This window comes from Phallusia mammillata, chromosome 7 (genome assembly GCF_965637545.1).
Source record: "Phallusia mammillata chromosome 7, kaPhaMamm4.hap1.1, whole genome shotgun sequence".
Lineage (NCBI taxonomy): Eukaryota > Metazoa > Chordata > Ascidiacea > Phlebobranchia > Ascidiidae > Phallusia > Phallusia mammillata.
The window spans coordinates 21,279,964-21,416,098 of record NC_137258.1 but is presented as its reverse complement, the minus strand read 5'-3'; the positions used below and the strand labels follow the sequence as shown (position 1 = coordinate 21,416,098).

The 136,135-nt window shown below is 38.8% G+C and overlaps 4 protein-coding genes across 4 annotated transcripts; 3 read left to right on the top strand and 1 right to left on the bottom strand.

Moving 5' to 3' along the window:
- Positions 1-41,688: 41,688 nt before the first annotated feature.
- On the top strand, positions 41,689-49,210 carry LOC145238684 (uncharacterized). The gene has a single exon (XM_080101929.1). It carries the CDS (start codon positions 46,780-46,782, stop codon positions 48,145-48,147), a length of 1,368 nt encoding a protein of 455 aa, XP_079958055.1. The 5' UTR covers positions 41,689-46,779; the 3' UTR covers positions 48,148-49,210.
- A 6,869-nt stretch (positions 49,211-56,079) lies between these two features.
- On the top strand, positions 56,080-87,906 carry LOC145239080 (fibronectin-like). The gene is made up of 20 exons (XM_080102365.1): positions 56,080-56,309; positions 61,384-61,535; positions 70,860-71,034; positions 71,300-71,410; positions 75,777-75,973; positions 76,378-76,465; positions 76,734-76,906; positions 77,655-77,690; positions 78,311-78,411; positions 78,910-79,072; positions 79,310-79,443; positions 79,843-79,978; positions 81,975-82,108; positions 82,758-82,787; positions 84,133-84,259; positions 84,610-84,882; positions 86,001-86,147; positions 86,748-86,897; positions 87,260-87,418; positions 87,740-87,906. Exons 5-20 carry the CDS (start codon positions 75,784-75,786, stop codon positions 87,904-87,906), a joined length of 2,208 nt encoding a protein of 735 aa, XP_079958491.1. The 5' UTR covers positions 56,080-56,309; positions 61,384-61,535; positions 70,860-71,034; positions 71,300-71,410; positions 75,777-75,783.
- Positions 87,907-88,165: 259 nt separating this feature from the next.
- On the top strand, positions 88,166-131,507 carry LOC145237907 (uncharacterized). The gene is made up of 66 exons (XM_080100902.1): positions 88,166-88,263; positions 88,711-88,890; positions 89,831-89,971; positions 90,262-90,355; positions 90,909-91,078; positions 91,436-91,529; positions 91,785-91,898; positions 92,251-92,537; positions 93,058-93,230; positions 93,465-93,567; positions 93,744-93,855; positions 94,066-94,223; positions 94,880-95,033; positions 95,533-95,648; positions 96,124-96,265; positions 96,713-96,864; positions 97,087-97,193; positions 97,653-97,787; positions 98,340-98,475; positions 99,018-99,235; positions 99,581-99,694; positions 99,955-100,127; positions 100,644-100,785; positions 102,260-102,380; positions 102,549-102,744; positions 103,161-103,301; positions 104,009-104,218; positions 104,899-105,065; positions 105,122-105,165; positions 105,580-105,787; positions 106,215-106,329; positions 108,090-108,246; positions 108,857-109,025; positions 110,193-110,302; positions 110,501-110,630; positions 111,201-111,391; positions 111,821-111,952; positions 112,494-112,619; positions 113,267-113,431; positions 114,626-114,745; positions 114,904-115,038; positions 115,379-115,508; positions 115,965-116,133; positions 116,441-116,622; positions 117,220-117,371; positions 117,933-118,169; positions 118,597-118,767; positions 119,362-119,525; positions 119,766-119,925; positions 120,937-121,097; positions 121,442-121,611; positions 122,025-122,250; positions 122,478-122,568; positions 122,890-123,019; positions 124,076-124,329; positions 124,476-124,650; positions 125,027-125,292; positions 125,861-126,091; positions 126,612-126,810; positions 127,154-127,370; positions 127,680-127,759; positions 128,624-128,863; positions 129,017-129,076; positions 129,697-129,827; positions 130,265-130,298; positions 130,746-131,507. The coding sequence occupies exons 1-66, from the start codon at positions 88,173-88,175 to the stop codon at positions 130,805-130,807; spliced, it is 10,035 nt and encodes a 3,344-aa protein (XP_079957028.1). The 5' UTR covers positions 88,166-88,172; the 3' UTR covers positions 130,808-131,507.
- Positions 106,387-107,819, bottom strand: LOC145237915 (proteasome activator complex subunit 3-like). The gene is made up of 2 exons (XM_080100913.1): positions 107,319-107,819; positions 106,387-106,725 (listed from the first exon to the last, which is right to left on the bottom strand). Exons 1-2 carry the CDS (start codon positions 107,817-107,819, stop codon positions 106,387-106,389), a joined length of 840 nt encoding a protein of 279 aa, XP_079957039.1.
- Positions 131,508-136,135: the final 4,628 nt, after the last annotated feature.

Sequence of the window (136,135 nt, the reverse complement as noted above, 5' to 3'; positions counted from 1 at the left end):
GAAAGATAAAAACGTCTAAATAAATAAATAAAAACACAACAGTTGCTTTGAGCGGAGCTTTTTTATTTATTTTTCACTAGTTGGTTAATGCGGAAATAACTTCAAATTGCGAATCACTATTGCTACAAGTGTGCCACAGTATATGAACTACTAGTATAAATGGAAGTAGTTAAAAATACATTATCTTTACGTATTGCTTTTTATTGGACTATAAATCATTAACGCCCTGACTATGTTTCGTATACGGTTTGGAAACCCATCATTTTATTTCGTAGACATACACCTGTAAAGCTATAGTCAGTTTGCCCCCAAACAAACTACGTTGGTCTATAAATAGAAAAAAAAACGGTTAGAAGCGATTTATCTTTAGTCGGTTACCATGCATTGTTAAGCTTGTCTGAGGAAGTCAGAAATAAAAAACGATGATTGAATTGATAACTATTAGTATATATGGCTGCTGCAAGGCCAATAGCAACGGTGATTTTACATCCAACTATCTTATGAGGTGCAAATGATTGAACGTTCTCCATCGGCTTTGCAAATTGGCCGCCTGTCAAAACTTTTGCTATTCAACAATGCGCTGTCACCAAATCGTCACGTAACGCCGCATCCATTTCCACCAGCGTAAGTTGATTTTGACGCAGGTGCAGCGCGCGTTTGGTTTTTGTCACGTGACTGCCGCTTGTTGTTGCTGGACAGGAAAGTCTTTGCGTCACAATAAGGCATTGTTTTCGCGTAGGACTACGACCGATTGTAGGTAAAACTCCACACCGCAAGTATTTGAGCTGTAAAATTTTGCGACACTTTGTACGCTTGACGAACGTTTATCACAGTGTTTTACGGGCCACAAGATTTCACAACCAAGCGACAACGGACTGGTTGAGTCCTGTTGGCGGATGACAATACCAACTTGAAATCAGCGCAGTAAAAACAGCAAGATTTGTCAGTTGTTTCTGGCAGCGCTCGAGTTCGGAAATTCTTGAACAAACAGATTTGGCGATGACGCCGCGCTGGTCTATGGGCCTCCTGCCGGCCGTCAATCAACGCCGGAGCCGAAAAACATCAACACGCAAGTATCTTTATGAAGAGAGGCAGCCCAGCCCGGATTTCTTCAACCGAAATCGCGAGATAATCCGCTAAAAAGGCCCGGTAAAGTGGAAATGCCAGCGCTTTGAGATAAATCTCGGCGTGTGGTCGACCACTGCAACGATCTGTCACGAACTAAACCGGAATACACTTGAAACTGGTTGGGCCTCGTAGCTTTTTTGTCGACAAATGACACTGAGCTTTTACACTTTGGCGTTGATCTCATCCAAACAATTAAGTTCTTAATTTTTAAGACAGCTAACTTTTCGTATATTGACGCTGCGCGAGGAAAAGTTTTATTGCCGGAATCGGGCGTATCTGTTTCTACTGTTGATCGATTTATACTTGAAATAATGGATACTGCACGCTACGTAATTTAGTACTAAATTTAAAAACAAGGTTTGGGAATACTGCATTGACAGTTTCAAATGCTGAATAGGTATGAAGAAAAAAAATAAATTCACTGTCAATCATTTAAGAATGTGCAATAATCGTTACCAGTGGTTCTTAAATCTTGTTTATTCTATTACATACAAGAAGTATTTTTTCATTTTACCATAATTATCTACTTTCAGACGGCGTTGTTCCAAACTTTAGGTAAGTTCTAATATGAAATGGCGTTGCACTGCTTATTTCTATTGTGTCGTGAAAAAATGCACATGAATCATAAATCCCTTAAAAGGTAAAAGCGAGATGCATTAAATAAACAAACAGAATGGGCGTCGTAGTTGGAAAATTATTACCATTTGTTGAAAATTGGGCTTTTCCGGACGTTGTCTTTGGTCATTGCTGGTAAAATCACTACCAAGAAAAATTTAATTTTATTTCAATTATTACCACGTAAACAGCTTTTAAACGCGCTTTTAAGCCGTGTGTTTGCAAACGAGTCCAGAATGACCTGGTATATACCCCATTCATCAACCCTGTGTTAAAACTGTACGCAACCACGGTCCAGGGCTCTACTTGTCAAGTGTTTGCTTTAGGACAGCGTTTTCCCGCGCAAAGCGTAATTGCGCGCGCACACTCACGACACACATGCACGCCGCCCAGGCGCACGCACGCTTCGCCAAGCCACGGCCGTTCAAGCATGAGCGAAATGGTTTGCCATGTTTACCACGTTTTTCCGAGTCCTTTTATATTTTCGCTAGCCGTGCTCGGGAAAGTGCTAATAGCCTTTTGTTTCGAATCTTGTCAGTTGCGCATTTGAGTGAGGCTTGAGGTTTCCGTGTTTGGGTAACTGTTGCTGACGACAGGCGAACTGTTCGAGCCAGTTTACTTAGCTACTACTGTGCAAGCCTATGAAATTTACAGCATTGAACTCTGTGGCCTCAGGTCTGGTGGAAAATGTCAAACAATGTATTGCAAAGAGTTTGCAAACCATGCAAAAATGTTGTTGCCACTATAAAGTAGAATGTAATTTACTCTATAGGGCTTTGTATGCGGTTAGATTTCAGCCAGGTTGCCTTTGAGGTTTAGAAATAGGCGTTTATGGCCATAAAGCTATTCAATTGTTTAATAAGGGATTGCTACGCAACTACAAGCATCTTTGACGGCAGTGTACATAGCGTACGGGCGGTTGTTTGACAACCCTATGTGGTCTACACACGTGTTGAATGGGTAAGGGTGTGACTTGCTCTCTGCAATTTATCGCTGCCATTTATCGGAAATAGGATCGGACGTTATTCCAGATAGCTATGAACCTAGGGTTTTGTGGTTTGTTTTGCAGCATTTCCAAAAAGTGCTGGTTTGTTTACTTGTACATCAAAAGTACGCATTGTTGGAATACATACAACTTGTTTACCTTTATTGCTTGCATGACAGTTTTTGCTACGACAATTGTTCATTGGTTTATGAGAATTTTCAGCCATTAATCACTATTGTTTGTTTAAGAATTGCAGCTGTGATTGATTTTTTACATTTTGGTGCAATTGCAATCTTTGGTTGTGTTTAGAAGTATTGAATATGTGTGCACATTTTTAAAGCAATTCGTTTTCAAAGCATGGTGATTCTTAAGCTGCAGACTGTACATAGTGATTGTTATTTGTTAAAACGAGACTCTTTGTTCTAATTAAGCTTGACTATTATTACATCACATTAATTTGTGTTGGATAAATTTGCCAGTTGCGTAAATCCACTTTGATAAGGTGTAATATCTGCACATTTTTGAGACGATTTGGTAAAACGAATTTGCTGAGATAGCTCTGTGGCTGTCCAGTGCCGTTACGCCTCACTGACTTTCACATACGTGACAGGGGACCAGTCGAAATTCCATTTCACCCCAAAGCCCAATGGACCACCATATGAGGGTTCGTGCCCCTATGTCTTATTTCTTGCCACGGCTGATTACTCTTTATTTAGCAACACAAATATGCAATGATTTCACAGTAAAAGTGCTGTCACTCAATTACGAGTGAATAGTTTTGTTTCCACCACAGCGGTTTCCCAAACAACTTCTGTGTAGTGGACTGTGGTAACTTTGTTTACCATTTTGCACTTTTGTAGCGGGTTTGCAAACGAGATTTGTTTATTTACCTGTGATAAAACATACAATGTTTATAAGTGGTTGGTCGATTGACGCTTTGGGATTTACAAATAATCTCTTGGTTAGATCGTTAACAATTCGTGTACAACAATCAATCTTTGCTTAAAGTTTCCCAGCCCTATAGCGGCCACATTCAAAAACAAGAATATGGTAAAGCGTAAGCGTTTAGAAACCATTAATTCACTAAATCTAGGTTTATTGTAGGTTATAGTGTTGATGTAAACCCTTTTAAACCTTTCTATAGCGAGCTTTTGAATTACGGCACCCTTTTGTATGTTTTACCCTTTCTGAAAACCCTTGCTCAGCCTAGGGATAAATTTATTGCAACACGAAAAGTTTTTTTCAACATGTGCTCGAGTTTTCATCGGAGCGCAAAAACAGCCTATGGCAAAGCAAAACGGGCTCAAATCCCTGTTTGATAAATTACAGCGCAAAGATGAAATCTTGAGGATGCGCCTATAGCGATCGCGCTCGAACGATAATCTCCATGCAGGCGTAGCGGGCCGTGCCCCCCTCTTACCATCGCGTGCTGCATTCGACAGCGACAACAAAACCTTCTCAATGAGGTAAGATAGTGGTGCTCCCAGCAGTAAGGTTACTATGTGTGCAGGCATTTCGTCTCTGTTTAGGATGTCAACTTGCTTAAACTGGCACAAGGCATTTTTATTAGTTTCCCGTGGCGAGCTATTTTGGGTCGTTTTGCGCGATGCAAGACTCGTGCAAGCGCGGGATTTCGTTGTTACGCAAGGTGGTCGAGAAATTCGGAAATTGTCGGGAAATTTTTGACACAAATTCCGAAAAAATAAATGGTTTATATGGACTAACACTCACACCTGTTTGTTAGAAGTTAACCAAAGATTTATAGTTTTTCAATTTACCAGAGTAATTTCTTATGATACATTGATATTTTTGTGGTCATTTTATGAAAAATATGACAGACAGTTTCGAACAGTTTTCCATTTATAAATGCGACTTTTTGTGTTGCAAAGTATGCATAGTAAATACCTCTTAAAACGAAAAAAAATGTTGTAGTTAAATAGCTGTAAGTTATGTTGATTTGTCCAAGACATTTGAATTTAAAAAAAATCTTTTTCGTACGCTTAAGTTCAAAACTGGTTGTTTTCCATTTATCACCAAGTGAGGCTCTTCAGATACCGTCCCTAAGTCCCTCGTGTTTTTGACCCGCGTAAAAAACATCCGCAATGCTGTACCAACATTTCCAAATTCTTGTCATCTCGTTGGCATCTCACGGTTCTCGGTCTCAAAAGTACCACGGCTTGACTGTTTAGCGTGCGGTTTGCGCAGTCCTCCGACGCAGGGCTCTTGTGTTTGGGTTTAAAGGCGGGTGACTGCTGTAGAGGAAACCACGTCCTAACACACCAATCACCGCTAGACAAGGGGGTATTGCGAGTCTAATAGAGCGTGACTTGAAGGTATGAAGCGCCTTAACGCTGGTGACCCGATAATTGGACGTGAATCGTTGCCACCCAGGGTGCGAAATGGGGTTTTTGAAAGCTTGTTGGAACTCTTAATTGCCTGCCTGTCCACTTGAAATATATCCATCTGTCTTCGAAAACCTTTTTAACAGAAATTGGGGATTTGCTGATGGGTTACACTCAAGTTTTGTTTCAATTGCGTTTATTTTTGTTTGTACAATTTGTTCATTAGAGAGTAGCATAAAATGTAAGAAGACTAAAACATTTACAACAGAAAATTGCCAATAATCCTAAATAAAACTGTTTTGACAAACGATTGGAATAACGCCAACGGCTGTTAAACTTTCCTTACAAGACTAAACCGTTAAAACAGTTTACTGTCATTGACTGTATAGGTAAAAAGCAAATTTCTGTTTCAAACGTTCTTGCCAGCGATTTGAAAATCTTGTAACCCTGATAAATTGATTCCAAAGACCTTTTGTTAACTAGTTAAATAATTTGGTTTTATGACGTCATCTTTCTGTGACGTCACAGTTTGTAATCTTACTTTTTTGGAGGAGTTAACTGAGACCAATGAGACTTTTTATCGTATGGGTAACGGTCATAAAAAGGTTAAGGGAGAGCCACTGGTCTAAAATCTCATGCGGCAGTCACGTGTCTCTTCCCGCCATCACGTGATTCTTCCATCTGGATCAAATAACTTGGCAAGGGGACAAACAAACACGATTTGTGTACTCGCGTTTTGTTCGCAAACTGTTGACTTGCCCTCGCTCGCTGATTTCGCCCGAAACCGACAAAGTTTTTTCGTCGACTTTCTTTGTTTCTTTGTCTTTTCACGCAATTAACGTTCAGCGTTAATCGACCTCGTGTTCGTTTTTCCAGGTCAGACGATCACGCGCGGCGTTGGGTTACGTGAGAGGGGTGAAAGGGGGTGAAATCGATGCCGTGGGGTAAACTAAGGCTGAGGTGGTGATGCGAAAGGACGTTACTGTGGCAAAATAATTATGCAATGTCATGGTAAAAGATGGGGAAATACAACAAAGGTATGTTTGAACATAATTATCTTGCGATTTTTACGCAGTAGCTGCAAGATATTTCCTGAGCACAAGGTCACATACAAAAATCTATTTGTTAATGAATACGATACTAGCTGCAAGAAACTGCACAGTTTTTTGTCGTATCTGTGTACTAGAACAAACCTTAACCCATCAAACCACCAATTTCGTAGACAGATGAATATATTTCAAGTGGACAGGCAGGCAATTAAAAGTTCCAACAATTTTTTTGGGGGATAAAGCTATGTCGATATGGTAAGCAAAAACTTGACAATTGCCGCCTCATGTGGGCCAATCTGGTCATAGAATAAGCCAATTGTTTCAACCACGATTAATACTTGAGTAATCAGCTATCGAAATCGTATTTTGCGATATATGTTTTTTTGCAAAGGCTGATTCTGTCTCTTGCAATTTTTTTTTACTTTCAGGCCGTTTTTGGCTTAGATTTTAATCTACAAAAGTATTGGTTACTCGGACATACATTTTGTCAAAAATATCGCGAGTTCTGTTTTTTAAGATAAAACTTTCCATACTCTATCGCCAGTGCGGTCAGATTCAATTTAACCCTTGGAATGTGAGTTGTTTCCACCTACCTAGGGCAACAAAAACGGTGACCTCTTAAACCGTGCTTTCTGGGTTTGATGCGTGACGAATAGATATTATCTTGACGTTTTGGACTTCTGCTCTTTTTTATTGGCCAGGGGAGTCTGATATAGAGCTTTGGAATTTGCTAAACCCGCAACATTGAATGTCGAGATAGGCAAACTTTCCGCCGCTAAAAACGGGTTTTAATTATTGGTTTCATAGTCAAACTCGTAGTTTCCTTAAATGTCGTTGTGTCCGAAATAGAATGCAAAATATTTGACCTTTGAAATCCGACCGTTCCATGAACAGTTTGTTAAACGTTTCCAAACGAAACCTTATACTCGACTACTAATGCAAACTAGTTTTTATATATTCACATGTTTTCTTATTTTACGAGATGAACTTCCAAGTATAAATAGTCGACCTTTCTATGAACATTCCTTGCATTCGTGCCACGTTTTTTCGTCCATGCCTTAAGTATGCCATCCTGAAAAAGGAACATACTTTTACGCCCTATGTTGTGGGTTACAGCGTTAGACACAAAAACAAAAAAAAACTGTGCGTATTTTTCGAGAAAAAGGATGTCAAAAATAGACACTCGTAAAACATTCCACTTTTACCGCCAGTAGCCCAAAGTTGTGATTGTTTCCTTTGCGAACGTCGTCGGTGCGACTTGAGATCAAACACGTTTCCTTGCCGTCTTGCGTCTACACAGCCATTAACATTCTCTCATCTCCGCACTAACTCAATTTAACACTAGGCCAAAACAAACAGAACTACTGAAACCCTTCGAACCAAGGTACATTAAAAACAAAACCTTTTTGTTTTTTCTTTGAAGATAGGCGTCTCAAATTGATTTTTACATCCGATTTAATTTGTTTTGAAAACAGACGCAATTTTTAACTTCAACGCTAAGGTTTAGTAAATGTTTTTGTGATATATTTAACGTCAGTGACGAATCTAATACATATGTAGCTTCTTTAGTTTTTAGTTATAGCAGTAACTCGTGACTAGTTAAGACAGTTCGATTTTATGGGTTCGAGTCCCGCCAGAAGCTAGACCTATTGTCCTTATTTTTTCTCTGCTCAGTGAACGAAACAACGCCTTAAACCAGGGGTCTCAAACTCAATTTGCTTTAAGGGCCAAAAACAAACTTTTAAGTAAGTCGAGGGCCGCACTATCGAAACATTTGTTACAGTGTAACGTGGCAACAAAAGTATTGCATGATTTAAAAGTAAAATATTCAGTTATGCCATTAACTACACTAAAAAAACACAATAAGAAACAGATATACAGTGTAACAAAGTAAAGAACCAACTGTGCTTTATTGCTTTGTGTGAAAACAATGACATACAATGACGCAACAATGTAAATAATATGACGCAACAATCGCAATTGCTGATTCTAAAGAGAAGCTATTTCGATTTTTCCTATTAAAAAGTTGCATCTACCACCAATAGAAAGTGATTGTATCTTTTAAACTTACTGATCTGACAGGGTTTTCCGCCTGAGTAAAACACATAACTTCTAAAAGTTACTTCGCGGGCCGCACAAAAACTCTTGGCGGGCCGCATGCGGCCCGCGGGCCGCGTGTTTGAGACGCCTGCCTTAAACGCTTAGTGAACATAATGACTCCGCCGTGGAGATGTCTGCCTTAATATAGTTTCCAAATAAGGTTACTTAAGTATCGCTATTAGTGTTTTAAATCTTTGATGTTTTTTCATTTTGGTTTCTTATCTTTTTGATGTGAAATCTGGGTTGCTTTAGTTTAGTTCAAAGCTGAATTGCTCGGTTGAATCTTGTTTGTTATTAATGCGGTTTTGAGCAGCGAGTTCTGAGAACAGAATCAGAGTAAAAAGTCGAAGCCGCGAGATAATGTACAAGCTATGTGGGCCTACGGTGTTGCCGAACCCCCCGCAAATTCACCGCATGAAAGTAATGCTTGGGAGTCACGGAAGAACACGTAATCGCTGTTAGAAAACCGCACACATCGGTATACGTGATCACACGTTAAAGACAACGGAGCATTTTAAACAAATTTAAATATATTACTCAATTTAAAGAAGTTTTGACCTCTTAGCTGTTCCAAGGATTGGTAGTGTAAAGGGGCGTTAATTATGCATCGGCTACGTGCATTTCTTGAGTTTTCACTGAAAGAATAATGGAACTGGGGGCATGCGATTTTACGCTTTAAATGATTTGTTGTTGTTATTAACGAAAATGTTGGTGTTGTAAGCGTTTATTGTCTTGGAAGTGTAAACTTGTCTGTAAAAGTTTTAAAAGCGCCTGTTGGTATGTTTTAGGAGAAATAAAATGTGTTCTCTTTCACTTGTTATGCTTAATACATATTACATGCAAAATAGTTTTTTAAAGCCCAAAAATTGTGTTGGAAAGAAAAATTGTTTCTAAGTGGTATTTTTGTCCTCGTACACCAAAAACGTGTTACATTCACAAAAGCCTTTATTGTACTGTGAAGAAAGGTGATGGTAACGGTTATACTGTGAAAAAAAACGGGATGTAAACTAGGAGTAATTGTATATTTTGCCTAAATGGGATTCGCGACAGTCGAACAAAAAAGGATTTGATGTCAACCTAAAGGTCCTTCATGACACCTACATACATTTGAGGTGTGGACATTCATATCCTAATTTTAAACACGTCAAAAACAAGGTACCTTACCATCAAACAAGCCTAAAAATCCATAAATAGCCGCTGCTGCACCCGCGATTTAAAAGCCTCTGACAGTTAATCTGATGGCCCTGTCGTTTCTGGGCCTGTCACACACATTTGTAGAAGGCATACATCCCTTGGTTACAGGGCGTACATTTTACATGCAGCGCGTTAAATACCTGCAAGCGACCAACAAAGGCCCGTGAACCTTCATGAGTTCCTAACTGATGTCAGAGCCAGCGGAAACCATGGCTCTTCGAGCGACGTGGCTGTCAGCTTAATGAGATGACCTTTTATTTATGTCCAGCATTGCTGCAGGGTTAATACAGACAGCTGCTAAGAATAGTGGCGCCGTGCATTAAATACCGTCGTGCAGTTGACTAGGAGAAGTTTTGTTGCATCGAAGAAGGCCTCGGCTGCCCAAATTCGTCATTTCAGCTTCTTCCCTGGTGTTCTCAAATAAAAGTAGTTGACACTCACTAATGCTTCAAACATGCGTTTTTGGAGATTCTTTTTTTAGTTTTGAAGACTTAATTCATTTTTGAAAACTTCTTCATTTTATATAGGCCTACCTGTTAGAAACTTGTGAAAGACAATGTATAACGAAACTTAAGGGGTATATGAATGGATGTCGCATGTTGTACGCCTGTTTTTTCGAAGCGTCATTACTTTTCATTTTTTTTACTTTTCCTCGATCTAGGTTTGTCGGATTATCACGTGTGGTCGACCCCCTTAGTCCCCGGTCTCCTCACCCCCGAATTTCACCCCACCCCATCTCAGGGAGGGATTGCGTTTCCAATTATCGGCGACCCCTCCGGAGCTTACCTTTTGCACGCTTGATTTCGTGTTACTATGACGTCAAACAGCGCTCGTCGTCATAGCAACGATAGGTTTTCGAACATCGCGCGTCTATTTCTGTCTTGAAGGGTTGTTTGGGGTGAATTTATGCCCCCTAAAGGTTTGAGGGTGGTCCTTTTTGCTTGGAGGATAATTGCTAATGCAAATACACATACCGTAATTTGTAACAATTGTTGGCTTAAAGTGTTGTGGTGGATTTACTTCAAAAGCTGGCTTTTTGTTAGCTAGAGGTTATCAGTTTTGTTCCAGGTGCAAGGCTGTATATGTGTTAAACGCTCACCAGAAACAACATGTTTTGATGTATAGCAGGTAGTTAAAGTGTGTATCTCCGAAGTCCGAATGCATTGTTTTGCAATTTTCTAATATGCATGATAAACTTCAGTTCTTGTTCACAGTTTAAGGATATTTGAAAAATGCGAAATTAGCGATGTGCCTACTGCGTCCAATGTTATTTATGAAAGCAGCAAAACGGCGAAAGAAAGAACAGGAAAAAAAGAATTTTAAATATGGAAATCACATCCAGTTTAAGGTTTTATTTGATATTCCTTATCTAACAATTTGGTAAAATTATATCCAGTTAGTTTTTAATTTGAAATTTGCGTTTGAATTAGCAAACAGGCTAACCTATTAAATTATGATTATGTCACGGAAACGCAATCTTTACACTGACCTTAGTGAAATGCAAACAAATTTAAAATGACTTACTTCTGCGGGGCTTACGCGGTTTTCCACCAATAGGAACGCAATCACTCGACCTGTGTTTGCCCTTCGAACCGATACGCATACTTCCTCCGTATTAACTTGTGACATTGAAACGACAGCGCCCTTCTTTGCAGTGAGCTCTAGGCTCCGCTGCATGCCATTTATCTTACCAATGCAAAGTGGCTCTGCGCGCCCGCCCATTCCGTTGCTTATCAAAACCGGTGAATCTTGGCTAAACGTGTCATAAGTGTTGACGCACTGGCGCCACCCGCCCTGTGCCCTTCGTTGGCCGAGGAGGTGCAACGATAAGCAGCTAAGATTACCGCGCAAACCCCGATTCTACTGTGTCCTCATATGTACTTGAAAACGCTGAATCCACGAGTCCGCCTTATGGGGGAATTTTCAGGTTTTGCTCGTTTTCTGAGTAAAACGCGTGTGTTTTTGTATTCTAAAATTCTAAACAATAAAGTTTGGTATTGTTTTGGGTCAAGGTATGTCCTTAATCAATTGTAGGTGGAAAATCGTAATTAAGGCTGGGACATTACCGCTCAAACTGAAAAAAATTATTGTTTTAGTATTAAACGTATTACAAAATTTGTTGACCGTATATACAAGTTGATTAACTACTTCACAACCACGACGAATACACTTTTTAAAAAGGTGTATTTAATCATATAAATACGATTTTAATTCCGGGAAAAAATGGAAAGTTGCTTCTAAAACGTTCCAACGGCTTTAAATGCCCTGCAATTAATAAAACACAATGTTTGTATTGAACTTACACCAAGGTCAAATCGCTTGAGACAATGATTAACTAAACATGACGTCAGCAGGGTCAAAGGTTATGTAAACTTCCAACTTAACCGAGCCTTTAGCTAACATGCTGGTTTGCTACCGAAATGATTTAGGTGATCGTAAGGTTTTAGGTTCGAAACTGGGACTGGGTGGGCTCTTTGAACACAGATGAGTTCTGTATTGTTTACAATGTAGTAGTTAAAAAGTTGTGTAAAAAATTCAGGTTTGATAAAGGTTTACAATGATCTTATGCGCCTGTAAATAGATTTGCTTTAATTTAGGAAATGCACGTCGCCAAAGCAAATGGCTAGGGCAGACATTTAAATACAAAAAAGAGCCAAAAAATACCCTTGGTAAAAAAAAACAGTAGCAAGCATCGATTTGCATACAATAAAAACATTTCTAAATAGAAAAAAATGTTCCATATTACCAGTTTGGCGTGAATCCGGACACACAACAGTAAATAAATCAACACCTCATCCGCTATTTATTATCGTTGTCCGTAACGACGTCGATCAGTTCCGTTGTACAAAACATTTGACATCTCAAATTTTGCATAGTCATGCCTAAAATTCCGGAATGCAAACCAGCAATGGGCCTAAGTACGTCCCCTGTGGAACACCACTTCTTGCGTAAACCGGGTAACGCTAAATTGCCGGCTTCTCGCGTGCGGCATGTAGGGAAGCCGTGTTGTTTTTGCTACGAGCTCAATCTTTCGTTTATTTGTGCGCTAGCTTACCCGTGATAGCCGGGCTCATAATAACGTTTTTAAGGCTGTCACCTGTTTGAATTGACAGTTTGCAAGGCTTCCCAACATTGCGTGATGAATTTTGTTGACCTGCGTGTTTGTGAATGTGCATCTGTATATGTTTCTTGACGCTTAGTGGGTTGCGCGCGCCGGATTCTATGTTGTTATTATGCTGCTTGCGCGTTTTGGTTGGTTTATAAACGCCCGGTAACCCCCGAGATGCCCCTAACATTTAAATTGTGTCGCTAAGGCAAGATTTTGTATCCCAGTATTAATCTACATTCTACAGTAAGGGCTTCTTTGCATAAAAACTTTGCTAAATCTGTTTCATGTACATAGGAAAATGTTTGCTTTCAAAAGTGGCGTTCTTAATCAGTTTCTTGTCAAGACAAAGGTTGTTATTTGTATCCAAGTTAGTAAAAAGTGCTTTCAACGTTGCCATGCGCGCCTTAAATGAATTGTAGTCGTCCTTTCTTATGTTTTAGGTAATTTTTGTAATCCTAAACGTTATAATGGAATTAAGATAGTTAGGAATAATGGAAAAGCGAGCAAGTCTGTTTTTATGACAGCACTGTCGGCGTTGTTGGCTAGGTTTCGCGGGTTCGGGTGCAGAGAAATACAACCACCAATGTTGGTAAGGTATTTAATTTAGCACCACCGCGAGTTAGCAGTTTTCATTTAAATTTTAGTTCACTGAGCGTACATAGCCAACCATCACACACTGGCGCACGAGAAAATGGAAGATATTTGTTGTCAAAATACGTCGTTGTGCCGAGCAGGTGTCTTGCGGCGGGGCCAGTTCCGCTATACGGATATGACAACTCGACCTCAATTCATCTTCAATTTGCCTTTTTCGTTAATGTGCCAGTGGCTAGGGGAGGGCATTATTGTGACGTTGTTTACAAGGGATTCAAGAGCTCCGCGAACCCCCCAACGATATAAAAACATCCGTTGTGATATTGGAAACGCGCTTGCTTCATAACCGCTCTTGCGCAAATATTGTTTGTGTGCGCCACAGTCGAACGGATATCAGCACTTCCTAGTGTTTGTAGAGGGGCCTTGAGGTGAATTTTTTGAAAGCAAACCAGTTCAAGGCACAGTGAACTTTAAATATTATCACATTGGACCACAAAAACCCAATATCGGTGACTACCTAGTTTCTTACTGAATATACGGCTATGTAGGTTATAAAATGGTCATGTACTATCACTTTTCATTCTGTATTGCCTGGCTGTAGTATAAATTTTTGCCTTGAGAGATTTTTAGGCGTTAACAGATAAACATTGGCAAGTGATTGCATAAATATGTAAACTGGTAGAGGTCTTCTTTTATCAAAGTCTTCATTAATTAAGATCAATAGTTAGGCAACAATCTCAACCAACTAAGCTATTGTATTTTTTGTTGCACCAAATTTTGGACTATTGTGAACAAACTCAACTAAAATATATTTGAGTTTGTGGTGCAAAATATACATGGCGGTAACTGATAGACTGGTCTTTCTTTACTCAGACTTATGGTAAAATTTATACCCAGGCCGCAATGTTATTCATAACAGATGTGTCGCGGCATAATGGTGTTATTCTTTGTCGGCTGTGGGTGTGCAAGGAAGCATATTGTGTTTGTGGGTTTGTTGTCAGGCTGGTAATAACCACAACCACCCGACTTGTGTATTTACCGGTGTTCCATTGACTTGGGGCTCGATATCGAATCCGGTTATGAATGTAAAAAGCCTTTCTGTTGAGAGAAGGCAGCTGTGCTTTTTTTGGCGTTCAATATTTTGTCAGTGTGAAAATACAACCTGCTTCTTATGTGTATAACATTGCGCTGTTGTCATCTTGAGCGATGCGCTTTTCAAAAACGAAAGTGATTGATTGGGGTTCGCCGTTTGACGTATAGGTCAATTTGGTCCGGTTTGAAATAGCATTTTGTGCTTTGTTAAGTAGTTACGTCACAAGTTTTGTTGTGAGTATATGAGATATCACGCACAGATACGTTTTCAACTATCAAATTTGGCATAAAAACGTTTAAAAATTTTTTACCATATCTCGTAGCTCTAATATACCAAAACGGGAAAATATATATCAGTACGAGTAATTCTCTAAGAGTCACTTAAGACTTGATATCCTAGACTGTTGCCCTAAAATAAAAACTCGAGCTAAAATAATGACAGAAACTGTCCAAAAGAGAGGTATCAGTACCTCGTTGATCTATATAAAGATCGAAAATAGAATATATCAATCCACGTAACATCCGTCGAATACCACGCAAATTCCAACCTCCATAGCAATGATGTCGGCCTGTTCTTGCACTGTTGTAGATAGTTTGTTGATAAACTGCATTAATACATAACATAGAACTGTATGGTTTTAATGTGTCAGGAATTTTAGACAAATCTTATTAACTTGATCAAATGGTAAAAGTACCAGCACTCTGTCAGTTTTTTGGGGGGGATCAAGCAAGTGCATTTTTATTTGAAATGAGACTGTCTGAGAAATCTATGTTACTTACTCTTGTTGAATTATTGCTTTTTGGTTGACTTCGTTGAATTGATTGGCGTCAGTAATAATGAGTCACTTTTTCTCAAAGGGACACAGTTTTTTTTCCGTATGTTTTGTGCTTGGGTAGAAGTATTGTATTGGAGAAAATTTAGCTTTGGGGATAATCCTCGACACTAAACTTACCTGATTGTATTTTAAAGCGTTTTACCCAAATTGTACCTGTGGGATACTTATTATACCTAAATATTTCCAGTACTATATGCTTCGCTCATAAAAGTTTATTATTGTGGTTTCCTAACCCTGGTTTGTAAACCATCATCAGTTTGTAAACAATTCTTTTGAGTTTACCTTTAATTTTTTCGCGGCGGTTTACCTTTAACCGGTTCACTCAAGCGTGACCATGATCGATAAGCCTTGCACGAGAGCTGTGGTGTAAAGAGAACATAATTCAGGGCTTGGACTTTCCGCTCACGAGCCACAAGCGGAAGTTGATGGCATTCCAAGCACGATATTCTTATCTCAGCTATACTCAGGCTGTTCTGTAGTGGTCTGCGTGCCTCCATCGACCTTCAGCCCTTCGTCGTTTGTTTGCAAGTTGGTTAGGTATTTAAGTGCTGATTGAGTTTATTTTTTAACTCACTTAACTAAAGCAGGAAGTTTGATTTTTTTGCAAAATTTTGAGTTTTGATGCAAAATACATGCCCAACCTAACAAGCCCGAAAAACGCTATGAACACCCAAACTAATTCTTAACCGCCTGAAATAACCAATACATTTTATTTTTAGCTTTTATTTTTTAGCGGACGTAGATTTAGGGCAAAAATGTGTGAAATTGTTAGTCAAGCACAAAAAAACATTGGGATGCTCAAGCTGAATTAAATAGAAATCAAAGACAAAAAGTTTTTCCACACTTTGAAAACATCTAAATCTACCTTAGTGTAACTTCAACAAACGTACATAAGTATGACCCTAACTACTAGAACATAGTTGTGCATGTAGAGAGTCAAACACATGGGTAGTTTTGCACTAATTTGACTATATTTGCTTTGACGTGCTCGACCCTTCTTGGACCCTAACTACCCTAGCCCTCGCCATGATGAAACATCATACTAAAGTTTGTGAAGCGCTGATTGGTCAATATTGACACGTGGTGCCCTCGGTCGTTTCCAGTCTTTATCTGATAACGATTTTGGTCTGGAATGTTGCTCTAATTCATTATACCAGAGCGCTCACAAATCCTTAATGTGAACCACGAATCCTTAGCGGAGGATGGTTTATTCAAATCTGGGTTGGCTTATCTTAAAATTAGCAAAGGTTGTTTTATGACTCAAAGTAATGCACCGAACTTGGGTTCATTCCGAAACCACCTATTTGTCACTTTTTCAGAACAAATTCGGCTGAATCAACCGAACCATTTATGATGTCACGCTATAGTTCTCTACGCTACGCTTTTGACATTAACAGTTTTACAAGCAGGCAAACAGTGGGGTCACCACAACATAAAACTTGAGTTTCGTTATTATATTGATTCTGTAGGTTTTAAGGTTGTATCAGTTGATTTAGCCAGCCTAGATTTTAAGGTTGCTTCGGTTGGTGTTGCCAGTCTGTGAATAGAATTGCTGGCCGTTTTGCGAAAAAACATTGCTTTAAAGATGATAAAAGATTTTTGGTATTGCGATGATTGACAGATTGTGCTGTATCTGATTTATAAAAATGGCACGTTTTGCGCTTTAAATTTGTGTCCCTAAAATATGTGGTTTTGGTGACCGAATCGGATTAAATTATTCGGTCAAAACCAAATCTTCGTAAAAATTGCTAATTCAACCGAATATATTTGAAGAACTGAGTTTTCGATAGACTAGCAGTAGAAAGGACAGTGACGTAATGCTACGTAAAGTTGAAAAGGTTCGAAAATGTAAATCGGGTCATTCGATAAAAACAACTCTCTATTTAACTCGATTGACTCGATTTTATGTGTAATACGTACAGATTTGTTTTCCATTGAAATGCAATTTCCATTTCAAAAAGGCCTTTAAACTACTTTAAAATTGTGCTTAGTGCTTTCCTGTGGTCAAGCGTACGACACAGTAAAAGTGGATGTAGACGTATTGCTACATGTTGATTTTGCGAGCATTGTTGACTTTCCAATCCTCTTGTCATTTTCCGTTATCCGGTGCTTAGGAAGCGTCGCTTTGTCGCTACTTAATCCATCTCCCCCAAGGTTTTGACATCATAGCTATACTTTCGCGGTCATCTCCTAATAACGTGAATGAGTATCAAGTAGCCCAGATCGCGAGGTATTGTTTTCTCTCGGACACACGCGAAGCCGAACGTTCTTTTGTCTCTCCGGCAGTTTTCAAGGCCTATTGGCTGTTTGCCGTGCGTGTATATTGTTCCACAAGCTATACCTACTCGCTTTTCAGTGTATCAAAAAACCAATGGTTCGTCTTTCGTTTGCGATTCAACACTGAGGACGACTGGAAATTCGATATCTCTCGAGTCCAGTGTAGTTTTTTGTGTATCAGCAACTGTTGGCCACCAACCCTGCCACTATAAACACTTACGGTTGGTGCGTTAATTCTCATGGTTTTGTTTACTAACGGTGATAGTAAATTGCCTTTTTTTCCCGCGCTGTGCGTTTTAGCCCCGTAACTTGACTAGAGGTTCTGAAACTTTTGAAGTTACTAACAAACTAAGTGTTATTTGCGGCAATCTGTTCAGAGAAAAAAAGGCAGAAATTATATTGTGATCAATGTCACTGCTTTTAGTAACAAGTATAATGAAATTAAAGTCATATAGCGTTGTCGCATGAATAATTAGAAGAGAGTTGCGTTCTGCCAAAACAGATTTTATTTATGGACTTTCATTGTAATGTAGCCTACACAATGCGGAAAAGTCCTTAGTATTAATTCAAGCGTTCCAGTAAAACATTCAGTTTCCATTTTTCAAACACCTTGTGAAGAGTTTTATGTAGCAAAAGTGATTGAGGAAATTTTTTTTTAGAGCACTTCGCTTTTAGTACCTTATATAACTTTTCGCGGCAACTAAGTATATTTTTCACCTCGGTCTTTTCTGCAACCACGCGTGCAACGCAAAACAAAGCGACGTGCTATCGGGCATCAAATCCTCAGCGGCAAGGACAAAAAAGAGAATCTCTCAATTCGATCTCAGAGCGTGGGGATCGTCTTCAAATCGAGTGCGCGGGGTTTTTCATTGTGTGCCTGGAGCATCACAAACAGAATCGCGTGACTGCGAATCGCGATTTCATTGTTTCCTATTCTGAGCTGTCGTAAACCGAACATCCGTCGTAACTTGAGGTCGGTACAGACCTTCGAGTTCTCTTTCGCGACTCGGGCTAACTGCTAAAGTTTAACGGACACCTGTTTTTTTTGCGACTGCACTCGCGTCCGGACGATTAACGACTGTGTAAATCGAAGCAGCGGAAGGTGTTTATCGTGCCTGTGTAATTGTTTTATGGCGTGCTGCCTTCTCGTGAGTTTATTTCACGTTATTGCTCGTAAAAAGCGTAATAATTACAGCTAAAGTCAAAGAATCGCGGTTGAACGGTTTGCTTTATCGCTTGAATCAAATTTAACACAGCTGGTTAAATTTTCAGCCAAAGCAAGCGATTTGTATATCACATCATACACTTGTACGATATTGTATGCTCGTTTTTATCTATTGGGATGAGCTTGGCTGCGGTGAAAGTAAGTCATTGTTATGAGCGATTTGGATGACAATTGCTTCATGAGTTTGCGAGCCAGTTGCGTTTGGTGTTCTGTGACCATTTTTCCAATTTAAAAAACCTACGACAATCAAACATTGAAAATTTGTTTCGTTTATTTTTTATTTTTTGCCAGGATCAATTTACTAACATGAAAAAACTAATACATTCACAACATTAAAGAACTATTTTAAACGGTAAAAACAAAAAAATCTCCCAAGTTCGGCTTTATTTAAGTTGAACGGCCGCCAAAACATTCTGCGAGCCCCGTCTAAGAACTGAGTTCGCTGTAAGGCCATACCGGAAGTGTTTAATATTTAACGAGCTAACCGATTGTTTAACGCGGCGCGCTCGAGCGTTTGCGCTATGTTGTCTTTCTCTGTATATGAGCGGCGAACGGGTGAAACGGTGTTTACCCACATTGAGTCGCTTCAACGCATCGCAAATATTCGGGTCTAGTCCTTATGCATTTCCGACAAACGCCTGTGCAAACGCAACCCACGAAAAGGAAACAGCTTGCAGTTAATAGCTGCGCATTAAAACTGGGAGCTTAATACTTCGATGCATGGTGTTAAGATTTTTAAACTGTGAATATCTGATAAAATAACGTATAGTCGATGTATCTTTATACTAGCTGTAAAATCAGATTATACAAGGATTTTTTGTTAACTTCGGAACAGTGGTCTTTTAATATGGGTTTGGCAGACTCGCTAATGGTATTGCGTTGACTGACGTCTCTAATCATTGACTTGTAACTAAAAGGAATGTTTCTGTGACTTTTTTCATCGACATTTTCCGTCGTGTATGTTTAAAGTAATTGACTTTACTGTTACGTCATACAGATAACAAAACACAGCATAACATTCTCGAGAGCTCATTACTTTTAACAGTAAAATACAGTTTTTTATAATTTTGGTAGAATTGGTTTAACGGTTGGAAAACAAATTAATTTATTTGTTCTTTTCCGATCGACATCTTTAACGACTTGTTTGAGAAATGTGTCTGTAGGCAAATACGCAAAAAGTTTGTTAGAGTGTTTTCAATGTTATCATACTGTTTAAAATGTGCCTTTGAAATTTTATAACTTTTGAGATATAAACCACACTCGGTTAAAAATTAAAAACTTGCTTTGCTGACATATGCACTTCTTTCACTTAAACGTAATGTATATGTGTTAAAAATTTGCACATCAAAGCATCAAGTTTTTACCGCAGTCTAGTAGACACGCGACTAACCGAGCTTTGCTGTCGTGCTCTGCTGGTTCACGACTTGTTTTCCACCGTTGAAGAATCACTTCTTATCTCATGAATTTGTTCAGCTTGGTGTAGCGGAAAAGCCGGACATGTGACAACAAATAAAGCGTGCATGTCATGACAACCTGTAGCTTCCTGCCCGTAACCGCCATTTCTTCTCTTCCGTGTTAAGAGCGCTCCGACAAGATGGAGTTTATAAGCTTGCTTTGTAGAAGGTTGTACCAAAACATGGATATCGTGTTTACTTCGACATGTATTCCGTCGTTTTCTCACGCTTTTTAAAACGCTAAACCTGACCTATTTACCACCTCGTTAAACCGTCTCTGTTAATTTTGTATATTTGACAAATTAAGACAGGTCCAACTTCATGGAACTCCTCTGGCAATTGTATTTTTTGCAGAAATTTCGACGCCCTGTACACTCATACAACTGGCCTTTATCAGGATAAATAACACTGAAGGCGCGTAGTGCAGTGCACACTAAATAAGGGAGTTCAAAGACAGGTTCTGTGGCCAGCAACCTCAAGCCCAGGGTGATTCCTATAGTCTTCTGTTGTTACATTTTCACTTTCACTTACGGTCCCTGAATTGTTATGTTCAATGTTATGTTATAGTAGCGCACTTTCTACATTTTGAAGCAGTTGGCGTGTTAGCCGTGTTAACAAGCTTTGACTGTTGTTGGGCCATTTCTTGTTCACGCCAATTCTGATAAGGACAACAGGTTGTCAGAGTTTTAACACGTAGCACACAAAAATATCGGATCCTGCCTTTCCATTGACGTTGACGTTGAAACCACGATTTAAGTGCCTGAAGCTGTTCAATCTTTTTTGACGATAACTTCTTCAATGTACTCGAATCTTGAAAATAATTCCAATTCATATTTGATGTAAAACAAATACAAAGAAATATTCAAAAAAAGAAAAAAATCTAGATTTTTACCACAGTAGGAGGTGTATCCATTTATGACCCGACTTTCTTCACACAGACGAAACAGGACACGTTCTGCGCATGCGCAACATTCTTCAAAGTTCCGCGCAGCTGTCAGTCCATTACTTAGCGCACACAGTGATGAATGTAACCGGACTTGAAAGCACTTTGCCACCGCTCAGCGACCAGCTCTGTGATCTTTTCAATTTACCCACTTACCGTAGGAAGCTGCTGCCAGCTGCTGTGGTTGGTGAGTCGTCCTTGCCTTGACCAAACACAAACCCGCCTCGGTTTGAAGTCTTGCCCTCCCCTCGTTTCCACTGTAAACCCGAGGGTCGTGATCTTGGTTACGGCTGAAGAAACCAATGCGTTGAGATGTAACCGGGTTCATCGAAATAAGTTTTTGAAGCTTGAGTCATAACTTGCCGTGGTATTGGTGACACGGCATGGTTTATAAGCGTTCCTACGTAAGTTTTTTTCGATCAATGAAAACGGAACAATGTACTCTATAGGCTTTTGCTTGTAACGTCTAATGGTCCAAAATTTAACAAATAATGTACTTACCCATGATTTCTAATAATCATTCAGACAGAGGCCTGGTACTTTGGTCCACGTTGCTCTAACTCTTAATATCGCCAAAGTGCTTGAATAAAAAATCGTTAAGAGATCTATCATGTAGGAATCATAACTTTTTTGCATAATTATGGGTCCCCTTCCCTGAAGGGGACACATTTTGATTTTACTCGATTTGTTTTTTGTTTTTTTGTTTTTTTTTCTTTTTGTTTTTTTCTTCCCTCAAGTTTGTCCACCCCACTTTGCCAAGAAATGTTTGATGGATTTGGATGAAATTTTCACAGATGGTAGATATGGTTATGTAGATGTTCCATTTGTTTTGTTTGACTCGATAGCCCCAGTGTTTACCCCACTAGCCCCCTAAAATGGGTAAATTTTGAACAATGTCCAAATTGGATGAAATTTGGACAGTTTGTTCATTGTGCCATTTTAGGGCGTCGATTATTGTGTTTCACCATGTAGCCCAATATTTACTGCTTAAGCCACCTATTTTTTTAAAAACGTCCGATTTGGATGAATTTTTGATAGTTTTTTGAATTTGGCATTTGTAGCTGTCGAATATTGTGTTTCACCCTGCAGCCCTAATATTTACCCTACCAACCCCCCAAAATGGGTGAATTAATCAACAATACATTTTGACAGTTTGTATAATATGCCATTTTGAGATGTCAGTGTTTTATGCTATTTAGGCACACAAACTTATAACAATGTATCAATTGCATGAGATTTGGACAGTTTGTACTTTACATAACTTGTTTTTTTAAGTAACACTACCAATCACTGTGTTTGACTTTACAACACCCTTTCTTATGGTTGTCTGTTTACAACTTTGCGGTTTTGGGGACCCATGGGTTTCTGCCTGCAGAAACAAATCAAGATTATAAAAAATGTTGGCTAATATGGGACCCAATATAAATAAATATAGAGAATATATTACAGTTTGCAGAATAGTTTGTAGTGTATATGCTACTGTAAAATGTGCTAAGCCACCCTTCTAGTTTTAGAAATTGAATTCGGAAGCTCCTGTCTTCGCCTTAATGACTTGAGTGTTTTAGATTTGTTGCATCAAATATCGAGGTTTTAAATGCTAAAAAAACATGTTTTTTCGGTCAAAGCGGATCGCTCCGTTGCGTAACAATCACAATTCCGATTTAATCCGTTTTTCGGTATTTCGAACTAACGAACAATGACAGGCGGTCGCTCGGTCGCACCTCTGTTAGAGCCACGTTAAATTCGCCAATATTAAGCGCGATTTCGGCCACCCAAGACGCGCGATCGCTTCGTGGTCGTGATTAGATCGATGTCGGCTCGCAACTTTGCCATGATTGTGACGTCATTGGCTATTCGCGTGACGTAGAATTTCCAGAAAACGACGGAAGTAGATTTTGGCAGGAAAACAAGCTACGTGCAAACGAAACGTGCCATTGTGTGTGCTGTAAACCAATTCAATGATTTTCCGATGCTAATTAATATAAAAATACATTTGTTTTTTGCGGAAATTAGATGTTTAAATATATTTAACTCGATACGGGACGCTTATGACGTAATGTAATGACGTCATAAAAGGTCACTGATCTTTTCTGTTGCCAGCGTTTGAACTTATCACGTCATCTTTGACGTAATGATGACTTAGCAGTTAGTCATTCTTTGCCCTTTTTTTAGGGCTATTTTAGATTGCCGCAAGCAAAACTTGTCATGTTATAGTTTATTGTCGTTTGTTTTAATTTTAAGTACACAAGAGTCCACGTGACATGTTGCCTTGGCGACATGCTAGTTCGTCCGCCGTTTGTTATGTTGTAGCGCTAGAGAGTTTTTACGGTGGATTTTGAAACGTGCCATATGCGCCGCAGAACATGGACTCGCTGCCCACAAAACGACATAAGGTGGTTACCACGCCACAAGGACCACATTGATGACGTCATAGTATGGGGGTGGAGCCCAAATGGAAATAACGACTGTGAAGTGGTGTTTGTAGAGAGTAAAGTCAAACGTCTAGGAAGATTTCACATGCTTTAGTAACGTGAGACTACATGGCTTGCTGCATTTATTAGTTACTATAGCCTACTGTGCATTAGACTTCAACGCCTGTTTTTAAACGTTGCTTACAAACATTTTCACAAGTGAAATCCGCTTGCATTAACGTTTATATAAATTTTGTACATTAAGGAGCGAATACTTGCTAGCGCACCTTGTATTGCGAACGGAGGTTTGTTGAAACGGGCAAATGGATGGACAAAAATACACAAACGGACAAAAATGTAAATAAGGACAAAAGTACAGAAAAGGACAAAAAGAACAGAAAAAGACAAAAACACATGAAAGCACAAAAGTGTAGAAAAGGATAAAAATGCAGAAAAGCGAGGATTAAAAAATGCGCAACACAGTTCAGTTATGTAACACTTTCTATTCGATTGTGTGACGCCAGACGTTGGTCGCCACGAACCGATCAATAAGGTCCATAATCCACGGTTATTTACGCCTTGAGGTGCGTCAAAAACCGGAAAACCTTTGGACTAAAACCAACATGAACATATTGCTGGCTTCCGGGGCGATCAATACCTCGAATCGCGTTTGATAGATGAAATTCGATTCTTGACCCCTTGTCCTTTAAGCTGCAACCACACATTTTGTCGGCTGGGATAATTTGTCGTGTCCTTGTCTTATTTGGGTTTCATTTTGCTACTTTAAACCTATTTTGTGATGTTGTTTTTTTGCTGTAATAATCACTTTTTTGTTTGTTTAAGAATGCTGGACGACTTCTGCTCGTTAAATGTGCGTTGAATTGTTCTTATCTTGGGCAATTTGCTCAAAATAGCTGAAAAATGATTTATAGTCTACTAGTTGTGACTCTAATTGTTTAATAATTTGGTGTGTGTTTAAAATACGGCTTGTTTTATAGGTAAAGTTTGCGGATTGATGAGTGCTTAAATAACTTAGTTACATGAGCATTTACGACATTCCATCTGTTGGTTCAACTTCCAGGGCACAGAATGCAATTAAAATCGCTGCTCTTTGTGCAAGGCCATGGTAAACCAGGGTTTATTTCTATTTGCTTAAAGTTTATAGATTATCGACGACCCATCATTAAAGCCGACTTTCGCTTGACTCACATAAAAGAAACAAAACGGCAGAAACAGCAGTCAATGTTGTCACGTGAAATTATCAAAAAGCGCAACTCCGCTCGTCAAAGCGAGTCCAGAAGTGATTTAAAAACAAACCCAAAAAGTGCAAGTACATAGTAAATTAAATAGGTGCTCAAACCTAGCCTAATTTTACTGTAATTAAATGCATGCAAAGATGTGAAATAACAAAAAATGGTCTTTTGACAGCCAGCCTAAAAAGCGCCACCCGCAACTCGATGTCAAAATGGAGCCCAATTGGGCGACAAAAGCGCAACTTGAGCAAAACTAAGAGGAGCACTCGTGGTAATATAATGCGAGTTTCATCGCTAATTTTGCGATCCAGTGGCCACAGAGTTGCCCACCGGGGCACGAACTTACTTGGGCGCAAATAAAACGACAGTCGACGAGACAATATTCTTGATTTACGAGCGCTGGGAGGTCCGTCGTTTGCACGCAAAAAAAACTGGCCCGCGCCCGTCAAGTCAGCGGCTCGCTCGCTCGCGGAGTAATTGTTTCCGAACAAACCGACAGTTCTGACGTCACAAACAAACACCTTTTATCGTTGGTGTTGCGTTTTTACGGCCACGAACACCGCCACCCTCTTGCAGAGCACTGCAGCATCGTTCAAACACCGGAGGTTCGGGTCTGCGCTTAAGGGTTTTAGTATTTGCGCGTTGAATGAGCCCTGGTCTGTGCAAACAGTTTTGATATCGGCAAATAAGCTAGCATCCGGCGTTGTATAACTCACTTGGCCCCACCCATCCGTTTACAAGCGTGTCGCCGGTTCGGGGCCAACGCAGGTCCTGTCAATTCCTGGTTAATGATTGGCTCATGACCCTGGCCGACCAGTTATCCCGAAATATAGGCCCCTTTTCAGTGCACTTTAATTCAAATCTTTTGATCATTGATTGACAGACCAAATTCTGACGCTCTTTTTGGTGCTTTGCTATTTTCGAACATTAAGTATTTTAGGTTTTCGACTGTTAAAGCTGTAGCACAACTTCATGTTAGCTGCAAGTATTAGATTTAAAACTTATAGCATATGCAAAAGCGTGGGTTTGACCAATGTTACCAGCGGTGGTATTCGAACCTGCGACTTAACCCAAAACGTGCCTTGTGATTTATAAATGCACTTATTTTAGGCGGTTTGGTACTATTTTAAAACAGATTATTCTATTATTCTCGACTTGCACGTAATTCACGTTTTGTATGTGTTTGGGTTAGATTAAGGCTTTAAAACTGAGGTTACATGACATTCTATACCCTGAGCATTGAACCTGGCATGTGACTTCCTCTGAAAATCAGATAACCTCAAGCCGCACCTTAATCCGACCGGGGAACATGCTACGCTTCACGTTCGGCGAGTTTGAAATCAAAACAAACTCTGCAATAAACCTCAGATGATTCTGCTGCTTCCAACCCGCAACAACGTAAATTTTCCATTCGCTTAGCTGAGTCCTGAAAGTCCTGATTGTGCCCAATTGGAAAAGTTAGCAAATGTTTTTTCGATTTGATAAGATTTTGCTCTTTGGCAGTCCAGTATTGAATTTCTAAGTCTAGACTTTTGGAGTTGTGTGTTTATTCCTTCTTTTGTGGAGAAACATTTGGCAACCCCGTTACAAACAGAAGTGAATGGTAATTTAATGCATCAAAAAGGTCACCCCTAAAATATAATCAATTTGAAATTAAAACTCGTTTCAAATTAGGTCACGTTACGAGTTTTGCACCACCAACGCTTAAAAACGACATAACGAAACGTTTTTACAGAGTTTTCAAATTCACCAACACTTGACCACCCGAATTGCGTTCAAAACATACCATAATTTGCCTTTACTATTCACGTAACCCATGTTAAAGTGAAGAGGCGTCTTTGGTGAGTTTGCACGGCAGAATGTCAGGCTCTTTTTCCAACGATCCTTACACGGTTTTATGTACACCCGACACTGCACAGACCCTGCATGACCCTAGTAATCTCCTGTAGTATCTCGTTTTAATTAAAATCCGCCAAAGTGTATTGGGGCTTCTCTCTCTCTCTCTCTCTCTCTCTCAAAATGAGTTTAAAACAAAACCCTGTCGAGCAAAGGTTGTCAAGAGGACTTTATGCTGTATTTTTTTTGAAAAACACAATGTGTTAAAACGACTTTTAAAACAATTGCAAACATAATATTAGACACAGATTTATTTGGTCCATGTAAATTAAAAAAAAACTACATGCTTTACTATCAAACTTTTCAGTAAATGGCCTAGAAATGAGCGTTTTTCAAATTTCTTCGGTCACTTTAGTACACAATGAACGACTTTATATTATTGTAGTGATGGATAACAAACCACCACTGATAGCATTTTGTAGCATTCATGTGCGACAAGCGTTGTTGATGTCACCAGGAATCACTAGGAAAGCACCTATCAGGTTGTTTTTCCGGAGTAGTTTCGATGCTTGTTTTCTTTCCCATAACTGAAAAACACTTTAAAAATGTCAAACGGACCGTTTTTGGTGATTATATTTTGATTTTTCTGAATCAAAACACTTCTACCTAAATCACTTCTATTAAGTGAAACTATGTTTAACTTTCGACGAATCAGGTGTCTTGTGCCTGTCACGTGATCTGTAACTGATACGACTCGGATTATATTTTGATCTCTCTCATTTGAAACACTTTCCTATCTATAAAATAGCTTTCTATTAAGTGAAACTACGTTTACCCTTTGACCAATCAGGTGCCTTGTACTAGCCACGTGATTTGTACTTAATATGACTCGCAAGGGTCGCCGGAGTTCGGAACGAAGGTCACTTTGAGCGACGCGGTATGACGCAAGAATGTCGACTTTTTGCGCCATGCGTCACGCCAAGGAATCGCAGGTTTTAGAACGCCATAGGCCGCGCGTTGAACCGGTGACAAGTGTGTTGAAATCTCCCACATCTTTACCGATGCCTGGCCGCATAGCGGAAGGTCTTATCGATTTAATCAGGGTGTTGTCCTCTGGGCTACACGGCAAGCAACCTTGCGTCTTGCGCAACGACCCTTCATGTCGCAACGGCCGCATATTTCCGAACGCGGTTCCGTTTTTTGAGGTCGGGAAGGGTGGACACAAAGTCAACTCAGCAAAATTTCAACTCAATTATCTTTTAGCTTTTTTCTGCGTGTTGGATATCATTTTAAAGCGATTTAATCAATTCTTTGATGTATAAAACATGTTAGTAATGTTCTAAATACATTATTTACATAACTGTCGTTACATTTTTAAAACCGTTCTTAAATGTATTTTCATTTTTTTGGTTTTTAGTTTTAAACGGGACCCATGCGTTTCTGCTTGTAGAGGCAAGTGTAAAAAAGTTAAAGAGTCATTGCACAAGAATGAAATGAATGCAACAACGCCTTGTCGTGGGTTATAAGGTCTGTGAAAATACATTTTTTAAGGCACAGCATTAGTTGTGGTTAGAAATATTGCATTTCAAGATATTCAATTTTATTTTACACGACATAATATCCAGTTTAAATTTGTTTCTCTCGTAAAACCGTAGACTCTGCGTTATAATCAGAGTCTAACTGTCGACACTCATAAAAATACTTGCACCATGCAGTATACTTTGGTGTTTCCTGGTTTAAACTGCAATAAATACATTGAACACAGTTGACCCTGCGCGGAAATGTCTTGAGATTTACACAATTTGTTGGAACCCGAGCCGCCACTGAAACGTACCCGCGGAGAAGATGACCTTTTAATAGATTTTATGTAAGCTTTCCTAGTTCGTCGCCTAAAGATAAGCGCTAAGCTGTAATGTTTGGGTTTAAGTCTACATGTGGGTTTTTATACATGATTGAGAAGTTGGATTGTATCTAGACGTGACGCTGCCGACCTGTCAATCAAAAAACGTTCGCCAGTTCATGCTTAGGTCTTTTTGCTATTGGCCTTGACGGGGTTAAAATTAAAATCATTTTGGGCCGTTTATTTGTGATTTCTTGGTTTACATAATTGTGGTCTAATGTTATGAGTTGTTTCTAAGTGTAACAAAACTTGATTTTAAATTGGTTTTTGTTGAACTATTCATGAGTCAAATAAATGCTGTTGCCGGGCGTCTTTGGTTATTGTAAGCATTTAAGCTTTAGTGAAAATATGTTGCTGATAGTTGGTATTCTTAATGTCTGTTAAAAGCTCAACATAATTATTGTCAAGATCTTGAGTTAAGAACTACGGTTTTTAGGATCAAAAATATTTATATGGGGGCGTATACATATATATATCTGTTACAACTTTATACCAGTAAAATGTTGTGATTTAGTTTATACTATATTATATTATACTTTTTGCGTGCAAAGTTTATTTTTAACTATTGATATTCAAAACCCATAATGTTGGCTTTTGAACAGTCTTTTCGTATTAGGCCTATCCTTCCATTGTAAAATAATAATACAATGCGGTTTCACCACAAACGTTAATATCAAAATAGCTGTTTGTATTTTTGTCAACCACTAGTTATAACAAAGCATATCATTGGTGTATGTGACCTAAATTCATTTTCATTTCGTGGGAACAGTTTTCTATGCAGTTTCCCAGCAAGAAACGGTTGGTCCATTCACTTGCGCTAAATGATAAGGACGAAATCACGTGATAATCATGCTTGCATTTTTCTTAGACTCCCGTTTATGCAGTCACGAGTCCACTTGGTAGCTTTAAGACCTGTTCACTGTGATTGCAGTATTTACCCAAATGGCCAAAAAAATATATGGTACATGTGTTGATGCGCAACAAAAAATTATTTGTTTGGTAGTTTACTTCCCTTTGCATGTTTTGTGTGGTTTTAAGGACTTTTTGCTCATTTATCACAATTTTAATACACAAGGAAGGGTTATCATCAAGTTACAACTGTATTTTATTGGCTGACTCAAGAGGATTTATGAAATTTTAAGACATATTTCTCTTAGTTGGTGACAGTCTTGTAAAGATTTTTTTCCTGATGTCTTTCAAGAATTTCCCATACTTTTCAACAGTTAATAATCACACCGTTGGGAAACACAGTAAAAAATTATATTGCCGTACATTCCTTCCCTAATCGTGGGAATGAAACAACAATTATTGCAATAACGGGCACATATGGCGTCAAACGCTATGTATCAAACCCCATTCCGGCGCTTCTCGCCCTTACTATTACATTCCAACTCATAATTTCGCCAATAAGTAATTGTCCACGACCCCTGCAATCAAACAAACACGTTCGCCCTCGCTTTGACGGGAACATCGTCGAACGGCGGTGATTAACGCTTCTAAACTCGGCCGGTTACATTTTGTAATCTCCTTGTTACGACTTGAGCCCGACAATTTTCCGCCACTGATCCCAACATCGCTAATTCGCGCCAAGACGGCTTTCGGCCCCCGGATAAACAAACAAATTAACGGACGTTGTACTCCCGGATTGGCGCCGACGGGACTTCACTTACGATTACGCAATCTCGAGGCGGGCCAAGCCTTTATGACGTCACATCTGAGAGTGACGTCATGGGATGTAGTCAGGAAGTGTGAAGCGTTTACAATCGGAATTAAAACATTTTTTTTATTGGTGTACCGCCTTAATTAAACCATGGTTTAGTACCTTTTTAGAACATTTGTGTCACTCAATCTTTTTCCGAGAGTTTTGAAAAGCGATTATATCTCGTTGATGTTTAGTTTTTTGTATGTTTAGCGAGTTTTAAAAATTTTGTTGGGCGTTTGTATGCAAATAATGTTGTTTGAATCTTGGCTTCAACCCTTTTTAAGGCGTGCTTGTAGCGCAAAGATATAAAATTCCAGCATCATTATTATAAACCATTACAAATTTATGTGGACAGCCCGTACCGTAAACGCGCGCCGAGGTAAAAGGGCCAGATGTGCCAAGATCCGCGCGTTTGAAAGTAGAAATAGGCGTCCGTGTGTTTGTACAAGGGAACAGCGTCGCCGCGCGCGAAGCCGCATTATCATCTCCGTTCTAATATCCGCCAGCCGGATAAACATTAGTTTCACCGCGAAGCACAATTGCTCTACTCAGCCCAAGAGCAAGTCTCGAACTCGACCTCTCCCTATGCTGCGATGAATAATTTCACGGAGCCCGTAGCACGCGCAGGCAATCTCGCATGTCACGCAGATGTCTTTTGCCGTAATATACCACATGTCTGTTTTTGCTGACTTGACGATTTTTTACGCGCTTTTCAGGTTTTTCGTGTTTGTTTATTTTCACAGCGGGTGGGTGAGAAGGTCGTCGCTTCCTATACGGTTTTGAGATCGAACAAGCGATTAGTTCCCAGTGCGAGTGTGTATAATGTTGCAGTTTTGCTGTATCCGGATTTACGTGACATTTTGAGCTTTCAGTTCCGTTCTGGAACAAAAACGCCTTAATGGGGCTTTTGAGAAATAATATTGCGGTAACTAGTCGAAACATATTTGCCAGTGACACATTGTTTTCGTCCGAATTTTTTTCTTTTATTTGTCTCCAGTTTGTTGAAAAGTGCTTCAAACCTATTGAAATTTACACACATGAGACAAACGAAACTATAGTTGATTTCTGTACAATTTGACCCTTCGGTTCAACCACAGACCCCGAAAATGTTATAAGTGTTTCAACATGCGTAAGTGTACGTTTAGTAAATTTGATTTAACTATTTAATGACATTGATAAACAAGTGGTCAAAACTGTTTGTAACACCTCCACGTACCACCACATTTATTGATGTTTACTAACAGTATATTAAACCCTAACACTACCACGGGTGGTTTATATAAATGTTTTTGTAATTGAAACACACCGCTCCTAACCCCACACGAACAAACCAATTAATTTCTCAATTTAATTTCCTTGTACTTATTAAATGATCGCATCCGCGTATGACATCAGCTACGTGAAATGGACGTCGGTGGATATAGGATTACATCACTCCTGTTCAGAGTAACCAAAAATCAATTAGTAGCGTTCGTGATAGCTTAATTACTAAACTACCGGTAGATTTCCAATTAAATTATTTTTGGAGTCTACGTTACGTAACTTAAATCTTTCCCACAAATTGCTACATTTATCGGATATTGAGATTTGTAATAGTTCGTGGCAGGTCCAATAAAAGTGGATTGGGGTTGCTGGTTTATCTTTGAAATGCTATTGCACTTTTCAGGTTTTTTTTAAGGTTTGGTTTGGGTGACCGCTAAGTAGTTTTAAGAGACCGCAAGTGTTTCATTTAAATACCAAAAAATAGCCAAATCCAAATTTTGGGAAACCGCTGGAGAAATTAAAGGAGAAATTAACACCTTAAAAAAAACACTGGCACTTTTTACAGTACGTTTTTACCCGTATGTGGTGTACATTAATTCATTTTTTTGTCCGCAATATTGTCATTTGTTAAAATGCCTTACATCTTCTGTTAATCTCCATTTTTTTACCATACTTGCGTGTAGTTTCAGATTGGTAAGCAGGGTATGGTTTAGTTTTAATCCGTAATTATTGCTTCCAATGAATTCATCATGGTTTTTAGACCTTATAAACACTCGTTAGAACTTATTACAAGTCTCATTGATTCTACCAACCAAATCAGTTCTGTATTACCGATCACTTTGTTATAAGGTTGCAAACCGAATAAATATTCACACAAATTGGTACATTTCTAAACCACATTGGTAACGTAAAAATTAAACAATGTCTAATGCCTTGTCCGTAATTCTTGAAGTCGTGAAACAAAGATGGCGTAGTCCAAATAATTTCACCTTGTTGTTCAAACAACTTCAGACACCAGATAACCTAATAAAGCGTCCAAATATTTGGAATATCTGGCCAGTGATGGTAGTGTTTTGTCCATCTAATGACTGTTCATCACGCTAACCACTTCAAACGCATAGTTATCAGCCACCGGAATTTTTTGATAAACGATTTAATTGAACGTGTAGAAACGTGAATGGAAATGCGAGGCGTTATCGTCCGCCTTAAAACCGCAAGAGTCGTTTCAAGATGTGACGAAATACCTTGTCGGTTTCGTAGTTGGTAGGCAAGATGGCGTTTTTGTGATTTAAAAAGTGAATACAAGATTTAGGTAATTCCTAAATTTGCCTGGTTCTTTAGGCATAGTGATGCTTGTGTATTTTTGTTACCCCGTTTTTTAGCAAAGGTAAGGGGGTTTGTCCTTGAAGTTGAATACAAGATTTAGGTTAGCTTACAAGATTTACGTGGTTGTTCAGGCATGGTAATGGTTGTGTACAGGTTTTTTTTAAGGTTTGGTTTGGGTGACCGCTAAGTAGTTTTAAGAGACCGCAAGTGTTTCATTTAAATACCAAAAACTGTAGTTGCAGTTGCAAGTCCAAATTTTGGGAAACCGCTGGAGAAATTTGGGGGACCAAAACACCTTAAAAAACACTGGTTACGTGGATTGATATATTCTATTTTCGATCTTTATATAGATCAACGAGGTACTGATACCTATCTTTTGGGCAGTTTCTGTCATTATTTTAGCTCGAGTTTTTATTTTAGGGCAACAGTCTAGGACAGCGGTTCTCAACCAGTGGGCCATGGAAGCATTTTGATTGGGCCACAGACCAATCATTAGCAAAGCTTTTTTAAGAATTTTCATTTGTGTCACTACACTCAATTTTACAAGAATAATGGCTTGGGGAGGAATTGAGAAGTAATGTAAATTAATTTGAATTATTGGGCCACAAAATTTTTGTGCAATGAAAGTAGGCGACAAAAGAAAAAAGGTTGAGAACCACTGGTCTAGGATATAAAGTTAAGTAACTCTTAGACAAATACTCGTACTGGATTTTCCCGTTCCCGTTTATTTATTTTCCCGTTTTGGTATATTAGAGCTACGAGATATGGTGACATTTTTTTAAACGTTTATATGCCAAATTTTTCGGTCCCCGAAAACACCTTAAAAAAACACTGGTTGTGTATATTCGTTATTACATTTTCCAGCAAATCAACGCGTTTTTTATCGGTCTTACTGCAGGTACAGTGTATGTGTGTTGAGTAGCTGAAGCAACATGATTTTCTTTTCGTTGCATTTAAGTGTTATTATGGAGTTTTAACTGTTTAGAGGTATTTTGACTAACATAGAGTTTCCAAATATGGATAAAAATAGTACCATGTCTGTAAAAAGTTCATTATCACACTTGCATTGTTTGCTTATGCTAATTAACCAGTTTTCCTCACGTTAGGGTTTTCCATCGCATTCTTACCACGCCTTGAGCAAATCCTCGTCTCGCGTCTGAACTCATTTGAACCCCAGGGAGTGTCTATTCACTTGGGAGGTGCTTTCTACTTTCATTGAGCGGACGCCCGTCGCAATTTCGAAATATCCGGTCGAGAATCGAATTGAGACATAAGAACCGTCGCGCGCACGAGTCAAGCAAAAAGACTGTCCGGACATAAGTGCTCCCTTTGTTGGTTTCGCGGCGAGCACTGTGACTGGACCTCTGTGTGTTAGAGTCGGATTGTTTGTAACAGGAAGAATCGAACAAAGGGGCTTTACAGGCAACTGGAAGTTGTAACAATGTTGCGTTGCCTATAGACGTCGAGTTACATTATGAAGGAGAATTTATTGAGCCAACACACACAAGGCGATTTGTGTATTTTTACTCATTTGATTTGGGCTCTGCGATTGGTTTGAATTACCCACGTTTGCTGTGTAAAAAATGGGCAACGAAACGTTTGTGCCCCAAAAACAGGTCTTGTCCAATAAATGATTACTCAAACCCAAATATACAACGTTGCGATTGGTTGAAATACCCCCGTTTGTTGTCTAAACTAAGAAAAAAAGCAACGTTTGTGTCCAAAAAAACAAGTCTTGGCCAATAAACTGTCATACAAACATACAACTTTTGTTAAATCAGCTGTTGCTGCCAGGCATAATGTATACACTAGTATTGCTCTTCCAGCAGTTTTATCATAAATAACCGACGTTGAAATGTGCAAAACAAATTAGAGCATCATAGTTGAAGGTAGCACACTACAATTTTGTGCCAGGATTTTTGAACACTCGTTTTCATTTGCAGTTTGAAAAAAAGCGGGAAAACTGCTAACAACTTAATACTACATTAACCACAAACAAAACCAGCATTAAACCATTCAATCCTATCCAATTCATCCGTCTGCATCTCGTTTATATTTTACCGGTAATCCTACCCGCTCTGGCGTGACCCGCGTTTCCGAATCGCCGTCAATACGTCATAATATAGCGTCGCCGGGCCCATTTATCCCCTTTTCAATTCACTCAAACTACTTTAAAATTGATCGATTCCTTCCGCTACTTTTCCCCACGACCTCGTTTGAGCCCAGCCCCGTCAAACACCTGTCTAAACGTCTCAACCCCGCGCTCATGGGACGTGCTGACTGACTGACTGCCGTGTCGAGAGGCACCGATTCACCTATGAACTTTGACTTGAGTTTCAATTGGTTCAGATTATCGATTTGACCGTGACATTGGCCCGACTTCCACTTGTCGTGAAATAAGTTTGCGATCTGTGATCTGGCTTTGGCGGAGGTTGCAAATTTGTAGGTGGTAAAAGAGAAGACGTAAATTGCGAAATTGAAAGTCGAAATTTTGTTTTCCGAGCTCTTGCGGTGTGTTGGTGGCGGATAAGCATACCAATTGTGAACTCGTATGAACTTTAATACACTATGCACAGTTGTATTTTGGGCCAGTTAAAACTTGTGCAGTATACTGTCCATTATTGCAAAATTTCCATCACTAACAAACAAGCCAATATATTTAGGTAAACATGGCGTTTCTTTCTATATTTTGTCATTACTAAATACTAATCAAAACCATATAAGCTTGCAAACTAGATTAAAAGCCAAGTAGAAGTTAAAAGAAATGGGGACATATCGTCTGTTTATTGTGTGCAACCAATTCTAATACCAAATTGTTGCAATAACAAGTCTGTTTTCACGTTATGTTGAGAATGAACGTTCAAACCTTGTCGCAAAAAAACGTTTTGTCCCCATTAGAAAACCAGTTCAACCATGGTGGTCCGTTTAATTCCAAACCACCATAGTCGTTTCCCAGTCATCTCAAAATACACAACCTTATGCGTTTCGCGGTGTTTCAAAAATCTTGTATGTCCTCGAGAATGTAACATGACGGCCTGGTGCGGTTAGCTGTTAACGACATAGTAAGCCTTAAGCAATTTCCCACAAGCCGTCGTATATTAACTATAGCAGTCTTAACTGTTTCCAGCAAATCGGTGGGTGGCCTCGAAGATGATCTTGTTGTTTCCGATTCCAGTTTGACTTAATTTTGATGTGGCGCTCGCTTGGAGTAGAGTTTGTGGCTAAGCTTAGGTTTTGCTGTGTGGGAATATTAATAACTTTTACTGCTGACTTTGCAAGGAGAAAAATACGCACATTGTTTATTCCCCACAATACAAACATGTTAGATAAAACTGTGTTTGTAAAGTTTTGTTGGTTTTTAACGTGTTTGGACAAAGGCTTTTTTGACTAAAAACTGATCTTATTTTATTTTTAAAACTGTTTTTGCTCTTTTATTTTCAAATTTATCTTTTTGGGGTTACTTTAAGTTTAAACCATAACTTAGAAGCCTGTTAATGGTCATTAGAAATATCTTGTTTACAACAGAACGATTTGTTTCAATCATCTTTCCTAGTTGTGCCTAAGAAATGAACTCCACATCTATTTAAGGTTTGCAAGTTCACAGGTATACGATCTTTGATCTGATATAGTTAATAACACACGATGCAGGAACCGATGTGTTTATTACCTAACCTCTTGTTTGAAGTCATTGCAAATTTCCGTCTGCCCTAAGTGCGACTTGGCCTCCTGGCGCGGTTAATTGCCGTAGCTACGCAAGCGCACTGAGCATGTTTACAATGATGAAGGCCCCATCGGATATCAATATCAGCTATTTGCAAATGGGCTCCTGCTCAGTCATTGACAGTGTTATAGATCTTAAGTACAGCACTTTACTCTGCCTTCCCGTAATTGCCATTTAAGTAGTGATTAGCCTAAGATCGGACATAGAAAATTGCCCCGCGCCCGTTTTTAATGGTCTACTTTGCAGAAAGTCAGAAACGAATATCTTTGGGGTACTTAAAACCATACACAAGGAAAGTGGAAAATTTTTAGCCCTCTGTATCGATTATACCCTCTTCGTTTATTTGCCGTTGCGTCATTCGTTTTGGCAACGCGGCTCGTAATATTGGAATATGCTTTCGCGATTTTCGTTTGTTCGGTCGATACCTTGGCGTTTTTAGATCTATGACTGAAATTTGAAATCTAAATATTATGCTATTTAAAAGCAAAGGTTTTGCTCAGTATTGAACCGGACTTTAGACCTGACTCCAATTTTCCATTGTAATGCCATACTCCAATAAAACATCGCTGTATTTTTTAATGTAACATTGCGACTGATGGTAACACAAATCTTTTTTGGCGTGTTAAACAAAGCGTGAAGTACGTTTCTTTAGTACCAAAGCCAGCATGTTGTATAAAAACATCTGTTGGCCTTTTTCATTTTTTTTCCAACAAATTATGTTGTAGCTATTGTAAAGACATGCGTTTGTCGTACCAAACCTGATACGTTTAAAAGTTGTTCTATATTTCGCAGGAAACGCAAGTATTATTTCAGGATTACAACCAGTTGAGTTGTTTGATGTGAATGTAACATGTATAACTCAGTCTTTTGCTGGGTTGTCTACAAACCAAAAACGCTCAACACACTGTTAATATAAATAAATAAAAGGTAATACAAATCCCTTTTCGGACATTTAAAACATCTATTGGGTCTTTTTTTCGGTTTGCGCTTGCCAGTCAATGGCATATCACCTGTCCAATCCATGACCAGTCTGAAGCTACGTCCTGTCGGTCATGCTTGATTGATGGAGACTAACTGAAGTACCCGCTTCGTCCGGCCACCGGAAAGCCTCCGGCACCTTTTACTCGTCGCCTCATTGCTTCTGACTCGAACAAGAGTGACAACTTCCCACTTAACAGCTGCCCGCGGTCCCTCCCCCCTTAAACATCACTAACTTCGGCAGAAAGCAATAGGATGTGTTGGGATGAAAGTGTTCAGTTTGTTGTGACAGTTAGGGCGTAATTGTTTAAGCCTCAAATGGTGTCCAATGATGTAATTTAATTCGAGGTTATTAAACAGATGTGTAGTTTTAAACACAGCAGTAATGCTTAACTTTTTTCGATGTATTTTTTGTTGTTCCCTTAAATCAATGAGTATTTTTGCACCCCTTTGGGATAGGTACTACGTGAAAAAACACTGTCCTGTGGTTCACTACCGAAATTGGTTCACTTATCTGTTTAAAACACCTACCTTTGCAGTGATTCTTAAGCTTTTTCTTTGTTGCCTTAATGATATATAGTAACTAATCTTTTGTAAATGTAATGATTCAGCATTTTCGCACCCTTTTTTGCTCCCAGGTTAAAAACCGCTGTCCTGTGGTTCGCGATCCCACTTGGTGCACTAACATGTTCCGTTGGTCCATTGTTGGGACTCTAGAAAACTACACATATTTGTGTTTACTCAGTAAAGTTGACACTAACGGGTGTACAGGTGACACTAACGGGTGTAATACGTCCAACTAATTCACGAACTACTGACCTAATTAAATGAATGATACCAGGCCTTTCAATATACGCTGCGGGTTATATGCAATAAGTGTCACAAAGTGTTGTTCAAGCTGGGAACATTTTCTATCGAAAGGATTCTTCTTTTATGTTAAAGATTGTCTTAATGCGCAACTTGAAAAAAATCGCACTTATGTCGATCAAACAACAACATAAAAACATCCGTTGCTTTGAAGTTTTCGCCTTATACTAAAACTAACACGCAAAATGGTGCAATAAAAGCATTGCGGAAAAGGTAATTGGACTAATAACTCAAAACAAATATCACAAGCCCTTTGATGACCCAGTGGGTCTTCACCCCCTCACACCGCGCACCTACGAGTCGTGTAGCTCCACCTGTTTACCCACATCACAAACCCACCCACCTAATTATCTTGTACACCCAGAAATCCGCGTCTAATTACCAGTGGACGGTCACGCTTAAGGCGTGAAAAGTACACTGGCCTTACACTTATATCTATAGTTCTTTTCTTTCCTCTGCGTGCCTAATTTATGAATGGATAATTTGATTTGCGTGAAGAGTAAAAGGCGACGAGTTACAGCATAATTGTTGGGTTCGACCAGCAAGGGCCCAACCCCACTTTTTAGCCAATTTATTCCGTTTATCGCGAGTACCGCCCCGGCCGTATGGAAGTTACGGATATAAATCCTTAATTATTCGGCGCCAAATCATAAGGTCTGGGCGCTTTTTCGGTGCGTTCAATTTTCTTATCCAGTGGTTCGGTAAGCGTGAATTACCGGGCCAAGTTTTCTTTGTAAGTAGTTGCAACAAAATATAGAAGGGGCGTTTTTTGAATGTAGCAGGAAGCAAGGGTGTTTTAAGACGACCCTTTGATGATTATAGGTTGTGATGAAAAGAGCTGTTTATGGCAACAGTTTAGGTCACACTTGAAGAACATTTAGGCCATTAATTGGGACATTCTGCTTGGTCTCAGGAACATATGTGTTTGTTTTATAATTACATTTAAAGTATTGGTAGGTAAAATACCTTTTCATTGGTAACTTTTCCTTCCTTTTTAAGTTTTGTCAAAATGTTTAAAAGCATTGTTGCAAAATCATGTTATCATAGCAACACGTAGCATTGATCACATGACTGATACTAACGCGTCACATTTTCCCTAACGCATTTCGGGTTTGATTGGAGCAGGTCACGTTAAAAAACGACAGCAAAAACGGTATTTTCAACCTTATCCATCTCCCGAAATGTCAGGTTAAATATACCAGCACACAAATCCATCCAAATTCGCTTCCTCTCGTATGATTGTATCGATTTGATGTCGCGGCTTTTTACGTGACAGCCGGTCGTCAAGCCATCTCTCAGAGCTGTTGAAGAGAGAAACGAGGGAAAGGTGCAGAGATCCTCTGTGTGTCGACCTCCACTCATTGTCAATTTGGAAAGCTCTGGCTTCCGCTCCTTTCGTTGAACCTCCTCATTGCTATGAGACGTCAAGTATTTATAGCCAGTGGTGCGTCCCGTTGCCCTCAGTTGTATTGTAAGGCTCACGCAAGGACAGAGTGATTGTGTCAGTTTTTTTTTTACCGAAAGGTGCTCGGTGGTTAACCAGTGAAGAAAGGTTTTTGTACCACTAGGTTCCTTAGTAGTTGGGTTTAAGTCCTTGGTTTGAGGTTTACTGTTTTATGGCCTAATTTTTTTCGGACTGTTTAGTGTTTTTAACTAGTACTAGATAGGCCGCTATAACCCAATATTTTACTCGGGTAAAAATAACACGCGTGTGGTTCATGTTGGAGTGCTTAAACCTTAGATAGTGCGCGAGACTTGTGTGTCTTTTAAACTTACAAAACCTGTAAGCAAAGTAGTTAGTGTTCTTTAGTCTTAACGACCCGTTTTCTGGGGTTTTAGTGCGTTTGCTAACAGTGGAGTTAGTGTAAAGTTAAGCCGTTGGTGCTCACATCAAATGCAAAGCGGGTGCAACTATGTAATCATTATCAGCGTGGTCAAGTTGTACGATTTTTTAGTTGCTTTATTACCTTCTATTGTTCATCTTTAGAGAATTTGTTTAGTTTGCAGATCAGGAATGTACTGTAATTATTAGTATCCAATTTTACATGACATGGTTTTCCACTAATTATTTCGTTTTCCCTAAGGAAGAAGATCAGCTGACTTTGTTGCTTGTCAAATGTGAGGATTAATCTTCACACATTGACTTGCAGCTTTAAAAACAAGGTCATTAAATTTCGACCAATCACAATTCGCCACGTACCTAAACCATGCGTCATCGCAGGCAGTCATAGGCGACGCACAAATCTCGATTTTGTCTTATCGTCAATATTTCTGTCAAATAATCCATCATTTACGATAACCCCGAGCCTAGAGAGCGCTTCTTTGACGAATGGGCACAAAGTAAATGGAATGCCATTCACTCGCTGATGGACGCACAGCTAAATAAATTGCCGTATGCACTCAACAAATATTGAACTCTAACAATCAGCGCTCAAGAGGTGGGGTATTCTAAAATCAACACGCTTTACTTCGTGGGTTAGCGCGAAACGGAATTTGCGTAGCATTTTTCTTCCGCTCATTCGGAAGTTGAACGTCCGGCGATAAGCCAAGCCTGATGAACTTTGTATCTCCGTTTTTTCTCTCTGCGCTGCTCCGACGAAAGCGCGGCGCTTGTCCCTTGTTTATTTTCCCTGTGCTTATCTTCGACCCCCCCCCCCTCACACACACACACGCCTCAAAAGAAGAACGCCAACGCGCGCGCTTTGGGCCTTAGCACGCTTATCTCTCCATCGCTTTCGGAAATCGATTTAGATCCGAGATTTCCGCTAAAATTCCGAGCGCGTGTTCCATATTTTTGATCAAATTGCCTTTGGCCTTTTCCGATTAATCTTCATCAAACAATACTGTTTGTTCTTCTTAAAAAAAACAAGTTTTTTTTTACCCAAGATTTGCACATTTTGTCTGACAAAATGTAATTATTTGCGCAGTTTAAATGACTACAATACAATTTGTTGTGCATTTTTCTTTTGCAAAAGGGAAAAAAGGGGCCAATAGGCGATAAAATCCAATGATCGCGGCGTTAGTGCTTTCGCGGTTGGGATTTTTCGCTATTCCGGAAGTTTTAAGGGGAGGCTAAGGGCCCGACGTTGAGCCTCCGCCACTAATAACAATAATAGCGAACGCGCCCTAGAGGGAATAGCTGCTGATATGCGTTATGCCGCGGTGAGCTACGGACCGCATCTTGTGCGAGCTTTTAGGAAGCAGTTAAACGGACCATTTCGGCTCGGGTCGTTCTGTTTCCTAGGCCTTCACCTCACGCATGTTGTTTATCCGTTTTTCTTCCGCTCTTCTTCCGTTGGCTTATCGCCGCCGCTCCCTCTTTGTTTGTTTCTTCTTTGCTCCTTGCGCCTCGCGGCCGCGCATTCTTGTCGACGCGGCGATGGGCCCGAGCCGACGATTGAAAAAAGCGCTTGATCGAAAAAGGAAACGGCCAAATCGCGGCGCGCTTCCCCCCGGCGAGATTCGTTCAGTTCTTACCAACGGTGGTTGAGAAGCGCATTGCAATGTGGTTGTGAAGCCTCGTCATGAAATGCCTACCTCAGCGGCGGGTTGACATCGAGCTCGGCAATGGATTCTACGGCGCTTTGCTACTACTTTGGCGGCGGAGTTGTTACTCGCGGCGCTGATGTTTTTGCATTTTATGTGTAACTGTTTTTACTGGCATAAAACTAAACTGACTTTATATGTTTTACAGGATATTTAAGGCAGTGTAGGAAATATTGTAATACTGGATAATTTTTTTAAAGTGTACTTCTCGGGAGTTCGAGTATTTCTTGTTTTTGGACTTTATCAAATTTCGACCAAACTACCAAAGTTATATCACACGGACTTAACCAACACCAACATTTCAAATGGACGATTTCTTTGTTTCAAATCACATCTGTTGGCAATCAGTGCCAACTGAACCGGATTAAGGACAGATTATATGCAGCAAGAATTAATAGCACTTTTTAGGACCAGAAAGTTAGAATTTGCAGACAGCATTTAAGCAGTTTAGATTATATTGTAAAACTTAGCATATGTGGAAGTGGCTGTAAGGCTAGAGCTCCTAGAACAGTCGCAACTTCTGTACAACAGCGGGGACAAACAGTTTTACGATCGCGGACCATTTGCGCGTAATTACCGCGTCACAAACGGCATTGTTAGCGAGGAAGTGAGAGGTCTTAACTACGTGGATAGCGGAAACAAAGCGCGGTGGTAGAGGCCCGTTTTCTAGTTTGACTTTCCATTAACCCCGAAAACTTGTTGTATGTTGTCCAGCAGGTTGAGAATCGCGCGAAATTGACAAACATCTTTTTATGTGGTTGAAATGTCAGATGATCTAAAATTTTTGCGCATGTAAGATACTGTCTCAAAAGCGTTGACAGGAGCGCATATGTTACATAACTCGTGTAAGGTAAAAAGAGCTACTGATTTGTGAAACGCGCATGCTTCCACAGCGTTTTAATATCCATTTTTGGGCGAAAGACGCCAAGTGAAACAAGTGATTAATGTCTGTTTGTTTGTGGCGGATGAACGGAAAAGCACAGCGCAGTTTTAGGTGAATTTGTAATTGCATTTTTCGGGGCCTCTGGCTAGATTCTCAGTTACGGCTGTTTGCGGCCGAAGCACGGCCTCAAATTTCCTCTTTTGACGTCACAAGGCCTTGGCATCTCTCGCAGAGGCGGGCCGAGGATCATAGAGGTCCGGATCGAGTGATTCTCTCATATCCGGTAACTTTATACCGCCAGCGCCCATTTCGCGATCGCTCTGTGCCGCTGGGCCGAGTTGCATTACTGGTAACATAAAACATAGCACTTTGCGCGATGGCTTGCAAATAATTGTCCAATACAGTCAGCCAACCAATGTTAAAGTTTAGTTTCGATCAGAATAATGCTGCTCCATTAAATATAGCTAATGTTAAAGTTCAATTTTTTCCACAAGTCGAATAAAGGTGTTTTAATAAACTAGAATACTGATTTTATCAATTCACAGTCCTTCGCCATTTATAGTTATTAGATTTTTACAGCGCACTGGCGGCAAATCCGGTTTATTGGCATGACAACAAGGTGTCAGATCCGCCTTCTGATTATAATTCTTTGAGCCCCCTTCTTTTCTAAGCAACCGTTCAAACCCGTTGCACCGTGGCCCCGGCCATCTTTTGTATATAGATCGGAAAATTTAATATAACGCCACAAGCGAACCGCGCAGCTTGAGCACGACCCCCAAGGTTCTAAGATACGGCTTGCAACCAGGCGTAAAGCAACCTTGTTTCGTAACCAGTCGTGTAGAAAAAATTGGCAAGACTTCGCTTTTGCGCACTTCAATGGATACTTTGTCGCCTCTAGTCATTTTCAACAAAAAGCAACGCCGTCTGGCAAGTCGCATTTTTGCCACATATATCAGGCTATTAATAAACTGTGTTTCCTATTGGGTTTTTTTAGGGTGCAATCGTTGAAAATTTAGTCAGAATTGAAGTGATTGGTTCAAAACCGGACGTCGTTCATGGTATCTTAGTGCCCATTTTTACGTCACTATGCCCTTTGTGTGAACAAAACAATGCAAAATTTCGCCACAATGCGTCTGAATTGATGCAATCACTAGCACATGTGGTACAGCTAGAAGCGAAATTGTAATGTTTGTGATACAAAAAAGAGCGAAATTAGGTTGCTTTTAGATACATAGGGTTATGTTTAGCGGGCAAGATGTCTTTGGGAAGCCTTTTCGTGTTGATTTTGATGTGTAGTCTTAATGTGCTGGCATTTTTTTCAGAATTTCAGAAACGAGAGAGTGAAGCAATTGTTGGGCTTGTCATAGGGTGTGGACATTTACCTCCGGTTGGAAAGTGCTATTTAGGCGCAGCATTTTTTCCTCACGCGCCCGAAATTTGAGCACCCTTTTCATTGTGGACATATATATAGTCTGATGTCTTGTGTCAAACGCATTCATAACAGACATGTTTAGCAGTGAGCACTTGTCATTCAAAGCCTTAGTTAATATTATGGACTACTATCAGATACCAAGAAGCATTTAAAGGACTTATGTTGCGCAGAAATGCCGGTGCTTTTTAGATGGAATACCAAGGCACTGTTATTGAATGTACAGTTTCAAGGAATTGTTCAGTGCGGTAAAACGTAGTTGAGTGTTCTTGTGAAAATCTCAGTGGCGACCGCTACTTCCGAAACGGCGTAAGTGGTTGCGTACTTAAGAGGAAGGCTTGGTCACCGTAGCGTAGAAACACGACTTGGCAACGCTACAACGTTTAGTGTTTGGCAAAAATTAAGTGCGGCCCCGCAGCGACGCGTTTTTCAGGCTTTAACTTTTTGGTGACTGAAGGCCAAGAGGAAGTATTTAGCTAATGTCCGATGCTGCGACAGCCTCAGAGGCCGGCTTGTGAACCGCAAATGCTGGCACTTTGTCGCATGAGCCTTGTTAGTTGCTGAGGTAATGACCGCCTATGTAAAACCGACCCAGGCAGTGACTGGATGCGGCCACTAAACCTATGTCATTTTGTGGTCAGCCGTCGTTCTGCGCTGACATTCGTTTCGTCGTCGTGCGAAGATCTGATTGCCACATTTAGAAGTTGCAATTGCCGGGGACGCGTCGGTTCCGCTGGATTACCGCACTCAGTTCTAAACGCCGCTTTTTTGTGTAGCCGCGGTATCCCTAGATTTTTCGATCGGGAAACGAGATTGTACTCGGGCGGCACTAATTCGTGGGAACAATTGGCGACGACGGTGTAGTTGTATTTACTGGCAAAGCCCGGCCGAAAGGAAATCCCTTGTTTTTGGTCCGATGCCTCCAAACTCCTCTAGTCTTAAACCGCCCAAATTGGTGACGTTTTACTTGACGGTATTTATATTGTAAGCGCTGTTATAATATGTCCGTGCGACTCCTTTAACTTGCGCCATTGCAAAGTGTCAAAACTCGAATATCGATACGATCAAAGGCACCAGTAATGTGGGTCGTGCTTTGTGGAAGCCACGACGCTTGAAGACAGTCGCAGGTGTCAAGAGCACCCGGCACAGCGGAAGCTTGCGAGTAAACAAGCCATGCTCTATTGTTACCGCTCGCCTTGCGTTTTACTGTCGAAAACCCTGATTAAACATCCCTCTTGCGACGCGCCCGACCGTCGTAGCGCCTCCCGTTATCAACGCAGTTGCCGGTCCCTTTTTCGGAGCGTTACTGACCCACTTGTCACCGGCATGTCATTTCGTCTATCCGTCCGGCGCGCATTTAAGTCTTGACATTTTGCGAGGACTGTTGCGCTAAAGCGATTACCGCGCTATTGGCAACGTCAGGTTTTAAACAAGCGTGCTACCGGGAACTGACCACAGCGAGAGGTACAGCGCGGAAGTGTAGAAGTTTGTGTAGCAACAGAACAGGAATGCGCGCTATTTCAATACAGCAGGCTCCGCGTGTTCTTCTTGTCGTTTTTCAAAACACCCGGTTTGAGATTGCAGCGACGACGGGCCCAAGGCAATCGCATAATCCGCCTGTTAATTTCCGGACTGCGGTCCCGTGCGATTTTAAACCGGGCGATTTTATCTTGTGCTGCGTTCGGCGGCTCTGTTATCGCGGCGCTTGCATCCCCCGCGAGGTATAGGGTTGCACGCGATCGCTCTTTAGACTTGAAATTGTGATGCAATGTATGTGTTAGCGTAATAGCAGCACAGTGAGTGTACAGCTAAGTTATCAAGTCAAGTTTGAAGCAGTCGGAAATCGTGAAAGAGGTATTTACGGTAATATCCATGCAGCGTGTACGTACCGGTAAGCCGTTGACGCAACTAGCAGGCTTAAAGTTTTGAGCATTGCCAGTTGGACAGTCAGCGGTTCGTAAATACAGTGCGTCCCCGGGAGGTTTTAACAGTAATCCGCGGAATCTGGACGCGGCGCTAGCTGTGGCGTGGCTGTGCGTGCACGCGCTTAGTGGGTGTGCGCCACGTCCGCGTTTGACGTCCGACGCACTTAAGTTTTTGGTGTTTGTTTGCGTGATCGTCCGCCTCCTGGTGGCCTTGTAAAACACGCTTCAAATCTGTAGCTGCATTTGTACGCAAGCCGAGGCGCCAAACAGCCTTGTACGACACAAGGCGACTTGGCCGCTTTTGCCTACACCAGAAGTTTAGTGGATAAGCCACCAACACCGCGAATTACACAGGGTCAGATAGGAGGCAAACTGATGTGCAACATGTCGACCTACTTTTCGATTCCACACAAGCCCTGCGGCCCGATTTTTGAAGTAGATGCGTCTGGACAGTTTTGTGACTATTATGTATTGTTTGAAAGCAGTCGTGAGGGATTGTCTAACCCCTTTCCGACCACTTGAAACTTGTAACACGGCGTCACCGTCGAAACTTTTGTCTAACCGACTTTTCGTCTGCATTTCAGGTCGAAATTCCTTAACACTAAAAGCATAAGCTGTCGTTAGTCCGTCTGTTGGATTGCGATTGTGATTAAACTGTATCAACGTGCTACTTTACGATTAGCACCTCTTGCTTCACGGATTTACGGAGTATCAAACGAGCGACCGAACTCACTACCAAACCCTTTTCTGTACAATGATACCAGAGGAATAAGACAACAAGCGATTACCAGCATTAGCAATGTACCGACCTCGAACATTATCCGCAGCAGCCAGGACAGGTGGTGGAACCGACAACTCGCCAACTGCCAACCCTGCTACAGGAGATACCTTGAACCTTTTAACGAACCCTGTTTCCCGCAGTCGCGCTGTGGAAAATGATTACAGCGATCATCCTTCAAACGCGCAGCAGCCGAACAGGCCTGCGTCGGCGCCAACTGGGGTCACCGAAGCGACGCCCTTGAACAGCCATACGCGGCATCATAGACATTTGGCTGGCGAGAGAACTCGTCGGCAACGATCAAGAGGGGAAGGGACTCGAACGCGAAGAGTTCCCGGTTCTGCATCACGAGTAAATCCTCCTTCAGCCACCGCGTCACTGCCTTCATACCTCGCCACAAGAGAAGTCCCTTGCATTCACGAGACAATGGTTTCGAACAGCAACATTCGACCGCATCCGGTAATCCCACCGCGACCTTACCCCTCCACAGTGGGTCACTTACCTCCCAGAAGAACATCCGGGAGTGTAGATTTATCCACACGACCCGCTCCTCCAGTGCCAAGTCACGTATGTGGTTCCGTTGCTTCAACTCCGCTCTCATCCTCCGGTGCTCCTCCTCCCAGACCGCCTCCTCCTGGTCCGGAGGTTGCGGAACGCCTTGGAGTAGGAACTTGCAACCGACACACGGACGCAGTGATCTCGGTAAGGACATCCCAACCCGCGTCAAGAGTACGAAGTCCTAACGTCCCAGCAGTGGTGGCGTCGCAACCCACGGGCGACGTTGAAAAGCGACGCCTGGTGGTGGAAACCAAAGACGAGAAGTTGACGAAATCCGATGAGCGCAAGGATCGTTCGAAGTCAACAAACAATTCGTCGTTGAAGAAGAACCCCGATCGCGACCAGGCCATTATAACAGGAGACGAAGATCATCAGCTGATGGGACCAGGCGGTTTGGACGGACGAAGTGCACCGAAACCCGGCGACCACAACTACCCGTGCCCGAGGTGCGGGAAATGCACGTGTCCCCGTTGTCAAGGCGATATCCCAGGCACCACCGAAGCTGCACGACTCGCGGCAAGCCACTGTTGGATGTGCAACCATCGGTGCTTGTGCGACACGAAGGCGTGCGTGGAGACAGCAACTTGCCTATGCTGCGTGCGTGCCTGTTTCTACCACTGCTCGAACTATGAAGACGACGATGCTTGCACGGACGAGCCTTGTTCATGTCGCGGTCCTCACTGCTGCTTGCGATGGTCGGCTCTTGGTGCATTGTCGGTATTCCTGCCCTGCCTTCTGTGCTATCCGGTAGCACGGGGTTGCATGCGGGCTTGTAAGTCCTGTGCCGACTGTGTGCGTCCCGGCTGCCGCTGCAAGGAGTCCTACAGATGACGCGTGGCGCCGCGCCATGACGTCACAATGCGACGGCGCCAATGAGATCGCGTCGATAAATCCGCCGAGCGCTGCCGACTCCCGAGAAACGCCGAGATTATTCCTTAAAAATAGGACAACAAAACTTCCAGTTCCAGACCAGGAGTGCGTGCGCTCTCAACCCCGAGGTTCGAGCAAGCCGTGTCCGCTGTACTCGAAATTACTCCCACCGCTATACCTCCATGTAATTTAAAAAACCTTTTCGTTGTTTCGTTATTGCATTTCCCCACTTTTTTCTACATTTTACCTCGTATTGCTTGGTTGTCCCGCTACGGCGAAAATAGGGCCGGCCACACAGCCGCACTGAGGGGCCGAAGCGACGAACTTGCCCTGGGATATGTTTTGTGAGACCCCCTCCCCCTTGACATGGTGACCTTCCCTGCAAAGGTCACTAAACTAACTACTTCTTCTTGTACCACTTAGCGTCGTGTGTAATGCGCCTGCCACATTCAAAGACAACTGCCCATTGATATTTGTTTCTCGTTGTAATTCCGGAAGCCTTTCAGAGCCCCCCCGGAAACCAGTTACCTTGGCAACGGGCCCCCAAGTTATCTTGTACGCTTTTATTTATTTCTCTTTGCGTCGTTGGTTATATTTATTGCTCTATGCATTGCTAAAGGGCACCCTTCCAAAGTAAAAGACAAGTTTTAAACCAAACGAAAATTTTAATGTTTTTTATTTCCGGACAGTTTCGTTTCTCTCATCCGGAAACAAGTTTCAATTTGTTTTTAACCGGGAGCCAAATTTTATCCCCAAAACAAAATAAGTTTCGCATTTTTTACCAACGCGCGTAAAATGCCGATTATTTATTTGATCTCCATGGTAACGAAATTTCCTTTGCGCGTTCGTTCGTTTTTTTTGATTTGTTTCTTTTCCCCTCTCTCTCCTTTTGTTCAACAGTTCGTTCGTTCGTTTCATGGTGAGTCCGCCTATTCTCCCTGTTGTACTTTTCGTAACAAATTATTATGCCCATGTTCTGGCGTTGGTTTAAAAACGAAACCAATACACAAACGAAAAAACCTTATGCAAAGTATGTGTTGATTTATATGCAGAAACAGTTCAGCAATTTTACTACAGTAACAATATAGGAACCAAAACAAAATACTTCAACAAGGAAAGAAATAAACAGCTATAAACTTTAAAAAATCTCTGAAAAACATTGGGAGTTGTTATACAGAAAATAATAAATTAAAAGATCAGCGCCTATCGTCTGAATATGATCCAATAGAGAGGCTGTATCGATTAAACAAACAAGAGTGAGCAAAATAGGTGCCCTTATAAGCTGATACCACTTTGTACCAAATGTACTTAGCAGCGCAAGAAGCATTTAGCGTTTAAACACCAAAAAAAGCAATTGTAGTTAGCAGATTTGAAGCTTAAACAAATACAAAAACTGAAGAGACAATTTGAACTGCTTTAACATTGACCTTGCGTTTTATTTTCACAACGACTAGAGTCATAAAATATAAAGTATGTGTGTGGTGCAATGGATTTCGGTCCTGCAGTTATGCAAAAGTTCATGCGATTAGATACAGGTAACCGCATTGGGCCCGAGGCGACAGAAGCTATGTGCTGCGATTTAATGTGAGATGCCGACTGGTCTTCAGTCGTTTCCGTTTGGCCGGATTGTGGACTGAGTTTTCAGACGCTTTTGCGTACTGACGGCAGTCGCTTATTTTTCAATTGCTAACATGGAAAACAGGATCGTTTCATGTTAAAGATATGTTGTTCTTGATATGTTTGATCAATGTTAAAGTAGATATCTTTAATTTGCGAATGACTATTGTAAGTCACGTAAGGAAATCATATTTCATATTTTGACTAAAATGGCTACAAATAACCCAAAGTACTTTTTTCACAGTATATAACACATTTTTTTCAAAATTAAAGAGAAATAAAATAGCAAGGTTTTCTTGCCCAATGCCCGGTGCATTTGGTTTCACATTTCTTTTACGAACACGGTATTAATCTATGGCCATTTTATATTGAGAGGCATAGGCCTTTCCCGATTTATCAATAATGGTTTTACTTTTCCACTTCCATTTTGACTTCTAACAACATTTATTGAGTTGAACACCAGACAGTGACTGTCCAAAAACTAAAACACAATCCTCGAAAGATAACTCAAATTCCAATCACTATTTTTTGGACCTAAGTTATGGTTGCAATAATTTTGTTGTTGTCTTGGTCCTGTTCGTTGGTTGCAAAGATGCTATAAGAGTCACAAATGTCCTAAATTTCACAACAACATAAATCGCTATGTTGGTTGAATCCACAACTTAACGCAGCAGGAAACACGCTTGCAAAACACCACAAAAGCGGGCGTTGAGTGAAGTGTTCGACCGGTGTTAGGCATTCGCGTGCTGTCAGTCTGTGCAGCTGGCCCTCAAGTGGTTTGCATAGCAATTCCGACCACTCGCAAACACTGTGGCTCTGCGTAAACTCCCAACCGATCTCTCAAGCTCCCAGCAATAGTGCCTGCATTCACGTCATCAACCCTCTTGTTGCTGCCTTCTTACTTCCGTTGTCCAGCAGGTGCTGTAGGGGCGACTCGCGAGCTATTTTCGAGTGTAGGGGCTTGTACAGTAGACTTTGGATGGCCTTTTTACTATGTAGTAATGTTTTTGTCCGAGTGATATTGAGATGGGCTCCTCAGTGTTTGTTTATGTTTTCGTTTAAGCGATTTTTGGATGGCCTTTTTACTATTTAGTAAAGTTTTACACATTAGTTTGAACGAAAACGTCACCAAATAGTGAAAAGGACATCCAATAGGTAATCAGTGAGGCAAAAACATCACTACATATGAAACCTGGCGGACGAAACGTTGTTCAGTATCGTCTCAATATTAGTAGACTGACGCAAATTACTACACGCGTCTGTTTGTCTGCTGCTTTTGTAGGACAACGAGCAAAAATATGCACGGGGAATTTGTATTTTCATTGACTTTCCCTGGGGTACGATGGCCGAATATATTTAATTCCTATTGTCTCGTGAAAAGTATGTCTCCCGAATATTGAAAATGTGAACTTTGTTTAGGGTTGGAAATGAGGCTTGATGTGGAATTCCTGCCATGTCTCTTGTGCTTCAGTGAAGAAGCCGTGATTTGAAAACTTTACGGTCAGTAATAATTGTGTTGCAGACATATCTTTTAGTGTTGTATTGAAATATATGGTTCCTTGTGTTAAATTATATCTGTGCAAAGTTTAATATACGTACAATGCCCAAAGGACGTCTTTAGCTGTTAAGGAACCACATTCAAAACAATAGCCATTCGCGTGCTGTCAGTCTGTGCAGCTGGCCCTCAAGTGGTTTGCATAGCAATTCCGACTACTCACAAACACTGTGGCTCTGCGTAAACTCCCAGCCAATCTCTCGAGCGCCCAGCAATAGTGCCTGCATTCACGTCATCAACCCTCTAGCCTTATCCTAAAGTTTGTTGAAATATATAGTTGTTCATATAGAATTAGACGTGTACAAAGTTTAAAAATTGGTACCTGTCTTTAAAGGGCTCTCATCCTAAATCAGTCCAATTGTAAAAATGCCATGCAAATTGTCATAACTTCTGCACAACACAACAAGTCAAAATATACAGTAGGGTTCACTGTAGGTGCGATGTCCGATCTGCGTTATTATTGGCAGTCGGCGGTGCGCCGCAAAACCGACCAATCAGCGACCGGCGTGGGCGATTTTCCCACGACTTGCGGTAATTTTAACTCCGGCTCCACGATGGCTGGCCCGTGCCTTCCGAAACGATGTGCAATCGGTCCTCAATGAGATGGCTTGATGACTGCTGCCTTCGTCTGCCTCCCAGTTGCTGCTTCAAGTCCAACTTAGGCCTGTATTGTGTGGAGGCAATCTTCGCGTCATTGCTTCCTTAATCGTTTCCGATTTCCGACTCGCCTCTGCGACTTGGGAAACAATCGCTTTGTGACGTAGCGCCTGCATTGTGACGTCGCATATGACGGGTCGCGGCGTGCGAGCTGTGACGTCGAAATGGCGTTTTGCGAATGGACGCTGGTGATTTGCGCCAACAAACAGCTGTTTTGACCGCCAATTGCCCTCGATCTGACATGCCTGGGAATATTTCAGGATAGCGAAGTCCTCTATATCACTTATTGCTTTGATTTGAATGAGTTTCTATCAGTAAGTGTTTAATCGGAAAAAATAATTGTTAAAATAAGTAAATTTCGGGTTTTAGCAAAAGTTATGAAAAACACACAATAAGGTTAGGTGTGTTAATAATAGAGTTGTATAAGCAGGTCTAAACCCGTCCTGCGCCCGAATTAAAAAAAAATAGGCCCATGTCAAGCCCATTTAGAAACTTATAGTTTAACCAAAGACCAAACGTCGATTAACAACTCTGTTTAATAAAATCAACACATTTAGTTTCTTTGGAAACGGCATCACTTGCTTGCTTTGCCCAACAAAGTGTTCAGCGGCTTTTTTGCATTGGCACGACAAAATAAGTCAAAATCAATAAACTAAACGAAACAACCTGGTCTTAGTTAAAATCTCACTTGTCTTCCGGGCATTTACCGTTTCGACCACGTCGTTTCACAATATTTACTCTTTGTGTCCGTAAACATAGATTACATGTCTTCTCCCCTTCGGCAAACCCACACAACAGAGTTTAATAGGGGAACTAGACATTTTTCTTGTCTGTCGTCTTTTAATTGGCAGCTTGTGGCGTGTTGTGGATTACAAGATTATACAACAAGTCGACATACGATCAGGATTTTTAGGGTTTTTAAAACTTAACACTGTTACAAAATAGTTCGTTAAATATTGGTTGACCCTTAAAAACGATTACCTTTTTAATTTGGTAAATTGTGAAGCTATTATAATTAAAAACCGGCGTTTGATTTGTTGTTTTTAAAATACAAACATTTTTTATTTGTTCCCAAATAGCTTTTGTAAACCTTTTTTTCTGAATAGCCTTTCTTGTGATAAATATGTTGTTTTATTGGGGGTAAATGGTTAAGTACATAATGCATTTCCATTGTAAAGCGCAAAAAATACAGCATGTTTGAGATGAAGCACATTAATAACCATGGTTGCAAGGCTTCAAAAATTCATACACCGTATTTGCCTACGTGCGTAATATTTCGCCCTACTAACCTCCAACCGGCGCTAAGTATTGATCCTTGTAGCGACCATTTGCATTAAGACATGGCGTCTCGATTCCAGCGACAGCATTAGCAGCTGTCCCTTGGCCTCCTGTCGTGGGACCAAGGCCGCTTAAGCCTGCGAGAGATGCCAACACATCCGCTAGCAGAATCAACTTGGCTTCATGCCTATTTCACACGCTTTGTACGTTTCCAATTGGCTGGCTGGTCACGCGAATGCCCGAGCCCGTATGCTTTTGCAGTTGCTTGATCAGTACTTGTTGAGCATTGTGGGAAAGCCTTGATCTCTGTTGTGGGCTGGATAAGGCGCCGATTAACTGCTGTCGGATGATTTAGGGACGTTTTGATGCCTGATAGTCGCTTGGAACCAGTTGGTGTGTTTTCAGTGCCTAGTGAAACTAAATCTCTGGTCACATGGGACACAATACATTGAAATTTGCGTCAAAACCTTATAATGTTAAATACCAATACCTACGCCTATATTTAAACCAAGTTGGCATGGAAATGTTTTTGAAAAGTAGTAAAGCTTACGACGCATGTGTATCCTTACATAATCCACTAGTATGAAACCAAGCAGCACATACACCTAAATTAAATATGTTACAGTCAATATCTTTACGGTGTGTTTTTATATATTGTCAATGATTGGTATTTTTCTACATTGCATCATATTGTTCACTCAAACCTATTAATTCAAGACGTTGTAAAGAGTGTTTTCGATGCACTACAGAAAAGTGATGACCATGATAATTGCAATAGACAATCCAATTTCTTCTAACAACTAATGTAGTTTGGTTGTAGGCAAAAAATGCATTAAAACTTGCATCTAGCCAATCCATTTTTAACGTTTTAGAAATCGCTGTCATTTTCATCATTTTGTTTCGAATTTTAAAAAGCTCCAATGCGTTACGTTTCGTTAAACTGTCAGACATTAACTATACGTACTTATGAATGGGCCGTGTATTACTGTATTGCATATCCTGAGAAATTCCAACAAGACCTTATGATCCAATTCGCTTTCAAAGATTTCCACAAATCATAAAAGCGAAAAGCAGGAAGCTTGCTGTCAGTTTTGTCTGCGTTCGCGCGTACTAGTGCCCCCCTCCCCCATAAATGTTCACTTCCCACAAAATAACCTGCATAGCTCCTCTTTAATTAAAGAAGTTAAACTCCCACGCGCATGGCCAGTGGTGGGATTCAGCCGGTTCGCAACGGTTCTATAGAACCTTCTCACGAAATTTTATGAGATCAGCGAACCGGTTAGCATTACTGGTTACTGTCAATGGAACTATGACTTTTTGTATCAGAACCGGCTGAAAAATATGACTTTTGTGATAGAACCGGCTGACAAAAAATTTGAATCTCACCACTGCGCATGGCCTATATGATGATTAGGACTATTTTTTGCCGGTCGTTCACTGGTGTAAATACCGCACGCAGTCAAGCGTAACCGCATCGCCGTAACGTCATATGATCACGTGACGTTTCACAAGGAAACTATTTGTTGCCTAGTTTTCATGAGTCGTTATGCGATATTTTGTGTTTTGTAGAAAAAGGAAAACATAAAACAACTTTTTTATGATGGAATGTCTCTGCGATTTTTTTCATAAATGCTAAATGTCAAATTTTTGTCGATAATTGAAAACGCAAGCAACTTTGTGCAATTTAGACAGTTGAAGTGGGTATTTAGACTTGGCACCAAAAAAATCTGTTAAACTTAGTCAAATATAAGACAGCACCAAAAACCGCTGACTAAGAACCGTTTAGAAAAGTGTATCCTATTTCAGAAGCAGCCATAAGTCTCTTCAAGGGAAAAAAAACTTCCTTTTGTACTCACTAATACGTCCGGACGTTTCTGACCTCATTACCTCCTAAAGCGCACACGAATAGCAGTATTAGTTCTCTGGTGGCCGTTTAGCGAGCCACGGTTTAACCAGAACCGCAGCAGGGGAACAATGGACTCCATTGTATGGTCTTGCACCGGCTTTCACGCCTATAGTAACATGCTACACGAGCTGTTCTATAACGGAAGTGATATTTTGACCTTGCGCTAGTTTTTCTCCTTTTGGCCTGTACTTCATCATCTGCTAAACGCTCTGCACGCTGTTTTCTCTTGGATTTGACAGAAGATTTGTTGTAAGACTTGGTTAATTGGTTTTGTTGATGATTTTTTTGTTTGTCATTGAGTTAATGTTCTATAAATCGCAATTTTTCATCCCGGTTTTGGAAAGATAACGAGACAGTTATGTTCTGGGAACACTGCATATTGATCTGTTAAATAATTTTGAAATCTACCTTGACATTTTGTTGGTGTCATTTTTCAGTTTAGGAAATGGCAACAGTCTTCTTACAAAAGCATATTGCACGTTATTGCGACAAACAAAATTAACAAAATATCCATAAAATCTTGATTATATCTTGAATTGTATAAAGCGTAGTGCATTCGTATGCTTAAACAATCCGTTGCCTAACAAAACATTTGTTGGTCAATTTGGGGCCATTCTGTTACTTTAAGATGACAAAATGTCCTCGAATTGTCCAAGAAATTATCAAAACATAAGTATGAATTAGCGCTCCCCAGACATTTCAACCATGGAATTTGTTTTCAGTGCAGTTACATAGCTACAAATGTATTAAAAACTAACCCCAAGACAATAGAAAACAAAACCACGAAAATGTTAGCAAACAGCGGAAATCGAATGCTTTGCATTTTAAGTCCAAGCCACCCCACCCCACCCACGCATTAGGCTTGACGCACATGCGCACAATGGGCTTTGTTTTGTCACAATCATTAAAGCTTGTTTTGAACTGCTTGTAATTGAACTCCATGCAGAACTCGAAGACAGGATATCCAGGCTACCAGCTGCTGCCAAAGTGTGGAGTGTTTCGACCGAAATCTGAATGCCGCCTTGAAGGGCTGATGCGTCACTGTCCTTGGGTTTAGGTGTCGTTCTGGACCCCTGTTCGTTAGCAGCTGTTTTTGCCCTTTATCAAAAGGTAAGACCAGAGGTTATCGTTTTTCCCAATAAATATAAGAAACATCACAAAAATCGAAGACAGAGAAAAATTTCGATGTTGCATTGAATTGTATTTGTTTGCGAACCACCAAAAGTTAAAACATGTTAAAGTTGAAACTGTATTTATTCATGTAATTTAAAAAAAAACAGTTCAGACAAAGCTTTACAGCACACTGTTATCAGTTTGTGTGTTTCTTGGTTACATACAGTAATGCCGACGTGTAATGTTAAATTTATTCTGCTATAAAGCTTTTCTGAAACCCAGTAAATGTATGGTACATTTAACCTCAAATATGACCAGTTCTTTTTTCCTTGACATGTAAACTTGACAGGGTATGTCAAAATCTTGGTCTTGCATGCTATGGTTTGCATGACAAGTGAATATCGTTATTTCGTTGCAATTGCAATTTAATATCATTTCAAGCAACATATACCTTGGCAGAAAAGTATCTATATTTAACCCTGTTCTGTTAGCCGTCGTCAACCCGTAGGTCATGTATTATTGAACAATCTTCTAATTCGCCGGATGGTCGAGTACATGAACCCCATGTAATTCATATTTTCCCACACTAAGCGGCTGAGCACCTAGCTACAACTGGGCATTAGATGCTTGATTGGGCGAAGGCAGCGACTTTGGACTCCACTTTGGGTCAATAATTGGCCAACAAATTGACCAATCAACCGATTTCAACAATAGTTCACCGTTTTATTATTGCTACAAATGCTGGTTTCGAGGGTCTGTGGGCCGTTTGCCATGCGTACTCAGAAGGTCAACTTGAAACCGTTATGGTCACTAACGTCATAAGTGGGGCAAAATTCTGGCGGATGACATCATGATCTTTAGGTGACCTCATATTCAAATGCTTGTAAAGATCTTATTGGCATTTAATTTAGAAAGAAGTTGTTTCAAAATGGGCTTCAAAAAGGTTTACATTTTTCAATATTGCAATAATTTGGTAAATAATGAATGATGAATTGGTAAACAGGAAAAATTAACGCGAAATTAGATGGACCGCAAAACGTTCAGCAACGGCATTTAAGCTATCCCAATCCATAATATCGCTTAAGTTTGTTATCCGAAGGGGATTTCCAATAAATCACAATGGAGTGATTGAGTGAATCCGAAAGCAGCTCGTTTATTGCTCATTCAAGTCATGACTCAGCGAATTTCGACGTGGAAATTACCCTGCCGTCGCTTGACAACTAAATTGCTTCCGCAAATTGTCAATTTTAGTCGACCGACATTATACCCCCATCAACTGAACGGCCGCTGACCTGGTCTCTTTACGTGTGTTTTGAGTTGAGTTGAGTTAAGTTGAGTCAAAATTATATTAAGTTTGGTTTAGTTTATAGTTATGTGACTTTGGTGTGTAAGGATAATGTTTGAGATGCCGTTTGTTGACCAAGTTTTAGCTTTTACCAATTAAACTGTTACTAAAATTCCAAAAAATTGCTAGTCTACTTAATACCTCTGTTTTCATTCCAATTACTTCAGCAGCTGTTGTTTCTATGGAGGCGCCAAGATTATACACAAGCGAAAATACACCACACATATAACATATATAACATCGTTATGTAACAAAACCAACATTAACCCTAAAGGGACAGCAGTTAAACACGATCCGGCTTTCTAAAAAAACATCGAAATTCAGTTTTTGAAAGTTGTTTGTTTGTTTTGCGAATACCCATGGAGTAAAGCACCCGGCACGCGGCAAGAAAAAAACTAAAAAACGACAAGTTTCGACGTTCGGGGTGTCACCTGTTGTGTAGTCTATCAGGGTAGGACGGCGCCACAGCATCACAGCACCACTTTTGAGAGGCGCCGCAGCCACGTTGAGATGTAACCGAGCACCGATCCTGCTGCGAAATGTCTATTTGCCTTCCAATCCCGATTGCATGCGTCTAACGTCGACAGAGCTCAGTAGAACAGTGGAACAGTACCCGTTTTGTGCACCTACACCCAAAAACCACGACCCTTAGGCACCCATGGGGTCTAAATATCGTTTTGTGGGAGTCAGTTCCCCCTTAAGCTTCCACTTGAGGCATCTAGCCCCCGTTCAGTGTCAAATTGTATCATTGGCGGTGGCGTTTTGCTCCAACGAGTTTCAAGCGCAAGTTTTAACCCAAATACGAGACTTCTCTCTTCTGCTACTTAAGAGAGAAGCAATTAGATGACGACTAGTAGTGGTTGCATTGACTACTAGCGTTCTATGTAATTACCGTATTGATGAATCAAGGAAACGAACTAAATCGTTGCTCTTTGAACTGCGAAATGGATTGGCTCTCTCTGCATGCCGAAGTGACGTGTAAATTGCCATTTGCAAAACAAGTTATTTGTGGTCAACGATATAAATCCGGATAATGTTCGGTCGCCAGGCGCGTTGAATGCAAAAATGAGTTGGCTTGTACATCAATAATTGTTGCTGTTGAACAATTGGTTTGATGCACTTGTCAATACACGTATAATAAACATGGCTTTCTTTTCCGTTTTCTTGGCTTATTTTTGTGAAATGTACAGGGGCGTGTTTTAGTGCTTGATTAAAAAAACGTGGAAGAGGATATTCGCTTTTTAAGCTTTCATATGTTATTAAAAACTTTTTGCTTTATCTAAACAAAATTTATTTATGTGCTAAAATATGTGACAATTTTATATCGATCCCATTGGATTATTTGTTAGCAAACTGTTTCGCAGGAAAGCAAGTATTTTGTCCATGTAACCTTAAATGCTATCATTGCAGTTCAGCCCACTTGTGGTGGAGTTAAGTTTACTTGCACATTGCAAAATAAACTCTCGTAGGTGAAGCGTTCTGCTTGACAATACAAACACAATCTATTCGCTTTTCAATTTCGTTTTGCACAGAGCCATGCCTGCACGCTGCTTTGCCAACACAACTTGATAGGGGCGTGGTAGTTGTCATTGCTGCACGGATGGTAAGCAAAAGCGGCCCACCCATATGCAAAGGAAATTGTTGTGCGATTGAACGTAGGTTGTAAATGATAATGATAGTTCTGTAGTTACATGCTACGGACCTAATTGTGTTAAAAATAGCATCTCCATGTTGCTGCTATAAGGAGTGACAATTTGGATTCAATGTTATAGGCAAAAACTTGTTCTTTATGGCAGAAAAACGTCCCTTTTTTTGATGGGAAATTAACAATTTTGTTGTATTCAAAGCGAATATATACCGCGCTTGTTAAACTTCTTGCAATTCAATTAAACCACCGTAACTTCTTTGCCAGCTATGGACTCGATTAGGTACTTTCCGTGTCTTGTGTTATTGGACTTTAATCCCTTAAAGTTAAACTTTGCAAAATCCGGTTTCCCTTTTTTCTTTGGTCGCGTCCCTCTGAAATCGAAAGTTTATGTTTAGTAAATCCAATGGTAGACTGTTAGTTAGCAAACACAAACTTTCAACCAACACCAAAGTTTGTCTGCAAACGTGGTTGATCGCTAACCCGGAAGCGCAACTTGCAATTAATCCGCACCATCACAGTATTAAAAGCGACAAGCGGGCGATTGAGCAACAAACAAGATTATGACCATTTACCAGGAACCGCCTTCTAACATTTTAAGGCCCCGATGACCTTTTAATTTACATACTAGCGGTCACCCCATATGTTGTTGCCCTTGCGCACAAGGGTTCAACGGCATGAAAATCAGAGAAAAAATGAATCGCGAGACAGTTTTTTGCTCTTGTGTTCGAGCGAGCGCCGTTGCATAGGTCGATACTAAAATAGAGAGGCATTTCGCCCGATGTGCGTAGTTTATTTTTATGTTTACGCTATGAACACCGCCACTTCCTTTGCAAAGACGCGCCGTACCGCTCCGAGGCTTTTTAATCGTCTTCCCGCTGTCTCCCGTATCGCCAGTTCATACATCGAAACACATGCTTAGTTAATTTAAACACATAGTTAATTTATTTTTTCTTCGGACTACTAGTTGCCTAGTAGTATTCAAAGTGCATGATTTAAGTCAGCTTATATTCCACAATTTTATTAAATGTTAATTTTATTAACGTCCACAAATGACATTTGTTTTTTGTTTAAATAAAAAAAAAAATGTTATGATGTCTATGGTGGTCATGTGACCTTTTCACTTCGAAAAACAACAAAGAAACGCATGAGTTCACGGTTTCGTAAGCCAGTCTGTCTTTAATAAAGGATTAGGCCCGGTGGACGCACTCTTAAATTATTGCACGGCCGCTTAACCGCGGGCGAGGGCAGGTTACCACTTTTGAAAATCCGCCTGTTTGGCTGCAGCACGCGAACTCCGACCGACAGCAGGGTCAAGTTACAACGCAATGGCGAAGAGGTAACAATTTTGCGTTCCGGGCCAAGACCCAGCTAAACTCTTGTCGACTTGGCTCTACGGTAATGACCGGTTTTTAGCTTCCGCCCCGCTGCCGACCTAGTGATGAGCTGTAAAGCTTAAAAAGACTTTGCTTTGCTGAGGTCATACCTTGGTTGATGACTGAGCGCACTAAGCCGGCAATATTTCGCAAGGCTTTACCTGTCGGTATAACTCAGCCATAGAGGTTTGCGGCGTTTTAAATTGCACTGTTGCACTCTGCTGCTACAGGCATGTTGTTTAGGGTGCTAAATGTGACAAATTGTTCGGGTAAATTTCGAATTCCTTTGCTTTGAACTGAAGTTTGCTTGCTTTGAACTTAAAATACTTGGGTAATTTATGGGAATTACGCAAGTACTTGCGAAACATTATTGCATGATGAATCATTACATAATTTACTTCACTTATAGACTTCCAACAGTTTAAAATACAATGCCTACAATGTACATTTTAAACGTAAACGCATTTTGATTGTTTACAAACCTGTATTAGTAATTCCTGACTGTGTTTTAATTCCCATTGTTCTTTGTTTGTTCTCACACAATGGTTTTATAATTTCAGCAGCTTAACTCGTGGTTCCATAGCTTACATACACAAACAGCAGTTCATTATTATGACACTTTGGAATTTCGGTGGAAAATCCATGTGTGCCTAAAGCTACCAAAGTAATCAGATGCATTGCTTAAAGCGTGACTGTCCTTTTTAGGTGCAAAGAGTTCCTTAGCACGTTCTTAATCTGAACTTGGTGGCTAGGCTGTCTTGGAAATCAATGATAATAAGGATAAAGAATAATTCATCTTTTGTTCTTGTACGAAATGTGGTTCTATCAGACAAAATGGAGTGACGAATTTCATCAAGGTATGTAATTGTTGTTTCGGCTTACATATGTTTTATTAGATGTAAAGTTGGGTTTTAAGATGGCAACTTTAGTCAAGGGCATTTGACGATTGTTGTTGTGAAAGTCATAGAATGCCTAATCTATTTAAGATTTCGGGTATGCACAGAAAAGCAAAGAAATACATGTTTTCACAATGCTGTTTTTGCCAGATGAACTGGTTTATAGGCACCACATAAGTATGAAAATAGTAAGAACCAAACATATAGTTTTCTTAAAAATGTATAGTCTAAACTTGCAAAACTTTGATCTTTTGCTCCGAAGTCAACTTTAACCCCGAAATCTAATTATCCATAACTATAAAAGCGTTTTTGTCGACGGAATTTGTGTGTTGTTTTTGTTTATCCCCGGAAAAGGACGAACTGTCAATTAGCATGGCCTACAACCAGTCTACTGTAAAAATATGAAAAAATGCCGTTCGTGGGAGCTGTCATATGCAACGGTCAATTCTCGAAAGATCAGCGACACTCTGTGATAAATTAAAGGCTACGTTGACAGCACATGGCAGCGAACTAGCAATGAAAAAGATCTTCTAGTAGCAAAGAGTGGTTAGGTGGCCCCTCCCGTGCATACCTGCGCAGTGAAACCGATACTTGGACTCGACGAAACGGGAAATTATAGCGGGCGTGTTTTTTGGCTGTCGTGTCGGTATTTCGAAACAGATGTTGTATTGATTGCTCGTTGGAAGGGCACCTGTCTTGGAATTGACGTTTGGGTTAGTGACTTTTTTACCTAGCGGAATGAAAAATTGCACTTTTAACCAAAGTAAACCTAATTTAAACCGCTTTGAATGATATTTATCCTTATGAAGGCAAGCTAAATAAGACGCAAAATATTACGCATAATGTGGTCACTATATATTGTGCCCGGCAGTGACAATACTTTTATGTAAAGTTATTTTGTGAGCATCCAAAAGCCTTTGAACAGTTTCAACGCAAAATCCTACGCTTTTTAATCAAATATCAGGTAGGCTATTTACCAATGATGCTTACGAAACGGTCATTGAAATCAGATATACGAAAAATGGATTAGTAGCATCCTAACCCTTTGCAATTGATTTTGCTGTCGTCATACGACTGATAATGACAAACCATATTCCTGACTGGTATAAATAATTTAATAGAAGCCACGACACGCAAGCTACAAGAGTACAAGATATAAATAGTTTATTGTAAGCCGTGGCAGGGTACATTGGCGTGAAAAGGGCACAAAACGAAGTATGTGACTCCTATAGTTCAATGAAAGTTCGCTAAACTTATAGCTCGCCGTTTTTGAGTCTCAAACCAGCGTTTGGCGCGTCGCTTTGGCCTTTGGTAAAAAGACAAACGACCACCTGTCAAATAGCGGAAGGAGGTATTGTACGAACGCATTCTCCTGTCGCATTCAAACCTTTAAATCGCGGTAGTGTATATCTTTCAATATCCGTTGCCTTAGGTGTCGTTTTCTGTTTATCTCCACAATAGTTCAAATATGTTGCATGGAATGACAGCTTGCAACGAGTTGAAAAAATGCATAAATGACCCAACCCAACGTTATTTTTTAAACTTTTGCTAAGACTTACTCTTTGTTTCAACACAATATATACTTTTGTTTTTCATAAATTAAAGGATTTTGTCCAAGACATCACCACATACAGGTTAAGAACCACGTAGTGGTAAACAGATCATATTGGCCACTGTTTAAAAAAAAGCTGTCGCCATTATTATAAACTATATTTTCAAGTTGTTTATACAGCTGGTACTACATGTATTTTTTTTTCAATTCATTTTTTTACGGGCTTAATACTGTATACTAGGGCTGTTATCAAACAAATAATTATTTGATTATTTGAAATTTTTAATTATTTGAAAATTTATCAAATAATTTTTTACAAGTTTCAAATAATCAAATAATTTTCTTCTTTCAGTAAACCTCGATATATGTGCAAAATCAATTTACTTGAACACATTGGTGACATTTTTATGAAATTGAGGTTACACAGAAGCACTGCAACATATGTTTTCAGCCTTATATTAATGTTCATTAACCCATTCCCCCAAAAAGGTTGGATAAAAAAAGCATGACAATTTACTGTTTATTCCGGTATTAGTTACACCCAGGAATATTCAAAGTTATTCAAGCAAGTGAATAAAATGTTATAGATTACAATTCAATTCAGCATGTATCCAAGAAAAAGCTGTTGAAATAAAGTAAAAAAATACACACGAAAATACATATGGTTTTGCCAAATTACGGAGAATAACTGAAGCATGTCTCTATCTGTACTAATTTCTTATTTAAACAAAAAAAAAGATGTAGCCTAGATTTAATGACTAAAGAGCTTACAAAATTCGTTTAGTAATTTCAACTATCCTTAATTAATAATGACTCTGTGCCTTATGTATCAGGTATTCTAAATTATTTGAATTATTTGATTATTTGATTTGAAAGGAAAAAAAATATTTGATTATTTGAAAAATTAAAAACCTTTATTTGATAACAGCCCTACTGTATACAACTTTAAAAGTTACGAAGGTTGATTTTTAACCGATGAAATTTCCATTTTGTGAAATATTGTTGTGCTCGATACTGTCCTCAAGCGGCCAAGTGCTTTGAATTCATAATTCGACGGACAAGCAACCCAAAACTTTATATTGACCTCCACAATTCAAGTTAATTCAGGCTATCGGGGTAGTTTTTTTCTCAAATGAGCTTAAAATCTGCTAGCAAAGTCATATATACCCAAGCCATCTATTTTCAGCTCTTGTAAAATTGCTAAAAAGCTGATAAACTAGCAAAAATATTAACTACATTAGGAAATCCTTAAAAAGCGTATCTTTGTTTTACAGTAAAATAATTATGTGCACAATTTTTCGTGTATTGTTGCTTTAGGGTTCGGAATTAATTTTGACTTTAAATTTCCTCGCTTTAAGACAATGTATAACTTCGCTTGCACTGGTAAAAACATAAGCTTAAGCCAAAAAACACAGCGATTTGTATTTACCCTGGAGAAACACAGCGCGACGATCTATCAGTGGGGTCCCAGGGAGCCAATTGGCCCAACGTCCTGAGTGAGGGTTCGGTTTCAAAGCACAGCGCCCCAACGTCTGCCCCAGACACCCCCTGGGACCGCCACAGACGTTCTGTTATTATTATTTACCGCGACTCAAGCCCGGGAAGGAAGTCACGGTTCGCTAACCGCTGTTTCCATAACAATGATTCAAATTGCTGAAACGCGTTTGGCAGTGAAGCGTGGAAAAGGGGGTAAGGACGCCACTGCTGCCGTTAAAGTTGCTGCTGTGCGGCGCGAAAGAAAACGGATTAAAGAAAAACCTGACTGGCAACCTGATAGGTAAAGACCTACTAACTTAAAAGTTGAAACAACTGTACTGTAATTGCAGTTCATCCCTGCTTTTCTTTTAACATTATAACATTTCCTTTGCATTACTTACCTGACAGCTTCAGCACACTCAAATCAGTTGGTGCATTTCTTTGCGGATATCGATTTCGCCAAAAAATATGGCATCATCAGTCCTGAACAGGAAATAACTTCGTTAGCATGTTTTACGTACAAATTATACATGTGAAGTTCCATTTGTATTATTCATCCCATAGCTAACATAAGGCTATCAATTTGCGGTCGATTCTATCTCTACTTGTGTCAAGGACTTACCAACAGGGGACACGCTATGTTAGCAGCGTAACAAGCTATAGGAAGCGTAATTTGGTCTGCTTGTCCTCGCCATTTTGGGGTGATTCAAGCCGTCACGCATAGCTTTTGCAAATTACAACCAACCAGAAACATGACTTTGAAGAAAATCACCCGTTTTTCGCACATTGAGCTTGTCCTATTGGTGTTGGTTTTAACATTTTTGGTTACATTTTTGTTAATGAAGGCAGGTTTAAATACGTCTTAGTTCTATGTTTAATTACTCCCCTTCCAATTTCACGAAAGGCATTTTTTGCAAATTTATATTATTAAACTTACACACAATACGCTTTACGTATAAAACGCACAAATTTAGGATTTAGGTGGTGTATGACGTATTTATTTAGTCTTGTCGTTACGTCACTACGCATTCGCATTTGCGTGCGTTTGTCATCTGGTCAATCAAAATCCAGTAGTCTAAGCTTTGACGTCATATAAGGGGTTTTAGTTTCACAACACTATAGATCAGGGGTCGGCAACCTTTTGCATGCAGCGGGTCAAAACTGAGATTTGCCAAGTCGCGGCGGGCCGTATTCTTTTTTCTTATTAAATTGCGTTTAATTCTAGTCATGGTGTTGGAACTCCCGAAAGCAGCTTATTTTGATTGGGTTGTCCCGGCATTTGGCAAAGCAGTCGACATCGCAAAAATGAAAGAAAATTGAAATACGATCCGGCGAAATTACCGGTACCCTAATTCCTAAATCTTTTTCACACTTGTGATTACAAAAACTCGATTTGAACGATAAAACTGCCCACCACGACAATAAATAAAAAACAGTCACGACCATGGCAGCGAAAGTTTAGATTGCTGAATTCGAATGAAGTATTATGTTGAACTGAGAGCACCGAGGTGATTTTAGCATTTGGTGTTAGGTAGTTGTTTTCTGTAATTTGGATCGGGGGGCGTTTGACCACTTTTCGCCGGTTGTCGCACAAAGTATTTGCGACCCACCGCTAATTAGGGAGCTTGAATCACATCGTTGTTTATTTTTTGCTAGAAACACAATTGTGATAAAACATTAACAACAAAGTCGTTCCCCGATATAATGTGGGAAGTTTCTAAAAGGGTCGCGTGCCGGATAATTTTGCTTGGGCCGTAGGTTGCCGACCCCTGCTATAGATGGTCAGCGCTCTGATTAATCACGATGAATTACTAGCATAAACAGGTGCCTGCGCATGTGGTGACCTTTATTACAACGACTGCATTGGAGAACAGTTCAAATTTAGTGCCTCAAAATACCCCTTATATCGGGATAAATCACGGAAAATCAACTCAATACCACCAAAATAAACCAAGGTGTTACCTATTTCTTCCCAACATATGTACTATGTAATTTATTCCTAAAAATCTTGTGATCATTTACACCTGGTTTTCGTAACGAAACCGTCTAAATTTGTCAAGCAAGCGGACGTTCGTGACGTTACAAGTGGAACAAACGATGGCTTGTATATCGCTTGTAGCGTGTAATTAGGCGCCGGAATCCGTCTCCTGAGCCTCGCCCCTCGTTTTGAACACACAACATCGCATATCGTCGGTATAGCTTGTCGTGTTAAACGCTTCCTACACGTGTAAGCGGATACAAGCGACAAATAGCTACAGTATCTGGCGTACAAATCGCCTAGCCGCGGATTACATGACCTTGGACGCGTCGAGTTCAAGGTCGAATAATTAATCCTTTGCCCTTGACTTTTTATTATTTGAAAGGGCGGCTATATGAAAGACATGAGTGCGATTAAGGGTATTCATAGGACAAAAAATAAGTCGTATGTTTTTTTCCGGACTTGAAATAACGTCTTGAAATAAGTTTTAGGATTCATTTGGTGTTAATGTTTTTTTTAGAATCAATTTTTGATGCAAATTTCGCATTATTTAATTGATTCGTGCTTGTCGCCAATTTTTAACTAACGTGAAATTGCAAAATATCAAAATGACATTTTAATTTTTTGTAGTACCTATTTTTTAATCGGTTGTATTATTTTTTACACTAAAGCCATGCGGGAGTGTTTAAATTATTTTGTTACCATTCCTTCAAAACCTTATAACTTTTTTCCTAAGCCATGTGACGCAACGATCTTTCGCTTACGTTTAATAACGTCATTGATGAATAACGTCAATTAGTCCAACAAAATTGGTGCTTCAATAAAAAGAAAAAAATAGCATCAAAGCTAACGTCCACATTCCCACGCCTAATTCAAGTATAAATTTCCTTTTATCTTATACGTATATCTTAACACAGATGAACACAGATTGCAAAAGCAATTACAAGACCATTGTCAAACACCGTAAATTATAACACGGGATGGCGCTAATGGCCTTGAATTTTAAAACAAAGGGGGCATTTGAGCTGTAAATTAAATGTCATCGCTGTATGCGGCAATCGGCACAGGTTGACACCGTCCTCATTCGAAACGCGCAACTTTGTAGCTAATAAAGCGCTAGGCGTGAATGGTCTTTTGTTTTACAAAGGCAATTACGTACCGTGCTGCCGTACAGGCTTCAATTTGATAACGGAGATCGCAATTTCCTCCGGTATTTGTTCCTAGCACGGACCTACTGTGTTTGGAAATGACTGGTATTACTTTGAGCACATAATTGTGACCTTTTACCTAGTTTCACTTCGGCTTTGGAGTTGGATTTGTGAAGCGTTTCGGGTATTGCAAAAATAGCCTTTCGTTTAATCTTGTTAAAATAGCACCCCAAGCCCGGCTAATGCATCGTTTACCTAACCTTGGCAACAGTATAACATAACAGAGTGAGAATTTCCAATGGGTTACTGCACTAAACCAACAACCTATCCAAACTTGTTAGGTTCCTGAAACATAAGTTTCGTGTTTCAACAAAATAGGTGTGTTAAACTGGTGCCTATCCTTTATAAAAACAAGCATGTTCCCATATCCTAAAAGCCTGTTGTACGACACTCTTGTAAATTTTGCTTGTTATATCCAATCTTAAAACTAAGTGTGAACCAAAATCTCATCATACCTAATCAACAGAAAGTTGAAATTAAAAAAAAAGGTTGTTCAATATTAGATCTATCCTTCGAAATAGTGCCCAAGGCAAAGTTTATTTTGAACCCCGTGCTCATGGACTCACGTGAGTCTATGAAAGGCTTTCGTGAGACTGTGATCACCTCATGACATACAAAAATGTTTCCCCTAATAGTGTTTTCATTACTTAACATTTCATACCAAACAGGTATACGAAGGCAAAATTGCCCTTGATCTATAAAAGTTTGAGAATCACTGCTCCCTATCAACATAGAAAGGCATCCTACCGTACCGCGCGGAACGTTTAGGAAGCCACATAGCAAAACACGACTAGCAAAGGTGAAAACAGCTGCGGTTGCGTGTTCACTCCACGGCGGATGTAAGGGAGCGACACTAAAACGAATTTGACTTTTAGATTATGCGCAAGTGTGGAAAGGCCTGGTATAAACAACACGTCCATAGGAGGCCGTGCTGTCATCAGTAGCTCGCCGCAAAGGAAACGGCATTCGGTAGTAATCTCTCGTCACCTCTGTGTTACAAGAGCTACACGAGTTGTTAAAAGCCTGACTTCGAACTCCGGGGTGTTACCTCCGGCCGGTGGAAGTTTATGGTTTTGACGTGCTGTGTTGGCCTTTTATCTGGTTTACTACCGAAATAGTTGGGTGTTGTACTTGAAGTCTTTGAAACTGTTTTTCTAGTTAGTATGGAAAATGGTATTGGGTAACTCTGTTAAAATCTTCTTGACAAGAAGCTGGTGGCCTTTGATTTTGCGTGAGGAATTAACCGGTTAAGTTAATTATTGTTCACCAATTCAAAAATGCAAAATTGCCCATTGAGTGCCGTTATGTAGTGGACGGTTTATAGAAGTGTGTATTAGTTAAAGCTGTAACGTTGCACAGTAATTTCGGCTTGGTGATGAGTGCGTTGGTGTGACTATGTTATCTTTCACCAAAACTCAAGTTCTGTTTTTATAATAAATGTCATTAACATAAAACAAAGAATCAAAATGTTAGATTTACACCAAATTGCAAGAAATTTCGGGCATTTCCTTCCATAGTAGCCTTCCCTTTTGACCCAACATCTGCGTTGCGTGTGACGTTTCACGACAGGAAAGGTGTGAACTGGCAAATACAAAAGCAAAGGGTGAAAGATTGATTTTTCGAGATGATCTTAAAAAAGTGAACTTGATTGGTGAACTTATGTCACGTGATTATTGGTTGAAACGAGTGACGTCGGTGCTGTTTTGATTGAAAAAGATTACGTGATTTGTGATCTATGCTGTTCGCGTTATTATTGGTCGAATTTGGTCACGTGATCGTCAAGAAATGTCAAGTCATGCCAATTCAAATGCAAATTTTGGTTAAGGCGCGGATTTTAATTTAAATTATATTGGTTTGGGATATAAGTTAATTTTCTAACTAGCTTCTTATATGCTTTGGTTGGCAATTAAACGCAATTAAATCCTACCCAACTACGCATTGCGAATCGAAAGTAATTCAAAACGTTTCAATTGCCAAAAACTAATCGGCTCACACCCTTTTTAAGTCAATGTAACTACCTCGCTGTAATTTTGTCCAGCCTTGCGAAATCTTTCCCTCCCGTGGCAAGTGGTGCCTTATTTGGTGCAAGAATGTCTTCAAATCTCCCCTCTTAATTGTGACACCAAGACTGCGCCCAAACAGTTACTTCGAAGCGATTGGGATAATCGAAATTGTTTCCATACTCGGCATCACAACAGGTACCTGTTACCGGTTCTCTGGCTGGCTTAATTTGTGATCAGGAATCGAAGATCGGTCGTCTGTACCCCGCATTTAAGGCCGCAACGTGATGAGAGGTGTTTTCAAATAACTGGGCTTATCGCCTATGAAAGCTGTAATGTATAGCAAGCAAACTGTTCGTTAAGCTGAACCGCGTATAGTGTGTTATTAACATTCTTCTCACAAAACTTTTGAATTGATTTTTTTCTGCAAATTTTTGCCTTACATAGTAACATGCCTTTATTATGTATTTTGTGGTCTTTAATGCAGTTTAATTTGAAAAAAAACACCTTATTCCGACTAACAGCTAGCAAATTCTTGCTGGTTTTTTTTTTCCAAAGTGAAAATAATAATTCTAGTTTTATTACCTGGTGATTTTGCTCCATATTTGATTCTTCATTATGTTTTGAAACAAATAATATTTTGAATTTTATTATTAGTCCATTTATTGCTTGGTGCACAATCAATTGCGTGCTCAATGATGTTTTGCATTTGCAATTTAATTGGCAATTATGTCAAAGAAAAACAGCTGGTTGTTATAGGTGTTGGTTCCCTAATTTGTTTTTTAAAATAGGATTTTCAGAATAATATCGGTGTGTTGAAAACTACATGTCGTTGTCATTTTGGGGATTGTATATGTGCTGGTTCAAATTAAATCATAAAAGTGACCAGGATTCTGAAACTACATACACTATAATGTTTGCGTTAACAACTGTTTTCTTAGGGCTATATTCAAAATACCCGGTTTGAAAGTCGCTTTTTTAATGACCATGCGCAGTCTTGGCTATAAAATCACACAAACAACATCATTTGCGTCAATAAATCCCAGTTATTCACGTTTGTATGATTAACAGTTGGTTCGTGCGCACATCACTGACTGACATTAATTGCTCTTCCAACCGATCACTCATCCAACATCAGTTCGCGGCCACGGAAGCTGTTTTGACGATTTGAATAGATTGGAAGTGTGGATGAGCCGCAGAACCGTCATTATATGAAAAGTACCGGTACTAAACGCTGCCTTAGCCGGTAATTGAGACCTGAAGCTCGGTCGAATAACATTCTCGCCTTGGTAAACAACTTTAAACACCTGGAGTTATCACACACTAGGCTTGTGTTTATTGGCTTAGCAAAATCAATAAATCTTTGTTGAGTTTTAAGTGATTGGTGGTTGCACCAAAAAACCCGGCTATTTTGATAAGCACATCGTTATTTTAGGATTTTTGTACTAATTGGAATGGTTGTGTAATTGTATGACGATTTTTTGGTGAAATTCCGTTTGTTTTTGCCACAGATTTATTGGTTAGCTGTCGAAGGCAACCGAATGTAAAAGAAACAAAAGAATAATATGTAACAACAGCCAACCTACAATTTCAAATAGCATTTGTCGACCGAATGCAACATGGTGAGTGTTTTTGTTTTGTATTTGCAGGTAAAAAAACTGCACGAAAAACATTTTTCGTGCATTTTTAACATTTAGGTTTTGTTCTTTAGCGCCACTTGGCGGGCGTGAGTGATATAACACTGCTCTATTCTACTTGGAGGCGTAAAAAATCTATTTGAAAATACCTATCTAACCCTTGTTTCCACCACTGCGTAGAACCATCTTTTTCACACAATAAAACAACGAAAAAATCCCTAAATATAGATAGATTTAGCTGCAGACAGTGCACACTGTTTCGACCTATAAGGTCTCATCAGTGCAGCTGGTGACGAGAGATCGGCCGCATTGGCTAGTGTAGCCATTCAACGGCACTCCAGTTTGTTGGGAGCACAGGGTACAACCCCATGCATCACCTAGTCTGTGCGATGCCACAACTGGACATACAGCACAGATGAAACTGGCTCACAATGGCCCAGCAACTGCTTGGGAACCACAGTGAAGTCGGCTCAGTGTCACAGTATCAATGTAAAAGCATAGAGGTCGAAACAGTGTGCACTGTCTGCAGCTTATCATTTATTGGCTCTATGCTTTTACATAGATAGATTTACGTTCATGAAATTCATTGGGTCATTCGTCCTGAAGATTGTGATGTACATATAATCTGCCTTAACAGTATTACCAGTATCCTATTCAAATAGATTTAAAACAATCATAAGTACAAACGGCTTAATGATTTTTGTGAACTTCGTTCTATCTACACGGACATAAATTTCAATATAGCCTTCATCCACCAAGCAACAAGCTGAGTGATTCTGTTTTTAAATTAAAAATACAAACATGTAGATATATAATCCATTGTCATTCTCAAACCTTTCGCTGTGTTAAACATTAATAAATTGTCGTTAATTCGTGTTTCCTTATTTGCCAATCGCGTGCGACCAAAAACTTGCTTTTTCTCCACCCACGTAACGACCGATAACACGTTTGGCCTCCAACTGCTCTTAATCCACCATACGACCGACTATCTCGCACGCTATCCTCTCATATTTAGAACTAACAGCATTTACGCTACGATATTACGTTGTCACGCAACAAAATACCGATAGATGACCTTGTGACGTTGACAAGGCGGTTTGTGACGTTTGAAGGCAGACGGATTTTGCCTTTTTGCGCCGGAAATTACGGGTTGTAGGGACAAGCGAACTGACAACTGCCACTTTGTGCGCTACGCCTCATTGAGCAATGTGTCAGTTGGGGAAGCCCCGGTCATAGAGATTTTCTTCTCAGCAAAAAGAAAAGTTGGAGTAGGGCAGGGGTCATCAAACTACGGCCCGCGAGCCAGATCCGGCCCGCGAGGTCATTTCATTCGGCCCGCGACCGTGTTTTTTGGTTTGCTAAATCGTACTTATAACTTTGCAACATTCAAAAACTAATTTACTCTCTGCGAAAGTTTCGCTGCAACGACATGTGGAATTAATTATACCTAGTCTCATAGGATTACAACGTACAGGAATGATCCTAAGGCAATGTGTCACATTCACAGGTAAGACTACAAGTTTTAATTGGTCGCGAACATTTGTCTTCTTTGATCATTTGTGACGTAATATAGGAACATCGCTCGGCAGATAAGACTAACTTTAAAAATCAGCAGTCGCATCACCACACTTAGAATATTATCGTAGAAAGATCTCTTGGCGGTACGATAAAAAAATTTGGAAAGACTGCGTTAAGGCATGTAAACTATCTCGCGATTCGCGAATCATTATTAAACTTATTCGGCCCGCTGTGAAAAAAGTTTGGTGACCCCTCTAGTAGAGGGAATGATTTTACTCTCCCGATCAGTGGTTCTCAAACTCGGTTTTCGGGGCCGCATGCGGCTCCCAACTACTTATTCTGCGGCTCGTACCAGACCTCAGAAAACCACCAAACATTGCTATTTTAGCTTTCAAAGTAATAATCTTTAGTGATTTTCTCAAGGTTTCGTTTTTTGCGGCTTCCTTCACACTTAAAAAAATACCATTTGACCCCGACAATAAAAAAGTTTGAGAACTACTGCTCCAGATAGTAAGTGCTTTGCGTTTTTTCCCGAGGCAGATTGCGTTTTTTTTGTTGAAACACTGACTCAAAATACTATCAAAAATATTTTGCTAACATTTAGCCGCTAATCTCGTAAAATTAATAAAATTAAAGGGTTGGTTTTTACTCTGCTTGAGTAAAAGCAATTTCCGCCCTTTTAAGTCCTAAAACAGAAGTATAGGCAACCCTATAAACGCCTCGTTCCAATTATGGATTTGCGTGCCGAGTTTTTTGTTTGCAATAGTTTTTTGGATAAACTGTATCGAAAAGTACAAAAACTGTCAGAAACAAAAAAAATACCAACAGAATCTTGCGATTCGGGTTTTAGGCCTACCGTACATACTCGCAGATAGGTCGCAATCTTTTCCTTATATTTTTTTAAAAATATAGGTGCGACCTATCCGCTCGACATAAGTGCAAGTCGCCACCAAGTCGGAACAAAAGCGCGCGTTATAGACGCGAATTGTAGTGGAAATGTGCTATTGCCACTGTGGTTCTATCGAATACGGGTGCATGCGCTCGTGCACGCACATAATGCGAGACAGTTTCATGAGCGCACACGCACATGCGACCGCTCAGCGTGCGTTGAATTTTCCCGCTTTGTTGAGAAAAAATGTAAACAAAGTTTGATTATATTAAGCCCTACAAAAAAATAGGAAGTTATCTATGCAAAAAAGCTTGGAAAAGGGCCTTTTAAATCCCTAGATTTTCGGTGCGACTTATGTGCGAGTCTCTAAATTAAACTTGTTTAACACAAAACTAATAGTGCGACCTATACGGTGGCGCGACCTATCGGCGAGTATATACGGTAATAGATTATAACAAGCTGCATTTAAGCTATATGTAATAGTTTACATATCAAAAAGTGTACCTATATATAAACTTAATTTATATGGCATGGCATGAAAAATCATCTCGCCTACCGGGAGTTGACGACCCATATTTTAAAACATAATAGACAAGTCAAAGAAACATGCTTTAGGTCAAAATTCCCACAATACGCAAGCAGCATGTACAACTACGCATGTTATTTTCACTTGCATGCATAATTAACGTGAAAGTATGGGAACTACGTAGAAAGATATCATACGATCTGCCACAAGCCCCTTGCAAGGTGAATTATTCATTGCAATGAGATATAATCCCCAATTTCGCTTCTTACCCAAATTACTCCGCACCCGCTTCTTGCGATAAACAAGTGATATCAATTGGTAAAAGAACGAAATGAAACCTCTTAATTGTGTGAAGCACCTAAACCAGGTTTAGACAGTTTTTAGTGTGTTTGGTTTATAACTGAAGTTTTAATTGTTGACCAATCATTACCCAGATTGGCAGATTTCAACTTCGTGTGTTTAAACCAGTGGTTCTCAAACTTTTTTCTTGTCGGGGTCAAATGGTATTTTTTAAGTGTGTAGGGAGCCGCAAAAAACGAAACCTTGAGAAAATCACTAGAAGATGACATTGAAAGCTAAAATAGCAATGTTTGGTGGTTTTCTGAGGTCTGGTGCGAGCCGCAAAATAAGTAGTTGGGAGCCGCATGCGGCCCCGAAAACCGAGTTTGAGAACCACTGGTTTAAACAAAGTTTATGCCAAGACAAGTCACCGTTTTGAAAGTGTAATTACGACGCAGTTATGCATTTTATTGAATGTTTGTTTTAATTGTATGAGTATTTAGCCTTGTATACAACGGTATTCAAACCAAATACGTAGTTTTGAAATCATGTGAACGCAAAACTAAACTCGAAATTTTCGAAAACGATATTTGATTTAAATTGTGTTTTAGAAGTGCGTTTTAATGTCATTCTACGATGTTTGAACAAAAAAAGTGCAGGCTGTTTAAAAAATAAACCTTGCTCAAGTTTTGCTGGCGGTTTTGGCATTTAAATTCTAGTTTTTGACATTTTTTGATTTTGAATAGTACATGCTCTTTACTCTTTTCTGTTAAATCGCGCCGAAATTGAATTTTTCCATGCAGCCCAAAAATTGGTGGTTTTTTAAATTTTTATATAGTTGCATGTATAATGATATTTTCGATATCCAGCGCAACGCTTTTTTGTAAGCTTAAGGCTGGTCGCAATTTCCATTTCGGTTTGGTAGATCAAAATGTCCAATTACAAATATTTCCATAGCTAGAGGTTTCAGCACGCTTGTAAATCAGTCTGCGTATATGTTACATTAACTGGTATCCGTTAATTAAAGTATTGTCGCTATTGGGTCATTTTACATGTACAGCGGTGGTATGGCGATGATTTCGTCTGTTCTGTGCATGCTTTTGTAATAGGAAGTTTAACCCCTTATTTTTGCTCTGTAGATCCGCAATGGCCCCAAACAGCGGTGCTATAGCGGTGTTAGCTTATCTATTGACGGGTCTTGTCGTCTGGAGACATGATCACGTGATCCAGCGTGTTGCGGGGGAGCCCCTCGACGAGTATGACGTATACGATACCGACGTGACGTGGGATGACGCGCTCGGGAGGTATCGGCGGGCGGCGGAAGGATGTGACGAAGGTAATGTCAATTCGAGGTCAAAACAATCAAAATCACGCTTGCGACTAAAGTTGATTTGAACAACAATCAAAAGTTTTGGCAAAATGTTTTGAAAAAATGCTTTTATGCGTCATCATTATCAGTTTTAGTGCTGTAAAATTGTGGTTACTTTTGTGGTTATGAATAAGTATAGATCAAATAGAAACTATGAATATTTTAAGTGTTGATCTCACAGAATAATAAGCGTTGAAAAATAATGCAAAATTTTGTGCTCACTTCTTCTGTAGCAAAATTCATGTATAGCCTTTTATAAACACAATTCAGACATCGGGTTGTTTTATCACCATTTTGCATTAAGTAATGTGGCGTTCTTTTTAATCATAATGTGTAAAATATCACAGTAACCAACTTGTTTTTGTTTACAGTGTTGCTGCCACCTAGCGAGCATTCGGTGGAAAGTATTTTGGCCACGTCAGCAATCGTTAAATGGAGTGACGTAATGGAAGCAGATCGGTAGAGTGCTTATAATACTTTGAACACATTAAAGCAAGATATTTTTTATGCACATATTCCCAATGTATACACTTTTGAAAGACAACACATGATTCTGCTTCAACGTTCGTTAAGTGCTACATTAAGATGCAGACTTTTTTAAGGCCCGAATTACGCCCGAAAGTGACAAAAATCTGCTTCTAAACTTGATTAAATTCACAATAGGATTGAAAAATGAATTAATTTAAATAAAACTAGAAATATTTTTTATGAACTTGTCGTTTTTCAGATACCTGGTAGAGGTCAAAAGCCCCAAATCGGATTGTATTCGTGGCGAGGGCAACCTGACTTCCGGGTTAGTCACCTTGCGTGACCTTGACAGCAACACGGCTTACGTCATAGAGGTCACAGCGCACAATGTAAATAGCTGCAGCACACCGAAAGAAATAACCTTTACCACAGGTTAGCCGTTGAAAGCGAACAAATTAAATAAAGTTTCTAAAATTTGTCGACTCCAAAAATTGGGCCTTAGTTTTTAATTGGTGCAAAGTACGCATGAGTTTTTAGCACCTATTAGGTCACAATCAAATGGTGTTTTTGGTTTACTTTTAGCAAATCTTAAAAACTTTTAAGCTAAGGTATTTGTAAAACAGGAGTATACGTTTATTTTTAGTTTCATTATTAGGTGTTTATTACATGACTTCATAACCATATTTTAAAATGTCACTTTCTAAAAAATAAAATTAATTATTCGAAAAATTCTCAAACATCATACAAATTTCAAACGTCGTTAGAACACACTACCTAAAAAATATTTTATTTGCAGAAAATTATACCGACTAAAATTTTTTTGTACAATAATGTCTAAGAAAAATGTATTGTCCTTGTTTCCCAATAAATGTCCTTGTTTTTGACTTTTAAGTATTTTCTATGAACAAGAGTTGCTGGAAAAAATGTTTCTGGCAAAAAATAAGGCATTTGATATGTCACGGCTCGCATAAATGCAAAGATTTGTTCAAAAACGTTTGTTTCTTTTCGTATGAAATTTATTTTTCACTTGTCCGTATTAAAAGGTCGATGTCGATGGCAACCCTGATTATAAGCCATTCCAATGAAAAGTTTGCCGCAGAAAGGGCACACTTTTTTGACCTATACGGTCTCATCAGTGCATAATAATAAATTTAATTCTATTTTGCTTTTAAACTCACAGGTGTTGGAACATGGAAATGTGCTGGGAGCAGTGGTGGTAAGAAAACTCCAATTACTCGATAAAACTGATCAATATTTAATGAGTTTTGGTCGCGTTAAGGTCCCAAGATATCATCTCATTTCAATTTCCTTTACAGCTAAAACCGTACCTAAAGCCATTGTGACGTCAAAGACATGAATAGTTGATTGGAATTAATTTATCGTGAAATTAGTGTTCTATCAATAGACTAGTCGCTGGATTAATTTCTATAATTTTTCGAGGTCTCTACTTCGCCATTTTGTTTGGAAAAGTTGGGCAAAGAATCGCCTGCGTGTCCAGGGTTTCTTTACCTGCGAGGTATAACCCACCTATTAGTGTTCTGTGAATGTAGGTGGGCTTTAAGCACTTTTTCTCAAATAATATCACAGTTGCAAGTCGGTTCTGGTTTTTCGGGTAAAGGATTCGTACGTAAGTTGAAATAAAGCGGGCTTGATTTGGGCCTGACATTACACTCAGACTTATTTGTGTTGTATTTCTACCAACTTTCACTATTCGGGCCTCAATTTAGGGCCACTTTACAACTCAGAAGTTTACATCCAATTATATTTATTGGCAAAAACTTGTACATATAATAAAGTGCTTTTTAATTATTTTTTGTATCTTTGCATTTTATTCAGTACCAGGCAAGGTACGAAATATCGTCATTCCTCCAGCAAACATCACTCCGTCTGGTGCTTTGGTTAGTTGGGAACCGACGCCTAAAGGTCTTACATATGCGGTAAATTGTTTTTGAGACAAAACAAAACTAATATCTTGCGGTCTAACTTAAACATAAGATGTTTTTTTGAAACTGTTGTAAGTGTTGTGATTTAACATAGAAATTCCTCAAGTGACATTTTTTGGCTGCAACACGTGTAAGTCAGAAATGTCAAAGTAATATGTAATAAAGGTGCTTAGTTACCCAAGACTTTTTTAACTACGGCATTGAGTCAGCCAAATCAACCATGTTTAAGTCGCTGCCCAGCAGGGATTGAAAAGCACTGCTCAATAAATTGGGTTACTTTCAGAAATACATCTCTTTTTTCGTAAACACCATTTGGCCTTAAGTATTTAAAAATACAAACTACAGGTTAAAAAAATAAAAATTATACCAAATTATTACAAACATTTGACAAACACGATTTTCAAGTTCGGTTTAAGATTGCTATCTGTTGCGAAATAAACGATTGTCAGTGACGTAAGCTGGTGACGTCACAATATTTCGTTCTTCAATTAGATCAGCATCGATCCAACACACGTTCTTTATACTGGACTGGAAGAAACAGGTGAAGAGTGGACGCTTATAGGAGAGTTGGAGCCCGGATCCCGATACACTGTTACTGTGAAAGCGAAGAATGGGAAAATGGAGGGAGAAGCTGCGTCCAAGTCATTTGTAACGCGTAAGTTACATAAGAGTTGTAATTTGAGTTGGGCTGAGTAAGGTCCAGATATTTTACTTTTACATAATTGGTTTGCACAGTTCAATTAATGTGACACGAAATTTCTTTTGCTATAGGAATGCGTAACTGCACAAGATTTTTCACGTCGCATAAATACCGTAAAATGTCATACAATTGTAACAGGCCGCGAAGACTTAAAAATCAAACGAGTTATTATATATTTTTTGTTGTACTCAGGGCTCGAACAACCGGGTGATTTTCTGGTGAGCAATGTGAGTGATTCTTTCCTGAAAGTGAGCTGGAATCAACCTGAACGTTCCATGTATTTTATCGTAACACTCAACGAGTTTTCTGCGTCGGGCGACAGCTTTGTAAGTATAATATTGTTTATTTTTTAATTAGGCACTTTTTATGTTTTTTGTTTGTTGCTTGTAACTGTCAAAATGTGTATTTTTTTGTGTTGATTTTTTAAAGTTTTGTGATTTTGTCATACTAAAGTTGTGTAGATTAAACGTTCATAAAAGTATGTATTTTTTAACTTTGAAACAGGAACAAAACATTGTACGGTTGTTCAGTAAGCAATAAACAATTATTTTTGAGCAAGAAAATGCAGACTACATAATATCTTAGTTTAAAAGAAGACACTGCACAATTAATTTTGTTAATTTTCATAATTTGTGAAAACTGAATGCATGAACCAAAGGTTTTTGCTGATTTGTGTTTTACGTGTTGTGAATTTATTATCTTTAACTTGTTGTTTCTTTTACCAGCAAGTTGGTGAGAGGAACGTTACATCTACGGTTGTTCACTTTGTGGGTCTCGAAGCGGCGAAAAAATATCAGATCAAACTGCAAGCCTTCAACTTTATTTCCACAAGCGTTCTACTGGAAAAGACGTTGTATTCAAGTAATTAACACTAAGAAGTGTGAAAACCTTACTTGCTTTAAGCACATTGGGCTTACTTAAATGGCTAAAGCCTCCGTTTACTAGTTTAATACTAAAATGTCAGGAAGTTACTGATAGTCATAGCATTGAAATCGGTTTAACACATAGTTTTGACCTATATACCGAATAACGGAAATTTCATGTAAAAAGCCCGCGATTCATTAGACCAGGGGTCGGCAACCTACGGCCCGCGGGCCGGATCCGGCCCGCCAAGCAAAACTATCCGGCCCGCAGCCGTTTTTAAAAGTTGCTGCCCATGAAAAAAGTCTGTGAGAACAAAGCTACCATTTACCAATAGTTTACATAAAACATAGCCTTTGGTTAAATGTAATGAAATGTTTTTGTTACGTCACAATCGTGCGTCTGACATCACAGACAACTCACAGATGTAAATCCAAGCAACTAGCAATTATTGTGCTGTTAAATTTCACTTAGGGTGTGTTACGTTAGTTGGCAATCCGAATCTTTGTCACATTTTAGTTAAAATCATGGCAAAACGTAGAAAAGTTGATGCTGAGTGCAGAGGTTTTAATGGCGAAGGGGAAAACAAGTATCTTTTCGTTTACCATTTTGGTAAACCGGTGTTTTGGATTTGCCACGTTTATGTTGCTGTAAACAAGTAATTTCACATAAAGCGCCATAATTACACCAAGCATTCAAGTTTTTCTAAATTTGTTGGTTTACACCAGTGGTTCCCAACCAGGGCCCAGGGCCCAGGGCCCCCCAGGGGGGCCAAGAGCTGTGTTCCGGGGGGCCACAGGTGTTGATCCACCAGAAACACCCACTAAAATCCATTTCCTTTTTAACTTTCTTCCCTAATTTAATTGAATATTTCACATACTATTTGTCTACATTGTGTTTTTTTATGATTACGGATTCTTATTTGTTCTATTCGACCTGTTTAAAGCCAAAATTAGTACCGAATTCCAACATGAGATTGCCATTTCCGTTTTTAAGAGGGCCACAGGTCATACAGGGTTACTTGAAGGGGGGCACGAGGTCCAAAAGGTACTTTTAGGGGGCCACGGTCAACGAAAGGTTGGGAACTGGTTTACACCTTCAAGATATTAGCCTCATCTTCCCACCAACCTGAACTTCGAAAACTCTCAAGCAATAAACAACATTAAATAAATATCGCATTAATTAAAGTTGTCAATAAACGTGTTTTGTGTTTTCGTTAACATATGCTGCAACAAAATCTTAAAACGCTAAACTCGTGAGTTTTGACACCATACAAAACAGTTAAGGAAAGGAAACTAAAGGTGGAAGATTAGTGCGGCCCGCTACTACTATTTAATTTTGAATGTGGCCCGCGGCGTGCAAAAGGTTGCCGACCCCTGCATTAGACCATTGGTTCCCAACCTTTTTACGATCTCGGACCACTTGGAAGCTCTGTACTGCCACGCGTACCACTTCTTGCAGAACAACTAATTTGATCGAATCATATTTTATTCAGAATAATAATATTGGCCTGCTAAAATAACACTAAAGCACCACAACTAATTGATTTTTTACTGTCCACCAATTGGTCGACAAACCAAATAAATAAATGATAAAGTTGTGAATCCAGGTTTTTGTTTATAAAAAGGGAAGCTTTTCGCGTACCACCCGAAAAACCTTCGCGTACCACCAGTGGTACGCGTACCACAGGTTGGGAACCCCTGCATTAGACTAAAATGGAGTTTCTGCCCGTTTTGCAAAAAAAGTTACTACTATGGCTGGACTAAAAACGGTCCAAAATCTAAATAAAGACGCAGGCACACAACCGATGATTTACCAGAGTTTAAATAAAACTGGATGATTCGGACTTCACGCACTGTCATATTTGCTTTTGACTCAACTTTCCACGGGTTTACCACTGAGCCTGTGTAGCAATAGGCCTGGTGTACTATGGTTTATCGTTATAATGCAGCCGCATACTCTCGTTGTTAATAACGGGTCTTGTTTTCTGTTACAGAACTGCCAAAGACAACCGACATTCGCATCAGCAATGTAACAGACCACAGCGTATTTTCGCAGTGGGATCCTGTACCTGGCGCTCTCTCATATCTCGTTATACTGCGGAACTATCAAGATAGTCAAATTGTCAAGGTTAGTAATGTATAGCCTCGGCGTAGTGATGTAAAGTAACAATCTATACCAGTTGACTGATTTTTTTGCTATGTTGTTAAGTAACAAACGGTTTGCGCGGGGTATTTTGGCGCACAAATCGCTGTGCTGTGTAAACTAAATTTATTTTTGCTTTCGGCATTTAGGGTGATTTAAAAATGTGGAATTTTTATCATTATCATAATTATGTTAACTGTTCTAGATGTAGAATTCGACAATAATGCCAGAATTGTTGTTCTGGATTTAGGCAAAGATTCGAAATTTTTATTAGTTTGCACAAAGTAGGATTCGTTGTGGCAACTGTAACATGTTTTTTTAATCTTAACTAACTATTTAGCTCTAGGATTCGATACCCGATATACAATAGGATTCGATTCCCGAAATTCAATAGGATTCGATTCCCGAAATCCATAGAATTCGATTCCCGAAATCTATAGGATTCGATATCCGAAATCTAATTGGTTGTTCTAGATTGACCAACTATTCGAAACTCAATAAGTCCGTTACTGGTCTGGACTGGTATATAGACAACTATCTAAAATCCATTCTTTGCTATTTGCATTTTACACTGATACTAAATATACTAGAATTGTTTATCATGAAAATCACACTTATTTGAAACGATTTGCAGTACGTTGAGAACGGAAAGAAGTATAGAATGGTGGGTGAAAGTATTGGCATGTATTGCATTTTGTTGCGATGTTTATCACATTGCCACGACTAACTACACTTATCCCATTTATCACAACCAATCTGATAAATTTCACAAAATTGTGCTGTTCGTTTAGACGAGTGTGGTAGTTATGTTTTGTGGTGTGGTTGTTACAGTCAAGAATTGAAGACTTTCTGCAAACACTTGACCTACTATAGGAACTTTTAAACTTCACAGGGTCTTATTAATTTTACATTAAATTAAACACGCCGGAACGGATACTGCAAAATGTGCAGATTCAGCGATTAAACTGTATTTAAAAGTTAAAAGTCAATGGTTCCCAATCTTTATGAACGAACCCAATCTATAATTTCATGTAATAGCGTACGCTATTTGGGCCGCTTTTTTCACCATTAAACTTATGAACAGATCCGTATATAGTGTTCCAGCGTACACTAAATATGGAGCTGTTTTAACTGGAATGTGATAGTGGTACGCATTTTGTCTATGAAGGTGCAGGCTTTGTATATTAGGGCCAAGTATAGACGTCAGCTTGCAACTGATAGATATACTTTTTATTTAGCATTGGTAAACGCGCTGGCGCCCGTTCTGGTGAAATACAAATCTGTTATGTGGCCAGCTAAAGCGGAAAGGTTGTGCGCCCCTGTTCTTAAACTACGCATGTTTTTGATTGGTTTAAGGCCTTTACCACTTGTATGGTGGCTCCACGCGTAATAAACCATTGTAAAATTCTGGCCCTCGTCGTTTGAAAGTGAGGTCGAAAACTTTGCCGGAAAATTGTAATGAGTTTCTGTTTAGAAATATTCATCAAATATGTCCGTTGATTCATTTTAAATTGCAACTTTACTAAATCAATTAAAACCAACTCAAAATTTCCAATCAATTCTCTAATTGATTGAAGAGTGGATAATTACGATTACCACGCGTTGTGTCTTAGAGCATGCTACATAATATTATACTTACAAAAACTATGTAAAACGTAAATACACCAATTTTTATCTCTAAATCAGGGGTGCACAACACGGAGTCTACAGATCCGATATGGCCCTCAATTGGTTAAAAATAGCGCGCATAAAATCTTTACTATTTTGCATCTAAAATTACACTTGTTGAATCATGTCGCTTTTGAGATAATTTTCCCAGTTCTTTTGTTGTTTTAGAACAAGGTTTTTGGCGTATATTTTCTACACAAAACAAACGCATTTAGTCGTAAATTGTGTGGCCTTTGATTAGAACATATGGAATTTATGGCGCGTATACCTTTATAAGTTGTGCACCTCTGCTTCAACAAATGCCCATGCAAAGCTTGTTACTAGTAAATACCCATTCTTAGCAATATGAAGTGACCGGTACAAGCCATCTGCTCGACCACCTGAAGGATGCGAAAAAGTACCAGTTGGAGATTATTGCAAAGAATAACGAGACTGTTAGTTTGCCTGGAGTGGAAATTGTGTACACAAGTAAGTGTGAAATTTGAACACATTGTTGTTGCCGTTGTTACCAAGACTAAAACGCCAACTGTCGCAATATCACAACACTCACTTAAAGGTTATGCCGACTCATTTGAGAAACAAGTATTACGCAAGGCTGTTTGATGCTCAGATTTCCCAGTTTTTACCAGTTAATTGCCAATTTCGTTTTATTGCATACTGCTTTTTGCGCAAATTGCAATTTTTTACTTACTGAATCCCAAACTGTATCACTAATCATGAGAAGAAAGGCCGAACGATAGCATCTTCCGGTTAATCGCAAGACAAATTTGAGCAATTGGAGTTGCTATTAAACGAATCTTCTATGTTCAATATCACAGGACTCAAACAAATCATCTATCTCAATGTTGACCCGGAATTCGTTCAAGACCAATCGATAGTTGTCCGCTGGGAGCGCAAGAGCGGGGTTGAGTGGTATGACGTTTCGGTGGATCCCCCAACCCCCGGGGTCACCGGAATAGGGTCCATCGATGAGGAATACACCAAGATTGACAACCTTACCCCCGGAACGTTCTACACTATTACTGTTATTGCGAAGAACCATAAAGTCTTTGACACGGCCAGTTTGCCGGCCACTGTACGCCAGTTTACAAGTGAGTTGAACTTACAGGGCCGGTAGCGTTGATCACTGTATAATTGATTTACGTAATAAAGTGGTGTAAAATTTCTGGGCAAAACAAAATTGGGCAAATCTGTCGATTCTGTTCGGCCTAGTGTCATTGTACACTGGATGGTTAGATTGTACTTGGAACAGTTTTGCTTTAGTTTATTTCGATGCTAAAATAGTTTATACATACAGCGTATGTCACAAGCATTAGGGATAGGCTGAGCCGAGCCAGAACCCGAGTACTCGGTACCGAGCATCGCTGTTTTTGATACTCGGTGCTCGGCCGAGCAGTTGCACAAACTGACCCGAGCGTTAAATTTGCATATTCGTGCCCTGCTAACATACGCAACTAGTGTTCTAAAGGGTGTCTATGATCAAAAACGAATGATTTTCAAATGCATGGTGGAAAAACGCGTACTTTATGGGCATGTACAGCTTAATAAAACACCGCCAATGACGTAAGAGACCTTGTAGAGCTAAAACGTAGAAAGGGGATTTTTTGTGACGTCATAATGCACCGAGCGTGCTCGGCCGAGCACCGAGCATTAATGTGAGATGCTCGGTACTCGACCAAACAGAACATTTGCAGTTTTGGCACATCCCTAACAAGCATAACATCACTGGTCGATAATAATTGATAAAGTTTGAATATGAGATAATTAGCTTTCAAATCGACTGTTGGGTGACTTGACTTGCATGAATGTTACATGAAAGGCATCTGTGAACTCGATTCTGTGTACAATTACTATACCAAACCATTAAAAAGGCATGCCGATAATGAAAAGCAAGCTGCAGACACGCTGTATCGACCTCTAAGGACTAGTTGTGGCATCGAACGGAATTTGTGAGGCAAGGCATTTCAGCCTGTTACTCCCAACATACTGGAGTGCGTTTAGATGACTACACTAGCCAAGAGAACCAAGGTCTTGTCACCAGCTGCACTGATGAGACCATAGATCAAAATGGTGTACACTGTCTGGAGCTGAATTATAACTGCCAGCTCCACCATTTTTGTGGTTTGTTGTCCCTGCCTGGAACCGGTTTTTGTTAAAACGTTTGAACAAGTCCCAAATTTTGACTTACTTCTATTTTTCGGTATTTCAGGATTATCAAAGCCTTTGAACTTGACCGCTTCATACGAAGATGTTCAGCACAACGCTATGGAAGTAAAATGGCTGCCTGTTCCCCACGCTAACTCATATCTACTGCTTGTGTATGACTGTAGCGGGGCGGATAGAACAGTTGGCCCAGGTAAGTTGTTTTGCTTTGTGTAGAATTAGACTTTAAACATAAAAATGTGTATAGGGTGATAACGTTCACCTGTGGACGTTTTGCAAAATTGATGTGCGACATACACTTTAGGAATACGCAAAATGCATTAGATTTCTTTTTTGTTTGCGAAAGTTTGCTTTTTTGTGTAAAACTGGGAGACAGGAATAGTTGAAATGTCCAAGTTAAAAACTATTATTACGGTATTTAGTCTTTTATCTTGACTTTGTTTTAAAGTTTTCCAACATAAGTACGATGTACCGAAAACGAATTCATATCACAAGAGAATTTAACCATTTTAACTGAAATTTTTTAGAACAACTATTTATATAAAATTGTATTTTTTTGGCTTTACTGGGTTATGGAGCCTTGCCTCGCCGCGGAATTTAACAAGTGGGCTCCCATGCCTACAGATTAAAATCGTGAAAAAACGATCGTTTACACTTAGTTTACAGATTATACATTGCAGTTTTTGCATCAGGTTCTGTTTGAATAAGGAAATAGTATATAGACGATCAGTGTTTTCTGGTTTTTGTACAATATATTGTCGGATAGCGTTGATAAATACTTATTTTATTACAGTAAAGGAACGTACGAAAGTGTCCTCTACGTATATGCCGGATATATACAAACCTTACGCAAAATATTGGCAGTATGACTACAAAAAAGTTGAAAGTCTGAAGCTTCAATGCGAGACGGCTTACCAAGATGTCCAACATGCAGTGGAAGAAGGTAATGTTCCAATTATGTGATTTTATGTGAAACTAGTTCCGCAAGATTCTTTATAGCTTTGCTACCCGGATCTTAACGGCTAATATATCACACAAAAGTTTTTGTAATTTTAAGTTTTATTGGTGGACAATTTAAGCAACAATTTAAACTAAGATTCAATAAAAATTGTTGAATAAAGTCTTTATTATGTCTATTGGTTTATATATTTTTTGGTCAAAAAGTTGCTCAACGCTTTGAAAATGTTGTCAAAAGCAAAAAAATAATTCAAAATATAATTTATTTTTCGTAGCTTGTGCACTCGTTGTATTTAAGCAATTCAGAACAATGATTGAAACAGTTACAATGCTTCAAATTATTTCCAGGTGAAAATCAACCTCCTAGCAAAATATTAGGACAAGGTCGCATCACCACACCTCATGCTACACTCTCTAATATGAGACCGGGTACAAGATATGAGATACTGGTCGTTTCTGGAGCAAATCAAACTCAAAGTAATCCCAGTGTGATACTGAAGTACACAAGTAAGTGAACAAGCTCCCTTTGTCGTGTACCCGTTTTTTCATAAACACCATGTTTGAATGTAAAATAACATTTTTTGGGGGGGATTTAAGAGAGGTATGGGGTGCAGTTCAAAGGTCAATGTGGTTGTGTGTATCATCAGTACATTTTTAACTGATTTACACTAAAATATTTTTCGAAAATTCGGTAATATGATTGCTAAAAAAACGTTTCACAAATTTATCTACTACTGCATAACCCATTTTTTTATCACTTGGCGTTTTTTGCAGTTTTATTTTTTTTTTTAATTCTTGATTACATTGAATGATTCCTTCTTTGCATAGAACTGGCCAAACCTGGAGATTTCAATATCGACCCGAAAAGAATCGAATCTTCATCAGTTTATCTTGGATGGGAGGCGGTTGGTGGTGCTCAATATTACAGAATTGATATTTATCAAACTCCAGTGTTACAAGAAATGTCAAAGTTAAAAAAAGGCAAGAAAGATTAGTTTATACATTTTACTGTTTAAGCCGGTGCTGTCAAACATACTATAAACTTTATCTACTTTTTCAGGCAATTTTTTTTAAGTTTCGTTCAAAACTTTTTTTTGCACACATGATAGTTTTCATGTGTGTTTTTAAGTGGTTTATTTAGCATTAATGATAAAAATAACGGCCCAAATAGACGTAAAAAGCGACATGCTTTATTACACGGCCTTGGTACTTAGCAGTGGTTAACTTCAACTGTCGTATATTTGTTATAGCTTCACTTCAAATGCAGTATGTGATGACGATTAATGTGACAGAAACTAATGTATTGGCCCGCCCCCTTCGTCCAACCACCAACTACACGTTCAAGTTGACAGGTATTTAAGCTGTTAAACGAGTGCTACAAGTGCGCCTGATTTATTTACGTGTTTCACTGATTTGCAAATTTGATTTACCAATTTTGAATATCAAGCAATTATTTCTACACAAGCAAAATCTAAGTTTAATTGTTTTTTGTTGATTTTGCTATAAAGAATACACTGCTGTGTCTAATTTAACATTTTGCTTCGTTTATTACTCACAAATAAGTTTCTGCCATTTTTTGAGTATTAAGCAAATCGTTTCTTGTCGCTGTTGCCAAACTAATATATTGTTTAGTTGCTTTAAACTAACTTTCAAATTCAGTTAAATACCTGGTTTTGTGCCCATTGCGTTAGAAGTACTTGCTGACATAACATACGTCTGAACTAAATTCTAATTCCCTGTTAAGGTGTTTAAATTTTTAGCCAAATTTGTAAAAAAAAGTTTTAATTTTTTTCCTGTAGCTTGCAACCAGCACACGAAAAGTTTCCCGCAGTACGCAACCACCTTTACGCGACTGATGGCTCCACAGACTCTGAACGCGGAAAACCTTACAACCAGCACTCTGCTTCTTCAGTGGAACCCCGTCGATGACGCAATATACTACAACGTCACGTATTATGCGAGAAAGGGGAGATCAAAAAGTTAGTGTTTCTACGAAGCAGATTATAAGTGGGCCTAATTTTAGGGCCGGAAATCGAATATTTTTTGACGCTAAATTTACGCCCGAAAATGACAATATAATTGAGTTTTAATGGGATTTCTATCATTTTGAGTAAAACAAACACCTCCACTGAATTTTTAACGTTTTTATGCAATTTAAACTTTAAACTTTTATTTAAAATTGAGTCGTCGTTAAAAATATACTGTGAAAAATGTTGTGTGAGAACCACGAAACGATAGGAAAGTTTAATTCGACTTTTTTAGATCAGATAGACTTTTTCAACTTTCAACACAATTTTCGTCAAAGCTTCTTTAATTTCAGTTTATTAATTTTCCAAGTGAATTATTCATCGTAATGATGTCGAGCCCTTATTAAATATTAATTGCATATTTCATGTCATTTTTTGCGGGCTTGCTGTACCCTTGTCAAACTCGCTGTTTTACTTGCTGCACCAAGTTTTACATCGTTTTGTCGTGTAACAAACAACACACAACCTTTATTCTATCCTTGTAACTTTCTATCAATTGTGAGTTACGTCTGATGCCTGCATGTTTTGTGTGTTCTACATGTAGAACATTCCCATAATCATAAAGAAACTGTTTGATTTTCTTTATTTTAGCTATTCGTTTGATCATTCAGAACAGTACATAGTGTACCCAAATACCAATGAGCAATTTTAATAATTTTATTTTTGATCGGATAATGCGCACAGTTTTCTGAGACGAAATACTGCCACTGAAGTCACTTACGAGTTTTACTATAGTAGCTGAACTTATTATATGCGTGTTTGATACGCAACAAAGTCTTGTGTTATATGAAGACGCGACTCGCAGTCGAATCTTGCTAATTGGAGTTGGCCCAGCAGTGATATAGGTTGCAAATAAATGGTTTACTTTACAGCATTGTTTTAAATTTTTCAGGACAAAATCCTCATTACCTCAACGTGACAAAACCTCAGATTTTCCTCAATCATTTGGAACCGAACACACTTTACGAAATCAGCATTGTAGCTGAAAACAAATTCACCAGGAGTTTACCATCTGGGTTCAATACATACACAGGTAATTTTTGAACGATTTTTTATGTGTATATTGTTTTATATAGTACATGTTACATAGTGGAAAAAGGCATGAAACTCAAAAGGTATTTAAACGTAGTTATGTTAAAAAACATTTGCTCACAGCTTAATTTTAAAGTACACATGTAATAAAAACGCATTTAAATGTTTTGATGTAGTTGCCTTCTACAAACGCCATGCGCAGTATTTTTTTCAAACATGTGTCTTCTCTGAAACAGTATTTTTCTTCACAAAAAGACATTTATTTATTTTTTAATATTTTTGTTTTTTCAGAACTTCCGACGCCTTCCAACTTCAGCGTTATCAACGTCACTGATTCATCGATCCACCTCACGTGGTCTGACGTCATCGGACGTCAATCTTTCAAGTAAGAGAAACAAAAGATTTGCTTACATAAGCGTTCATCCCAATCACATTCCAAATTAGTGAAATTTTTTTTGCAACAACACGCGATTAACAGTGCAGAAAAGGGAGTTTTTTGTCTCTGTCTTTCCGTAAGCAGTGGTTTTGATATTAGCTGTTGCCATAAGTAGGGAATAAAAAATTTCTTTAGGCTGCTAAAATGTCTTTGTACCAAAGCCGATGCTATTAAATTGGCGCTAATTCAACTCCCAAACAGTAAATCTAACTTGTCTTAGCTGTAAATAATGGGGATTAGGGACCAAAAAAATAAAACGATTTACCGAAGTTGGTTCATTTTGCCTTCACGAAGTCACGCTTGCAAAATAAATTTAACAGTTAACAAAAAAAACTATTTAAACTTGTCTGTGCCAGTTTTTCGGATTTAGTTTGTTGACAAAAATGGGTTAAAATTCAGCTTGGAAATTTGCAGGGGGAAAGTTACAAAAACGGTTACAAAACCCCTGTATTAAAGTTATCCCCTATTAATAGTTGAAACATTCTATCTGTATTCTTCATAGAATGGCAATCACTCGCAATCTGAAGGATGAACCCGAAGCATTTCGCGTCACTTCAAACGAGCCTTCGAAACATTTTCAATCTCTCACCTCAAATACTCCATACGCGATATGGATGAAAGCGTGGAATTCAAACACTGAGAGCAAATTGCTTAACGTCATCGTGTACACGAGTAAGTATGACGTAGCTATGACGTTAGTAAGTACGACATTTTGTGACGGCCTAATTTGGCCATAATTCACTTTTTTTGGTTTGGTATTGCGCGTCGTTTAATAAATGTAAGATTTTTCATTACGTTTTTGAAATATTTTAGCCGAAAACAGTGACATATTATGTGAAAAGTGTAAAAATTTCACACTTTAAATGTCATTTATGTATATGTGCATTTGTTAAAATACGTAAACTAATAATTATTCGTTGTGTGAGTAGTATATAATTAGAGCACAATAAAAATCTTCTTTTCTTTTGAATTATACTGCCCGAAATCACAGTTCACCGATTTTATGTATTAAATTTATTTTATCAACAGAACTCTCTCGACCTCAGCAAGTCGAGTTTCGCGAAGTCACAGATCAGAGATTGAGGCTTCGCTGGCAACCGGTCGGAAATGCCGAGATTTACAGGTTTCCTTACATTAAACTAATAACCACCAGCTACATCTTTTTTGTAACCTGGGCCTAACCCGAAAGTACAATTTCAAAACCCGGATTTAACCTGAAAGTATGTTTGAACTCCTATAACTAGCGCCAAGAATTAGTTTATTAAGTTTAAATAACAACTTGTGAGTCAGGCCCGAATCAAGTTTGCCCGACGTACACCTCTGAGCTCTTTATTGCTTATACACAAAACCAATACAGCTAAACATTTATTTTCGTCAGCCTTGTGGTTTATCCTCTCCTAAACGAATCCCAACCGAGTCCCGATTCTATTGACCCAAGTCTACTGACTGAAGTTATCCAAGTTGGACGATCCCAAGCTATCAGCAGATCTTCGTAAGTAAACTGGATTTCTGATTTAGTTTGTTAGTTATAATCGGTTTCCAAACAAATGGTTATGACAGATTGTTTGTATTAATTTGTCATTTTTTTTTTTATGACAGTATTTTTTGTTGTGTCTAACATACAAAATTGTCAAAATTTGTCGAACATCATGAAGAGAAAGTAAACATTAAATGTTGTCTTATTTTTTCCTTTTTGTTTGCACATTTTTTTTTATTTTTTTTTACATTTTTAAACTGTGTTCATAATTTAAACTGTCGTTGGTGCAGGTACTTGATTAACTGGGCGGTCTTTTGTTTATTTCTGGCAAAATATTTACGTTTAACACTCTCTATTACTTTCAAAGGCGCAGCGAACGGGTAAAACGTAACACGGACAGCAGTGGCAAAAACGGCGACATAACTTTCATAACTTACACAAGCTTAAGACGAAGGTCAGGGGTCAGAGGTCGAGGTTATGACGTAGTGGAGTCAAACCGTTCGTACGCGGACTTGAAAAACACCTACTACATCAATGTTACCGCATCAGAAGTGATCCTTAATTACTTGGAACCATCTGTCAAGTATAAGATCGTCTTGAGGGCGATTAACAAAAATACTGACAGCTTGCCTCTTGTCATGCAGAAATTTACAGGTAAAAAATTTGAAATGAATTTGGCCAGAGAAACACTAGAAACGGACATGTACATAAAAGGTTTCAAGGAGTTTTTGCTGTTTAATCGAATTGCAAAACTTGTCTAATTTTGATGACGTAATGACGAACTAATTGTGATGACGTAGTATAATGCAAATTACGTCACTTAAGTATAAAACTCAAAGTTTCGATTACAGCAGAAATTTTGTAAACTGGCAATAAATTTATGACGTACCAGACAATTAAATGACGTCACTAAAATTGTCATACGTATATCATAAATCCAACATATGACGTCATTACTACCGAAAAAACTCACCAACTACAAAAGTACAGTAAAACTCGGTTAATCCGGATCTTCGCCTAACTCGGACAAAACTCGAGGTATAAATGATTTGTAATGTGGTAAGGCTTTAACTAATCGATACCGGGTAATCCAGATAGGTTTTGGGTCCAAACGGGTCCGGATTAACCGAGGTTTACTTGATATGTTACTTAAACTTTATTTTTTCATTATCAGAATTGGAGAAGCCACGATCTGTGGAAGCTAAGGATGTAATGAACGATACTATGCTGATACGATGGCTTACTGTTGAAAAGGGAAGTTATTATCAAGTACGGATACGACCTGAAGCAAAGAGCTGGGCATCGACGTCCGCTCCTTCAGGCAGTGGCAACACTTCAAACACCGAGGTAACATGTCCATCTAATAAACTTTGGTGAAAAACAGGTTACGTGAAGAATCAACCTGTGCTTTCGTTACCACTTCATCACTAAATGTTAATGTTCAAAGATGTCTTCTATGCACAATAACAGTAAAAATGTTTGGCGTTTTTATTATTTTTTATTCAATGAAAAAGTAACCTGCCGAAATATGTCTTTATTTGATTTTTACTGGGATTTAAACCACATCACGTTTATTGCCAGGTAACAGTAACAGGTCTTCGTCCGAACACCAACTACACGATCGAAGTTTTGGCGGGAAACAATCACGTGACCAGTCAGAAGACAGCGATATGGAAAATAACAAGTAAGTACTTGAATCACATAAATGTTAAAGTGTTAAAAAAGGACCCTATTCATAGAATAAAAAAACAAACAAACAAAAACGTAGGGTAAAGAGTAAAGGACGCAAGAGTTTTTAAGGCAGTCGGTATGCATACTTTGATTTTGGTGACGACTTTTTTTCAACGAATCCCTTAATAGAACTGTCACCTGCTGAAAACCTCCGCATTGTGCAGTCAAGCGTGAAGCACGATCGTTTTCACCTGAAATGGAATCCAGTGACGTTTGCAAGCAAATACGTCATCGTTATTTCGTAAGTAATGCTAAAAAATAACGTTTTAAAGTTGCGCGTCTATTTTTGACTTGGGGAAGTTTAATGCAATTGTGTTGTAATAGTTTCTTTTAGGCGAAACAACTCAACGAAACCCATGTGATATTTGGCTATGTGTTATTTGTAATCTGTTTTCCTTAAAAATCTGTGTCAATTGGCAAATATTCTTTATTCAAATCCTCTACACAACAGGCCTCCAACACGAGACGACCGGGGTCGTTTTGAGATCAGCAGTGGCGCGACGGAAGTAACGTTGGCGAGGCTCAGGGACGGAACACGATATCACGTGACTGTCAGCGGACAGAATGCAAGAACTGGAGGAGTGGAACGTTCTATTACTCAATATACAAGTAAGATGTAATTTTTACGGATATTTAATCACTGAAACAAATTTTTCACATGAGGTTGTACCTTTGCGATAAACCAGTGTTTTCCAACCGGGGAAGAATTTTTAAACTTCATGGGAGGGATTTACTCTAGTTTGCACATGTGGTTTGTAAATAAACACTTCAGCTCTGGAAATATGACCTATGAATTTGATAAAATACGCAATTTTAATTGATCTTTGTATATTTTAGCATTTACTTTATAGTCTAGTAGGGAGAAATGAAAATGTTTTGAGATTAGGAAATTCGTGGGCTTTGTAAATTATCTATCAACTCATGATATTCTAACCTTAAGAAGATGTTGTGCCGTCTTATTGATTGTTTAATTGCAATTTTGTCGCTATGTCTAACTCAAACAATTCATGAAAATTTAGTGTGAAAACCACTAAATCTGTCGCTGTGTTTTATTTGTTTTACAAAAGCAAATGCATTTCGCTTTTATAAGCATCAAATAAAACACAGACATATTTTTCACACTGAATTTTCTTGATCTGATTTTAATGACCCTGAATCGTCGCAGTTGCTTTACTTGAAAGGAGATTTCAATAATAAGAAAATATTTACTAAGTTCAAACAATTCATAAAAGTTTTTTTAAGCTTAATTTGTTTCTTGTGTTTAGGACTTCTCACACCAAGCAACGTCACCATTATACGTAGTTCGTTGACGTCATCGAGTTTTGAGGTGCGATGGATGCCAGTACCGAATGCCGACCATTATCACGTCGTAGTAGGCAACCGCACTAACGCCACTTTTCGAGTTTTAAGCGTCGAAAAGTGAGTTGAAAACAGTTGGTTGGGTTTGAAATAAGTAAAAATGCATGACAATGCAATCGACAACGCTGTTGTAATTGTTGAGCACAAATAAAATGCAGTAAATCTCAGGTAATCCGGACCCATTTGGACCGAACAAATTGTCCGGATTACCCGATGTCGATTGGTTAAAACCTTCCCACATTGCAAATCATTTGTACCTCATGTTTTGTCTGAATTAGGCGAAGATCCGTATTAATCCAGGTTTAAACTGTATACTGAAAAGTCTTAGTAGTATTTATAGCAGAAAAGCAGATAGAAGTTTGAGCAAAAAAAGAAATAGATTTTTAAGTGTATTTAAATCCAAAATGGTTGATTAGGTTTGCTTTGGTCCCTCATTCATCTACATACTTGCGCGAATGCATACAGCTCATACATTCTCAATGCACAAGAACGTTTCTGGAGCACATAACGTATGTGAAATCTGCTACAAATCTACTTATGCTATAACATTTTCCCACAGACCTGTTGCACTGATTGAAGGCCTAAGCTCCGGCGAACTTTATAATGCAACTTTCACAGCCCAGAACCACAAGGAACGAACTTACAGCAACCCCGTGACTGTGCGGACTTATACCAGTAAGTCGGTGGTTAGTTAATTGGCCGTTTAACCAATATATACAATCATAAAAGAGTTGTATTTACGAGTTTAAAAGAGTTTAAACCTTACGCCGACTAATATATCGTTACGTCATATGTGTGACGTCATGACCAAGCAAAAACTAGTTCTTCACCACAAAAAAAAGATTAGTAATGATTTACAGTCATGGATTTTTTGTTTACGTTACCCAATGTTTAATTGTTTTTTATGGTTATTTTTTGTTTTTTTATGAAACGTTTTCAAATTATTGTTTCGTATTTTATATAACTTATTTATCAAGAATTGACGAAGCAACAGTGCTTTCTAATCAGAATCAGTCAACAATAATTGTTAAACGATATACATGTTGCCCACGTGGGCATTATCAGTCACCCTTATTCAAATAGAATCAGTATTTGTGACTAAGTCTGACTCGTGTAACAAGCACTAAACGTTACTTATGTTACATCACAGAACTTCAGACGCCGAAGAATTTCACAATTCCAGAACATTACGTCACCGATCGTTCTATGGTGATCACGTGGGAAAAAGTCCCACTGGCGGATAAATATTTCGTCAAAATAGGCATCGAGTCGCGAGAAGACGACCATTACGAGTAAGGCCAGTTTTCTGTGTTTGGTTTTGTCAGTTACCCTCTCTGACTGAGGTTATGTTAAACTGTTTTTTTTACAAACAGAAAGCACGGCGAAAATATTCACGACGTTGTTTTTGTATAATTAATCTAGGTACGTGTTATAATATTGCGTTTAATAAAATCTCTCCTTTAACATCAGTCATACCATCTTGATAATGTAGATAAGTCTTTCCAAACAGACAAAAGGTGCCATTTTTTGGCTTACGACACCTTTCGGCCAAGACTTATGAGACAAAATTTGGGCGGCATTATAAAAATACAAACGGTGAGAAATCTTTGTATTGCGCACTGAAAAAAAAGACTTTTATATGTCGTGAGATGATCACAGCCTCACGAAAACCTTTCATGGGTTCATGTAATCATGTAATTCCTAAACTACAGCCTCTCATTGCTGCACTATTTTGACAGACTCGTGCTTCACAAGCAGAAGAAGAACTACCGGGTTCCGTTCACACGCTTGGCCGTGAGAAGTTTACATCCGGCTTCATATTACAAGATCGAAATGAAAGCAGTGAACCGAAAAACGGAAAGCTTTGTCGTCACGCTTTACCAGTTTACAAGTAAAGAACTTGCTTCTTTATTATTTACATAAATCCCATTGGTAACCGTTGTTAAAAATTCGTCCGCCTAATCGTATATCTCGGTTAAATGCATAAAAGAGCTTACCAAATCAGTTACACGATAAACCGGAAGGCGGTGGTCTGGGTTAAGAATTTTTATCCTAGCTCCTTGTGGATCGAGTTGTATTTTTCTATTTTGGACTAAAGTTACATTATATTCAGAACTTCCCCGCCCTCGAAATGTAACATTAATGAAACAAAACTACATGGACACGGAGGCAGAGATTGATTGGATACCTGTGGAAAGAGCCGATTATTATCGACTAAAGGTAAAAAGGACTTTATTTTTGGGTTGGTCTTTAGGTTAGAAAATCACACCCTGTCCCTACTCCAACATTTCGACCTGAAACGTTGTGTAATCCATTTCGAAATGCTGAATGGCAACTGTCGTTTACCGAGCTTTAAATTGAATTGGTTCTTTATTGGGCGAGACTTTGTTCAACTGATAGGAGGTTTCTAACTCACATGCAGACGGAGGCTGACATAGGTAAAAAGTTACACCTACACCGTTCGCGCAAATCCGTTTCAACACTTTAAAGATAAAAGCTTCGAAAAAGCTCATGGCGACCCACCAACACATTTTACCACTCACACCACCTAGAAAAACGATAACTAAACTTTTTCGTGCAATTAACTGGAATTTTAACTAAAGATAGGCTTGCGTTTTGGGTTCAGTATTTTTCACTACTAAAGATAAGTAATGCTAATTCGATGATTTCATTTTGTAGATTTACGAAGTTCACGTCTTCAACGTGACCAGTGATCTCGATATAGCTGACGAAGGTGGGTTCTCATTGTCTGATGACGTCATGGACGATAAGCAGCTAGCTGATACCACTCCATTTGTCAACTACACTTTAGTGGTACGTAACTGTGTAGGCATTAGAGATGTGCCAAAACTGCAAATGTTCTGTTTGGTCGAGCATCTCACTTTAATACATTTCACGCTCGGTACATTATGACGTCACAAAAAATCCCCTTTCTACGTTTTAGCTCTATAGGTCTCTTACGTCACCGGCGGTGTTTTATTAAGCGTAACATGCCTATGAAGTGCGCGTTTTTCCACCATCTAATACATTTGAAAAATCATTCGTTTTTGTTTATAGACATGCCTTTAGAACACTAGTTACATATGTTAGCAAGGTATGAATATGCAAATTTAACGCTCGGGTCAGTTTGTGCAACTGCTCGGCCGAGCACCGAGCATCAAAAACAGCAATGCTCGGTACCGAGTACTCGGGTTCTGGCTCGGCTCGGCCCATCCTTAGTAGGCATACCACCTTTTATGGCTAAAACTATCTTAAAACGTTCTTAAATACAAATTTCTGAAGAACTTAGCTTGTTAGTTTTGGTACACGTTCCAGGGGTTGCCAATCTCCGGACTATTTTATTTCCAAGTTTTTTTTTTTATTCAGGCTTCGAAACACGTCGACCAATACGATTTCAACTTGGTGAAGGGTTTGAAACCGACTACACGTTATCAGGCGGCTGTCCAAGCGTTTAACAAGGACACATACAGTAGCCAAACCAAGCTGGATTTTACTACAATGTGTGAGTTTAATGAATAGTTTTATTAGTTTTTTAGGAGGTCTTTTTTACTTTCTTATTTGTGAAGGTGAAAGTTGTATTAAATTATTATGAAAAGTTATAAAACTAATGTAGGTTTAAATCAATAATGGAATTAAATTGAAATAGTTTCCTGCAACCAAGGTTCAAAAAACTCTAAAAAGATTTTGACACGGTTATATGTTAAAATTTTAAATATTGTTATTTTATGTGTCATAAACTTTATTAAAAACACAATTGTAAGAAGTACGTTTAACATATATACACATACAAATCCCGTAAACGCATAATTCGTTTAATTACATAGGAATTGTAAATCCTAACCGTAGCCACTACTTAGGAAATCGTCCGGTTAATCGCATAATTTGTTTAATTGCATTAAGAAACTCGGTAACTCGGTAATGCAAATAACCGGATTACATTGGGTCATTTTTAAACTGAACCAACTTTGTAAAAGTGGTAGACACTTAAATCTTTACAAAAAGATCCAAACTTTACAGTTCTCCTTTAACAAATTTGTTTTCCAGCTCCGTGCTCCGGTGATTACTATCATTTTCCCAACACGCATCTATCCAGCAGTCTGCCTTTAAAATCGTTCAGCAACGCCACTGTTGACGAATGCCTCGATCTCTGCTGTCAGGAACGATCTTTCAAATGTCTCTCAGTGTCTGTGAACGCCTCCACCACCACTTGCCTCCTCTTCGCTGAAGATCGGAATTCAGCTCCTCCCCTCACTATAAGCCGGGTACCATGCGATTTTGTAAAGCTTAAAGGAAAACCGGAATAATATAATTTATTTTTAAAGGGAAGCAAAACTAAAAAATGTTTGTGCAAACGGAACGAAAAAATATAAAAACTGTATTTTAGGGGAAAATGGGACCATCAGACAAACAATTTTACTGTTGAAAGTTTTGTTTTTAGGAAAAAAACACAAAAAACTTTTACAATTTAAAATTATTCTAAGGTTGTTTATCTGTATGGCAAATTACCGAATATCATTTGTATTGTTTATAAAAGATACCTTATGTAACTAATAAAAAGTGAAAACGTTTCCAGTTTTCTCTAATAAATATTTTTACTTCTGTGACAGACTTACGATCACTACGAGAGAAAATTCTGGCAAGAGGTTTCCGGATTCCAGATTCGTTCCATCACACACAATAATGTCGCTGTTATGAACGAAACTGTGGAATTGACTCTTACTGTAAGTTGGTTTTGACTAAAATCTGTGCAATAAACCCGTTTAAAGCAATATTTTGGCGGAGGATTTCTTTTTGAAGTAAAAGTAAACTTTGCCAATGTGTGTTATGCGATGAAAACGTGCTATTTTATAATTTGCCTTCTAACCGCTCTGTTAACCCGTTTGTAATTGTTATTATCTGGTGTGTTTTTTCAGATGCATCTGTAGTAACAAGATTCTGCTAGCAATTACCAATTTAACTAACTTTACTGTATTTTTTGTAGTTCGTGTATTTGGGCAACGGTGGTTGTGTTCATTGGGACTTTGGAGATGGGGGTGAAGCTTTTCACTCTATCCTCGGAACGAACTGTTCTTACTTCTGTCGTAATAGTGATGACGTCAACTGCACTGTGATTGACACCGACCCGAACAGCGACTCGAATCGGATCAAAATTAAGTAAGAAATGAAAAAAATCCAAATTCTAGAAGAGGTCGTATTCGGGTTGAACAAAAGTCCAGTCAAATAATAATTATAGCGTTAGGAAATAAACGCTTAAAAAGGAATAATTGATTTTGATTATAGATAATTGTTAATTAAAAAAATGCAGGATTAGTATGTTTCTAAACTTGGGTAGCAAATTTGTCTTTGGAACTTGCTAAGGCAGTGGTTCCCAACCCCTTTCGACGAATTCCTCCCTTTACAGTTCAAAATAATTTCATTCCTCCATAATAGACTTTAAAGTAGATGCTAAAACATACAAATATCATTAAAAATTGGGTGTTTTATCAACTTCACGGGTTATGTTCGCAGAGCTTAAGTGTCAATTTACAAACCACTCATAATAGTTCAATTAAATTCCTCCCCTAAAGTTTTTAATTTTTTTTCATTGGAGGCATTCTCCGCGGTTGGGAACCTCTGTGCTAAGGGATTAACAAAAAAATGACTCCATTTTTAAACGTTGAAATATTACAGACACGACTATGATATGGAGACTGTGTTCAAAGTGATTGTGAATGTAACAGACGATGATTCGTACAAGGTCTCATCCGTTAATGTTGCGATCAATGAGCGCGGCTGTATATATCCGCAAATCACGATTGAGGAAGAGGGAAAGGTAAATATTTGTAAATGTTAATAATTTTTATTTGAAATATTTTTTGAAATAAAAAGCACATGATGCAACTAAAGTTTGGGTGGTTCAGAATTGTAATTCGGGCCCGGCTTAAATTAAAAACGCGCTTGATTTGACTTCTCAGTAGGCTACATTTTGCAGCAATTTCTCCAACTTTTGGGTTAAATTCTGGCTTTGTTTTTTGAAAAAATATGACTCGGGCTTGTAGTTTGGGTTTACGTCCGAGTTTTAGGTCCGAATTTTGGGCCCGTTTACAACTCTAGCATAAATTATTATTTGACTTGCTAATATACACCCAATCAGTGTTTTTTTTAAGGTGTTTTGGGGGACCGAAACGGTCAGCGGTTTCCCAAAATTTGGGGGACCGAAACGGCCAGCGGTTTCCCAAAATTTGGACTTGCAACTACAACTATAGTTTTTGGTATTTAAATGAAACACTTGCGGTCTCTTAAAACTACTTAGCGGTCACCCAAAACAAACCTTAAAAAAAACCTGCACCCAATAAAGAACATATTACAGTATAACGCGCTCTGAGTGTTATTTTCTAACGAGGATAAGTGACGTGAATTGGACGCCCTAGCGCGAATTGGACGCCCTTTTAAGGTGTTTTGGGGGACCGAAACGGTCAGCGGTTTCCCAAAATTTGGGGGACCGAAACGGCCAGCGGTTTCCCAAAATTTGGACTTGCAACTACAACTATAGTTTTTGGTATTTAAATGAAACACTTGCGGTCTCTTAAAACTACTTAGCGGTCACCCAAAACAAACCTTAAAAAAACCTGCACCCAATAAAGAACATATTACAGTATAACACGCTCTGAGTGTTATTTTCTAACGAGGATAAGTGACGTGAATTGGACGCCCTTTTAAGGTGTTTTGGGGGACCGAAACGGTCAGCGGTTTCCCAAAATTTGGGGGACCGAAACGGCCAGCGGTTTCCCAAAATTTGGACTTGCAACTACAACTATAGTTTTTGGTATTTAAATGAAACACTTGCGGTCTCTTAAAACTACTTAGCGGTCACCCAAAACAAACCTTAAAAAAAACCTGCACCCAATAAAGAACATATTACAGTATAACGCGCTCTGAGTGTTATTTTCTAACGAGGATAAGTGACGTGAATTGGACGCCCTAGCGCGAATTGGACGCCCTTTTAAGGTGTTTTGGGGGACCGAAACGGCCAGCGGTTTCCCAAAATTTGGACTTGCAACTACAACTATAGTTTTTGGTATTTAAATGAAACACTTGCGGTCTCTTAAAACTACTTAGCGGTCACCCAAAACAAACCTTAAAAAAAACCTGCACCCAATAAAGAACATATTACAGTATAACGCGCTCTGAGTGTTATTTTCTAACGAGGATAAGTGACGTGAATTGGACGCCCTAGCGCGAAACCCAAAATACAATTGACTTGAGAGATATATTAGGTTTTTAAAATTTTACATTTTGCTTTACAGAATATCAACGATCCGAAACGCATGTTCCGATCTCACAAACTGCTGATGTCAGCAACTCCTACCATCATATGTAATAACTTCCCGGGTGTGCAGTTCTTGTGGGGAGCTATCAGTTTTGCAGGCAAGCGATATATCATACAATCAGATACCACTTTAAATTAACCCTAATTGTTACAAAAAGCCCCAAGATGACCGAGTGGTCAGCGCAACCGCTTTGTGTACAAGGTTGTTGGTTCTAATCTCATATCGACCGCTGCTTAATTCATAATACTGAACTTTTATTTTGCAGCCGACAAGCGAACACCGACTAGCAGTTTTCCTCTCAAGTCTTTGGGGTCAGAAATAATGGTACCAGCCCTTACATTTCCACTTGGTTTATACCGTGTGTCGGTTGCTATCACTGTGTTGGACGAACAACACGATCTCACTGCTGTTGATTTCATTTATCTTCAAGTTGTAGCGTCACCTCTTGTGGCACAAATCAAGTGAGACCATTTATTTTTTGTCACAACAAAGTGATAGTATTTTTTACCTTGTTGGTTTTTTATTGTCCTACCGACATATTATTTTATTCTTCTAGAAGTAAAATAAATTTATTTTTTGCTCTCAAACAAATATATATCTATTTGTAATACTTCTTTTTGTAAGCCAAAATACAAGCACTTTTGATGAAGAAAATATATTAGCGATAGAAAAACATAAAATTTATTTAAATCCTAAATCTTTCAATCATTTTTAAAAGTCATTTTTCTGCTTGAATTCTTTGGTTTTAAAATTATTGGTATCTTTCTAATTCATAAGACAAATAACTGGAATGGCACCAAAATGTGTCAGTCAAATTCATACATTTTTATTAACAATAATCAAATGGATGTTAGTTATTATACGAATCGCTTTTTAGGGGTGGAACTATGCGAACAGTCGGCGCAAACCGGGTAGTGACGTGGGATGCGGCTTCGGTATCGTACGATCCGGATATTGTTGACGACAGAGGCCAAGGAATGTCGTTTAACTGGTTTTGCCAAAACTACACTGACGACAAGTACGGCTATTTGTTTTTGTTAACGTGACAGCGCTTAAAATGAATGGTTTAAAATAGGGTTGACTTAAACCTGCAGAATATATATGTATATATAGATACATAAAAATATAACACTTTCAGTTTGCATCGCATTATAATGCTTGTTGCTATGTCACCCTGAATGGTATAACTGAATGGTTTCTTTCATTCTACAGCAGGGGTGGGCAACCTTTGTTACTGTAGGGCCAATTAAAAATGTCAAAATTGAATCGAGGGCCGCACATGTGCATAACACAAAGTGATTTTGCTTTGTTTCTTACCAAATATGCTTAACTACAAGTATAATTCGTATTTGATTCTAGCCACATTTTGACAGATTGCAGAAAACTAGCACCAGGCGCATTAATCAGCGCAAAAATATGTAATAATTAGACTCGTTTGCCAGTACTTTTGAAATCCAAGCATCTCTGCGGGCCGTACAACCTTTAATGAAGGGCCGCATGCAGCCCGCGGGTCGCAGGTTGCCCACCCCAGTTCTACAGTATTCGGACATTACACGTCAACATACATTCTGCCCGGTTAGAATTATTTGTGTGACTAACAATCAAACCAAATAGTTTTACAATATAGCAACATAAAGAAGTATTATAAAGCAGTGGTATTCTATCATCTCAACATGCGAGTAAATACGGTATATTTGTTTAACTTAGCTTTCATTTATTTTTCAGAATGCTTCCGCTGAATTCTGGTAGCTGTTTTACAAACATAAGACGCAATTTAAAGTTCGAGGGAGCTGGAAAATTCAGCCTCAACACGAGTTTAATGCATCTGTATGTCGAGTATCGGTTCATGGTGTTTGTGAGCAAGGGAGGTCGAACAAACAAATTCGAACAAAGGATCATTGTTAAAGAAGGGGATCCACCCGATTTCCAAATCAAGTAAGAACCCAATTTTGTATTTGTACCTGAAATAGTTATACACCTTTTTCTACAACGTTATCATTTGTTAAACGTAACTTGTCATCCCAGAACATTAAAAACGTATAGGTCGGTTATCCTTATGCCTGCTTGAAGAGCATGGTTCTTGCTCTTGTAGTGCATGAAGTAGGTAAACCTTAAAATTTAAGAAAGTGAGTTAAAAATCTGTGTTCCACACGTAACATTTCATTGTTTGTGGAAAGAATTTTGCTACAAAACTTTTTTGTTCAAACCACGGCAGGCTTGTTGGCCCATACCAGTGTTATCAGGGTGACGATTGTCTTCCACAATTGGGCTTGTTTTTGACGTCGAGTGGAGGGTTTTATCACTGGTTGCGGATTGTGAAACGGACATGTTTTTGTTATTTTGCATGCATGCGTCTTAGCAAGCAGTTGAATGACGATAGCATTAGGCTCGTTTTGGGATTGTTTTTGATTTACATTCCAGTTGCGGTTTTTGGGCTAGTTTTAAAAAGTAGAGTGGCGGTTTTTAAGAATTTGACCTGACAATACTGGCCCATACATAAATAAGAAAACTAATACCTCTTTACTACAAAACGACTCGGGTTCGAATCCCACAGATTTTTTTTGCGATTTTACTGAATGAAAGACAATTAAAAAATCTTTATGTTTTGGTTTCAGGTGTGCTGAAAACTGCCGCACAAAGATGAACCCGACACAAGCATTAGGTCTACAAGCAATATGTCATAACTGCAAAGCCGAAAGGAGACCAAGATACAAATGGCGACTTTACGAAGTGGTAACATTAAGCAATGCGAGCCACTCGAATCCAAATTCTACCAACGAAGGTAACTTTTTCATTGAAATTTTTGTTTTGTTTTAATAATGCTTTTTGTTTTGCTAGCATCTGCACACACGAAAACAAAGAAAGAGCGATACGTCGAAATAGTAAGTAATAAGTATGGTGCAAAACGTTTAAATATCTTATTATAAAGAAATATAGCACTTTATTTGTTATGTAGACTGTTCTGTTATCTATGTTAGCCAGGGTCTTAAACTGGCTGATAAAAAGTTAAGTTATAACCCATTATTTGTTTTACGAGAGAAAAACTGTTTATTTTCTATTTTACCTACACATTTTTTATTCGATAAATTTCTTAGTAAACAAAAAAAAAATAGTTACAATATTAGTAAGATTAGTAAGAAATGTATTAGTAAGAATAAAACAAAACAAAAATGATTAAAAAAGATATTCAGGTCAGGAGCTACACAAGAACTTATAAAATATCCCACTTTAAAAGCAAACTTACTGGTAGCGTAAATTTCATTAAATCTTCATCAAATATTTCTACCTTTCCACAGCTTGGTTGGGAAAAAAAATCCACAACCAATTCATCCCGTCCTATAGTAGTCCTCAATAAGAACGCACTAACAGGAGGTCGTCAGTACGTGATGAGGGTGAACATATCAATGGACGGATTGGATGACCGGGTGTACAGCTTTTCTGATTTCGACTTTCTCACGAACTTACCTCCTTTCGGTGGCGAGTGCACCACCGCTGGATCGAACGGTAAGATGACGTCACATAAGAAATACTTTTAGCAAATGACATGGTTATAGCATACGTCTATGTTGACGTTAATATCGTTTCCAATTTGTTAACGTTTACGTAAGCATAAATGTTTTTCGTTAGGGAAACGCAGTCGTTTATTGATGTTGCTTTAGTGATGCCACAGTTAAATGTGGCGAATTAATAATTAGTAGTTTTTCATACTGTTTTTTTTGTGACGAAGTATTTTCTGCGAACAAGGAATTGCTAGAACAGAATTGTTTCTGGCCAAAAATATTACATGTGATGCGTCATGGCTCGTATAAATGCCAAGATTTGTTCAAAAACGTTTGTTTCGTTTCGTATAAAAATTTAATTTTTCTGTTGATCTTATTCATTGAAAATTGTTTAAAACCAATCGTTTTATATTTCAATTCAAAATTTTCAGGAAATTGCCAAGAATTCGTTCCCCATAGAAAAATGCATCTTTTCAGTATTGAACCACGTGAAACGCTCACTGATACCACTGTGGAGAAATGCGCGCAATTCTGCTGTCTAACAAGGTAAACGTCCACATATTTCTACAAAAAAGTAGAACATAAAGCAACACACACATTGGATCAGCAAACAAGCATGTTTTCATTGTTAACACGAGGACAAAGCACCTTGTCCATATTCTTCACCACAGTATCAAGCAATGTAACACAAGAATTCCTAACTTCTCTTGCAATGAGGCGCAAACTGACCACTTCTTTCGTGTCAAGTTCCTCTATGGCCCGTTGATAGTCGTATACTCCGGTGTTTTTGGCATATTTACTCGCCAGGTCGGCTCTAGTAAGATGGTAAAGCGATAAAGCTTGCAGGAACGCCCCACTTTCAGCTTCCACCCGTCTTATTTCTTCTATCATGTCTCCTTGTACTTCAACGCCAAAGTTGTTACCGTCTTGCATTGCTGGAACCTGAATGGCAATGCTGGGTTTATCTCTTAGCATGTGAGGAAAAAAATACACCACAAATAAGATAGTAAACAAAGGCGAAGTAGTAAGGTGGCCTAAAATTCGAGCCCGAACCCGAATCGTTTTTGAGAAGCCCGTTAGGCCCTAACGTTCGATTGACAGGCCCTGTACTAAAGACATACACAATAGACCAGTGGTTCTCAAACTCGGTTTTCGGGGCCGCATGCGGCTCCCAACTACTTATTTTGCGGCTCGCACCAGACCTCAGAAAACCACCAAAGATTGCTATTTTAGCTTTTAAAGTCATCATCTTTAGTGATTTTCTCAAGGTTTTGTTTTTTTGCGGCTCCCTACACACTTAAAAAATACCATTTGGCTCTGACAATAAAAAAGTTTGAGAACCAGTGCAATAGACAATATTGACACAAAAATTGTCCAGATTAGGCGAATACCTGGACTAACCGATGTTGATTTGTTTAAGCCGTACCACATTACAAATCATTTGTACAAATCACAAGTTTTGTCCGAATTATTTGAATTAACCGAATCCGAGGTTTACTTTATTTAGAAACCCTGTTTTAATTCTGATCGATTACCTGTAACTGCACCCATGCTCGGACAGTGTTACAGCATTCAGTAACCTGTCGTAGCTCCGGTTTCAATACCTCCATCATGGAACATATATGAGGATTACATTCCAATACAGCATCGGTGTCGCTATCATCATCACTGTCGCTCTTGTCGCTGGTATCGACCTCCGGTTTTGCCTTCTTTCGTTTCAAAATCACTTTTTTCAGCCTCTTAGCTGGAGGTTCTTTAACTTCTAATTCTGAATCTGAGTTCATAGGAGTGTGAAATTCTTCATCACTGCTGCTGCTGTTTGGCGGCAGTTTTTGGGTGGAATTCTTTAGTTTTTGACGCTTTACTTCGACTAGTTTTTGACAACTGCTTCGTACGGCTTCTTTAACTGTTTCTACAGCCTTATCATTGAACAGTTCGCTTGTTAAAAGATCGTGAAACCGACGACATAATGTAGGAAGCTGGGTTTCAAATAAACTTTTCGCATCGTCCCTTAATCGCGAATTAAATTCCTCCATAACGCAAAATGTAGTCAGTGAAAAATATTAACAACTATACCGCAACAGAATAGTATCTCTATTCATATTTTAACTTATTGTTTCATTGATGATTGTGACGTAACTGTTGCCAACACAATTGCAATTTTTGCGTAATAATGTTTAATTTACAGAACAGTTATTGCTTAGACAAAAAATGATTAGGTATCATTAAAGCAATTTATGCACATGTTTTACATTTTTCGTGTTTAAAATGTCAACAAACTAATCAAATAAATGTTTTATTTATAGACTTTTCATGTGCTTATCCTTATCATACAACAACATTACATCAGAATGTGTATTATTCGACCAAAACAAGGAATCTTCGAAACAAGGATTAAAATATTCACCCGATGTTGATCATTACCAGCGGTTGTTTTACAGAGGTGGTGCTGTAGTAGACGAGGTAAGCTAAATATTTCCCATCAGAAATTGCCCAAGTTTTGAAGCAAATTTTGAAGAAGCATTACACTTGTGGCCAGGTTTTTTTTAAGGTTTGGTTTGGGTGACCGCTAAGTAGTTTTAAGAGACCGCAAGTGTTTCATTTAAATACCAAAAAATAACCATATTTGCTTAAACGAATTATTTATTAGGCTACTGGCATATTTTGGGAAACCTCTGGAGAAATTTGGGGGACCGTTTCGGTCCCCCAAAACACCTTAAAAAAACACTGATTGTGGCCAATGTTTTTTTAACATACACTGTGAAAACGCTGGATAATTATATTTGACGTCACAATAACTGTTTTAGACGTCAAAGGAATGGGGTTTGATGACGTAAACGGAATGAAATTTGACGTCACATTAACTTATTTTTTCTCTTTTTTTCTTGGTTTTTAGGATTATTTGGCCTAAATTTGACTTTCTTAAGATATTTTTATGTTTAAGAGGCTTATGTCATTTTAACTCAAATGAATCAGTTACCATAAAACTGTTTTTAATCAGTTTGCACATTTGTCATACGTTTCCACTAATTTGTGTACATTCAATTCTAAAAATTGTTTTGCCACATTTCAGGTCGTGTTCGAATGCCGCAACTGGAAAGACGAGGGTGAAGAAAAGGCTTACCCCCCACCGGGAAAGCGACCCCCTAAACCCACCCTTACGTATAAGTTCACCACATTGCCACAATCTAATAGAACAGAACGACTGCTCCTTTACTTCGGCAACGTTCTTACTACCCCAGGTAAATTATTCCAGCTATTTCGGTATACTATTTTAGTTTTATTGTCAGTTGTAAAAGAAAGGTGATTGGAATAAATACGTTTAAATTCGAAATAGTGACAAAAGCGAAAAAGTAAACTGATATTTGCGTGATCATGTTTGTTCGATCTTTTTGTAGTAATGTAACAAACAAATTATTTCGATTTAAATTAATTTTTTGGATTTAATGTTCTAAAATTTGCACTGAAGTCGGTTTGCAATGCACTACTAAGTATAGGAGGTAGGGTTGTTATCAAACAAATAATTATTTGATTATTTGAAATTTGAAGTTATTTGAAAATTTATCAAATAATTTTTGACACATTTCAAATATTCAAATAATTTTTTTTCTATGCTGTAAACCTTGATAAAATATGCAAAATCAATTTACTTGAATACATTTGTAACATTTTTATGAAATTGCTGTTACATAGAAACACTGCAACATATGTTTTCAGCCTTATATTAGTAACCCATTCCCCAAAAAATGCTAGACAAAAAAGCATGACAATTTACTGTTCATTCCAGTATCCGTTACATCCAGGAATATTGAAGTTATTTAAGCAAGAGAATAAAATGTAATAGATCACAATTCAATTCAGCAGAGTATCCAAACAGAAGCTGTTGAAATAAAGTGAAAAAATACACATGGAAATACATATGGTTTTGCCGAATTACGGAGAATGACTGAAGCATATCTCTATCTAAACTAATTTGTTATTTTAAACAGAAAAAAGATGTAGCCTAGATTTAATGACTAGCTATGAGAGCTTGCAAAATTTGTTTAGCAATTTCCACTATCTTATTTATATATTTATTTGATAATGACTCTGGGCCTTATGTATCAGGTATTCTAAATTATTTGAATTATTTGATTATTTGATTTGAAAGGGAAAAAAAAATTGATTATTTGAAAAATTAAAAACCTTTATTTGATAACAGCCCTAATAGGAGGGCACATGGTCAACTTAGACAGGTTGGATTTGCACTTGATTTGTCGTCACAAGACCGCATACCTGTTACATGTTAGCGCCCGTTTTTCGATACCTATGCCCGATCTGTTTTTAGGTATTGACTTTTACGTTTTCTAGCTTCAGCAGTTTTTCTAGATCTGTATGTGTCTTTGGTTAAATTTCAATTATTTTTTTAGGAATTTCGATGGCTTTAGGAGACGCGAACGACAATTATGGCGTCACAGTGATTGCACAAGTGTGTGATATGTATGGGGAATGTGCGCTATCAAACGTTATATATCTGCAGGTGGGTCTGTACAGTAAAATTATCAGAGTGTTACTTTCATTCTTTGACAGCTGTCTTTTTGATTTCATCATATTTTACTTTTTTCATAGTAAAATATGATTTATTTATTTTTGCTTCGGGAGTGTTAAATAAAAAAAAATTCATCCTTTATTTCTACCATATTTCTTTGGACGTCTTTGTAAAAAAAATTCCTATCAGATTGTTCCACCCAATTCTCCACACATGGCAGCTACATTATCAGGTATCACAAGCGGAAATGCGAGTAAGCTGGCGATTCTATCCAACACTGGAAACAGCAAAGCAGCGGCTCAACTCGTACAATCTATATGTAAGCGAAACTCGGCCGTATAGCCACATATTATTTTTGATACAAAATTAAAAAAAATCCACTGTGCGATATTGCACGGTTTTTAATTAATACAACATTACATTCAGGATAAATTTATTGGACTAGGTTAGGAGGTAAATAAACATTTTTACATAGATTTACATAGAATAACAACAAGATTATGATTTACCTTTCATTTTGAAACTAGCAAGTGGGCCGTAATCATTTTTGACACACGAACTCCCAGAGTATACTCGAAGAAACCACTGTGAGCAATATCACTGAATCAGTGTTTTCAAATCTTCAAGGAAGCAAAAAACAATAAAATGTATGCAATAAGCCAGGTATCGAACAGAATAGGTGAGGCATGGCTTTTTAGTTGTGTCCAACAAACTGGAGTCCCGTTGGATGGTTACACCAGCCAATACGACCGCTGCACTGATGAGACCTTACAAGTCAAAACAATGTGCACTGTCTGCAGCTTATGGTGTAGGGATTTTAAATCAGCAGAAAACAAGCCCAGTTTCGAACCCCTAACCTTGCGTTTACCAAATCTCACATTTACTCCAGCTTCGATCATTAACATGGAAGATGACGACGTCGTCCACGTGACCAACTATACCGCCGCTAATCTCACAACGACTCGTGCGTGGACCACCACACCCGCCCCTACCACCGTTGCTATGACGACCGCCGCTTCGTATTTGCACAACGCTTCGAGAAACGCGAGCGACTCGATTCGCAAGGACGAAAAGAAGAACGTAAGTAAAAAAATAGAACAACAAAAACGCCTTTAGACGGTTTTTTGTTATGCTGGTAAAAGGGTAATACCGAAAAAGCCGGACTAGCTAATGTGTATGTTAGTTGATGTAAAGTGTAAACCATAACTTACCATTTAAAGTCGATTATACAAGATTTCTTAAGCCACATACAGCTTGAACACCAGCACTGTCAAATCTCGACACATACTATTTGGTCATTTTGGGTTAAGATAAACATAAATTCATAACTGGGATCAGTTCTAAAGCGTTCATGCACACCAGCGATCACGGCACACTCGTGTCAGAACTCTTTAGCTTATTATCACAACATCTAAACTTGACAATATTTAAAGGGTCCTCCTGACAGTTTTACAGACAAACTCTTTTGCTTTCGTCCAACCTAACAACGTGCTAAATTTTCCTAATTAGCTTCGTTCTGACGTTGTTCGTGCGCTCTCGGACGCCACTAGCGGTATGACTTCAATCGACAACTTGCAACAAATGACGAGTGCCATGAGCGCCATCACGCGGAAAACTGACGAAGTGGATGAAGGTGCTCAAGTAAGTCGATCGTTGCAATCCAAAATCACACCCATTATCTCGCTATTGGCCCTAATACTTATTCTATTCATTTTTTAAGCTTTTTAAACCCTTTTACTTAAAGTTAAGTAAGCTGCAGTGAGTGCACACTGTTTGGCATCAAACAGATTTGGTGAGGCATGGTTTTCAGTCTGTTACGAACAGTAGTGCCGTAACATGGCTGCACTAGTCTTTGTGGTCAAAGTCTTGTCACCAGCTGCACTGCTGAGACCTTATAAGTCGAAATGGTGCAAACTCTGCTGCTTGAACAAACCTACAATGGTAACTTCTAAAGCAAAATATGGTAACGCCATAATTCACAACAGACAAAAAAATCCAATGTCTGCAACTGCTTACTTATTTATGAATGTCTCCCTGCTTTCGTAAGTAATTACTCATTTTCATTGATCTTTCACAGTGTTAAAGCCACGTGTTTTCGAACTGTATGCCTTAAAACGCAAGCTGATGTTAATTATACATTTTGCAAACCGTTGTTTAACTGGTAACATTTATGCCACTATAGAAACAAGCGGCAAACACTGTCCGCCAGATGGCAGGCTCGCTCAACCAATTTGCAGAGGAATCAAACAAAGAAGATGTGACGTCAGCAGCTTCAGACATTGTCGGTTCGCTAGGAAGCGTCGCAAAAGTGAGTAAACAAACAATGGAATTGTGTTAGAACAAGTTTTTCCCAGAATAAATGCCTTCCATGACAAAAAATTGGCTCACTGTTAAGGTAGAACTACTAACACTGGAATTTGGCTTGCGTCCGGTTTGGTAGGTGGCGCAACGGAGCATAGGCGTTTATGATGCTGACTCAGCAATCATTCTTACCATAAACCCAAATTGCTGAGTCAGCACCATAAAAGCCTATGCTCCGTTGCGCCACTTACCAGAAATTCCCAGACCAGGCGCAAGCCAAAGTCCAGTGTTAGTAACTCTGCCTACTGTTAAAAGCTATTGGAATTAAACTACCGCAATTTATTTAACTAAACTTCTATGTGCTTATTGACATTTTCACGTTTATATTCCCCCAAAATACTCTGTTCACTTGTTGCAGTGTTTTAATGGTAAACATATCTTCTAAACTGGGCTCTTTTAAATCCCGTCCTTTCTTAATCAATCTGTGAATAAATTAAGGCCACTGGGACAAAAATAGTTCGAGATCTACAAATGTTAAGAAAAGCTGTACAAACTGAAAAAGAAAAGCTGTAATTTTTAAAAAAAACTATTTCTTGTATTTCGTTCGCTTTCAACAGTGTTTAAATTCAATTCACAAATTATCCGTGTCGTCAGGCGTCCGAGACAGACATGGGCGACTTGAAATCACAACTGATGGAGAGAACCGAGATTGACTACAGTGTCCTGGATCAACGCGATCTCTCGCCCGATGAGTACGAGTATTATAACAAAAAGAAACTAAAGGAGGAAAAACGAAGAGTGAGAAGGAGCGCACTCGGAGTAAGAAATACATTTTTGCTGAAACTTTTGAAAAATGTCTAAATACGTTTACAAATTTTAATTCAAAATGGCCTAAAATGCAAGCTATGTTAGCTAGGTTATACTTGCGTCATTGTGACGTCACATGTATGTATGAAGTAATATTGAAGAATTTGCTGCTTATTATTTTTGCTTTTCTGCTATTTCTAATGCATACCAATGCACTTTATACATTGGATTTGACGGGTGCAAACACAAGTGGATGTAAAACATAGTAGTGTTACGAAATGTGGGTTAACAATTCAATAAAACTGACTAAATTTAGCGGCCTAAATCGCAATTATGTTCATTTTCTTTGGCCTCGGCTCCTACTAGCCCAGCGGTTCCCAACCTGTGGGTCGCGACCCCAACTGGGGTCGCATGGCAATTCGCTTGGGGTCGCATAAGGCAGGGCTAAAACATGCGGCCCGCAAAGTAACTTTTATAAGTTATTGTTTTTTACTCATGCGAAATAGCCTGTCAGACCAGTGAGTTTAGATGATACAATCATTCTCTATTAGTGGTATATGCAACGTTTCAGTAGGATGATCGAAAACAGCCCACCTTAAAATCAACAATTGCGATTGTTGCGTCATTGTATGCCATTGTTTTCGCACAAAGCAATAAAGTACAGTTGGTTCTTTCACACTGCGCCACTGTATATCTGTATGTATAATGGCAGTAATGAACCTTTTTCTTTTAAATCTTAGAATTTTTGTTGTTGTCATGTTACATTGTCACAATGTTTCAATAGTGCGGCCCTAGACCTACTTCAAAGTTTGTTTTTAGCCCTCAAGATTGTTTGAGTTTGACACACCTGGCCTAAGCCATGGCTCCCAACTTGTTTTAGGCCAAGGACCACTAGCCCCACTCAAATAAATACAGTAAATTTTAATTTAGAGCCTACTAATTTTTGACCTTGGGGTCACCGCAACTTGGTAAATGTTATCATGGGGTCACGGCACCAGAAAGGTTGGGAACCGCTGTACTAGCCCTTGTAGTTGAAATTTTTTTTCGTAAGTTATAAAAAAGATGACGCCAAGTTAACAGATGCAATAAAAGTAATTTATACCACAGCAAAAAATAGATTTAGCTTTTCTCGGGCTTAATATACCGTTCGTTTGTATTTTGATCTTAATATATCTGTCCTGGTGTTTATATACCGCTCTGTTGTAGTCAGAAGAAGTTGTGAACAATGCTGTGGAGGCGATGGGGAGCACTGCGAGCGCTTTGCTGGGCAAGCAGATGGAAGGGGAACCACCGCTTGACGTCAGCTCAGATCAGCTTGAAATGAAGGTTTGACGCTTGTTGCTTGTTATAGCTTTGTTTATTGTCGTGGCCTGATGCTCTGATGCAGTGAGATCGCAACAAGTTTACCCTCAAGCCTCCAAGCACATACTTCAATTCTTTGCATAAGATTGCTGACCCGGAACCTTGACTTTATTTTCACTCAGGTTGAAAAAACTTCACCTGGTGACCTCGCGAACCGGAACATTTCAACCGGAAGTGGAACGTTAATTAAACTTCCGGACACAAACACTTTGCTGGGAAATAATGCAACAAACCTCACAGAACCAATAGATATGCAGGTATAAACTTGTGTGGTTATATGTCACGAGTTAACCCTTTTTTTTCACGGAACGCCGAACTGTTACTTTAGATTTGAAGTTTAGAAAAAAATGTTTGTGTTAAAAAATAGTATACCAATTTGAATGACACACATTTACAAGTCTTCAGCATCACTATTGAATTTCGGGTAGTTTAATAACGTGTTAAGTTTTCATATATTGCTGAACAATAAGTTTAAAATAAAAAAAAAACACTTTTTCTTCTACAAGTTAATTTTCTCCTTAGCTGTTCAGTCAAGTAATAGTATTTTGCTAATCCAAAATGCGTAGAGTTTAAAGAATCGCATTTTGTTATGTTTAGGTGACAGCGTTTAAGGAAAATCCTTTCGGTTTCGGAGAAGACGCAGCTTTTATCGATTCTCCAGTAACAATGTTAAAGATTGGAAACAATAATGGCGAACAGATGGGATCTACCAATGATACTGAAGATGGTAAGGTTTTAATGTTGAGCCATCGCTAGACAAGTTGCTGAGTCAGTGTTTATGTTATGTTAGGATTTTTTGTTACCTGGGGGTTTCCGTCAATAATATGATGAAAGGCGATTCCGGCTAATTGCAATCCGGTTAATCGCATTTTTCGTTGAATATTTGAAAATGTCCACATTCGCTAAATGATAAATTGTGAATTGCAAATTCAAGAAAAAAGTTTGGCAAAATGTTGCTATTAACTAGAATAGACTCTTATAAAACAGTTTTTCGATTTGTTTTGCTAGAATAGTACTAAATCTGTGATGATTTTGTTTTTCACAAAAACATAAAATAAACTTTTGTTTTTACTCAAATATGCCACATGAATAACATTTTCTGAAAAAAATTAAACTTACACATTTTTCTGTGTAAGACTTGTTTATGATATTGGTTGCTATAGAAAGCATATTTATTCGCTAGATGTCGACAAACCGGGGGTGGGAATTTCTGTCCCAAGCAAATTCGACTCTAACCGTGATATGGTGACTGTGGAGAGAAACATCAACGATACCGGATTGTCGATCAGCAAATTCGAAGTTATTTCAACCAACAACGCAGTTTTAATCATAGTTGAACCCGAAGACGAAAGGTGGGTACAGAATATAGAACTAAAAAAACATCAAATATCATTTTTGGTTTCTTAACATTATAGTAGAATTTTAAAATATCAGCTAAAAACGATTTCAAAAGATAACTATTCTACTTAGTTGTTTAGAATTAAACTAAGTTTTTTGAAAAGACAAATTTAAGTTTTCTAAAAAAAAATATTAAAGATGCGAAACGACAGTTTTAGAACAATATTTTATTTTATAATTTAAAATCAAAATCGAAACTAGTTTTTTTAATCGTTTTTTATCAAATTCAAGTTTGAATTTTTTTATTATTACGTCACACAGGTCGGAGTTCGACATCTACATACGTCATCAATCGAAACCGACCGAGGAGTTGCACGATTACAAGTTCTCACTTCCACACAAACTGTGGGAGGTGAATGATGACACTGAATTGTACAAGATCATTATTCCTGAGAAGGAAGTCCTTAAAGTCGGAGTTTTCTTCATTGGGATTAAAGACAAACGTAAGAATTTTTTTGCAAATGTTTGCGAATGAATTTATTGCAAACGATTCGCTTAATCGCTCACCCCAGAGGTGTCCAAAGTGCGGCCCGCGACTGCTTTCAAGTGGCCCGCAGCTGTTGTTTCAAATTTTGCTGCGTGTGGCCCGCCATAATTTGAGTTGAGACGTCATATATCAAGATAATCTCATGTTGTCATAGAATATTGGTTCCGTCAAAAAAAGAAATCATCTTAATCGTGGTTAAACTGTTTTATGACATACTTTTACCACTAACGACTTAATTATGATGTAATACTGATGGTAAAGTAATAAAATGAGGCCCATATAATTCGCATCTAACTTGCTTATGACATACCCACGTCACTAATGACGTCATTGAAATGTAAAATTTGCATTAGCTTTGTTTCAAACTACCAACTCAGTGTAATTTTAATGTTCGTCGCTGATATGTTACATACAACGCCATGAATTAATGACGTCATATAATGTAAATTTGTTACACTAACTTAATTCCAATCCACCAACCTAATAACGTAAATTAACTGTTTGTCACTATTACGTCACAACGACGTTATTAATCGAGTTTTCTCGTGTGTAGTGAACGTAACTCAGCAATCGACGGGAGCTCGTGTGAGGAGGAGACGATCTATCGGGGTGAAAAACTCCACAACTTATCATCTGCTGATTGCGACTCCCGGATGCAGGAGGTTTGATCAAGAGAAGAAGAGCTGGACTGGAGACGGATGCAGAGTGAGTGGAGTCTGAGCGGGTTTCGAGCAAACTTTGCGCAGTTATCCGTAGCAAATGTTTGTAGCTACAGGGTTTGAATTTACCCACCAAACAACATGGTTCAGGGTTTTATGAAAGTTTACTGTGGTGAAAATCTGATTTTGTATTCAATCTGTCGGTTACTTAAGAATACAAATTGCCTTTTACAAAAAAACATAAACGGTTTCACAATAAACTTACTTTAGCGGAGAAATCAGAATCGGAATTAAGATAAAAAATGTTGACTAACATACTGTTACACAGGTGTTTGTGTGACGTCATGCTGTGTCGAGTATTATCATTATACTCGGTCAAAAGAGACACTTGTACAGTTGGCGTATTCATGATTTTATGACCACTGTTCAGACATTGCTTTTCAGCCAGTTACTCCAAACAAACTGGAGTATCGTTAGTATGACAACAGCACTGATGAAGCTTTGCATGTAGAAACAGTGTGCACTGTCTGCAGCTAACCTAGTATCAGTTTTGGATATCTATTACAATTTATGAAAACATGCAAATATATTGTTTTTCTGTTTAAAGGTTGACAGGCGGAGTACTCCAGAAGTTACAGAGTGCGTTTGTACGAAGCTCTCCGCTACTTCAGTATTCAGTGCTGAGTTTTTCGTTCCTCCCAACACAATCAACTTTGCAACTGTGTGGGCCAAAGTGGATATCGCCGACAACCCAGCAGTATTTGCAACAATCATCTCATTCGTGATTTTGTACGTTATTATGTTGGTGTGGGCGAATCGCATGGACATCAGTGATGCGAAAAAGGTACTATTTTTTTAATTGTTTAGTTTTAATTTGAAGATACTTTTAATTGTTTTCTATTTGAATAAGGTTATTCTGACATAATAATTGACATTAAAACTAGGCAAACATAAATGTTAAATTTACATTTTTAAGATCTCTTGAAGATTTTGACGCATTTGTTTAAAGGACCTGTTGATTCTAAGAAATTTAAAGGAATTTTATGAAATTTAAAGGAAAAATATAGTTTTGCAACATAGTTTTTAGAAGCTTTTTAGCAGGAATTTTAAGTTAAAGTTGCGCATAGTTTTGCATACGACCCTTACATCATGTTTATCTACAACCGCCTAAAATTTGTTGTTTTAATTGAACCAGGCACCTGACATTTTTTTCAACCACCTAAGATACAATTTTCTATGTTACTTACCTAAACTATAATCTCACTACCCAGTGGAGTTTGAAATCAACGTTGGACAACAGAAAGGAGGATAAGAATTTATACCAGGTGACGGTTTTTACTGGACATGGAAGAACAGCTGCTACTCACTCCAAAGTTTCTTGTGTTATCTTTGGTGCAAACGGAAAAAGCAGAGTCAGACAGCTTGCCATCAAAGAGGATCAGGTGATAGTTTCGCCATCTTTAAGGCACTTAATACACCTTTCGTGTATCAGTATATGACTTGTTTTTAGTGTTCTGTAAATTTCCTCAAACAAATACAGCCAACCTCGGTTAAACCGGGTCTTTGCCTTATTTGGCAAAACTTGTGGTACAAATATTTTTAATGTGGTAAGGCTTTAACCAATCGACATCTGTTAATTCGGATCTTCCCCTAATCCGGAAAAGTTTTTTGTTCTTAACCGAGGTTTGCTAATAACTTTTTCGAGAAAGGTACCGTTTTGAAAAACGCAGGTCTGTTAATACGTCAAAGTGTGTGGCGGTATGCTAAACAATTGTTTTAAGTGCTCGACCAAAAAGAAGCACTTATAAAAATATTATAAAGGTCCACCAATTAACAGTGTACAGAAACATTAACTAAACTTGGTTTGTACATAGTAAGTAGGACTCCTTTCAAAATGTTCGTTATTTTTTTGTCAGTTGCCAACAAAAAATCATTCAAAAGACTTACATAGCCTCTTATGTAAACTTGTTAATCACAAGTCTTTGGTACTGATCTACCGAATTAAATTTTACGTGTTTGTGTTGCATTTATGACAGACCCCGTTCACAAGAAGCAGCGTAGTTCATTTCTTGATCCGCGAACCTAAAGACCTCGGGGAGCTCACGCACGCCCACGTGTGGCACGATAACTCGGGAAAGGGTGAAAACAGGAGTTGGTATTTGGATCAGATTGTTGTACAGAACGTACGACTCGGCAAGAGGTAAGACGTTTTTACCAAATAATGCTACACAGGCTCAGCTGTGAACCCGTCTAAAGTCGAATCACAAGCACTGTTGCCTGCCTCGTATGCTGCACATGTCATCTTCGTAGTAGAGGATCGCCAGATTGACCAGTAATCAGTTGAGATGAACATAAATTCATAACTGGGATCAAGCGTTTATGCAGACCAATAGCGTTTTATTTCGTTGTCATTCCAACATTGAAACACGATTTATTTCAGATACTTCTTCATTTGTGACGAGTGGCTAGCTGTGGATCACGACGACGGAAAAGTTGATCGAATTCTTCCAGTTGCAACACCAGAGAACATGTCAGCTTTCCATCGTCTCTTTGTATCTACCACTACACAAAAGTTCACTGAGGACCACTTGTGGATATCTGTAAGTGCTTGTTGTGTTTGAAGTAAAAAAAGAACACAGTATTATAATGTGTCAACTAAGCACTTTGCCTACTTCATTGTATAACGTTGTTTATGTACTAGGAATACGTAAAAATGCTGGTTTTAAAATAGGGCGTTTGACATTTTGAAATGCAAAGAAAATTTATCATCCAAAATCATGTCACTTATATCAGGGCTTCTCAAACTGTGGGTCGCGACCCCAATTGGGGTCGCGAAACATTACGGGTTATTATGTCAGTCACAATAAATGGTATACGTGCGTACATTTATTGTTTAAACATCATTCCCGTGTATTCAAACTGCTCTAAACACATTTTGTAGAACTTAAAAGAGTATTACCAGCCTAGTAACCATATGCGCCAGACTTTTTATGCCTATTGTGTGCAAACAATGCGAAAAAGCAGATACCACAAGCGTCACAATAGAGATTATGACGTCATAAAAACTAAGACTGTGTATCAAGTTAGATATTAATTTAGACTTTTTAGGCGCCATTAAATGGTATATATTTAAAATATAAGTGTTTCTTCATACCCATCAAGGGGTCGCGTAGAAATTTCTGTTCTAAAATGGGGTCGCAGAGCGAGAAAGTTTGAGTAGCCAATAAGTAATTAAGTTTATGTGCTGGTTAAAAGTATTATGTCCGATTTTCTGTGTCTATTTATACTAAACCTATTTGGGCCGGTTTTGGGCTTGAAAAAAAACGGGCTTGGTTCACATTCTGCGTCCGTAATTTTTTGTTGTACATTACTTATCTAAGTAGGTAGTTGCTAGACTTGACCTAACACCCAACAGCCCCAAAACGCCTTGTTTCGATTTTTGTCTGTTAATGTCCATTATGTATGTTTTCTTTGTTATTGTCCATCAATCAAACTTTAGGGCCTAAATGGGCTTCTTAAGAACAATTCGGGTTCGATGCATTATAAGTGTTTGAAGCAAAAATAACAGAAAAATGCTTAAAGATAACCTATTAGCCTTATATTTTTCACAGTTATTCTACCGACCGACAAAAAGCAATTTCACGCGAATGCAGAGATTATCATGCTGTATGTGTCTATTGTTTGTGACGATGATTGCAAACGCCATGTTCTTCGAGAGAGGCGGGAGTTCAGATACGACAGGGACCACTGCATTAAAAGTTGGACCATTTACGTAAGTGCAAAAGCTTAGCTGTTATGTTTTTGGTAAACTGACTGGTTATAGCTTTTTTAGTAATAACTTCTTGCAAAATTGCAGTCAAGTTTTTTTTATCCTTAACGTTGGTGGTTCCCAACTGTTAACTTCCTCCCTTCACAATTCAAAACATATTATTATCAATTGACTACATGGTAGATGCTCAACCATACAAAGATCATTTAAAATTGGGTGTTTTATCAAAATCACAAGTCATATTTCCAGATATTAATTGTCTATTTACAAACCACATTTAGAAAAAAAAGTAAATTTCTCCCCTTAAGTTTTAAAATTCTTCAAAATAACGCAGCATTCTTTTGTAGTATTTCGCCCTTGGGGTTGTGGACGAGCTTCTGTAGCACGCTTCTGGTTGTCCCGGTAACCACCACCATTATGACGATGTTTAAGAAAGCCAAGACCAAGGAGCAAGAAAGAATTGACAAGGAGGAAAAGAAAACCATTGCTGAGGCGGTGCGAAAATTTAACACGAAAAGTAAGAACTGACGACCACAAATGCAATGAAACCACTTTAAAAATCAATTCCTAATGTAAAAACTTTAAAAAACTTACTTCCCAATTTTACCCCTCTTTAGCTGCTGAATAAAGAATTAAGCTCTTTGCGCCACCCATCAAAACTTAGTGAGTCTGTCGCGAATTGTACTGGTAGCTGTCAACTAAATATAAACGTTATTTGTACGCAACAAAAAAGTTAACTTGTGTTATATAAAAGATCAACCCACAGTCTAAACAGTCTAATTATATTTTTCCAATTAGTGATAAAGGTTCCAAGGCCCGAGTTCAAACTTATATAAATTGTCACACACAAGTTTACTTATCAAAAAGTCCGTGTCTATAATTGTTTTTAAACTTATTTTTCGTTAATTTCTCAAATCTATATTTCTTCAGACAAACACCATATTCATGCTTCGTCCCTACCTGACCCATCAGATTTACGTGGCTGTGATGCAGTTTACACGATCAACAATGATGGGACGATTAACACACAAGCTAATACATCGGGACCGAACGGTCGAAACACGGTCGCACAATGGCCACACTGGTTCGTGTATATTGCCTGGGCACTTACATGGATCGCTGTCATTTTATCTGGCTTCTTTGCTATCTTATACAGGTATTTATACGCAAACTATAGTCAATAGTGATTATTACTGCAAAATTTTGCACCGGATAAGTTATTACTGAACTAAGCCATTTTGGAGCTGACGTAACACATCTATATGGTACACTACTAGTCTTAAAATCCAGCAAAACCTTTCTAACGCTTTGGTGGCAGTCTTGGTAATATTTAAAAATTCATTGTCAAGATATATAGTTACTGAACTTCTGTCTTTTTTATAGTTTTGAATGGGGACGCGAAAAGGCCAATAGATGGCTCGGAAATATGATGTTGTCGTTTTGGCAATCTGTCTTCATAGTACAACCCATTAAGGTAAAATCATTTTTACACAAATATGGGTTCTTAAGACTCTTTAAAAACCAGTATCAGTCTGCCCAAAAATATATACTAGTTTTTATCTGTATCGTTTTTTTATCTGTGTTTATTTAAAATTTATTCAGAATTAAAAAAATACATTTGTCCTCAGAAAAAAGACTTACAGATATCAACGTATGTAATATTAACTATATCAACTATAAATGGAAGCCAGAATCATTTTTACTAACTTACATTATCTAAATTGGAAGAAACGTATGAAACTTATAAAATCGACTTTTTCTAACTTCCTCAATCCAACCCTGTTTTTGTTTTTAGGTGATCATTCTCTCGATGTTTGTTGCCGCTGTGTTGAAGAAACCCGACCAGAACGCATTGGATAGTGTTGATGCGAGAGAAGTGAAGGAGGCTGAATCCAAATTCGTCAACTTGTGTGCGGATAATATAGGTTTGTTGTCTACTTGCGTATTTTCTGTTATGCCGTTGTTTTATTTACTCGTTCCTGACATGTGTTGAAAAGAACTGTGTGAGGTAATGTAGGAAACCCCATACACCACAGAATTGGAGTCCCGGAAAGGCTCCTTTCGTGGGTTCGAATCTCACAGTAGAGTCGATTTTTTCTAGCCTGTGTCTTGCCATATGGAAATGCTTGGCGACCGGGTGATTCGGTATAACGCTTTCAGTATGAGAAATATATTAAGGGAGCGACAGTGTACTAAAAAAGGTTTTAATCAAACAAATTTTTCCCTGTTTTGACAAATTTGTATCCTTTTTGATTTATGTCTAGTTTGTCCTCGTAAAATGTTTTTAGGACTACTAGGGATGGGCCAAAACAGCAAATGTTCTGTTTGGTCGAGTACCGAGCATCTCACTTTGATGCTCGGTGCTCGACCGAGCACGCTCGGTGCATTATGACGTCACAAAAAATCCCCTTTCTACGTTTTAGCTCTGTAAGGTCTCTTACGTCACCGGCGGTGTTTTATTAAGCTGTACATGCCCATGAAGTGCGCGTTTTTCCACCATCTAATACATTTGAAAAATCATTCGTTTTTGTTCATAGACATGCCTTTAGAACACTAGTTACATATGTTAGCAGGGTATGAATATGCAAATTTAACGCTCGGGTCAGTTTGTGCAACTGCTCGGCCGAGCACCGAGCATCAAAAACAGCGATGCTCGGTACCGAGTACTCGGGTTCTGGCTCGGCTCGGCCCATCCCTAAGGACTACTATATTATTAGAATACAATACTTATGTCTAAAGGAAGCAAAATTCGGTAAACATTGGTTAAACACAGTAAACGTCGGTAAATTCGGTAAATCCGGATCTTCGACTAATTCGGACAAAACTTGAGGTACAAATGATTTGTAATGTGGTGAGGCTTAAACTGACATCGGTTAATCCAGATCTTAGCTTATTTTTTGGTCCAATCGGGTCCGGATTTACCGAGCTTTACTGTAGTTTAATAAAATTAATTTTCCAATCTATCTTGGTTTAAATCTTAGAATCAGAACTCCAGGAGAAGGAAGTGAAAAATCTCGTTCCTCCAAAACCTCCGAGCAAGAGGAAGCTAAGAAAAGCTCGTAGACTTCGGGAAAAAGAGAAGAAGATGTCTCAGATCATATGGGAGGTCATCTCCTACTTCTTCTACATCATGGTCCTCCTCTTCTTGTGTCACGGAACTCGAGATTCAATCGGTCAGTTGGTCAATGAACAGATGAAGAAGACTTTTGTGGAATCAACTTACGGTCTAAAATCGGTTAGTTCAAAATTTCTCGTTGATTTGTTTAAATAACAGATTATTTGAATGATGATTGACTTGATAACAATTTAGAGTGCTTGTCGCAACAAGTTTGGCAAAGTTATTTTCAGGTAACATTTTTTACGACTATTGTTTTGTTTAAGGTAACTTCTGTTGAGTACTTCTGGCGTTTCGTGAAACTTACTGTGCTGCCCAACCTTTACCCTGCACAGTGGTACAACGGACAGAGGAAGACTTGGAGAGAAAGAAGTTTTCTCACAGATGAACAGTCTTATCGCGTTGGACCGGCTCGAATGAGACAAGTTCGCATTGAAACAAGTCAGTTTAATCAAATCCTATGTATTACTGTGTAAAGATCATTGGCCAAACTTGCATAAAAGTTTGTCAAAAGTTGCATGTCTCTCTGTTTTGTTACACGTTTTTGTGCATAAAAATGCTAACAGGCTTTTTACTCAACACGCATTGACGATGGTAAGGTTTATATTCCGAAACGTTTTACAGAACAAAATCACATTGTTTTTTGGTGCAGAACCAATATTGACAAGTCCCTAAAATCATTATTTTAAATTTACCCTTTTACTTTTCCTTGTTCAAACAAAAAACTAATTAAAAACATGTTCTAAACTCATTTTCCTTTAGCCATTTTTAACTATTAGAAAGTGAAAACATTTTACAAGATTTTTTGTGAACACAGAAACATGTCCCGTGTCTGCAACAACGCAAAAAGTTTGTCGGGATTCATTCTCGCTTTTGAATGAGGAAAAAGGGGATTACTTGCCAGGTTGGAAGCGGAACGACTCCGCTTTTTCCGTAAGTTCCGAAGACCTTGATCCAGCAGATCCGTCAGTCGTTGCTTGGAAACATCAAAACTGGCGGGAATTAAAGGGAGTCCCGTTTATGGGGGAAATCGCCGTTTATCCCGGCGGAGGCTATTCCGCTGAATTGGGCGTCAATTACGATGTAAGTATAAAATTGCAACGTTAAAGTTAGGGTAAATACACTTTTATTTGAGTGAATTCGGACATATTATGTTCTCAGTTGTAAGTTGGCGCGGACTTTTTTGGTTGAGTTTGAATGAAATGGGCTTGATTCGTGCAGGCTTAAACAAGTTTATGTCGTAATTTCACTCCAGTATTTTCATCAACGTAACTTTTTACCCTAATTCTGGATTTCTGTTTTTAAAATTTTATCTTACCACGACTTAAATGCTTTTGCATGGCCAAACTTGCAAGATGTGTCAAATACGCGTCAATATGAAAAGTAAATTATTAAAAGTAAACGCATCCTAATGTTTAGACGGGAAAATAGCCACAGAGACGCTGAACAAAGGCCAGTAGGCCACACATACACACACAAGTTGGTAAAAATGTATAGCAAACGTGGTGCTAAATGTTAATCAAGCCCAAATCAAGGCCCTTTTGTTAAAACTGAAACTCGAAAAGTCCGGCTCCACGTACAACTTTGTGCCACGACACATAAAAAATATTGTGACTAATAAATGTCAACGCTAAAGACTCTTCTTTCACAGTCAGGAGTTCAAGTAGTTGATTCTCTATTCCGTGGTGCTTGGGTCGATCACCAGTCGAGAGCAGTTTTCACTGAATTCACAGTTTACAATCCGAATGTTAACCTCTTCACTTGTGTTCAACTGGTCACAGAATTCCCGCCAGTGGGCGCTGCTGTCACCTTTACGTCGATTGTAACTTTCCGACTTTACCAATACCTGGGTGCTTACGGAACTTTGATGGTCATTGCTCAGGTAATAAAAGAGTCATATTGTGATGTCACAATTGAATTTTAATTTGTGGGACATTAAGTGTTTTATTAAGTTTGTAATTTTGTTGTTTGCTAGTACTACGTTTTTATTTCAGATATTTTATCGCATTTTTGTAAAACTTTTATTTGTCCCATTTGCTTCGTTTTAATTTTCTGCTCGCATGGAGTGATTGTGGATAGGGTCAATGGCATGTATTTTTAAACATCAAAACAGTCGTGATGCTTTCAGCGTGCGACAGGCACCCGCTCAAAGATTAGAGGCCCAATCATTCGTTATCGCGCTGTGTTTTCGTTGCGTTGTGACGTGCTTGCGTTTCGTTCTTTTTTCCTTTGTTTATCGTGCACTGTACTACTCGCATTCAGTTTTATTTACCTTGATGAAGACGAACTGTATGGGACGAAACGTCGGAATAAAATTACGTTTGCAGAAGAGCTCTATAAACTTGATATTATGCCTGGCAGCAATAGCTTATATATCTCTATTTACTATTTTCTGCCTCCAGATAATCTTCGTTATTCACCTTCTTCACTCCACCTATACCAACATCCGGATCATCTTCCGGAAGAGGAGACACTTCTTCGACGATCCGTGGGACTTCTTTGACGTCATGATCACCTGTATGGACTGGACTATTGCGTCACTATACACTTTTCGCGTCGTGCTCACGAACGTCACAATTAACGCATTCCATGAAGACAAACGTATGGAAGACTTTCAAATCTTTATTATTAAAAGTTATCATACCAAAAATTTGGGTTTTAACTTGTTGGTGTAAATACGAATATTGTCAGAGTTTAAAAAGTAAAAAAAATACGTTTTTTACTTTAAATAACTTGTTAAAATTGTACCTATAATGTCGGTCCTTTTAGTGACAAATAACATGGTTTCTAAACTTCACTGTACTGTCTTTTATATGACATACAATGAATACATTTCAATACAAACCTTTTCGACAATTGCTGCCATACCTATCGCATTTTTTTTGACAATTTTACTCATTGCCAATAAACACAAATGAATGTCTATTACATTTTTCTTAATCAGGCAAATTCGTGAACTTCCAACAAGTGATGACGATTGATTCGATGGTGGCCAACGCTCTGGCGCTTTCGGCTTTTTTCGGAATCGTTCGGTTTCTCAAGTTGTTACGCTTCAACAAGAAGACGGGAATGTTGGCAGCGGTGATGCGCAACAGCGCCAGACAGTGGCCGGGATTTTTCGTTCTTGCTCTTGTTTTCTTCGTAGCTTTTACGCATATTGGGTAAGATGCGTCCATTTTAGATTTTTTGTTTGATTTAAAAACAAAATGTGCGCGAAATAAATCATTTGATATTTTGAGGAAAGAAAAGTTGTAGTATGATCTCATACCAACCTGTTGGTAAAACCATGTGTTGCAAATTAAATTCCAGCTTAACCTGCTTATTTTATTCTTTTTGATAGATGAACGTTTCGTTTTATAACCAGGCTGTTAATATGTAAACGCTCAGATATGTCAAAAAATATAAAAAATATTGAATTACTACGAATTTTATTGAAAAACTTGACATACTTACAAGTCTGTACATTTCAGGTACTTAATATTCTGCCCGTATCTTGATGATTTTCGAACAATAGTGTCAACAATCGAAACAATGTTTTCCACAATGATGGGTAAGTAGCGACCGTGTGTGGCTGAACATACATCAATGGATAGTGCACCCGTCTTGTGCTCGCAAGTTTGCGGGTTCAAATCTCGTCTCGGCCTCTTATGTTTTCCTGACGGAGAAAGTTAATCTATATTGCTTCAATACAGTTACACCTAAAGTGTTTAACTCAACTACAGTCACCAACTTCAAAAATCGAAAAATTCAACTAAAATTGATCAAATAGACTTGTAAGACACTGGTGTTGCAAGCAGGTACGTAATTGGACTCGGACCCGGCCAGAAACACGAATGTATCAACCCAAAGCAGATTTTTTACAAAGCTCGAAATGGGCCATCAAGCCTGTTTCATTTAAACAAAAAGCCCGAACCCACCCGAAGACCGCGTCCCGACATACAACTCTTTGGTGTGCATAACCCAGGGGTGTCCAAACTTTTTTTAACGGGGGCCAAATTTTACCAGGTAAAGACGCCCGCGGGCCAACGTTTTTTTCAGAAATAAGACACAAATTTACAGGATTTAAGGAAATTTTGTGATTTTGTTGAGTCAGCACCTTCCTTTTTACCGGTAAATGAAGTTCCATGGAAAGCTTTTGCGTGATGTAGCGTCGCCAAAACCCCAAAACTTAACCCAAAGTTCCAAACTATGGCGGGCCATACGCAACACAATTAAAAAAAACAGCCTCGGGCCACTTAAAATGCCGTCGGGGGCCGCATTTGGCCCGCGGGCCGCAGTTTGGACACCCCTGGCATAACCCCTTCAAGCGTTGTCCCGAAAAAATATATATATATATATATATTAAGCAGAAACAACCGATCAAGTTTAGGTTGCTCACACGCTATGAACATACAACACTTACCTTTCTCTACAGGTCGTGCTATATACGAAGATCTAAGCAATCTGTATCGAGTTTTCGGGCCCACGTTCTACTTTATCTTCTGCTTTACATCGTCCTTCATAATTCTCAACGTGCTTATCGCGATCATCAACGAGTCGTACGCGGTAACACTTGAGGGGGTTTCCCGCAGCAAGAACGAATACGAGATGATCGATTTTATGTTGAAGCGATTCGCAAAGTGGACGGGTCTGTCGCTGTTTCGTTCCACAAAAGGTAAGAATTTTGTGTATTCCGTTTTTCTATGGACTTGGTGTTCCTAACTGGGGGAGAATGTACCCTCAAAGAGCATATTGGTCATGCCTTGTGGGTAAAGATAATGAAAGATATGTGTTTGTACAAGTAGGACACCTTATTTTGTATTTTTAGAGAAAAAAGTGCGACCCCCTCGTCTGTCTGGGGACGAAATTCCTTTGCCCCCCTTGCCATGTAAGTACAATGATGAATTGTTAATATTATCTTTTAATATGCATTGAATTGACGGCTTGGATAGTGTGAATGTGTCAACCGTTCGTCCTCTTGTCAAAATATTACAGTGAAGTCGGTTGCAACAGCATTATTTGATCAAAAGAAGTTTGAAAATATTTCGATGTTAAATTTATCCAGCCAAGTTTTTTTTATGTATGTGTGTCTTAAATCTGCTTAACTACCAACAATGTTTGAAGTCAACACAGGTTGTTTACTTGTTACTCAACTATGTCAAGTTTTTGCTTAAGTTATCTTTATGTTGAGAACGCGTCGATACGAGCGCAGTTGTTTTAACTGAAACGGTGTAGCTACAGCGCGTCTACCATCTTTCCACCAATTGTGCCCTCATTTTATCGCACTTGATAACGTTTAAACGTTGTGCAGCTATTTTCAGCTTGGTAAATATTTCGAAATTGTGCTGCTACGATTTATTTAACCGAAATCAACTTATCTCCACCCGACTGTATCGGCAAAAAAAGTCTGATCGTTTTCTACATGTGAAACTATACCATATTGATTACTGCTTTGTCTAACTTATGCTTAATACCGTTATAGCTCACGCCTCGACTATTGTGTTGCAGATAAAGTGGACACGAACAGAGGACAGGAGCTAGTAAACGTTCAGAAGAAGTTGGACAAATATGTGTACGATTTGGAAAAATACAGCAAGCATTTGTCGATCGATGAGCTGCGAGATGAAGTGATGGGACAAGTAAGTGAGAAAATTGGATGTCAAAACCATTTCTTTTCGGTCCTTTAAGCGTCCTAGCATCAGCAATCATTATTTTTTTATGGACAGTGTTGTAAGTTGTAATACCGGGTTTAGGCTTAGATTAGAATATAACAGGCTTGATTCGGGCCTGACTTTGGCAATAACAAACCTACTTAGAACTTTGATTAATGGAACGCCCATTTATTCAAGTATACATTACCAAACCTTTTAGGCAAAACTGATACGTTGTTTTTTGGGTGGGTTTAAACTGCCACTTTTAAAGTCGGTCTTAGCGACATCTCTTTTTTACATACAACTATCAAGTGTTTCAAGTCTCTATTACCCCTAAAACAGTTGAAAGGCATTAGGCAAAGATTTTCTAAAACTTGTTATTTTTATATTGTTTGAAACCAATTTAATTAATAATAATGTTACAGATGTCTGGACGACCTGAGAGTCAACAATCAAAAGGTGAACTTGTCTTTTTATCTACAATGTCGCAACCTGTATAAAATGGGACAAATTTAAAGTTAACATTCTCAACTGTTGCATAATGTATCTCAGGCAAAAGAGCAAATTATATTTTATTCACATCTCCGATCGAATTTTATCATAACTTGAAAATGTTTACACTGTAGTTCTGTATATTTGTTAGGGTAGTGAGAGTCCATTTCGTTAATTAAGGCATTTGCTGTGCTTTGTTAGGGCAAATATACACGTTTCCTCTGTCGTTCCAGTCAATGATGGGACAATTTGTTTCAAAAGATATATGCATCAAATAAATCAGTTCATCATTATTATCTTAACACTACCTTAACAATTGCAAGATATTCGGTCGTGATGCCGTTTCTTGTTCCAGATGCTAGATTTCATTTCTAAATACTAAATGACATGCTAAATTTTGAACACTGGTTTCAGGGTTGCCGCGTCGCAGAAACAAGTCACATGACCGTCACACTCCACCGAACACGCGCAAGTAAAAGAAAAGGCGAAGATTAACGTCAAATCCATTTCGTTGTTCATTTGTGCCGATTTTTTGTAAATCTGCTATCGTACGGTGTTGTACAAGTACTGTATTTTTGCGACAAAGCAGTCAAAGAATATATTGCACCCAATCAGAACAGAATTTAATTAAAATATAAAGTTTTTTAATTCAAATTTTATTTATGTGTAGCGTGAACCGGTGTTTATTTAATGTGTTTGTTTACTTATTTACTGTTAACTTTTCAACTTTGTTTTCGCGCTTATTTTAAAACTCATTCCACTTATTTTCCACAATTAGCTTTCTCATATTTTTCTGTTGTTATATGTGTCCTGATGTTTCATAATGTTTGTTTGTTTTGTTTTCTTGTATAATTTGCTTTGACTCCATTCTATCACTGCTTGTTTTTCCGCTTTTGTTCTCTTGGGACATAATTTCACCCTTTTCCACTTAATATTTTGTTGTATTTTAACACCGAGGAATTCGAACGCATCCCCTCGGGGATTTCCTGCGAGCGTGGTGCTGTGATTAGGCATTTTTTCTAGCGGCGTGTTATGTGATTTTTCCTTGTGTTTATGAGGCAGTTCTCTCCTGGCTTCGGCGTAGTGTGCACACGTTTCAGATGTTGTAGTGTTGTATTTTGTCGTGACGAAATGTGATTGAACAGTAATTTTGAAGGTTTTTATTAACTACAGTGTCCACTGTTTGGCTAGTAGTAAACTCACCGTTGCAGCAATTGGTTTTAGCGATAAGCCGTCAGTACAGGGTCTTGGACCGTTTTACGAATTAGAGGGGTAGCCTACGGTATAACAATATAACCAGGACAGTTGCAAAAGTTTTGCGTTAAAGATCTCAAACCGAAACAATGTTCTCTAAATTTGGAGGTATACAAAAAAAATCGGTTTTCGCCGGAATATTCCAGTTTCAAACTGGTTTAGACCGGTTTCCGCCTCGAACCTCCAAACCGGTTTCAAAAATCGAAAATTTTGACCCGATTTTTGAAAAAAACCTAAGGCTATAGCCTTTCCGTTTTTTCGATTTTTGGGGGTCAAAAAATCGAAGAAAAATCCGGTTTTCGGTGGGTTTTCGGTTTAAACCGGTTTGGAGGTTCGGTAGGAGGCAGAAACCGGTCTAAACCAGTTTGAAACTGGAATATTCCGGTGAAAACCCACCGAAAACCGGATTTTTCTTCGATTTTAAGACCCCCAAAAATCGAAAAAACGGAAAGGCTATAGCCTTAGGGTTTTTTCAAAATTCGGGTCAAAATTTTCGATTTTCAAAACCGGTTTGAACCGGTTTGGAGGTTCGGTAGGAGGCAGAAACCGGTCTAAACCAGTTTGAAACTGGAATATTCCGGTGAAAACCCACCGAAAACCGGATTTTTCTTCGATTTTTTGACCCCCAAAAAACGGAAAGGCTATAGCCTTAGGGTTTTTTAAAAATTCGGTTCAAAATTTTCGATTTTCAAAACCGGTTTAAACCGGTTTGGAGGTTCGGTAGGAGGCAGAAACTGGTCTAAACCAGTTTGAAACTGGAATATTCCGGTAAAAACCCACCGAAAACCGGATTTTTCTTCGATTTTAAGACCCCCAAAAATCGAAAACACGGAAAGGCTATAGCCTTAGGGTTTTTTCAAAATTCGGTTCAAAATTTTCGATTTTCAAAACCGGTTTAAACCGGTTTGGAGGTTCGGTAGGAGTCAGAAACCGGTCTAAACCAGTTTGAAACTGGAATATTCCGGTGAAAACCCACCGAAAACCGGATTTTTCTTCGATTTTTTGACCCCCAAAAATCGAAAAAACGGAAAGGCTATAGCCTTAGGGTTTTTTCAAAAATCGGGTCAAAATTTTCGATTTTCAAAACCGGTTTAAACCGGTTTGGAGGTTCGGTAGGAGTCAGAAACCGGTCTAAACCAGTTTGAAACTGGAATATTCCGGTGAAAACCCACCGAAAACCGGATTTTTCTTCGATTTTTTGACCCCCAAAAATCGAAAAAACGGAAAGGCTATAGCCTTAGGGTTTTTTCAAAATTCGGGTCAAAATTTTCGATTTTCAAAACCGGTTTAAACCGGTTTGGAGGTTCGGTAGGAGGCAGAAACCGGTCTAAACCAGTTTGAAACTGGAATATTCCGATGAAAACCCACCGAAAACCGGATTTTTCTTCGATTTTTTGACCCCCAAAAATCGAAAAAACGGAAAGGCTATAGCCTTAGGGTTTTTTCAAAATTCGGGTCAAAATTTTCGATTTTCAAAACCGGTTTAAACCGGTTTGGAGGTTCGGTAGGAGGCAGAAACCGGTCTAAACCAGTTTGAAACTGGAATATTCCGGTGAAAACCCACCGAAAACCGGATTTTTCTTCGATTTTTTGACCCCCAAAAATCGAAAAAACGGAAAGGCTATAGCCTTAGGGTTTTTTCACAAATCGGGTCAAAATTTTCGATTTTCAAAACCGGTTTAAACCGGTTTGGAGGTTCGGTAGGAGTCAGAAACCGGTCTAAACCAGTTTGAAACTGGAATATTCCGGTGAAAACCCACCGAAAACCGGATTTTTCTTCGATTTTTTGACCCCCAAAAATCGAAAAAACGGAAAGGCCTTAGGGTTTTTTCAAAAATCGGGTCAAAATTTTCGATTTTCAAAACCGGTTTAAACCGGTTTGGAGGTTCGGTAGGAGGCAGAAACCGGTCTAAACCAGTTTGAAACTGGAATATTCCGGTGAAAACCCACCGAAAACCGGATTTTTCTTCGATTTTTTGACCCCCAAAAATCGAAAAAACGGAAAGGCTATAGCCTTAGGGTTTTTTCAAAATTCGGGTCAAAATTTTCGATTTTCAAAACCGGTTTAAACCGGTTTGGAGGTTCGGTAGGAGGCAGAAACCGGTCTAAACCAGTTTGAAACTGGAATATTCCGGTGAAAACCCACCGAAAACCGGATTTTTCTTCGATTTTTTGACCCCCAAAAATCGAAAAAACGGAAAGGCTATAGCCTTAGGTTTTTTTCAAAAATCGGGTCAAAATTTTCGATTTTCAAAACCGGTTTAAACCGGTTTGGAGGTTCGGTAGGAGGCAGAAACCGGTCTAAACCAGTTTGAAACTGGAATATTCCGATGAAAACCCACCGAAAACCGGATTTTTCTTCGATTTTTTGACCCCCAAAAATCGAAAAAACGGAAAGGCTATAGCCTTAGGGATTTTTCAAAAATCGGGTCAAAATTTTCGATTTTCAAAACCGGTTTAAACCGGTTTGGAGGTTCGGTAGGAGGCAGAAACCGGTCTAAACCAGTTTGAAACTGGAATATTCCGGTGAAAACCCACCGAAAACCGGATTTTTCTTCGATTTTTTGACCCCCAAAAACCGAAAAAACGGAAAGGCTATAGCCTTAGGGTTTTTTCAAAAATCGGGTCAAAATTTTCGATTTTCAAAACCGGTTTAAACCGGTTTGGAGGTTCGGTAGGAGGCAGAAACCGGTCTAAACCAGTTTGAAACTGGAATATTCCGGTGAAAACCCACCGAAAACCGGATTTTTCTTCGATTTTTTGACCCCCAAAAATCGAAAAAACGGAAAGGCTATAGCCTTAGGGATTTTTCAAAAATCGGGTCAAAATTTTCGATTTTCAAAACCGGTTTAAACCGGTTTGGAGGTTCGGTAGGAGGCAGAAACCGGTCTAAACCAGTTTGAAACTGGAATATTCCGGTGAAAACCCACCGAAAACCGGATTTTTCTTCGATTTTTTGACCCCCAAAAATCGAAAAAACGGAAAGGCTATAGCCTTAGGGTTTTTTCAAAAATCGGGTCAAAATTTTCGATTTTCAAAACCGGTTTAAACCGGTTTGGAGGTTCGGTAGGAGGCAGAAACCGGTCTAAACCAGTTTGAAACTGGAATATTCCGGTGAAAACCCACCGAAAACCGGATTTTTCTTCGATTTTTTGACCCCCAAAAATCGAAAAAACGGAAAGGCTATAGCCTTAGGGTTTTTTCAAAAATCGGGTCAAAATTTTCGATTTTCAAAACCGGTTTAAACCGGTTTGGAGGTCCGGTAGGAGGCAGAAACCGGTCTAAACCAGTTTGAAACTGGAATATTCCGGTGAAAACCCACCGAAAACCGGATTTTTCTTCGATTTTTTGACCCCCAAAAATCGAAAAAACGGAAAGGCTATAGCCTTAGGGTTTTTTCAAAATTCGGGTCAAAATTTTCGATTTTCAAAACCGGTTTAAACCGGTTTGGAGGTTCGGTAGGAGGCAGAAACCGGTCTAAACCAGTTTGAAACTGGAATATTCCGGTGAAAACCCACCGAAAACCGGATTTTTCTTCGATTTTTTGACCCCCAAAAATCGAAAAAACGGAAAGGCTATAGCCTTAGGGTTTTTTCAAAAATCGGGTCAAAATTTTCGATTTTCAAAACCGGTTTAAATCGGTTTGGAGGTTCGGTAGGAGGCAGAAACCGGTCTAAACCAGTTTGAAACTGGAATATTCCGGTGAAAACCCACCGAAAACCGGATTCTTCTTCGATTTTTTGACCCCCAAAAATCGAAAAAACGGAAAGGCTATAGCCTTAGGGTTTTTTCAAAAATCGGGTCAAAATTTTCGATTTTCAAAACCGGTTTAAACCGGTTTGGAGGTTCGGTAGGAGGCAGAAACCGGTCTAAACCAGTTTGAAACTGGAATATTCCGGTGAAAACCCACCGAAAACCGGATTTTTCTTCGATTTTTTGACCCCCAAAAATCGAAAAAACGGAAAGGCTATAGCCTTAGGGTTTTTTCAAAATTCGGGTCAAAATTTTCGATTTTCAAAACCGGTTTAAACCGGTTTGGAGGTTCGGTAGGAGGCAGAAACCGGTCTAAACCAGTTTGAAACTGGAATATTCCGGTGAAAACCCACCGAAAACCGGATTTTTCTTCGATTTTAAGACCCCCAAAAATCGAAAAAACGGAAAGGCTATAGCCTTAGGGTTTTTTCAAAAATCGGGTCAAAATTTTCGATTTTCAAAACCGGTTTAAACCGGTTTGGAGGTTCGGTAGGAGTCAGAAACCGGTCTAAACCAGTTTGAAACTGGAATATTCCGATGAAAACCCACCGAAAACCGGATTTTTCTTCGATTTTAAGACCCCCAAAAATCGAAAAAACGGAAAGGCTATAGCCTTAGGGTTTTTTCAAAAATCGGGTCAAAATTTTCGATTTTCAAAACCGGTTTAAACCGGTTTGGAGGTTCGGTAGGAGTCAGAAACCGGTCTAAACCAGTTTGAAACTGGAATATTCCGGTGAAAACCCACCGAAAACCGGATTTTTCTTCGATTTTAAGACCCCCAAAAATCGAAAAAACGG

Excerpts from the sequence above, each read along its gene's own strand:
- LOC145239080 (XM_080102365.1), top strand. The coding sequence starts at position 75,784 with ATGGCCCCAAACAGCGGTGCTATAGCGGTGTTAGCTTATCTATTGACG. Across the intron at positions 79,073-79,309 it reads GTCCAAGTCATTTGTAACGC|GGCTCGAACAACCGGGTGAT; the intron begins GTAAGTTACATA and ends TGTTGTACTCAG. Across the intron at positions 79,444-79,842 it reads CTGCGTCGGGCGACAGCTTT|CAAGTTGGTGAGAGGAACGT; the intron begins GTAAGTATAATA and ends TTCTTTTACCAG.
- LOC145238684 (XM_080101929.1), top strand. The coding sequence starts at position 46,780 with ATGTACCGACCTCGAACATTATCCGCAGCAGCCAGGACAGGTGGTGGA.
- LOC145237907 (XM_080100902.1), top strand. The coding sequence starts at position 88,173 with ATGCAGTATGTGATGACGATTAATGTGACAGAAACTAATGTATTGGCC. Across the intron at positions 93,856-94,065 it reads AAATACGTCATCGTTATTTC|GCCTCCAACACGAGACGACC; the intron begins GTAAGTAATGCT and ends TCTACACAACAG. Across the intron at positions 97,788-98,339 it reads TTGTCAACTACACTTTAGTG|GCTTCGAAACACGTCGACCA; the intron begins GTACGTAACTGT and ends TTTTTTATTCAG.
- LOC145237915 (XM_080100913.1), bottom strand. The coding sequence starts at position 107,819 with ATGGAGGAATTTAATTCGCGATTAAGGGACGATGCGAAAAGTTTATTT. Across the intron at positions 106,726-107,318 it reads GAGCATGGGTGCAGTTACAG|GTTCCAGCAATGCAAGACGG; the intron begins GTAATCGATCAG and ends ATTGCCATTCAG.